The sequence below is a fragment of the Diadema antillarum genome, unplaced genomic scaffold (genome assembly GCF_040938485.1).
Source record: "Diadema antillarum isolate AM-2024a unplaced genomic scaffold, OU_Dant_1.0 scf00000120, whole genome shotgun sequence".
In the NCBI taxonomy this organism is placed as follows: Eukaryota; Metazoa; Echinodermata; class Echinoidea; order Diadematoida; family Diadematidae; genus Diadema; species Diadema antillarum.
Window position 1 is genome coordinate 764,603 of NW_027271009.1, and position 144,179 is coordinate 908,781.

General features: G+C 40.7%; 4 protein-coding genes across 4 annotated transcripts; 2 read left to right on the top strand and 2 right to left on the bottom strand.

Moving 5' to 3' along the window:
- Positions 1 to 13,273: 13,273 nt before the first annotated feature.
- Positions 13,274 to 37,661, bottom strand: LOC139720068 (uncharacterized). The gene is made up of 15 exons (XM_071631439.1): positions 37,551 to 37,661; positions 26,956 to 28,383; positions 26,033 to 26,177; positions 25,385 to 25,500; positions 24,669 to 24,758; positions 23,663 to 23,808; positions 22,032 to 22,161; positions 20,795 to 21,222; positions 20,053 to 20,295; positions 19,037 to 19,346; positions 17,846 to 18,215; positions 17,114 to 17,441; positions 16,516 to 16,615; positions 15,360 to 15,435; positions 13,274 to 14,687 (listed from the first exon to the last, which is right to left on the bottom strand). The coding sequence occupies exons 2-15, from the start codon at positions 28,375 to 28,377 to the stop codon at positions 14,407 to 14,409; spliced, it is 4,185 nt and encodes a 1,394-aa protein (XP_071487540.1). The 5' UTR covers positions 28,378 to 28,383; positions 37,551 to 37,661; the 3' UTR covers positions 13,274 to 14,406.
- A 4,298-nt stretch (positions 37,662 to 41,959) lies between these two features.
- LOC139720035 (cytochrome b-c1 complex subunit Rieske, mitochondrial-like) lies at positions 41,960 to 47,294 on the top strand. The gene is made up of 3 exons (XM_071631409.1): positions 41,960 to 42,252; positions 45,274 to 45,542; positions 46,158 to 47,294. Exons 1-3 carry the CDS (start codon positions 42,036 to 42,038, stop codon positions 46,497 to 46,499), a joined length of 828 nt encoding a protein of 275 aa, XP_071487510.1. The 5' UTR covers positions 41,960 to 42,035; the 3' UTR covers positions 46,500 to 47,294.
- A 4,443-nt stretch (positions 47,295 to 51,737) lies between these two features.
- LOC139720036 (NEDD8-activating enzyme E1 regulatory subunit-like) lies at positions 51,738 to 73,352 on the bottom strand. The gene is made up of 14 exons (XM_071631410.1): positions 73,226 to 73,352; positions 71,715 to 71,879; positions 70,518 to 70,620; positions 65,730 to 65,809; positions 64,047 to 64,156; positions 63,478 to 63,587; positions 62,309 to 62,371; positions 61,039 to 61,254; positions 60,119 to 60,252; positions 59,042 to 59,117; positions 58,085 to 58,211; positions 55,238 to 55,374; positions 53,434 to 53,504; positions 51,738 to 52,094 (listed from the first exon to the last, which is right to left on the bottom strand). The coding sequence occupies exons 1-14, from the start codon at positions 73,285 to 73,287 to the stop codon at positions 51,935 to 51,937; spliced, it is 1,614 nt and encodes a 537-aa protein (XP_071487511.1). The 5' UTR covers positions 73,288 to 73,352; the 3' UTR covers positions 51,738 to 51,934.
- A 605-nt stretch (positions 73,353 to 73,957) lies between these two features.
- On the top strand, positions 73,958 to 95,020 carry LOC139720069 (eukaryotic translation initiation factor 2-alpha kinase 1-like). Its single transcript, XM_071631440.1, has 14 exons — positions 73,958 to 74,071; positions 75,276 to 75,400; positions 76,793 to 76,971; positions 83,286 to 83,387; positions 83,990 to 84,154; positions 85,668 to 85,742; positions 87,088 to 87,236; positions 88,041 to 88,912; positions 89,959 to 90,065; positions 90,724 to 90,865; positions 91,153 to 91,256; positions 91,768 to 91,905; positions 92,346 to 92,438; positions 94,251 to 95,020. Exons 2-14 carry the CDS (start codon positions 75,313 to 75,315, stop codon positions 94,368 to 94,370), a joined length of 2,334 nt encoding a protein of 777 aa, XP_071487541.1. The 5' UTR covers positions 73,958 to 74,071; positions 75,276 to 75,312; the 3' UTR covers positions 94,371 to 95,020.
- Positions 95,021 to 144,179: the final 49,159 nt, after the last annotated feature.

Consider the following 144,179-nt stretch of genomic DNA (forward strand, 5'->3'; position numbering starts at 1 on the left):
ATTTTCACGTTGCTCAACTGATTCCAAGTATCATTCAGCGTTAGTGACAAGGAAGTTTGAGATGTATGATAATCTTTTTTTCAAAACCATCCTGGCATATTCATTTAGGAGTTTTTGTACATCTTATCCTTATGGATTTTTACACAGCTTCCCGAAGATGTGTTACAATTATTTAAAGGCTTACAAAAGGCGTACTCTACCCGGAAAGGTGTGACACGGCCTTAAATTATTTAAAGGACAAGTTCACCTTCATAAACATAAGGATTGAGAAAATGCAACAATATTAGTAGAACACATCAGTGAAAGTTTGAGGAAAATTGGACAATCGATGCAAAAGTTATGAATTTTTTAAATTTTTTGTGTTGGAACCGCTGGATGAGGAGACTACTACAGCTTGTAAGTCATATGCGTACAACAGTATAAAGAAAATATAAAAGAAAATTCAACATATTTTCACTTTTTTCGCATAATAAAAGAGCAATTGACTTGCCTCTTTCTAAAGGCAGGGGGAATAATATTACCCATAACATTTATCGGTAACGAGTCAGGGGAATGTGTACTTTTTTCAAAAGATGGAATTTTGTGAAATTCTCTTTATATTTTCCTTATATTGTTGTACGCATGTGACATCTAAGTTATTCATACACTGCAGTAGTCTTCTCATCCAGCGGGTACTGCACAAAAACTTCAAAAATTCATAACTTTTGAACGGATTGTCTGATTTTCCTCAAACTTTCAATGATGTGTTCTACTAATATTGCTACATTCTCTCAATCCTTATGTTTATGAAGGTGAACTTGTCCTTTAAGGCCGTGTCACACCTTTCCGGGCAAGCCCTATCAAATGTTATACGTGAGACTTGCGAAGAACAATGTACATTTTACTATACCCGGAGGTCCCCGCAGATGGCCCACACATGACAGTACCTAGCACTTATCTCACCCGTAGTCGCCCGGATCTGGAGGTGTGCACGCAACCCGCAACCATGTTTAGGCCCTGTCACACCTTTCCAGGCAAGCTAGGCGGGCTTGTTGCGTGTGGGGATTTTCCAGCATACCGTACAATTTCTAAGGGCGGACAAGGAATAATATTGGTCGAGTTTTGTGTGTGTCTTACTTGCTGGACGCGTTCTACTTAAGTTCTGCTTGCGGGTATTATGTGTGACCTGCGTGCCAGGCGCGTGGGGGTTGACAACTCAGTGAAGAAATTCCTCTGAAGGAATGGCAGAAGTCCCACAGAATGTCATATCTTGGCCGCATACGGGGACTGCGAAGTACCTGCGAGGGGGTTGCCGACGAGGTGTTGCCGCTAAAGGCCGTGTCACACCATTCTGGGCAAGCTACGCGAGCTTGTGGCGAGGAGGTAGTTTCCTGCACGTAGAAGATTTTTAGCGGGCGAACAAGAATGTTTGCAATTTTCATTCATGCCTTGTCATACCGTACCAGAGGGGGGGGGGGGGGGTGGTGGGGGGGGGGGGGGGGGTTGCGGTTTGACTTGCGGGGAAACAAATTTACTCCCAGGAGCTCTCGGCAGTTGGTCCGCACCTGACAGTATCTAGCGCGTAGTTGCCCGGAGGTGCTCACGCACGTCCGATTTAACCGCAGCAAAGTTTTGAGCATGACCAAAACTTTTTCCGGGTGAGTCGCGGGAATGCCCGAAGAGGTCCACGCAGAACGCCAGTAGGAGGCCCTTAGCGGCAGCACTTCCCAGGCAAATCCCACGCAGGTATTTCGCAGTCCCGTATGCGGCCAAGATAATGAAATTCTGTGGGATTTCAGCCATTCCATCAGAGGTAAAAAGATCACACAGTATACTCGCAAGTATAATTTAACTACATTGTATATAGAACGCGTCCAGCAAGCAAGACACATGCGCTGACTCGCTCAAATCCTTTTCCGCCCTCAGGAATGTCCGGTATGCTGGAAAATCCTTACACGTAACAAGCCCGAGTAGCTTGCCGGAAAGGTGTGACAGGGCCTAAACACGGTTGCGGGTAAAGAAATATGCGTGCGCACCTCCGGGCGACTACGGTTGAGATACATGCTAGGTACTGTCATGTGCGGATCATCTACGTGTACCTCCGGGTAGTCAAAATTGTTCTTTGCAAGTCGCACGCAAGGCTTGCCCGGAAAGGTGTGACACGGCCTTTAAGGCCGTGTCACACCATTCCGGGCAACCTACGCGAGCTTGTGGCGAGGAGGTAGTTTCCAGCACGTAGAAGAATTCCGCGGGCGAACAAGAATGTTTGCAATTTTCGCACTTGTTTCTTAATTACTAGACGCGTGCTACTTAGCTTCTACTTGCGTGCATTCCGTGTGACCTGCATGAGAGCTTTGAAACCGATCCGTTTTCTGTTACGAGCGACTTATGGGTACTAAGAAGTACCTGCGTTGGAGTTGCCTGCGAGGTGCTGCCGGTAAGGGTCTCCTTCTGGTGTTATGCGTGTACCTCTGCGAGCGAACCCCCGCGACTCACTCGGAACAAGTTTTGAGCATGCTCAAGGCCTTGTCATACCGTATCTGGGGAAGTTTTGCGGCTTGACTTGCGGGGAAACAAATTTGCTACCCGGAGCTTTCCGCAGTTGGTCCGCACCTGACAGTACCTAGCGCGTATCTCGCCTGTAGTTGCCCGGAGGTGCTCACGCACGTCCGATTTAACCGCAGCCAAGTTTTGAGCATGACCAAAACTTTTTGCGGGTGAGTCGCGGGGATGCCCGGAGAGGTCCACGCAGAACACCAGTAGGAGGCCCTTAGCGGCAGCACTTCGCAGGCAACTCCCACGCAGGTACTTCGCAGTCCCCGTATGCAGCCAAGATAATGACATTCCGTGGGACTTCCGCCATTCCTTCAGAGGAATTCCTTCACTGAGTTGTCAGCCCCCACGCGACTGGTACAAAGGTCACACAGTATACCCGCAAGCAGAATTTAAGTAGAACGCGCCCAGCAAGTAAGACACATGCACTGACTCGCCCAAATCCTTGTTCGCCCTCAGAAATTTCCGGTATGCTGGAAAATCCCTACACGCAACAAGCCTGCATAGCTTGCCCGGAAAGTTGTGACAGGGTCTAAACATGGTTGCGGGTAAAAAGATTTGCGTGCACACCTCCGGGTGACTACGGGTGAGAAACGTGCTAGGTACTGTCATATGCGACTCATTCCGGGGAGCGTTTTTTTTTTTTTTTTTTAGACGTCACAGATTGGGGCATGGCACGTGTTGAACCTATGGGAAACACGTTGGGTTAGGGTTAGGGTTTAGGGTTAGGGTTAGGGTTAGGGTTACGTTTGGGGTTGGGGTTAGGGTTAGGGTTAGAGTTAGGGTTTGATGGCTAGGGTTAGTGTTAGGGTTAGGATCCCCAATCTGTGCCGTCTAAAAAAACACGCTTCCGGGGACCTCCGGGTAGTAAAAATTGTTCTTCGTAAGTCTCACGCAAGGCTTGCCCGGAAAGGTGTGACACGGCCTTAAGGGCCTCCTCTTGGCGTTCTCCGTAGACCTCTGCACGCAGTCCCCGCGACTCACCCTGAAAAAGTTTTGGTCATGCTCAAAAATTGGTTGCGGGTAAATCGGACTTACGTGCGCACCTCGATCCGGGCAATTATTACTGGCGAGATAGAAAATTAATTTTGTTTCCCCCGCGCAAGTCAAGCCGCAAAATTTCCCCAGATACGGTATGACAAGGCCTTGCATGAGCATGCTCAAAACTTGTTCCGAGTTAGTCGCGGGGGTTTGCCCGCAGAGGTACAAGCAGAATACCAGTAGAAGACTCTTACCGGCAGCACCTCGCAGGCAACTCCAACGCAGGTGCTTCGCAGTACCCGTAAGTCGCTCGTGACAGAAAACGGGTCGGCTTCAAAGCCCTCACGCAGGTCATACGGAATACACGCAAGTAGAAGGTAAGTTGCACGCGTCTAGAAGGTAAGACACAAGTGCGAAACTCGCAAACATTCTTGTCCGCCCGCAGAAAATTCTCCTGCGTGCTGGAAAATCCCTACTCGCAACAAGCCCGGAAAGGTGTGACGCGGCCTTTACGTATGGTAAAATCATTGCAAAATACAGATTCTTCATTAATGACAGCAAATCCTCCATATGCTACCTATTGCCTGAGAGATTTTACAAACAATATAGTGGAAACATGTTCACACGATGTCAAACCGGAGTCGCGCGTAACACCCAAAATATACAACATCAACATACAGAAACATACGAACATACATACATACATATATACATATTATGTATGCATGCATACACACATAATTGTCAGCATTCATATGAAATGTATACTATATGGGTGATGCTCGTTTTATCCGAAAATAAAAAAGTCCATTATTTTGAAACACGCAAAGTCCATATACATGATGTTTGCTATATAAAGTACCAAAACATAGAAATCATTATTCCGAGCATTTTGTGGCATTATTCTCATATCATGGTTCATTGTTCCGGAAATTAAATAAGGTTCGTTTTTTTCCGAAGGTTCTTTAATCCGAAAATGAAAAAAAAAAAAAAAGATTCGTTACTCAAACAATTTCTAAAAGGTTCGTTTAAATCTCAAAAGGGAAAAAAAATAACAACAAAAACAAAGATGCGTGTACGGGGAACGACCCTTCAAAATTGCATCGTTTCAGATAAACGAACCTTCGGGATAAAGAATATTCGGAATAACAAATTGTAACCATTAATTGTATAGTATATACCAGCGGCGGATCCAGGAATTCCATAAAGGGGGGGGGGGGGTGGATGCACCCCAAAAAAAAAACATATATGTATATATATATGTATATATATATATATATATATATATATATATATATTTATATATATAATATATATATATTATATATATATTATGTATATATATATGCATATATATATAGATATATATATTATATATATATATATATATATATTATATATATATATATGTATATATATATATATGTATATATTATATATATATATATATATATATATATATATATATATAATATATATATATATATATATATATATATATATATATAAACATTGTAGTTGTTCCGCGTATTGGCAGTACTATAGAAATAGCGATAATAAAGTCACAACAGAGGAATGCAGGGAATGCATTTATAGCCAATCTTGATTTAATGAATAATCCGAATTTTCGAGGATCCTTCCTCTTCTTCAGGGATGACTGTCAGGGATGACAGGGATGACTGTCATCCCTGAAGAAGAGGAAGGATCCTCTAAAATTCGGATTATTCATTAAATCAAGATTGGCTATTAATGCATTCCCTGCATTCCTCTGTTATGTATATATATATATATATATATATATATATATATATATATTTCTGGTGCCACTTCCTTGTTTAGTCATGTTAATCAGCTGACAAGCGCCCCCCCCCCCCCCCCCCAAAAAAAAAAAAAAAAAAAAAGAGGCTCCCGTGCAATTTCTCGTGTGACACTTCCGGGTTTCATCGGCTGACGAGAAAAAAAAAAGGAAGAATAAGTGTAGTATATGTCTCATAAAATGACAGAGGCGCATCAAGACACTGAACAGACGATCAGACAACTGAAATATGCAGACACTAATAACTGGTAGATGTACATGGCAAATTATAGATAGGCAGGTATATGAATAGCTATTATATGCTTGGCAGGATTGAAAGGATAGGAAAAGAGAGACGGTAGGCAGATACATTTCATTTCATTTCATTTCATTTCGTTTATTTCCATCATTCCACAAGGATAAAAAAAAAAAAACACATGACATATAAAAAAACAAAACAACGTTAACACAAAGTATTGTTACATTCATATGCTATACAAATCAGCACAAAGTACACAACTGTAATGATGTCAAATGGAATGCACATAAGAAAGCCTTTAAATGGCTTGTAAGACTGTGCATACCTAATAATGTATAGAAACAGATTTGAATTGAGAAAACAAACAAGCAAAAACATACAGAAACAAACAAACAAACAAATTAACATGGTCAAAATACATAAGGATATCACCCAAAATCTAAAACCGATACTTTCACATAGAACTTCAGTATAAACTCAGAAGAATCTTTTTATACTGTTTTTTAAAAATATTATTAAATTGTACATTAAAAACATGGTTCACGTTCAAATCATTCCACAATACAGGTCCAGTATACCGTAATGAATATTTGGACCTATCATTTGAGAAAGACCATCGGTGAATCTGGTAACATGATCTAGTATAATGAGTGTGAACATCAGCATTAATCATGAACATATTCATAAAATACGGAGGGAGAGATTGTGAATGATAACGTTGCATCAACGAGGCAATTTGCATCTTATTTATATCTATTAACTTCAGAGTTTTCACTGATTTTAATAATTCAGACGTAGGCGCTTGATATGTAGAGCCAGTGCAGATACGTATAGCCTTCTTTTGTAAAACTATCAACTTTTGCAAGTGGGAAGAATATGTATTCCCCCAGATAGAATTACAATATGTCAAATGTGATAAAACATGAGAATTATATAAGATGAATAATATAGACTTTGGCAATTCATATTTCAACCGGTTTAAAATTCCAACAAAACGAGACACATCAATTAACAATCAATCAAACAATATCCATTAACTACCGTAACAGTATATCTATTCCTCACTCACTGCATCTCCCCGTCTTTATAGTATATAATAGGGAGCTTTAGATTTTAGACGCGCGGACGTTCAAAGGGAAAAAAACATGTTCTGAGCGTGCGCAGTAGCGCGGGTCAAGTTGACGCACGCTTCTGCGCACGCTCAGATCATGTTTTTTCCCCTCTGAACGCCCGCGCGTCTAAAATCTAAAGCTCACTAATATACTAGTATATTGTAATTTGTTATCTTAGAATCAAATCACCTGACAAAGGGCAGGATGCCCGAAAATTTGTGCGTTTTTTAAACAAACAGTACTGCCGGTATTGACAGCGTGATACATGCCTATTTCTGGAGTTCTATTCCATTATTGATAATTATCTTGACCAACACGTGGATCACGAATTACTTAACATTAACTAGGCCTATATATACTATATATATATATATATATATATATATATATATATATACACACACACATATATATATATATATATATATATATCATATATATCATATATTATCTATATCATATAATATATATGCGTGCGTGTGTGTGTGTGTGTGTGTGGTCTTTCTATGATAAAAAGTTGCTATTTTGTGGAGTGTTTCTGAAATACATTTACATACATTATTTTGCTCGTAAACAAATTGAGCATAGTCTAGAAAAACTTTCAACGACAAAAGATTGCTCAAAAAAGAAAAAGAAAAAGATGGTTGCACCGAAATAGGGATGACTGAATGATTCAGCAAGGTACTTGGTGACGAGCAACAGTCGTGGAGGAAATCCAATATGAAATGGGCCTCATCTCACATCCCTGGTCATATGCTGTAATGTCATGATTGACTAATAAAGTATTCATTAACATAATTAGTGAAATGCAAACATTATCTTCTTTAGAGGGCTAAATGGAAATTGTGCGAGTTAGGATGCGAGTATCATAACTCGGATGAGTGTAAAGAAGTTCATTGTTTTAATCATATCTTATTTTCATACATTAAACATGCACAGCTGAAACATCAAACTTGTAAATGAAAAAGAACAACCAACCAAAGAATGAACAAACAACATCAACATCAATGACAGCAACAACAACAGCAGCAACAACAGCAACAACTCCGTACCCGCCAATGTAATAGCAAGCCCTTGAACATGACCTGCTGAATACACAGGCATTTAGGGTTGTTCATCTAATCGTCCTTTAGAAGTTTCCTACATGAACTACTTAGTAGAGAAACATGGTCAGTATTGTTACGTGTGTATGTCATTCATCCAGTTTTCACATTCACACGCTCGAGTAACAGTCACAAAATTGATGCTAGCACTTGCCTTTCAGCACAATTTCACGTAAGATTCTAATGAAGTCTTCGATCTTCGCAAGTATGGAGGACCCTAGGAAGAATATGCCCAAAGAATCGAATAACTTGCACTGAAATATGTTCATTTATTCAGATCAATTATTCTTGCATCTATAGTTGTTTATATTGCAACTGATATATTTTACGTCATTGAAGGCAATTTGTCAATCACTCAAAATATGACCCTACAGTTTGAAATAGCAATGGAACACAGCTTAGGTACCATTCTCCCCGATTGCATTTTGTTCTCAATTTCTTTATTCTTTATCAAAAAACACTCAGACCATCCCAATGGATAGGCTGATATGAATGCAGATTTCTACTCCTTACATGTACAGAAATAATGATAAAATGATATGAAGTTTTATTACTCAGAAGTGTCAACACTCAATGTGTTGGGGCGCCCTCTGTAGGGCAACCTGCATTTGCTGGGCCAAGAACACAAACTCCATGCTCTTTTGAAAAGTCACTTTTTTCATGACCCATCTATTAACCATCCGTCTGCACAACAGCTGCTTTTGTGTCATCACGTTATCTTCAGCGAGACAAAATGAGCAAATGTGACATCATTATTTGACACGAAGGCAGCTACAGCAGATGGCATACCATTTGAAACAAAAACCCAGCTTTAGTCCTTAATAAACTAGTTCTGAAATGTGAGTTAGGGATAGAAACAACCAATGTAAAAATGTTAATCAGTATAACTAAATAAATGTTAAATATGCAAAATGCAAAAAATAGTTATGATAAAGTTGTTTCTAGAATAAACCGTCTATACTACATGAATGTTTTTAAAATCACTGCTCCCAATGGTAAACGATACCTTTAACCTTTTATGGACAATAGGCCATTTCTGTAGTGTATTACAATTTATGAATTTTCCTTTCCTACCGCCTAGAAATGAAGCTTTTCATTCACCTGCTTCCTCTCATTAACCCATTAGTAACTCAACCACTCAAAACCGCCCATCAGATTACTCCCTGCTTGAAACTGCCCATCCGCTGTTTTTATAGTTTTATGCTTTACTATCTATTGTTTTCATATAGAATATATAATTACGTAATTTGGAAGAGGTCAAAAGTCAACAAAGGTATGTCAGAATTATTTCTGTGACACACAAGTTTCTTGGAAAAGTCTTAATAGAGTAGACTTTAAGGTAGACACAAGGGCCCGAATTCACGAAGGTGGTAAAAATGAAACCATGGTTTAAACCATGGACAAAAACTATGGATCGCCAAGTGTTGCACGGAATATTTTGTTACGTAATTGGTAATTTTGTCGACAAAATGACCGTTTCATTAACAAAATTATTTCGTGGACGAAATGTCCATTTTACAACATTTTGTTACAAAATAATCATTTCATCGACGAAATGAATGATTTCGTAACAAAATATTCCATGCAACACTCGGCGCTCCGTGGTTTTTGTTCATGGTTTAAACCATGGTTTCATTTTGTACCACCTTCGTGAATTCGGGCCAAGGTGATCTATTTTGCAGACTTTAGAAAGTTGTACAAATGAGAGCAATATTGCCGTACCTTCCAGGGAACAATAGGCCATTACGTACAGAATCTTCAGTTGCTAGAGGGTTAAGTTCCGCATGCTAGAATTCACTTAGTTGCTGCTAGGTAGGACTAGCCTCGAGCAAGCTGTATGAACAAACCATCCATAAAATCTGAATATCTGAAAATCTGAATATATTACAGAACCATTCTATTGGCTCCTAATCAAGTACATAGTAGACTGTTCATAGATCGGGTCCATTTTCCATTTTATCTGATTCCTCAATGTACATAAAGCAGAGCATCACTATGGGTAGGCAAGGTAATTTTGAATAATGTGAGAAGCTTTAAATTCAATCGGTCCACCTTCAGATGGCAAGCTTCTTGCACTTTCTTTGGCAAGCAAGTGATGGTGAATTACTCTATAAGCTGTTATTTTCATGTACAGATATTTTCGCAAATGAGCAGATCATGGACATTTTTGCAAGATGTTGTTTTCGCAAACTGACACTGATGCTGTCGTATTGACATTACATGAGAGTGTCTCTTCCTGCTGTGCACTCCTTTGCTATTCGTGGTAGTGGAAGCTATACACATACGACACCACTGGAGTAACAGTTTTGCATCACAACCACACTCATACACACACCGATAGTCTTCTTTTCTCTCAAGCACAAGAAGAGTCGCTGACAAGTATACCGGTACTCAAAGTGCGTTTGTTTAGCACAGGTATTAAGTAGCTAGCAATGGAGACAAAACAAAGCAAGATTCAAGAATCTTTCTAGAATCCAATTATGATGTCACTGATGCATCAACATCATTTTTAATGTTATCTTTAGCCGAATCATGTTTCTTTAAAAAAAAAGGGGGCGGGGACATACAGCATACTGGACAAAGGGAACTGGCTATTATGCAGTAATTTGACACATACATGTACATACATGTGAGGTAAAAATCAAATGAACAAAAAAAATGAAGCAAATCGTATCCGCATGTTTCTTTCCTTCTTTTATTTTTTAATCACACAAGAGAGTGGCTATGTTTCCGTCCCTGCTGATCACTCGGGACAACATAGGTTCATTTTGGCTACCATATCATTTCTATACCTAACATCAAAAGTTTTGCGATGGACATGATATTTACAAAACTGTATCCTTTCATTTACTTGATGTGACGTGATACTGAAAATGACACAACACTGTTCATCGCACCTACTACTGTTATCTCAGTCATTTGTGATTACAATGTTTATTGAAAAGCCTGTTGTGGTCAACAAGATACAATGATACAGCCATGAACTTACTGTGTAGTGAATGCAGAATTCATAATTCAATATCAACTGTGCAAAGCCATTACAGAGGATGCATATGCTGGAAAAAACATCAATATCAAATTTTGATTCAACAATCATATGGTGAATCACATCAGTCACCTTTCTTTTCACCATACTTGATACCAAGCATGTTCTGTAAAATTCATACACACGCAACATATCCATTTTTGTCAAATACAGAAAACGCAAATACCATCTGGGTACCCACTCAATATCAAATCATGAATGATCAAAAATTGTACTGCCTTGGAATTCACATTCTTCAAATTGGCAGAAAATTGACACAAATATGTAACAAATTCTACCTTCAATGTTTTGTTCTGGATTAAAAAAAAAAAAAAAAAAAATCACCATCAATTCTACCACTTAACCTTAACCATTCTGCTGCATCTCAACACTTAAGCGACGGGAAAAAAAAAATGTCCATATCCATCTTCTCAGTAACAAACAGTCATGTACCCTTTCAGGCTCAACACTTCCAAACACCACTGACGTAGCATGCAAAGGGTTTGTCAGCGACCCTGACAGAGTTAATGGGGAACAATCAACAAGACACAAATACAATTTGACCCTGCATTCGTAGTGGCCGGCTTTCGCAGAAATCTTGCCCACTGCGAGTGTGGCGTAATTTTGGTTTGAACACTGCTGAGGAGGTGAAATCATCAAGTTCAATGTCTGTCTGAAAAGAAGATTTCAACATTTATATCATACAAGTAAATGTCCATACATGAACAAATACAGAGTTTAATTGCAAAACGAGGTAACTCCACTCTTGTCAATATGAGGTATTTGTGATTAAAGCTGCTAGAAAAAAAAAAAAATTAGAACATTTTTTATTATAATTTCACGAACATTCCTTGTTGTGCAACAAGTGAGATATCATTTGAAAAGTTTTATTTTGCTCTGTCTGATGATGGACTTACTTTGAAATGTTTAAAAATAGTGCTTAACCAATTTTGCAATCAAACTCTTCAAATATTCTACACAATGCAGCAAGGATTTACATCCACCTATCCTTTGCTGGTGCATTATGGACATTTTAAGGAAGGGAATACAATCTATGTAACTTCAGGTATCCCCCTTAAAAAAAACCACCCAAACCCCAAAAAACAAACAAGCAAAAACAAAATAAAACAAAGCAAATTAATAACTATAGCAGTCACATCATAACTGTCATCAACATTTGAAAACACTTTAAACATTAGAGCATGATGGAAATGTGAAACACTTGCTTCTCATGGAATACCCACTGCAAAACATAAATGTACAAGATAAATGTTGTTTAAGGATTGAATCTTCTTAACGGTCACGTATCGACATGACAAGATATTGTAAAAACTAGAGATTTTCCAGTGCGTGAAATTTTGCAAATTTTGCAAGGAGTCAAGATTCGCGAGGTAAAGTGCATGCACAAGTTTATGTCTGCAGAAGTTTATGTCTACACAATGCATTAAATGCCAGGACAATGCGGTACACCATACAAGTACTCATACTAGTGCACATACTATTAAGTGTGTATTGTTGTTGTTGCTTTTTAATTACGCATGTTTATAAGTATGCATTTAGTGGGTTTTTTTTGTGTGTGTCTGTGTGTGTCTGTGTGTGTTTTACATCAACCAGAAGTGTGTGTTCAATAAATCTCTGTATTACTGGTACAAGTAGTAAACTCAAAATTTTTTCATGGTAGGCAATTTGTGAAAGTTTCAAGCAGAAAAAAAAAACCATTAGCAATAGCTCCTAATTGCTAAAGTTTCATGCTGCCAATGTGAATTTCTGGTTTTTCAGTGTCTCAGTTTTCTGAAGAGCCTCCTACAGACACAGGGAGACTTGGCTGCCCTGCAATATACAGTAGGCAAACTCTTAAAGTGTACCAATACCCTGAGTATTAAGTTTGCTATATTTGTAGAATATACTTGAGACATGCCCTCTGCAAACTATTAGAATTTTTCGTCACTCAAATTTTTATTCATTGGGGTTTAAATGTAAATTTTCAAGAGTAAACAAAAAGAAAAAAAAAAAAGACTTGAAAGGGACTACTTGATCACCTAATTCTTTCCAGCGAACGATCGCACCGCTCATTTTTTTTTCCAAATACGTCTTGAACTATAGTACTATATACGTGCGCAAGTACTTCGATCAATACCTCACTAACCAATCAACATGGAATCTGATTTATTGAATTATGTATACTTTCAAGAGCTATCACAGGTGAAAATTTATGGTTTTTTTTGTGTGTATTCTAGCTGTAAACAAATTTGATTTCCAGGGTATTAAGTATCATGGCACATCATGCAATAGTGTCTCCCAGTTAAAGAATCTCAGCTACATGGCCCTGTAAAACAAGACTGGTGTGTCTTTGGTATTGTGCAATAATGAAGCGCTGGCAACAAAAGATGATCACCGAACACTTTTTTTTTTTAATGAAAAAAAAAAGTGAATGAATGAATGAGTTTACCAAACTCACCTTTTTTTTTTCTTCTTGACTGAGCGCTTTAAGACTAGACCACTGCAGAAAGCTTGTTTGTATGGTGATGTTGTTTGTAGATACTTTCATAGTGGCAGCATAACTTACAAAACTTCTGTATGATTGAGCTTTATTTTTTTGCTTTGTTTTGTTTCGTTTTTTGTATCCATTTGAACAACAGTAACACACTGTCAATTAAGTTCTTCATTTTTCTCACCCAAGCTACAACATTAAACAGTGCTGTTTTCATTTTTTATTTTTTTATTTTTATTTTTTATTGTGTGTATATCTCATTGCCATGAGTCAACCTAATTGTGAGAGGAGACATGTCTATGTATGCACAATACCAGTATCAAGCCATAAATGTTGAAATATTCATCTGGCAGTGGCCTGTACACAAGACAAATTTGTTCAGAAAGCCCCCTCTGTCAAGAAAAAAAAAAAAATAACAAGATGAATGAGCAAATTAATAAATAAAACAATTCAAACGGTACTTGAATGCAATACACCCCTACATTCGTCATGTGCGTTTAGATCTTGATAACCTTTTTCATCCTGTCATTTGTACAATGATTGCTCTCTACACATTTTCACATACGCAACAGTCACTCAAATGCTAAGTCAGTGGAATTGACCCTACCAGACTATCTACATTTTCCAGATACAAGGTCATTTACACTTGTCCCACAAATTCATAAAATACTGTGCAGTGCAGCGGTGTTCAGCATACAGAACACTAAGCCAACCAGTTATAGGGAACTGTAAGTTTGGCTTGCTATTGCCAATCAAAGCAAACAAAGTATTTTCTCATATCCCAGTATGGTGTTCATCGAGTAAGTGAGAGATTCAGCAATGTCGTGAAGAGAGAGAAAGCATATTCATACGATCCAGTATTGTCAAACATAAAGTCATTTTGGCTGCAACGGAGCAGTGGTAGCCAGCATTTCTAAACAAAGACCTCAATTCATCCAAAACAAATCTTGTTAACCTTTTCCTTTGTGCAATGCATTTCCCTGACTCCTTCCATCATGCTCTCAGGAATCTATTCCCCTATTTTCCTGTCAAGTTCCTGCCAGCCCAGTACTTTTGAATGTTCTGTAACGCCACGACTCACTAGCAAACAGACACCACCACGAGCAGCTTATTTCATCTTGGCCTTCTTCTTCCTGATAAGATCCTCCACTGCTTGCAGCTGCTTCAATATCTCTTCCCTGCGAGACAGCGACTCCTTCTTTGGTGGCGCCACCTTGGACCCTGCCGGCGGCCCCGCGGACTTGGCCACCTTCGACGACGGCTGGCTCTTGCTCTGGGTCGGGGAGGCTGGTCGCTTGCGGTCACTACTGCTGACCTTTGATGACCCATACTTGATGTCTGAAGAGGAAGTGGCTTGCTGCTTGATGGTTGACGACCCAACCTTGTGATCTGTTTGCAGTAAAAGGCATTTGTGGATTTCTTAGTACTGCTAGTAGTAAATACATTCAAGGGCACCTAAGCATTGATGACATTTACATTTTCTCCCGTCTTTGTAGAATTTGCATGTACTTGCACACAAAACGATATCGAAATATATTGTCATATTCATAGCCGTGTAATTACGGAGCTTCTATTAGAAGACATTCCTGCCTGTTGTATGGCAGCCTGCTACGCTGATGGCTCATTTCATAGCCTACAGCCGTACTGACAGCATTTCGTTATCAGGATGTAATGTTGGCCTAATTAACAACCTGAAGATCTTAAGAAGAAGAGACAAACACTCCCCTGGACTGGAGTGCAATGTGTTCACTTCATTCTTTCAAAATATAACTCTCTTAAAGAGATTGACTTCTCTTTTGTACTCACCTACCAACCCTAAAATTCAGCAAATAGGAACAAGTGGGAGAAAATAATGCATAAAATAGGTATCTTCCCCCCTTCTCCTAGACATCACTGTTAGCAGGTGTTGAGAAAAGAAAGGATACGAGGTTGAACAAAGCTTCTGCCTCCCTAAGAAATGGAAATTAATGTTCTTATTACATGGTTACAATTGGCAGGTATGCATCACATCACCATTATTGTCATCATCATCATCATGCTGGTCATCACTCTTATCCTCACCTCTCACTGGGGCCACTCGAGATTTCTTTTCCTGTCTTGGAGGCTCAGTTGATCGCTTTTTGCTTTCGTCAGAGGGCTGAGTATTCAAAAAAATAACAACAAAATGTAAAGGCTCTTAATATAGTATTTTCTTTGACACTACAGACATGTTCATTTGTTGTGAAACAACACAAACAGATTTGCTAAGTTTTCAGAAAAAAACCCCAGATAAATACAAGGGAAAGATTGAATCATTTCAAGTTGAAGTTGTCATGGTTGCACAATTTTTTGTCATGCATGCTTTCATTGTGACTCTGTTCCACACATTTGCTGATATGTTCATTTGATTTCAGTCTTCAATCTTCTCTCACTGGGACATTCTCCATTAGATACAATTTTGAGAAGCTCACAATGATGACACTTCACACGGCCTCACATGGGTGTGTCCCTGCAGAAACTGTGTTATTTTCACTCCACAAAGATGTACTCTATTTTCTAGGAATGTCACATGGTCACACACAGCTCCTTCCTCAAATGACATACAACCATCCATTTCACTGGAGTTGTGTGCACCCCGAGTAACACGGTGACATAACATTTGCTCCTGAGACAATTGCTCCGGTGTTACTTTCTCCAAGGACCTAGGGTTAGGGTTAGGGTTGTGATTGAGTTTTACATTTAATTAGATGTGAGGATTAGGATTAGGGTTATGTTTGTGGGTAGAATTTACATTTGGCTAAGCGTGCAGATATTTCATGGGAGCAATTGTCGCAGAAGCAAATGTCATGGAACTGTGTAATTCATCACTTCAAGATCCCTATATGTTCAACTTAGATTTCCTTTACTACAAGGACTATCTCTACTAAGTTTTGGTTAAATCATATTGGTGTATTTCTTACGCAAAGAGGACTACATAGTAAAGCACAAAGATGGATTGGTGAGCAATTAACATAGCTCACTCGAAGCTCACTTGAGCCCTAGCCTTTTTTTTTTTTTGGGGGGGGGGGGGTGGGAGGTTGTAGAGTGACGTAGCCTTTCATCTGCCGATACGTCACAGCTTGGAGTGGTTCTGAATGTTACAAATTTGAGAGCGATGCAAACAAAACAATGGTAACAAGCATAAAGTGGGAAACGATGATGCCTTGCAAACGAATCCCAGCAGTGGTGGGAACGTTACCTTGCTGATGAGATTGAGCTTGATGTCCTTGCGTGCCGGGTGACTGGTGCTGTGCCTTGCTACATTACTGCTTGGCATGGGACCCAAACGCTCCTTCATCCTGCACATACGTAAGACAACATTGTTAGACCAGTAACTGGTATGGAAAGATCTGACTACTTGTATGTAGACACCCAAAATACATGCTTCAGTAAATGCACCATAAAAGAGTTGAAATATAAGTGGAGGAAGAAAAAGGAAAACAGTTTCAGGAAGCCAATCCAAAAGCTAACTACACAATAGAATTTATCACACAGGATTATGTGGATGGCACAAAATCAGTAGAATGATTCCAACAAGATAAGGATACAAGTTAAAATATGAGAATGTAACTTTGAGGTGGAACATTGAAGTCATTGAAAATAACATATGGATTATACATCTTACACGTTCATAGTATACAAAATGAAAATGATGACAAAGGGTTACATCACTATGTAAGGAGTGAGATATGGCTTGAAAAATATGTCTACATAATCTATAGTTATTACTAATATCCATAAGCTTGATTTGAAACACCAACAATAAGACAGAGATCATAAGGCCTATGGTTTCTTACTTTGGGTCTGTTGGTCTTGGACCTGGTTTGGCCTCGGAGCCTCTGGATGGCTTGGCCTTGGGCTGAGGAGCAGTGGTGCTGCTGGGCCGGTGCTGTGGCTGCACTTTGGCGCCACTGCTGCTGGTGGGGCGGTCGCCCGAAGGCACTTTGGGTGGTCCGCGCACGGGTCCCTTTTCTGGTGGCACTCGGGCCGTGGGAGATCTGGGGGGAGGCTTGCCCATCTTCTTGGAGGAGGAATGGACGACATGAGAAGATGGTCTGTGGCCAGCTTTGCTTGGACCTCCAGGTCTGCTGGATGATGACACGGTATTTGAAGATCTTCCAGGACCTAAGAAGAACACAAGGCATTATTCGAGAACATTTTACTTTACTTCAGTGGTAATGATTTCTTCAGTCCTGCCATGTGAGAGGGCAAGGACACAGCACTTGGTGTTCTGCTGTAGATTAGGGAGATCTGGAGCACTGTAACAGATTTGACATCCTGCATTTTATCTCACGTTTGCTGACATGCACTAGACACTGATAAGAATAAGATTGAGAAAGAAACAGAGAGGAGCTGCATAGCTGTTCCATGGCTACTCAACAACTGGGAAGATTACCATAAATGACAACAAGATCTAGAGTGAAATACTTCATCCACCTGTGACCCACCAAGGCATCTACAATAACATATTTCAACTTTGGTCTAATGAATTTAAAGTCGTGAGACACTGCAACCTCAGTTAAACTGACCTTTCAATCCTTTTCTTGATGTTGGGGCGAGATCAGTGGAGCTTGCTGATGAAACTGGACTGGCCAGGTTAGCGTACATATTCTCTGAGTCGGCACTGGACACCGATGACCGACTGCTCGCAGAGCTGCTGCGTGACCTCGACCTTGACCGCGAGAATGACCGGTGAATCGAGCGCGACCTGGAACGGGAGCGTGAGTAGGAGGAGGAGCGCGACCGGGAGCGGGAGTGGGACCGGGATCTGGAACGGCTGTAGCTGCTGTAGCTGGAGCGGCTGCTGATGCTGCTCAAGCTCTCGGAGCGAGTGCGGGACCTGGTCCTGCGCTTTCCAGGTGGCACCTTGGGAAAGCCTGGCTTGGCCTTTGCTGGTGGCTGCTGAAGAAGAAAAAGAAATTCCATCTAAAAAATCACTCGGGGGGGGGGGGGGCACTGTGAACAACTGAACAAATTTATATCCTATCACCCAAGAGATGCTTACCTGCCAAGTTGGTGGAAGTCTGTCATGGGGTTTTTAAGAAGAAGCTGAACATGCACAAAAGCTTTGGCTCAGTGAGTTGAAAATCCGCAGATTACAAAATAAAACTATCATTTCCAGGATACATGTGTGTCTAATGTTGGTTGGGTTAGTTAAGTCTGAATATTCTGGTTGCGTCCCAAATCATTTCGATGTGAGTAGTACCCCATTCCACAGAGGTTTCTTCTCATTGGTCACTCTTTGGAAGCAAAGTTTGTTGCTTCGGGCCAACCATCAAAGTGTATCGGATCTCAGTCTGATGAATCCGACTTGTGATGGTCGACTATCAGATCAGTGTCAGACATGTTGCGCGTAATCCTCATCGGATGATCTTGCCTCATCTATCATGCCCGGCATGTCTGACACTGATCCGATTGTCAAGTGACACAAGTCGCATTCATCAGATTGCCATCTGATACACTCTGGTGGGTAGTCAGAAGCAACAAAGTTTACTTCTGATTAGTGCCCTATGAGAGAAAATCTCTGTGGAATGTGGGTATTACACTACACATTGTATGCATGTTGCACTGCACAAAAAGACAGGATCTTAGTGATCAAATCCTTTGTCCTATTTTTTTTTTCCAAAATAAAAATATCACAGAGATTAATTCTACAAGAACAAATATATATCTAAGGTTCATCTTTGCTCTGGATAAGACAGTCCCACCAGAGCACATACCTGTTTGTCTACTGGCTTGGGCAGGCCAGACTTTGCTGGCCCGACAGCCATGGGTCCTTGTTTCCGGACCGGAGGTCGGGCCTGCGGGTGAGGCTCCTGCCGGGCTTGGCCCCTTGGTGGTGGGGACCGTTCTGAGGGACGATGCTGCTGTGGTCGTTGGTGAGGGTGCTGCTGAGGGCGGGGCTGAGGGCGGGGCTGTGGGCGGGGCTGTGGGCGGGGCTGGGGACGGGGTGGACCTCGCACCTGTGCACGGGCCTGGGGTGGAGGCTGCCCCTTTGGAGGTTGTGTAGGCCCCTGCTTGAATGAGCCCCTGCTATAACAGAGAATAGAACAGGATGAGAGTGAAGGGATTTTTTTTTGTCTTAGCACAGGATGAGTAGTATGTTCATATTGCTTCTCACAGGACCTTTCATCAGCTGACAGAGAAAACTTCATTTGATATCTATGCATAATCATCATGCAAAAAATACACAGATAGATTAATAAATCAATGTGTTGTAGCAGCACAGTCATCATATTCATGCACTAGAAACTTTGTGCAGATATGTAGAGAGTCGCATGTAGCAGAAAATAGCAAAGTTTTGCTTACAGCTGTTGACAAAGTGCCCTCACCACCACCCCACCCGAAAAAAAAATTAAGAAATTAGAATAATGAAGATATGAAATTTGGGCATGATACATGCACGTTTACTGGCAGTATTCAATGCTGCACACTGGCACTGGTCTGACGGTACCCGCCCAGTAAAAAATCACTCTCGGACCAGTAACTTTCTCAGGAATGGATGAGTAAAAGATGGAAAAAACTGGGCACCTATTGGTCTGATAGACAGGTTGGACCAGTAGAAAAAATGGGTTAGTGTGCAGCCCTGCAGTATTAGGAGGAGATGGGGCAAGATTCCTTGCCATTTCCACTCCCTTCCCTTCTCTCCATCCAACCACCCCTACCCCCCCCCCCCCCCTTCCCAACCCTTGGTTATGTATTGCTTCAAGGTAACAAAACTAAAATCTGAACATACGGGATGGGTTTGGGCGCAGGTTTGGTTCCAGGTCTCGCGGGGCCAACCTTGGGTCTGGTGGCCGGGGGCGATCGACTCCTGCTCTGGGACGAGGAGCTGGAGTAGGAGCGGGAGCCAGCCGACTTCGATCGCGAACGTGACCTGGAAGAGTGGGAGTAGGAACTCCTTGAAGAGCTCCTGCTGCGGGAGGAGTAGGACCGGGACCGCGAGCGGGATCTAGATCCAGACCTGGATCGAGATGAGCTGGAAGACGGGAGAGAATCAAATAGTTTTTTAGTTCGCTGTGTGAGTATTTAATACTGTCACATTTTCCTCTCTTTTCCTCAAAAGTACATGCATTTTCACTCTGGTAAATCGGAAGAGTCAAAAGGCTCTTTGTTCTACCCTCACCTTGTCCCACCCCTGTGAATACTACACATGTACCTTCCACCTACATCAATCTGAATTTATTATGACAAGTTTACAGAGCTCTTGTAACAGCAGATGCCAATAATTCTTGCTAAATATGCAATCTCCCCAACATTAAGACCAATAAGCTACTACAGTTCAGAAAAAAATCCTTCAGTCATATTAGAAATGTGTACACGCGCGAGCCCAGAACATGCATATATCTGTTGCAAATTTCACTCATTTACTTCATTGTGATAGCATCATGGATTCTTCCTTAAAAAAAAAAACATAATGCACGACTGAATGAACGAATGAATTATGAGTGAATGAATGAATATAAGAATTGACTCACTATGATCTGTCACTGTACGAGGCTGACGAATTTGATCTTGACCGTGGTCGTCGACCAGCTCCGGCGCCCGCCTTGCCCTTCCTGGCAGGCGACTTGGTCCTGGCCCATGGGTCCTGCCAGGAATCTGCCGGCTTGTTCTTGGAGGACTTCACAGCTGCCTGCTGAGGTGGCCCACTGTCCGCCATCGTAGGCTTTTCCCGCCGCGGCTGGTTCCTCACTGGCTCACGGCCGCGGCGCTTCTCAGGGAAGCCTCCCGGGCTGCGGCCCCTACGGAAGGGTTGCTGCTGAGGGGGCTGGCGCTGGCGGCTAAACTGCTGCTGCTGTTGTAGCTGCTGGTGCTGCTGTTGCCTGGTGCGGCTGAAGTCGTTTGGTCTGCGGTCACCGCCCCGCGGTCTCTGGTCCATCATTCGTCTTCTTGGGTCATTGAACTAGTGGGAGCACAATTTGCAGGTGTTAAATTACCAGTTTTCATGAGCACATCAGGATACTTTTCCATCTTTCATGGAATTAAGAAAGTTGCCACACACATAAAATACATGAATCTGACTTCAGAACTACGAAATGCCATGACAAGAACTTAGTCAATTTGACCCTATCAGTGAAGCAAATGAAGAACACAAACACAATGTCACAATGTCAGTGCCACACTGTTGCACTCTTGCATGCCACAATGTTCATGATTAGCGTCATTCCCTGGCCAGAACTAGTCAACCTATGGCAACCCACAGGGGTTCATTATTATCTTTATACATTCAAGTACACATACAGTTCACTACACTGGATTTTCATAAGCTGCTGTGTACATGATCTTGTGAGCACATTCACTTGCAAGTGTTTTTGATTCCCACGCACTAGAATCATCATTTCACTACCAGTCTCAGAGGCAGTGTATGTTGCGTTTTAACACGGGGGACAGCAATAACACAATCAAATGATTACACTGGTCTCAACTGAGCTAAACCAGGGAGATTCTATGTCCAATGTAGGCATGGGACTAAATGAACCATTCTGACCCTACTGTCATGTTAACCTGATAATTCAAAGAGGATTTTCTATGTAGTAGTGGACAGAAAAAGCAAGAAAATGTCCTATCCATAATCCATCCATAATAAATCAATACATAGAGACTGGGGTAAATCCTCTCCTTACAGCTTCTTCAGGGTGGCAAGGGACAATGAACAGAACACAGGAAGTGGGGGGGGGGGGGGGGGGGGGGGGGGGGTCACTCAGCACTTACGTCTTGTCGAACCCTGTACACCTGTCGTGGAGGGGAGGGCTGCGGCTCCCTGAACCCATAATGCCTGTCATAAGGGTCTGGCATTGGATAGGGGTACATCATAGGCTCCGGTGGGTACATGTCATCTTGCCTGTATAAAGATGGCATGGGAAGGAATACACAATATGAGCTAATATATGAAAGATTTCCTTTTGACATGGAATATTATACCATTTCCAGGACTACAATGCATATCACTGCATGGACAGATTTTTCTTGCTTCGAAAAAAATATCATCATTTGAAATCTGTTTTATACCCCTCAGATATAAATGAAGCATGATAAAAACAAAAGTAGGCAATATCCAGAGAAAATAAGTGATGACATATGTGGAATATTGCATTCAAGGCTGCCACTATGTACTAGCAATTCCCTGAATGCCTCAAAACAAAAGTAACCACATTCACCCTAGTATTCGGGAAAGCAAAGGACTCAAAGTGTGCATGTGGAAATATAACTCAAACTAGAAATGTCGCTACGGCGACTGGTGTATGCCTCCGCCATAATGCATGGTTCTCCTAATAGGTCTATAGTACAATGTCTTGACAATGTGTGATGACAGTTTCACACAACTGGCAAAATATTAAAATGACAGGTTTGCCACAAATGTGCTGAATGTTCACTTTCCTAGAACTAGGTTCAATTGGATGAATGATTAAAACGTCAGAGTGCAGGTATTTGGGGGAACTGATGATTTTTACTTGACTTTTGACCCTTTTATAAGTTTATGCATTGAGTAATTTTCAAGGTATTGAGAAAAAGTATAATTTCAGTATCAAATGGTAAAATAGTATTATCTAAACCTGGCCTTTGACCTTTGACCTCACAGTTCCAAAGAGAATCACTGTTAGGTAGAACATGCATAAATATGTAAGTTTCATGATAATACCTTGAGTTACTTTTGAGATGTGGAGGAAGAAGTGCAATTTAGCATTTTCACTTGACCTTTCACCTTTTGACCTTTGACCTTTTGGCAAGAAACTTCCAACAGAATATATATTGGGGTATACATGCATACATCAAGTAAAAAAAAAATCCTTCAGGCATTGCATAAATATAAGGAAAGTAGTGATATTTTGAGGAGTTGACCTTGACCTTTGACCCATGACCTTTGACCCATGACCCCCAACTTCCCTAGATAATCACTGCCCATCGGTATATGCATATATACTAAGTTCCATGAAGATACCTTGAACCATTTGCGAGATATGGAGAAAAACATGAAATTTCAACCTTTTTTTCACAAAATAATGTGTGACCTTTGACCCTGTGACCCTAAGATCCACACAAAGTATCATCCCCCCAGGATATACCCTCATACCAAGTTTGATGCAAAACCACCGCACGGTTCTTGAGATATTGACAAAAACAAAACGGGACGGACGTACGGACGGACGGACGGACAACCCGAAAACATAATGCCTCGGCCACTTCGTTGGCGGAGGCATAACAAAAAAAGCCATAACATACACACACAAAATTTATGCTTACTGGATATTAACAAAATTGGCCTCAATTAAGGGGTATGCTTCAAGTTTTCTATAAAGTGCTGTTATATGTGGAGTGTTACAGTGTACATGCTTGAAACTTACAAATAAATATCATCCGGTTCGCCTTTGCGTGGAAAAAATTCATTCTCCTTGTCAAAGTCGTTCTCCTCATCAATCATGTCTCCAATCGTCTTCTGCTCTTCAGGAAGAACTCCTTTCTCCTTTAGCTGCATGGCTTTCTTCCTCAGCTGGGGGCAAGAAATGTTTCACGACATAAATAATCAACATCACTCAAATGGCATAACTGCGAATCCAGCCATCTTGACCGCCGGTTCCATCAACAACCAAATAGACAGTTTTCACAGAATCAAAATCATGGATATTTCTGATCCTTACGTGTTTAAATGAGCATACACTGTATCAGTGCACTTGCTATCTCCACTTCCCCTGACAGGGAGTTTGCTTAATCAAGAATCACCATTAACATGGTCATGTCTTGGACAAATTCCAACGAGTACCCTTCATGAACTGTGTAGCGAGAGAATGCTTGAAATTTGAATTCACATGTGATATGTGTGGTCTACTATGACGAAATGAATCCACATGTACTCCCTCATAGCTCTTTCAAAATGTTAATCACATTTTGAAACTTTTATGTGATGCATGATCAAACAATGTTTTTATCGCAATACTTCAGGTTTGTGGAAATGACTTCTTCTTTTTTTTTAATGTATAACATAAGGTGAAGATTTCTCCTTTACAATAACACCATGCTGACCTGTGAATCCATCCACTGAATGTTAAAGGCATTATTTACCATTTGCAGATGAAAAAAATGCAGCTTTAGTGCTTCAAAATAGTTATAAAATTTGAATTAGGGATAGAATGCCCAAAATGTCAACAACAGTTATAATTGTTCTTGAATAAACTGTGTACAGAAAAATAGTGATATCTCCGTATATTTTAGGCTTTATTGCACAATTTTTAGATGTTAGGATGTTTGTGATATAACTGACCTACACATATGCATCAAATGTGATAACTCAAACATTTTTAAATCACTGCTCCCAATGGTAAACAATACTTTTAACCATTGATTATTCCTCACCTCCCGTGCATGGCGCAGACCTCTCTCCCAAGCACTTTCTGCTCTTGGGGCTTCCTCAGGAGGCGGGGGTAGAAACTCCAACTCTTCTTCCTGTATGGATTTTGCAATAGCACAGAGCATTAATACCATCTTAACAGAAAATCTTGTGAATATGCCACATTTCTTTTTCCATGGTGGGAAGTACTCAAAACAAAGTAGGATCACCACTTGTCCTTGATCAACCAGGATGCAAGCTACATGTAGGGACAGATTCAAAAGTTACAAGCAGCCAAACACAGGCAGCATAAAATGCTAAGAACATTGGCACCTCTGATACAGTTAAATCTGATAAATGTCATACACTTTGTATTATTTTTCCACTTAAAAAAAAAAAGAGGTCGTCAAGACGGTTCTCATCAAAATACAAGTAAGAGTACTTAAAGAATACATAAAAACTACTTAAAAGAAATTGGATTATGTATCCATACACAAACATACATTTTGTTGTATCTTAAGGTATGGGGGTGGGGGGTGAGAGAAAGGATGAAGGGAACAGAAAGAGATAGCTTGGAAAAAAAAAGAAAATCAGTTTTAAAGATGAACTTATGGGGGGGGGGGGGGTTGTGGGGTGTAGTTACAGGAAAATGGGTCTTTGTTTATGTTTAAAGAAAAAGTTGGAAACATGGCACCCTATAAGCAAAGTGAGGAACCATCGATTGATGTTGTCACCAGCTTACCTCCGGAAGAGGGAGCTGCCTCTCTTGGGGTGGTGGTGAGGGGGGTTCAAGAGGCTGTCCAAGGAGCTTGGCCTGGGCATTGTGCAGCTCTCTCCTGTCAATCAGAGAGTAGTTCCCTGTGGGAGGACCACATAAGCACAAAATAACTCAATACGGAAGAGGGCAAGAAACAGCCATTTTAGCACAGTGACAATATTCATTCTTTTTACTATCAAAGGGAATGTATCATGGGGAGACTATATAAAGGTTGGACACTGACTGTATATTTAGCAATGCCAGTAATGAGCACTTTAAAAAACACTCACACTACAGGCTCCCCTAGGCGGCCCAATTTGGAGCAGATTATTGAGTGGTTACAGACTTCTTTTGCCTAACCTCTTTGTTCACATATTGGATTTTTACCCTAGTGTGCTTCAGTGTACATATTTATGCACTGAATTCTATTCCAGCAGGACTTAACTAGTCATGGTTTTTGCATGTAGCGCAGTGGGCAGCAAATGAAGCTCAGTTCAATCCAAGAACAATGATATCTGCCTATAGGTTCCCCTTCATCTTAAATTTGTATGGGAGAGAGGTAGGAACCAGGAACAGTACTCAGAAAATTTCTCACTGGGATGTGCATTCACAGTAGCACCGTACAGACACTACCTTTGTCGTTGACACCAGGATGGATGAAGCGGCAGGACCCTCCCCAGGTGCAGTGGCCTCTGGTGTAGAAGCGGCAGATTGGTCTCGTTTCTGGCCTCTTCTTCTCATTGGGGTCCTTGACTTCCCCTTCCTCCATGTCATCATCCTGAGTGAGGAGACATTAGGGTCCAAAGTAAGACTGAGATCACATTCACATCAGCAGCAATGTCTGAAAATCACTTTAAACAAACTAAGTCAATCGATGAAAGTGATGCACTCATTGCCAGAACTGTGACTGTTTGGATGGTTGTCCAGCATTAGAAGATTTACCACAACCAATTCAATGTATAACTTCAACAGTACGTAAACAAGATTTTGCAGTTTTGTCAAGGTACAATGTAGGGGAAGTATACATTCAGACACAGAGTGCACATGAAGTAAGCTGTATTACAGAGAGAGCTCACAACTGCCTTAGTTTAAAAACACACAAGAAAATACTACACAACACTCTATACTGAGTAACATTTGGTGGTATTTTTTTTTTTATATTAGTGACTGCATTTCATGAAAATGTTGACTTTCCTTTATAAATTTCAGCCTCAGGTCGGCGTACTGCACATACACATACAGTGACAACATTATGATTTTTTTAAAATCATTAACACAATGTCTCCAATACCCTTTGGGGCTGAGGCATAATAAATGATCAAATTATTCCTAAAACAATAGTGAAGGTGCACTGTGTCCAAAGCTTGTAATTTATCAAATGCATCTTTTCAAAAACTGAGAGCGATGCCAATTCCCAATTTTGCTACCACTGAAATACATTCAAATCAGTGGATATTCCATTAAATGCTCCATTTTGAAGATGAGCACTTGGTAAGTTTTTGAAGCAAAGTGCATGCAACTATGCAAAAAAAAAAGAGCTGAGAATGGCAACTTACATCAAGTTCTCCATCTTCCCCTTCTTCATCATCTTCATCATCCTTGACCTCCCCATCTCCATCTCCTTCCTCATCGGCTTCATCGGCTTCCTCCTTCACCACATCTTCCTTCTCCTTCTCCTCGGTCTCCAATGCCTTCCGCGCTTCCTCCGAATGCCTCTCTGCAGCCTCCTGCTCTGCGTGGCCATGGTCCTCGACGTCCTCCTCAAAGTCGAGCTCGTCGCCGTGATCCTCTATGTGGTGCACTTCCACAACAGCTGCCTCCGCACGATCGCGCCCCGCCACGGGTTTCTTATCGGAAAGATGCTTGGCTGGAGGCACACTCAAATCTAAGAAGTCTTCATCCTCATTGTCTTTATTGAGGCCGCTCTGCACTACTACTGCCTCTGTGCCATCATTTTTATCTTGCCTACCAATAGTCCTGTCAGCATCAGTACAAACAACAGGGGCATCAGTACTTCCAGCATCTTCATTGTCTTCACTTATTGTCCCAACATTTTCGGCAGAGTCTCTAGACAGTCTGTCCTCGTTTTCCTGCTCTGCGAGGTAAGCACCTTGGTCTGTGTCATCAACCTCCTCACTGGCAGGGTCATGACCTAAATTTGTTGGCTGGTCTGTCCTGATTTCTCCTACTAAGGAGTCATCCTGCCTGTAGTCAGGCACATGTAAATTCGAAAGGTTTTCGCCATCATCAGCGAGTTCTGATGCGGCTCCGACAAATAGTGACTCCCTTTGGTCTGTCTGCTCAGCGTAACTCGGCGATTCTCTGGTTGTACTCTCAGGGAGGCTGCTGGCACCTTTTTCCTCTGTGTCACCTGTTTCCTCATCGTACTCGCTAGACTCTGGACTAACGGGCGTTGCAAGATGCTCATCAGCATCCTCCTCTCCTTCCTCCTCCACCATCTTGCTTGCTAACCTCTGCACCACTTCTTCTTCTGTCTGCGACTCGAAATCAAACTCGGCAGTCTCGCTAGTACTATCAGCTGTTCCTGGACTCTCCGGAGGAGGACCCTCTGGACTGCGAGGCCCCGCTCTCCTCGACGTGTCACTTTCCATGAGTCCACTCTCTCCATTAAACTCCTCGTGACAGGAGTAGTACAAACTCTCTTCTGCAGCAACAGATGCGTTTGCAACATACTCCGAGTCATCATTCCCTGACATGTATTCCATCTCTTCTTCCTCATTCATCCCGGATGCACTTACCCTGGACGGTCCCTCCATCGCTTCATCCTCCATGTCTTCCACACTCCTACCATCCTCACTCCCCTCTGAATCTATTCTCTCATCCATCTCCTGGAGGGTCACCCTGGATGTGTCTGCTTCATCTTGGGACTGAGAGTCTTGGGAGTCCACCAAGCTGGACTGGAACTCTTCCCTATCACTGTCAGAGTCCAAATCCCTGGTGAACCCACCATCATCCATGATCCCCTGGTAAATTCCAAACAGAGAGAGAGAAATGGTAAAAGGAATTAAAATCTGGAATTCATATATTCTGAGATTTTGGACTTGCATCACAGTAACAACTGTAATGAATACACAATGTTCTTGAAAGCAGTGACACATTCACATCAAGCCAGTCCATCAGGTAATACAATTAAACGCTGTCTATAATTGAGTAAAAAGGTGTGCAATGTACATGTAGCACATGTAAAAAAATGCACTTCAATCTCTTGAACCACCAGACAGATGACAGAGAAAAATATTCTCTCCTGCCAAACCTGGCATTCGCTCTGGAGACGGAGCTTACACTTGTACTGTAGGTCACATATCATGAAGGTCAAGTAGTGAAAAGAGAATTCAGCATAAAGCTCTTTATTTCTGCTGAAAAGTAGTGCTCAGGGCTGGACAGATCATGCCCTCATTGCCAGTAAAAAATACAATTTACAAAACTGTCTTGGTCTTTGTCTGAATTTACATCCAATCTACGCGGCAGACAGATTAGCTGAGAATTACATTTGCATTACTTAGATGTAAAGTGCAACATCTTAACCTATTGAGGATGAGTCCCAAGTATACCCTGACAGGTGTCTATGGGAAATGCATGTTATTACAGCAAAATCAAACCATCCTCAATGGGTTAATTACAATTTCTATCAGGTACAGGTCAAATCCACAATTCTGCATGTTCCTCTAATTTCAAACTGTACTACAGAAGTTTAGGTTATTTCAGTCAGAGGCATTATCATCAGTTCTTGACATGGATTATTTCTGCCAACTGTGGTTACAAAAGTTTGGCAACATTGCAGCAGTCTTTTTGCAGAGAGCTAGTAAGGGGATATGGTACATGTACATTGCACATCAATTATTATTTGATGAGATCAATCAACAATGAGGACCGAAAGTTTGAGAAGGGAGCTAAGACAACGTTTACAGTGCGGGGCCGGGCTCGGCCGCGGCCGAGCCCGGCCTCAATTGCGCAGCCAAGCTTCGCAATTTTGTCCGTTTACACTGCTGGGCTCGGCCGCGCTTTTGATTCAAACCTTTCAATATTTTGTCGTAGTGGCGGTCTGCTTGTAAACAAATGCAATTTGGTATTGTCTGGTTTTCAGACCCTTTGCCAACTGAATTCCATGGCGACGAAGTCGCCGTTCTGGCAAAGGCCTTTGCCGAAGGAAAAAATCCTTTGCAGCCAGGACAAAGCCACCTTAAACTATTCTAGTTTTCGACGTTGAGGGGGTTAATATCCTTAATGGCGAAATAGTACAGGCAGAGGGTTTGGAAGCCAGACTAAAATTGGCCACGCATTTGGCCCAGTTTACATTTACACTGAGAAAAGGCCGGGCTCGGCCGCGGCCGAGACCACCTCCAGAGCATGGCCAAATGCAAGGCCAATTTTGGCCTCGCATTTGGCCTTTTGCGCGTCTACACTGAAGCGGGACTGGGCCGAGCTGCGGCCGAGCCACGGCCGAGCCTCGCACTGTAAACGGGATCTCAGTTGAAACTGAAATGTCACGACAGAGTTGAGTGCTGGGTTGGCCAAAGTAAAGTAAGACCAACGGACTCATTATCCCTGGCACACTAGCCATCCCTCCTGTCTCATCCTACTTGCCCTAAGCTGTACGCCAACATACATGTACAATTGTAGGGCACTGCCAGCAGGGTCACATGTTACATTGACTTAGGGTACATTGTAGGATGAAAGACAGGAAGAATTGCTATCAACATCAGGGATATATGCAATGAGTTCTTAAGTCTTACTTCATTTTGGCTCAACTTTGTCGTTGTTACAATGTACATGTGTACATTACTTGCAGCAGGCCTACACTCTTACATTAGTTTAGTTAAAGAATCTTCAGCTTCAACTCCCATTCTCTTTTCGAACCTTCACCCCTGTATACAATGTATATCAATTGATCTCATCCAATCATATTAAATGATGATCCACTATACAACTGTATCTTCTTACAATATCATGTGAAGTACAATTGGCACTATAACGATACAAAAATATGCAATGCTGCATATGATGCACCCAAAACAAGGTTGCGCAAGCCGCCACTGATTTGACCACAAAGGTGTCAAAAATTTGTCCGCCTGCTACACTTTTACATAAACTAGAAACCTCCACGTATGTATTTTTGTGCACGGTCGGTCACCCTTGGGGTGTGTGCCGATACTTGTAACGTTTAACAAGTCTGACTGACAGTTTCCTGCCTTCATAACCGAGTAAAAAAAAAGAAAGAAAAAGAAAATAGGTTCTGATATTAATGGTTTATCGCACATGACATGCTAACAAAATAACGTTACACCATACAAAAAAAAATAAATAAATCAGAAAGGGCAGGGTTTAATATGGTGTCTCCATTATTTACTGAACATATTAGGTTGTCTACTACTGTAAAACATGATATATTCGCGGCACGAAATTTTCGCGAATTGGAGCCAACGGCCTTTTTCGTGGCACGAAATTTTCGTGAATTGCCACTGGTGTTCAATGCATATAGTGTAGACAAGAAATTTCACATGCATTTTAATTTCGCAAATCTTGGCGCTCGCGAAATTCGTGAAATTAAAATGCATGCGAACATTCCTCATTTTACAGTATATGGTAAGGGTACCATGTGTCGGCAGGGTACTTTGACATTGTCACCCTGTGTATCATTCATGGCTGTTTGCGTTTTGAACGAAAATGTATGCATGGGATTAAGCGCCATACTTGTAAGCAACTGATAAGCTATGAAAATAAGTAATAAAGTCAAGAGACGAAAAACAAACTAGTAAACAGACTAACCAACTTAACTAAACATGGTTCAATAACACAGCCTACACGTAGTAAATTGCAAACACAAGACTGTGAAATTCACATGGAGCATTGTATTACCTACAAATGTACTTGTATAGTATAGAGGGAAGGAGTGCCGATCTTGAAGAACCATTTCACGCCGCGCACAGAAAATGCATCGCACACATTAAAATTGCATTATTTCACTAGTTCAGACTACAGAGATTCAGAATCAGCAAGATGGTCACAAGACTTGAAACTGCAGTGTTTATACATATAGCATACTTGAGGCAAATTTTAGGCAAATTTGTTTTATTCTTTTGGAATAAACTAGCTACAGTATAGATCATTTTAGGGTGGCGATAGGTGGTATAGCAAGTCTACTACTCATCGAACCACCTATTTTTAGATCGACCACCATCTCGCAATGGCTCTCTTGCATATAAAATAAAAAATACGCGAGGGACAGGGCGCAACATGTGGAACATTTGAGCGTGAATGCAAATCAAGAAAAATTAGAGGGATAAAGGTAAATAACCCGAGGAAACAGGAGGAAAAAGAATTGAAGAAAATCCTCATTAGTAATACGCGTAATTATTGTTAACACATATTTGCCCATTCACTGGATTTATGAGCTTTCAATGGGAAAACAGGCGATCGATTAAAATGATGAGCTTGCGCCGGTGTATGGTTGGTCCTACTACTCATCAGCCGCCTAATTTTCATCAGCCTGATAAGAAAAGACTGAAAGCCACGTAAAAACTTGACCTACGAGATTGAGAAAATCCAGCACTATCAAATGCTGTTGTGCCCTTTACAATTCGAAGTTTCAGTGCAAAAATATCGCCGTCGAACTCGAGTGCCCTCTTTTCGGCTCCCCGCAGTGCCGCTCCTTTTTTAGATCGGCTGTTCTTTTTTTTGTATTGACAAAGCCACAAAACGAGTTGTATTGAACATCGTGTTGTACAAAGCTTTTTCGAAAATGTAATGACATTACATTGCGATTCGGTTAAAATGTGACCCGCTACATCAAAAGGATCCGAAAGTCGGGGAGGACAATTTTCTGAAAATGGCATGACATTATTTCCTTACTCTTCTACTTTAATTTCATATTGATAGCACAACTCATGAAAGTACTTGGTGGCGGAGGTATCGATGACTTTTTTAGCGCATGTCAAGTGGTCGAGGAAATCAGAGGTTCAAGAAAAACGCCTTCAAAGTTATCCTTCCGCTATCATGATCAAAGGGAGGCTAGAGGTTTTCACCGCTCGACAATGGACGTATGCTCCTAGCGACCTCCGCGATGTTCATTCAAGCTTAGCGCCAACGGTCTACACACGACCAATCAGCAATCAGGATGCCACGCACTGACCAATAAGATCATTCCCTCGTTGCTAGGGGCGGAGTCTAGCTACGGCACTAAATCCAAATCTTTGGATACGTTTCTGTTAAAATGTTGAAAGTTGGAAAATCATAGCCAAGGAAAAACGCTGATTTCTTGCCTTTCCTTTGACCATTTAGCTTCGAAATTTCGGCAGATGATAGACAAAATATCAGACTACAAAATTATGCCAAAAACAGAAATCTGATCGTTTTGAAGAATTTTTATGATGCGACTTCAAACTCGGTTTTCTTGGCTCAGCCGTCAGCGACTTGAGGATCCTTTTGTTGTAGCGGGTCACAAATATGCATTCGAAATTTTGTCCTCGATTTAAACCGTTATGGCGTTAATGAACAGTGAATTTTCGTTTTCCCACACATCCTCATTGACAGTCAAAGCCAATGCATTTTTATGTGCTCCGCGCCCAGTGTAGTGCATACTTAGTGTTCTGTGCGACAAAAAAATAGGTCACTTAGGTGGTCAGTTTCAAATATAGGGCAGTCAATGTGTAGTAGAGTTAAATTTACCATACAGTGAAAAATGTCACTTGTGCTTATTGGCGAGAACTCCGCACGTGTGGTACGAGTCAACAATCTGAGCCCAGGATATGAATCTGCGGTATTTTCTGCCTCGAGTGGAATTGAATCAAGGTGAAAATGCAGGGATGCCAAGTTCAAAAAAATTTTATGAGTGAGATTTTCATGACTCGGCATCTCGGCGCGCAAATGTGCCAGCGAGCGAGGGTGTGGGAGGAGTTTTTCCCCCCTGTGGCCTCCCACGGTAGGGAGCTTTTTCAATTTTTAGCTCTTAATGGTGCGATCAGGTGCATACTTAAGTGACCATTTTTTACTTACATGTATTTTGAAAGACAAAAGGGAAATGTACCTTCAATTCAGTTCGGGAAACCCACTCACAAGGGGGGCCCCTCCTTATAAGTAACCCCGTCCCCCTTATAAGTAACCCCCGGGGCACCCCTTATAAGGAGTCTCCACGCTTTTTTGCAATGCAACGCGAAAATGAAAGGACTGCGGCAATTCGCTAGATTATGTCCATAAAGCTTCACAAGTTTCCTAGTTACTCACGAAATTTGAGCAAAATCGGTTCGAGGCATCATATCTAAAATCATGGATTTAAATGCGATGTCAAACGACCCATGCGAATGCTGAAATGCGAGCGATTACTGGCGTGAGTGTCGCCAGGCGCGGCGGCGCGGCAATGCTTGAGTGCAGACGTGGCGACTGAGTACATCGGCAATGCTTGAGTGCAGACGTGGCGACTGAGTACATGTACTCAGTCGCCACGTCTGCACTCAAGCATTGCCGCGCTGCCGCGCCTGGCGACACTCACGCCAGTAATCGCTCGCATTTCAGCATTGTCAAACGACTCATGCGAATGCTGAAATGCGAGCGATTACTGGCGTGAGTGTCGCCAGGCGCGGCGGCGCGGCAATGCTTGAGTGCAGACGTGGCGTCTACTCAGTCGCCACGTCTGCACTCAAGCATTGCCGCGCCGCCGCGCCTGGCGACACTCACGCCAGTAATCGCTCGCATTTCAGCATTCGCATGGGTCGTTTGACATCGCATTTAAATCCATGATTTTAGATATGATGCCTCGAACCGATTTTGCTCAAATTTCGTGAGTAACTAGGAAACTTGTGAAGCTTTATGGACATAATCAAGCGAATTGCCGCAGTCCTTTCATTTTCGCGTTGCATTGCAAAAAAGCGTGGAGACTCCTTATAAGGGGTGCCCCGGGGGTTACTTAAAGGGGGACGGGGTTACTTATAAGGGGGACGGGTTACTTATAAGGAGGGGCCCCCCTTGTGAGTGGGTTTCCCGAACTGAATTGCAACTATCACTTTAATCTTTTGAGCTATGCTCATTATTATGGGCCAAAGTTGCAGACTTCGCCCGATGCGTGAGAAAAATGGGTGCCATGCGTGAGATCGTGAGACGGCCCCTAAATGCTTGAGTGTCACGCAGAATGTGTGAGACTTGGTAGCTCTGAAAATGAGGGATATTTCTGAAGATACGAGGTATTCATTCAAAAAATGGTGGATGAGTGGTAGGTCCAACTAGCTAGGGCCTACGTGCAACTTATCCTCAATCATTCTGTTAAAGTGCTATCAGTAATAACTGTCAGTATCAGTCACACAATGCACAATCCCACAATGCACAAAAAGATACCACTCACCATTGCTCACCAGTGCAGAAGGATAGGATTTATTAGGACCTTTCTTTTCTAGTTCTCTACACAAAAGTAAGGCTTCGGTCAGTTTTAAAGCTGGAATTCATTTTGCAACGCTTCTACTAACGTTAGCTGTGCTATCTTATCTTTCTAATACTGTGTACGGCCGGTGCCAGTGGTGCCTTTAGGACGAAATCAAAGCCTAACTAGAGATTGTAATTTGTCATCACTGACAAATTAAGGTGATCCGATCTTTTTTTTAATCAATGATTCAAGTCCTGATCGCAATAGGCATGACCATGCAGGTTTCATCTGTGGTCAGAGACATTGGCCGTGTGATGTTTGGATTCTCATTTAGAAAAGGGAGTCATATCTGCTATCTTTGGTACCAAATCTGTATACACTATAACGAAGATACAACAACAAGTACATATGACCTTTGACCCCACTTTGCACAACCTAGATGGCATCTGAGCAAAAAGTGGTTATTTTGTGAAATGATTCTTGTAACATGATCTTTGCGTGTGCAAAATATGGGAAAGATAAGACATGTATTCACCAAGATACAGGATGAAACATTTGTGACCTTTGACCCTAATTTACATACCCAAGATGTTGTCCGATCAAGTAGTTGTTATTTTATGAAATAATGTACGTGACATGAACTAAACATGTGCAAAATATGGGAGTGATAGGGGCTGTTTTTCTTGAGTTATATCAAAGAAAGTTGCAGAAACATAGAAATATCTCAATACATCGAAGATAAGCTTTAATTTCAACCAAGTTTTTTAACATGATTCCGACATTGTATGAAGAAAGGAAGGCACACATTCGATAGCGCACAGTCTCAGCTACAACATATTAAAATCGAGGAGAAATTCACCGAAGGGTAAGTGAGCTAGTGCTCGATAAAGACAATCATGTCAATTTTCACATTTAAAAAAATTCCCTCCCATAGAGATACCACGTCATAACGAAGATAAAGAAAGAAGTACATATGACCTTTGACACAACTTTGCATAGACAAGATGACATCTGAGCAAGAAGTAGTTAATTTGTGAAATGATCCTTGTAACATGGTCTTTACGTGTGCAAAATATGGGAAAGATAGGATATGTATTCACCAAGATACAGGATGAAACATTTATGACCTTTGACCCTAATTTACATACCCAAGATGGCGTCTGATCAAGTAGTTGTTATTTTATGAAATAATGTTCGTGACATGAACTAAACATGTGCAAAATATGGTGGTGATAGGGAATGTTTTTCTTGAGTTATTGCATATAAAGTTGCAAAAAGAAAGAAATATTTCAATACATCGAAGATAAATTTTAATTTCAACCAAGTTTTTTGACGTGATTCCGACATCGTATGAAAAAACGAAGGGCACACCTACGATAGCGCAAAGTCTCCGCTACAACATATCAAAATCTTGTAGAAATTCACCGAAGCATAAGTGAGCTAGTGCTCGATAAAGATAGTAATGTCAATTTTCATTTCCAGAAAAACTGCACTGCCATAGAGATTACACGTAAACTGGTCAAATTTGACAAGGTTACTTTCAATCCATTTTTACGAGGTGATGCCGTCATTAAATCAAAATTGTGTTTTTACATTTATGAAAGAACATTTCATAAGCTTCAACATATTGAAATTTGGGTGAAAAATGGCAAAGGATAAGTGAGATACGCTCGAGTAAACTTGGAATTTGATGACGTCATTTTGAAAATTTACTTTTTTGACTTTATCAAGAAATTTGATATCTTTTAATCATTTTGTCAGCATAGCCAGCCCATGAAATAACATGTACAACTCATCAGCTTTCAGAATATGTCAAGAAAATGGGGGGTCACCGTCCATCCTGACGAGTAAAATCCGATTTAAAATTGGCGGTTGTTTGGCATAGTTGCACCGTGTATCCCCATTGACGCACGCGCGGAATTTTGAGTTTGACGGGCCCGTATGACGTCATATTGAGTCGGATTGACTTGAAACTTGGTAGAAATATTCCTTGACATTTTGGACATCCCATCCGTGTAAAAAAACTGAAAATTTCTATTGCATACTAGCTGTGCGTGCGAATATGTGCGCGCGCGTACGCGTCCGTCCAATTTTTTCAATTTTTCAAAAAATGCTCCAAATGATCTGAAACGTGTGCAAAAAAATTTTGAGCTCGATTTGAGCATACAAATATTTCAACGCGCGCGTACGCGCGCGTTTTAAGATAAATATGAATTTTTGAGAAAATGAGTAGAACCCGCTTGACTTGAAATATATGTGACGTAATTTACATTAAAAAATTCCATTCCATTTATGAGATATGCATGAAAATGTGTTTTCATATAATGACGTCATAGTGACGTCACGGTCGACTGATCACTATGATTTTACTTGAGCCGTCGTCTTTGCGACATGATACATATATGGTATAAGTTTGACATTGATAGGCAATGCACTTTCTGAGCTAACTCTTGCACAACTTTTGCGGAGAAATAAAGAAATAAAGAAAGAAGAATAAAGAATCAGTACAGATACAGAAGGTGATCCGAGAGGATACTCGGATCACCTAACTAAAGGAATGAACACAGTATAGTATAGTGTCTACGTATAATCAGCACAGTAGTGATTTACAGTACACTTGCCTTACTATAAAGGCCCAGGCCTAATACAACTTCGTACCCGTCAAGACATGTTGTTTGGACTGTTGGTGGTCGTGCTACTCAAAGAAATGTAGTTGACTTAACATGTTCATTGAAGTTTCACGATTGAACATATCCTAAAGCTATCAAAAAATAAACTCACACTTCACAGGATGAGATGTAGCCGAGGAAAATTGTTGGAAATTATCTATTGTCGAAGAATCACGCGTCACACTTCAAGTAATCATGAACGAAGCGCAGATCTTACAGCCATGACACACACAGTACGGTACGGGATAAGAGCTATAGCGCCATCTATCGGTAATCGCTGGTCAGGCGCTAGGCGAAGTGTGAGCACAGGAGTGTGAGTGGTATCGAGGAAAAAAGAACGTAGATGCGCTAGCTATGCATTGACATCACCGCACCATCGGATACTAGTCGTGATACTAGTACGAACGGTAGCACATCCACGCGGAGCACTCATTCTCTGATCAGAGCATAGGTTATTCAATTCCGATGCTATGATTTCAGTGCCCCAAATCATGTAAATCAAAGTTTTGAGAAGACGGGTCCTTCAAAATGGTATGAAATATAATAAGCTAATTTTGATGAAAAGTTTATAAACTAATCATGGTAAAAATTTGTGCCGTGATTTATTGCATGGCATGTACGTGTAAAACGGCAATGCCTGAGCTTAGATTCTAAATTAGAAGAGGCAGAGGTCATTACGCCGCTTGCCAATTTACAAATTTGCACACTTTAGCGTCTTAATGTACAGCCTACTGTCGTATACTAGTAGTTGCCCATTTTCTAAGAATGATTTTGTAACAGTGGCTGATTGGGGGGACGCATTGGGCCCATGACTCTTTATTTTTATTTTTTGAGAAAAGAAATAAAAGAAAGAGTGTGCTCATACTAGGTGCAAGCCTCCTTTATTTGATTTTTTTAATTTAAAAAAAAATAAAAGTATGCATGAAATCCCACGATGACCATTATAGTGGCGCCAAAATATTTGTAAATTTGCATTTAATTCTTATTTCTATTGTTATTATTATCATCTTCTTCTTTTTTTGTCAGCTTATTAAACCAGGAAGTGGCACCAAAAAGCGACTATTTTTTACTTATTTTGAAAGACAAAAGGAAAATATACCGTCAATTGCAATTAACTATCACTTTAATCTTTTGAGCTTTGCTCATTATTATAGGCCCAAGTTATAGACTTTGCCCGATGCGTGAGAAAAATGTGTGCCATGCGTGAGATCGTGAGACGACCCCTAAATGCTTGAGTCTCACGCAGAATGCGTGAGACTTGGTAGCTCTGATAATGTAAGCATTGTGCACCCCCAACCCCCCCCCCCCTTTACGGAATTCCAGCTGGACCCGCCCCTGTGTGACATCCTTTTACAAACACCGACACAGATTAAACTTCAAAATCCAATACTTCGGGTCCAATTTCGATAGAATGTTAATTCAAGCAGTCCTGTTTATTTGACTCATAAACGTGGTCTTCAAAATTGAATGAAATGAACCTGACCGATATGGACGTAGATGAGTGTATTCACAAGCTGGACAGACTAACTTTATTTAGATAATGAATGTTGTCATTGTAAGTTATGCCAGTTTGACAATCACGTTCAAACAGAATCTACACTGATAGTTTCCTTTTTATAGAGAAGACTATGTACACGATGTATATCGTTATCAGGTTATAGGTTCCGGTAGGCCTTCTTTTTGCATATGTTTCTTGAACATTTTGGTCAGTGTAACTTCTCAAAGGGATTGCGAATGTTTAAAAGGGAAGGCCATACAAATTGAAGGCCGGTTGCTAATGCCTTCCCAAATCTCACCATTTTACGGTTTCATTAAGGGGATATTTATTTTAAATAACGACCCATATAGACATGTGAATTCAGTAAACGCTGTACTATTTGATATGATTTCATTTATTTTGAATTTCAACAAAGAGTGTCCGTGTACAAAACCTAGCAAGAAAAAAAAATCAATATACATATTTTACATACATCGAAATTACATAGTAGTAAGTATAAATAGGTATACAACATATCTGAAGTTTGCGAAAATTGGACAATAAATTCAAACTTTCTAAATTTTTAATGTTTTGCTTAAAGGTCCTGTTTACCTTTGGAAGTATAGTGATTAAAAAAAATAAAGATTCACATTTTATGCATATGTACACGTATATGGGTATGTTGTATATCACAAAACATCCTACCATATACATTTTTCGCAATAAAGCCTAAAATATAAGGAGATACCGGTATTTTTCTCATTAACCCGTAACTGTAGACGGTTTAGTCTGGAAACATTTTTTATTGTTCACATGTTGTGTATTTAACAATACTTAACATCTACAGATTCATTTTTACATTGGTTGTTTCTTTCCCTATTTCATATCTTAGAACTATAGAGTTTCAAAGCACTATATAATGCTGGGTTTTTGTTTCATCTGCAAATGGTAAATTATGCCTTTAACCCACCCATAAGTGCCGTCTTCGCTGGATTAAAGACTACACTACTGTATTCGGAATGTCTATATGATAATGGCAACAATTAAAAAAAAAATGAAAGAGAATTCCAGAAAATGTCATTTTTGTATCGAAAAATAGAAATTCCTTTGACTTGTAACTGGCATGTTGTGCTTAAGGGATGATCCCCCTATATACCTTCTGCTTTGAAAGAGGCATTATAACATGATGCCAAATGAAATATACAAAAATGAAGGAGAATTCCAAAATGTCATTTTTGTATTGAAAACCATACCTTGATTTGTAACTGACATGATGTCTTAATGATAATATTCAATAATCCCCTTTAGGCCTATACCTTCTGCTATAAAAAGAGGTGATAGTGCTGCTCAACTATTAATGATCTGTGTATGCTTACTGAAATGAAACACTTTTCGCCCACTGTGGCATAAGCGATGATGATATAGACAATGATTTAGCCAAGTAAAACTTTAACAATTCTTATCTTTTGAATTGATTGTCTGATTTCCTCCTACATCATTGATGTGTTGATAACACTGATATTCCTGCATTCAATAAATATGCATTAATGATGTAATATTTCCCTTTACTGAGAGGGTTGTTTGTGTTCAGTTTTGACATTAGTCTTTTCGAAGGTGAATATACAATGGAGTTGAATTTTCTTTGTTGTAATACAGACTTCCAAGAGGGTAATAATCATCTGCTCCATCCGACATATACAGTATGCCCCCCAAAAAATACATCGCGATCGGATTTTTGCATTGATAACTTCCAATTATTATGATTAAACTGTCTGAATGCTATCTTAGGGTCTAAAAATATAACATCTTACCTATATTTTTCAGAAATTTGCTTAAGTAGCCACAGAGATTGTGAATCGTCGTAAAGCATGTGGTGGATGTGATTCTTCCAAGTTCAGCATTTGGATGCTTTGACATGCTCTATATAGAAAAACCCTCATTTCTCTTAATTTGACCACTGAATCAAATCGGATGAGGTTTTCTGCAAGACGTGGGTAATAAGTTATAGTTTCATAAATTGTATTTGGATTGAATCACTATTTTTAAAGTAATCATTGCGGAGGGTCCCATTACATTCTTTTTTTCTTTTTTTTTTGTGGAGATGTAACGGTATAATGGAATATCAAACTCAGTGTCATCATGAATGTTGCGTTTGAGTTTGAGTTTATTATAAACAGCAATACCAAGAACAAAATATGAACCTTATCAAGTTTGCATATAGACAAAAATGAAAGTAGATGAAATTGGGAAATTAAAATGCACTGGAAAAGGACAAATAAATGGTTAGAGAATGGTATGATTTGAGAGTCGCTGCATTGATAACTGACGAGATGAAAAGGAACCAGCATAAATGTCTTACAGCATTATACATGTATTACCCGGTAACTATACACAGCCCAGTCGCTGTACATGGTACGTCGATGTACAGCGACTGGGCTGTGTATAGTTAATTACCCGGTAGTGTTATTTACAAGTCCATCCCTGCAGACCCTTATATCATTCTTTATCTTTGGTAAGATTCACCCTCCTGACGGGCCTCCCCCAGCCCCCACCCCCCCCCCCCCCCCGGAAAAAGAAGAAGAAATGATGAAGACAATAATAATAATAATAATAATAATAATAATAATAATAATAATAATAATAATAATAATAATAATAATAATAATAATAATGATTATAATAAAATAATACTGAAGTACATTATTTTGAACTAGATCTATAGCTATTACATACAAAAGGTATGAATGCTGAACAAAAACAAAAATAGAATGAATGTACGTTGCAACAATGGTCGAGTGATTATCGTTAGCTTCAGGTACAGTCTTTGTGAACTCTGTAAAAGAAACATTTAACGTTAAATTGGCAACGCAAATCATGATTGGTTTCTTCAGTCGATCCCAAGCTTTCTGCGTAATAATAATGTACAAAACGCCGGTTACGTATCGCAGCCTCCCATGGTCATACACAGACAGGCATGCAATTACTGATCGTACACTTCACACACGTTACGTGACTACGTAATACCGTACGTGTACCATACATTGAATAGCTTCACATCACTCGATACTCTGAGTGTTAGAGGGACCGGCAGTCGTCTTAAAATCAATCCACTTCGAGAAAATGTACTCGGCGGTCAGTAAACTTGGAGTTGTTGCTCCTTTTGTTAACGCAACAGCACACAATGTGGCGTGTCAAATTAGACCAGCTGTTGTTACATCAACTGTGATCCATAAAATTGCTATGCCACTTCCAGAAAAGGAAGATAGGCTCTCAAACTACAAGCTTACTGCCCTCCTTCCCACATCACACACTACGCGATCAACGTCCGGTGTGCAAGGTATGTATAGACTAGACTACTAAGTATAGTGACTTATTCTATTACTAAGTATTAGTGAATAGTGTACTAAAGAACCTACACTCAGCCGATGAGGGGAATATAACTTTATTTGTCCCAAATTGTGTATTCCACTAGCACTACTTTACCACTAACAAGTTAGTACAGTAAATTTAAATTTTACTGTACTAAATGTACTTTACCTTGAGGCCTGGTCCTAAGATTCAAGCGTTTGCAATTGAACAGGATATTTACAACACTTCACTGGGTCACTGTCAAGTGTCACTGCACATATCACATTCTGAAAAGTAAGCTGTGTAAAGTGTAACCTATAGTCTATAGAGTAAAATATCCCGTTTGCGGCAGTTTAAGCATTGTTAAGGGTTTTTCCAACTTGTAAACAAATCAGGCAAATTATTTTCAACCATTTCATATATCAGTATTCATAGACAAGATTATTCATTAACGCAATTGTTTTCATAAAAGAAATTTACAATTGACCAACGCAGTTTTCATGATTTACCAGGGCAAAACCCGGCACAATTTTCACCGATAAGGGCGATATGCGCGTAGTATTTCTGCTTGCGGCACGATGTACAATCCCTATGCAATACGCGCGTGCTCCGCGATCTTTAGCTGAACGCCTTCACATATCTCGCGAACATTGCGTAAGCGCCAATTCCCATTGCGAAAGCACGTGAAAATAGCGGGCGCACATGCATTGGCCGCAAACAAGATCGCAATTCTGGCGGTGTTGTTGATGTCTTTCTCGTGTTTTTCTGAATTTTTTCGATGGTAATAACATCCACTTTCCGAACAAAAGTGGCGGCCCACATCGGCTCGCGAAAGTTCTATTTTATGTGAGGATATGTTTTCAAAATCCATGAGCATCGGGAAAACGACAAAAAATCAAGTTTCTTGGACCATTATTTCTTAATTGTTATGTTAAGAAGTACCGAAAATTTTGTTTTGGATGCGATATGTTGTCATTTAGGTGAGAAAATTTCACTTTTGTCAGAGATTGTGCCCTTTTTATCGGTTGGTTTTTGTCGATTGCTAGTGTGTTAGTATATGTGTAGTGTGCATGTAACAGTGCAATGCTGTGTTTAGCGGTATATTACCACGTATGTTGTACCTGCCGCGAACGGCTGCACGGCCGCTTACTGACGCAGTTACTCTAGACTCAATGTCCTGGTACGGGGTCATGGCATGGGGATGGGTGCACCACGTCCACAGTCGACCGGCTTGTTGCTTGTAGAGAAAGTGCCCCCCCCCCCCCCCCCCCCCCCCCCCCAGCCCAGGGCCCCTCAGCCCTGCATGCTGGATGCCTCCTCTCGGAGCAAACTGCCCCCCCTTCAGAATACAGAAAGTAGAAACAACGATCAACTGTTTGTGTTACTGTTAGATCTAGACCTATTTGAATGTTGGCGCTAACTTGTGCACTTTTAATCTTTTGAGGTTCTGTGCCTTTTAGTTTTTATCAAAAAAGGATTATGGGTTTGTTCATGTTGTGTGTGTATGTCTGTGTGTAGTGAATGAAACAAGATTGTGACAAATGTGGATATTCAATATAAGACAATGCAATGGTGAAAGAATATACACATAAAGTCTTTTAAAAAAGGCTGGGAAAAGGGGGAAAAGGAAATGAAAGAAAAGAACCTAAAGAAAATGAAACAAAAGGTTTACAAAATAGAGAGTTCGCTGAAAGAAAATGGAAGGAAAGAAACGAGAGAAACTTGCATTTTAAAAAAAACACTAGGGAGAGATTGATATGTTTGAAAAGAAAAGAGGAAGGCAAAGAGAAAAATATAGATTGAAAATGTCAGAAAAGCACTACATAGAATACTGAGAGATGAATCAACTTGATGAAAGCCAAGATGATTAGGAAGGAAAGAAAGAATTTAATACAGGTTTAAAAATGAATGAAGAAAAGGATTCGTTGGAACGACACAAAGAGATTCTCTCGAGGATAAAAAGGAAAGACCCTTGTAGTTAGAGGGAAAAACAACCCAGGAAGGAAACAACAATTAGGCAGAAAGTTCAGTTAAATAGGAAATTTAGAAAGCTAGACAAGGGGAAACTCACAAAGAAGTAATTGATTAAAAGGAAAGGAACATTTAGGCATAGATACTACCTGAAAATGAAAGAAGAAGATAAAGATAAAAGTGGCAGCACACACTTGCGCACGCACTCAAATGCTTTGAAGCTACAACTGCTCACTCAAGACTTGGCTGAGGAAAAGAGAAAAACAAATTTTAGCTTTTCAACGACACCATAGAAAAAGCCACTGTGTTGTTACATTCAGACCAAATTGACCCAATACATAGTGCATGCGCTGAACGTATTTGTACTGTGCTTGTGTACAGGGAATCATTTCAGGTTACAGTAAACAACGTATGCATGTTATTATATTTGCACATGCTTTTAGAAAAAAAAAAATTGAACTATCGCATTTTATACAATCTGATTTTGTTCATTATCATTCTATGCTTTTTTTACAAACGAAAAAATGTAATTATTTCAGAATGATTCAATACACGAGGAAGAGATAGGTGTAGAAAGCATCACGAATATCACCTTGATGAGTACTCATCAAGAACGCATGTACGACATACATGCGAAGAGATGTTCAGACAAAAAATAAAGAACACATTTCAACCCTACTTCTTTTTCATTTTCCTTTTTTTTTGCATTGATTCACAAGTAATTCCTTTGTATTTTCTCTCAATAATAATGATCCATACTTGTGTGATTTAACAAGGCAAAGACTTTTCAGTTAGATTGATTGGATGACTTTGTGCTTGTGTTTTTCTTTATGGTTACAGTATAACAAGGTACTGGTTATAACAGGGTAATATTGGTGGTCCCACAGACCTCGTTATAACAGGGTTTCACTGTACCAGCTACTTCCAGCACAGAGGAGGCAACCCAGTACACTGTCTTGCAGTAGAATTGTTCACATACATACACTGAAATGTATTTGTTAATCTGCTGTAAATACACTTTTGTACCTTTGTTGTGCAGGTCCTGGCCATGTCAGGTTTGCGCACACAGATGTCCGGGTTCCAGATTTCTCAGAGTACAGGCGGGACACATCTCAGGACCCTAACAAGCCGGCTGGAACATCATCCATCGACCGGCAGATGTTCACCTACCTCTTGGTTGGCGGCGGCAGTATCGCCGCGGCCTACAGTGCCAAGAACATCGTGACAGACTTCATCCAGACCATGAATGCGTCTGCTGACGTTCTGGCCATGGCCAAGATTGAGATTAAGCTGGATGAGATTCCAGAGGTTAGTGCTATCAATTATGTATGCCCTGTTTCACACCTTTCTTGAACAGCATGCCTATGCTCAGATTCATTTGCAAATGCAAATTTTTAGTTTTCTTCTGTGGTTGGAGTCCATATTTCATATAATTTCAGAAACAGGCTCAGCAGCTTTGTCTCATATAAGCAGCTCATAAGCCTAGTCAAAGCGTGAAAGTATTTGACTGAATTTAGGATTACGTAAAGCATGGCTACTGTCTCCCCAGTCAAATTATTTACTTGTTTAAAAGCAACTTTCCTGTGATTTTTGTTGTCAAAATGGTAATACATGTATCTGTTTTAATCTGTGTTACTGACTTGGTGATTTTTCTTTCTTTTTTTTTTCTTTTTTTTATTTACCAGTCGTATCATGACTCTTAATGAATGGGGATAAACAGAATTAGTCACGTGTTGTCGTACAATGCATTCATGACTGATGTCATATAGTGTCAGGAATATAAATTTGATAGCCTTGTTGGCAGAAGTCAGTGTGTTGGCGATCAAGGAAATGAGAGAAATTTGACAATTCATGCACCTAATGAGTTGAATGTGTTGAGAGAGAACGTCGGGCTAATATTTCCTTTCCTTTCTTTTGCAACAGGGCAAGAACATGACCTTCAAGTGGAGAGGCAAGCCTCTCTTTGTCAGGCACAGGACACAGGAGGAGATCGACGACGTCAACAGCGTTGACGTGGCATCCCTGCGCGACCCCCAGGCCGACAAGGAGCGCGTGCAGAATGACAAGTGGCTGGTACTCATCGGCGTCTGCACCCACCTGGGATGCGTGCCCATTGCCAACGCCGGTGAGTTCGGCGGCTACTACTGCCCCTGTCACGGCTCCCACTACGACGCCTCTGGCCGCATCAGGAAGGGCCCCGCCCCCCTCAATCTCGAGATCCCAGAGTATGTCTTCCCATCCGATGATCTTCTCGTTGTTGGTTAACAGCCATCAAACCTTTCCCCCCGCACAACCATCACATTGCTTTGTGATCGTCAAGACACAAGCCTACATTTCGACAAACTGTACACTTTGAAGAAGCGATCTTGATACAGAATGAGTCCTAGTCTTTTTTTTCAAACTCTCACACAAATTCGCTTTTATCATTCAGTAACAAAGACCACATCTAATGAATTTATGAAATATAGGTTATGCAATATAAAAAAAAATCTAATAAAGATGTCTTTACTATTGGATAACTATGTACCACCTTCAGTGATATGCATGTTTTCTTGGAAGTAGTGTATCCAGTAGTGAGCTCAATATCACACTGATATAGAATGGAAATGTTTTAGATATTGGTGAGAAAATTGACATGCTTTATTTATTACCATTTGTGAATAAAGAAAAAAGAGGAACATTAGGATCTTATGCATTGACTGCTTTACAAACTGTATGTATCATCATTGGTCGAGTAAGAAAGTCCTCAGTGTCCACTTTGTGTAGGCTTTGAACAATGTTTTACGTGTAGTCCTGGCGCTCTGTCATAGACAATACCTTACCTCATCATGGCAGTGGACTGGTTTATAAGCACCATATGTAGAGCAGTATGTGAATACTTGCCTAGAATATATTTGTAGGCGATTATTGTGAGGTACGTGCAAGAGAGGAGAGGAGTACTGCAATTTGGCATGGTGAAGAATTTGCTGTCCCATCATGACTAGTAGGTATTTTACGACACCCACTGTGTGTTTTATCTATGTACAAGAGTTGAATTAAAGATTGAGAGTTATTGTATTAAAAGAGATGTTGTAAAAGAACCAGTGGATCTCCCATTTCTCTCCCTTTTGTGTGTGTGTGTGTGTGTGTGTGTGTGTGCGTGTGTGTATTTTAGTGTCCCTCCTGTGATACGGTATATTATATTGATACATCTGGCATGAATGATGAAACGAATTCTCTCTTTATTTGGAAAAAAAAAATGGGGCCCTGTTGAAAATTATTAGTCCCAGCTGGTTCTGATATCAAATAAAAAAATGTTGGAAAAAAAAAATCAAAAAATGCTATGATTTATACGTAGCATACTGATAGGATGTCTCCATGAGGGAGCTCATATTCATATATTGCTCATGATGAGAGGTCTCCATATGGAATCTCGTATTATAATCCGAAATGGCATTATGGTCTTCATTCAGGAACTCATGAAATTATTATCCACATTGCAGCGTACTGTATTCATCGCTGAAATACGCTCTATCTGTCTATCTTATCTATGTGTGTGTGTGCATGTGAGTGTATATATACACAGTATATGTATATATATATATATATATATATATATATATATATATATATATATATATATACACACAATAGGTTTACTTTTAAAAAGCACATTACATGAACTTTGTTTTTAAGTTGCCAAATATACTAAATTCTGCCCCAATTTAAATTGCTCTGTGTTGTATAAACATTCATCTAAACATTAAATTGATGTGCATATGTCCCACTATTGTAAAAGACCTTATAATGAATGTTTTTGAAGCATGCAAGGTCCATCTAAGATAGGCTTTGTATATATAGTATATATTGTATATATATATATATATATATATATATATATATATATATACATATATATATATATTTTTTTTTTTGCAAATGCAAACAAACTACACTTGACCACAAAAACACAACTCATTACTGCATGTACACGTACCACACCTGTGGACCGAAGGGGGCATTGCAAGAGTTGCAATCAGAGCTGTTTATAGCTCAAATTGGGATCAATTGCAAATCCCTAAATCAAATTCCAAGTCTTGAAATTGCAAATGTAATGCAACTTGACTCTCTTGCAACACCATATAAGTCAGATACAGCAGCCACAATACAAACTCACCAGTACTTACTTATAGGTCATAAAATGGGATATTGATACAAAACATACGAAAAAGCACTACCTTCTCATTCACATTTCTCATTCATGTCTAATCCCAGCAAAATACAGACAAGCATACATGTACAAATAAACATTTCACCAGTGATATAGCTGACACATGTACCAACATATGAGACAAAGCAGTCCAATGTACTTGCATTTACTAAACATTGTATTTTTCATCTACATTATGGCAATCTTTTCTGCCAGTCTGTTTGCATATGATTACATCATGCTTACAATCAGGTATTACCTTGCATTGTCGTTTTCTTCGTATTACAAACAAAACATGTAGCTAAATTCATAGTCCTGACATAGTTTATACACGGCGGTGCGTGTGTGAATATTAGAACCCCGACTGGTTAAGCGTGCACCCTACACCGTCAATCAGCACTTGCGTGGGCAATGTGACTTTGTAATAAGCATATAAATCTATGCTCCTTGATGTTGTTTTTGACTTTGATGATTGACCATTAATCCTTTTGCAGACAAGAAACAGATAATTCATCAGTTATTACTATCCCTTGGATTGTAACTGGACTGTATTATAGGATGAACACTACTGGCCTATGCTCCTTTATCTCGACATCATTGTATACAGTATACACACTACTCAGTAAATGTTCCTCCCTTCTATGAAATCGTACAATCAAACTGAAATCATCTCCAGTGATCTTTGACCTCGATGTTTGATGCAATCACTTTACTGTATATTAACAATGTTTGCTATTTATGTACTTCCTTCTCACAAACTTGAACCACAGGAGATTCAAAACTGTCAATGATGTTATTAGCCAAAGGTCTTTGACCTTTGTTTTCAGAGATTTTGCCAACATTCTAATCAGCACAAATTGCACCTCATATGACAACACACATGCTGAGCATGAACAAAATCCATCACAGAGTTTTGTTTTTGTTTTTGTTTTTGTTTTTCTGAAATCACAGTAACCAGATGGACGGACGGACAACTCAACTACACAATACCTACGTCGCCATGAGGAGTTGGAGGCAAAGTAGTGATATGTTTCAAATCATTTCATGCATACACATTACATCACACCCTTACAAGTAACAACAAAATAAATACAATCACAGTGCATGCACTGATTTTGTACAAAACAAACAAATCTACAAACAGTTCAGTCTTTTCCTTTGAGTTCCCTCTCTCTGCACCAAGCCAGAGATGACCATATATGTAGTGGGTTGACTTGATCTGTTGTATGGAACTGCTGTCAACTCCGCATAAGTCGACAATGCATAGGCCCTATGTGAAAAAAAAATCTACCAAGTCAATGGAAGTACAAAGTTCCAATTTACATTCAAAGCCTTACACGGTGTGTACATGTGTTATTCCTCTGAAGACGTAAAGTCGGGGCCTTTTCCACAGTCGTATCAAGACGGACTTATGCAGAGTTGACTGTATAGGCTACAAGGAACCTGTCCTTTCAAAAGTGCCTTTGGACAGAGGGTTTCTGTGGAGTGCTGTGCATCAAAAATAAAAGGTTTGAGTGTACTGATGAAGACTGTGTTAGCACAGACACCTGGAGATACTTTTGAGAAGTTTCCCAATATGATGCCACAAAATAATATCAGGACACTGAAAAAAAAAAACCTGAATATAAAACACGAACTGGCGGGTCTGTATACTTAACATAACAGGCTACAAACAGGGTGGAATCAACCACTGGCCACAAATACTCATGAAATGACTCGCTCATTCAACCAATATTTTGGCAAAATTATTTGACATGTTGTTTCAATAGACAATATAACCAAGACATAGATGTAAAACCTTCGACTCCCGTAACCCTAATTATGACGACTGCTACATATTTCCTCACTGCAAGTTTTGGAGAGTTTATTCACCTGTTGCTGTTTTCTATATGGGTATTTGTCAGCACTTCAGTCAACTTTATGTACAGTTGGGACTGGTATTAAAAATAACTACAGTATTTGACCACCATGATGTAATTGACACACATCTGTCGTATCTTAGGCTCATGAAATTTCTTTGACTATGGCATAAATTTGACTCAAATGACTGACATCAGTAGAGTCAACTGTATCAGAGCTATAACTGCAGTAAGTTGTACCCTGTCAGTGAAGACTTCTACATGATCATCTTCTTCCTATGGCACAAAGTGTCTGGTTGTCTGGTTTGCCAACTACTGCTAGCCACCTAGGGCAAATCATGAGGGGTTGCCATCATTCATCAAACTTCAGTTTTGTCATGTATGCTCAACAATAAAGCTAAGACAGCACCAGAGAGCTTCTACTGTATAACAAAAGGGCTGGGCCAGGGCCACAAGTGATGTCACACTTCGCATTTGTGATAGCACGTAAGATATTGTGCACATGTTTGTACCATCAGAGTCTCCAGTTTGCTAGAGGGTCAAAGCAGGAAATTCTCCATTTGAAGAGGTGTTTGGGGATGCAGTTTCTAAATTCGATGATAGCCAATTTTGTATGTGCCGTACAGTCTTGTTTGGTAAAATTTCCCACAAATTTCAGCAGCATAGATACACTTGTGCATCTTATCCTAAGCATGTAATATCCATCGAAATACTTTCGGATACAGTGTATGTACTTGAAATGACATAAATTAGGTCACGAGACATATATTTTCTTTTTATGACATAGGTACTGTAAAACCACATACGTGAAACTTTTGTGAATTTTGCAAGGAGCCAAGATTCATAAAAGTTATCGTCTACATAATGCACTGAATGCCAGTGGCAATTCGTGAAAGTTTCATGCCGCCAAAAAGGTCGTTGAATCCAATTTACAAAAGTTTCAGGCTGCAAATGTTTCTGGTTTTACAGTATAGATCAGCAGCATTTGCCATGGTCTTTGTAACATGTCACCACACTGTTGCTTCACATGGCTCGCATCTGTACCATTGGTCAACATAAAAATTTGCATTTTGCGGTGGGTGAATTTTTCTCCAGTCAGTAACAAAATTTTCACAGGGTTTGGACACCCACGTATGGTGGTAACCCGATAAGACTTGAAGAAAAATCACTCTCAATGGACTGACGTTTGCAATTAAGGCAGTGTGCTCTCAGTTTATAATCGCACATACCTATACTTTGAATAATTTGAGTTCAGCGGACATCGGCGGTAGCATTTTCACAAACACATGATACATGTATATGTAATTAATCTATCAGTGTTTTGTTTCACCGTAGCTGTAGTCACTTCATATCACACAACTGAGGCATCCTCTGCAACTAATTTCCAAATCATTTCAACTCCATGTGGACAGGCTGCTGCTTTTGTGACTGCGCGGTTACCATATTAATCCTGTATCTGCGACGAGATCATCCTCCTTCGAAAAATTCAGTGCGAATGAGGTCAGAACTCTGCACGGTAGCACAAATGTTTGTGATTAATGCGTCTGTGTTCTTGTGACAAACATGCATGCTGTCACCGTGACAACAGTAAACACATCTTCCCTAAATCCTTGCTCTCACCGAGCAGCATAACAGAGTTCTCATCGGCTAGATTAGAGTTGGTAAGTGGCTGAGCTGCCGTTGATGCCATTGTATATGAAAGTGTTGCAAAACGGCACAAACTGGTGTGTAACAAGTTTGATGACCTCCTGAGCAGCCACGCCTCCAATAAACGCCGCCACTGAGTGGAGCTCTGCAGCTCCATAGCGACATCTACACAGTAACAGAGAGAAAGAAAGAAAGAAAGAAAAGTCAAATTTAATTACTCACAAGTCAAATCACACACAGCGTCAGATTAATTATCAAAAATTGAAAAGGAGTAGGAGACTTGACATGATTTGAGGGAGGAAAGCCTAACCTAGCAAGTACAAGACATCACATTTCTGTGATTTGGTGCTGTATCTCCTTGTTACATCCGCCAAAGGAGGAGGTTATGTTTTCGTTACCGTTGGTTTGTTTGTTAGTTAGTTAGTTTGTTAGTTTGTCCGTGTGCAAAATAACTCTAAAAATAGTTAACGGATTGGGATAAAACTTGCAGGAAAGGTTGAGAATGACGCAAGTAACAAATGATTGAGTTTTGGTAGTGATCCGAGGATTTTGGGGGAATTCATGAAGGATTTTTTATATTTTGGCAGGTAGGGTTAATGAACTTGGGAGTTCAGGCTGCGCGTATTTAAGGTTTGCATGCGTGCTCTAGTTCCTGCCAGGGCGAGGCGCGCGGTGCAGCTGAGGGTTTATGACGTAACAAAGGCTTCTATATTGGGAAATTGGGCGACTTTCAGCACACAATGCTATACTGTAAGTACTACTATGCGTGGAAATCACTGATATCTCTATGGAAGAACACAATCAGTGGTGGAAATGAGCTGCATGCTTGGCAGAGGTCTGCGCTCTCAGAGTGCTTCTCTAGTTATGATTTTGACAATTCATTCATCATAGGCTATACATATACTTCTTTCTCATTTGAGCCCTATTTTGAAAACTTTTCTGAAAATGCTCATGTAAATCACCAATTTTCTAACTGATCCTTACATTTCTAACACACATCTTAGAAGACCACAGCTAATACTTCTCTCTAAAATTGGTAATGTTTGGATTTTTCAAATTTTTAGAAGATTAAAAAAAGTTAATCAATTCTATCTAGTCTTTCTTCAGTATAGGATGCACAGTAACGTTCAGAGTTTAATGAGGACACGATGATAATTTCTACAAAGAAATTAGTACAAGACTTGAGGAGTTATCATGTCTGTCATTATGACAACTTGCTCCTTCACCTTTTATCAAAACACAACCATGCCTCCGACCAGGCAACTTCATTTCAGCTAAATAATGGGCATGTAGAGATATATGAGCTCTTGAATCTAAAACACCTTGCATGTTTTCCCACATGGCCCACAGATATCATATAAAATGATGATAGTGTGAAATTGACTGCAGTACTTTCTCTAGTGAACAGAGGTTATAGTATTTACTAGAAACATCAGGGTAGTTAAAGGGTTGATTTCATCATGTCCCACAGATGTCTCTGCTGCAGTGATAAGGAATTACTTACATTTCTCTGAAGTAATCTTCCTTGATGCTTGCAGTGACATTCCACTCATGTTGGAGACTGTTTGCACATGCCTGGATCAAAAATTAAAACAGGTAACATGTGATCATACACAAACAAATGGGCTCCAAACGACAATGATGAAGATGGACAATCCTATAGAATATCTAACATTAAAATATCAGTAATTACATTGATTTCACTCCATTTTATCCACATTTTTGCAGTCAGATCAAAGAGCTAAGCACTATGTCTTTATGGACACAACATTTGCTCCTACGACAGTTGTTCCGGTCTTATTTTCTCCAAGGACTTAATAGGTTTAGGGGTAGGGTTGTGATATGGTTATAGATTTAGTATGAAGTGAGGATTAGGAAGAGGCTAAGGGTTCTGTTCGTGGGTAGAATGTACGTTTGGGTTTCAATAGTTTATGGATATTCTATGGGAGCAATTCTCGCAGGAGCAAATGTCATGGAACCCTAATCATTACTGTTATCAGGACTATCATACTTTTACTCTTGCATCATCCTTTCTCTTTCTGCCCCCTCGACAATCAAACTTTAAAGCCCGGTCACACATCGCTTTGCGGCTTAATCACGGCCAAAACACGTCAAAAAGTGGTCTCTCATGAAGCAGACGATGTTGTTCGCGTTGATGTCGAGTATAAGACGAGCTAAGGTCGATTTATAGACATGGCAGGATGCGGGGAAAAATCGGAACGGCATCGGACGCGGTAACAAGTTTTGAACTGCTCAAAATTTTATTCCGCGGACAACCACGGGCGGCACACATGGTTAAAGACCAGCAACACACGTGAAACACACATGATAATCCGTGTTCCGGCAGTGATTAAAACTTCGGGAGCCCGGAGACGCGGTAAGACGTGGGTAAGACGTGAAAGTTTAGCGGTCTGTCACGGGCAGAGCACGGTCATCTGACGCGTGTTACGCGTTGGTATCACGGGAAATAGCGTGTGTTTAGCGGCTTATCACTGACAAATGGATTTTTCCGCGTACATACACGTGGCTGGACGTGGTTAGCTGTGCTTAGGCAGTGCTTCAGCAGTGGAACAGCTGCCAACGGCCATACCCTGTACAAAGCACGGCCAAACCAAAATTGACCAAAAAATTACCATTTACGACTGCGCCCACCAGATTTCATAACTTTTTGTACGTGATTTAGAGATGGAGTGCTGCGTGACCAGGGCTTTACTTCCACTAATCCTTCTCGCTTTTAAACTTAGTTATATTATTCATATCACTATCACATCACTTTAAGACAAGAAGGTCATAACAGTCACAGGACTCATCTAGTAATTATAACTATTCAGGACCGGCGGAGCATTTTCAAAAGTCACTTCCAGGTCCTCAGCTCATCTCTCCCCTTCCATTTCCAGGTTTCTTCAGATGACAAGCAAGCAAAAAAAAAAAAAAGGTCTTCAGTGCAAAAACATAACCTTAGCAGAGATCTCTATTTATTTCTATTTAGTGCCACTCATGTACTTCCGGGTGTTCTATTTCTGCAAATGTATTCCTTTGTATGGGGCACAAAAGGTGTGGGGGTCCGAGCCCCCATGGCCCCCACGGTTCCATCAGCCATGCTATTGCATATCAAACAGAGAAGGGAAAGCCTACTGCTCTTTAGACTAAATACTTAATTTGAACCAATACTTTAAACTCGCTGATATTTTCATTTTAACACAACTGCATAAGAAACTAGTTAGTTTTACATTACAGGTGACAGGAAGACAATTTCAAACGGAATGGAAATGAAGATATATCGGCTTTAGCCCGCACGATGTACTGACCTTTAACCTTCCAAAATCGTCCTCAGTCTGATCATCATACCAGCCGGGATAGCGGTTGTACTGCCTGAAGAACCTGTCTACCGCCCTCAACGCCACATACAGGCACATCTCACTGTCAGGATTTTCTAGATTCATAGCTATGGAGGAGAGAGACACACACACATAGATAGAGATATACATACAAACACAAGGTGACACTTTCATTTCATTATCTTTGAAAATGAAGTCAATATCAATAAACATATTGCATTGTGAAGTCTATGTCATTAGTTTAATACAGTTAAAGTCCTGCTGACATGTTTTTATGTACCCATGTACTATATTAGGATGGAGACCATTACTCTAGAGAGAAGGAGACTCGACACGTCTGGCTTTGTGCTGCTCTCAGAGGCAATCTGTTTATTATAGCCAGTATGGCTGATTATATAACATTGGGATACAGTGCTCATGGGATGAAGAGGGTGGGTGGCAGAGGAAGTGAGATGAACAGGTGGTGATGTTTATATGCGAGGTAATGAGGCATGGGAGTGGCTGGAGAAAGGAGTGTCAGGTTGACCGTGAGAAAGACAGGATAGAGTGACCAAAGCAGTGATGGTGGAATGATAACATGAGATGGTACAATTGTTTCACACACATTCTACGTACAGACATAATATCCCCCCCCCCATTGTTGAAAGAAAAAGAAAAGTCAAGAAGTCCCATCCTCGTCGCCATTTTTGTGTATACAAAAATGGCGACGAGGATGTAGAACCGCTGTGTGCTCAACAGCTACTCCCTCCATTATGGAGGAAAGGGAGGAGATCGACATGGAGATCGACTAGGACATTGAGCTGCAGAGACATTGACCATGGCCCATGCATCACAAACGGAAACCGACTATGAGCACGACTGCACATGATCAGCATGGCGAGCCTTCAAACGTACTGAGAATGGAGAAAGTGACCACGATAAATCTGAGCCGGACCCTAGCTCCAGAGGACAACGGTAACCGAACGTCAACGAAATAGAACGATCACGACATGTTAGACTAGAGACTTTGTGAACAGAGCGACTGAGCCTCGCCGGGTGGACATGTCGTCCACGGCCCGAGCATCAGCAGCATGCAGCATGGCCAGACCAGACAGAAACCGCGATTGAGCATCGCCGAGTGGACCAGCCGTCCACGGCCCGAGCATCTTAAAAACATGCAGCATGGCTAGATCATCGACCAGGACAAAAAGCCGACACAGGGCGATTGAACATCGCTGAGTGGACCAGCCATCCACGGCCCGAGCACGGATCAGAGAAAATGTGCAGCATGGCCAGATACCAGATCGACCGTAATGAGACTGAAGTGAGAAAAGCGAGTGGATTACGATTTTCATCCACGGCCTGAGCATCTTAAAAACATGCAGCATGGCCAGACTGCAAGGGAAAATCACGACATCGGACTGACGACAACGAGAAACGTACACCGTACATAGAATGATGACCGCATCGGAGTGTAGACGACCCACGAGAAACAGCGTACACCATACATCGATCGGACGATCAATGACGAACACATCGCAGAGTGACGACCACGGAAAATCAGGAAAACCGCGACAGACTATATTCCAAGGAGAGGAATATAATTTGACATGTGTGGACCCTGAGCACGATTTCGAAAGCTGACTGACTACAAAGAAACATCAGTAACACACAGCTAGGAAATTTGAGTAAATGAAATTTGAGTAAATGAACATGGACTGTCCCCGACTACAATTGTAATTAAATGCTGAAAACTGCAGGTTAGCTGTGTATATAACTTTGAGAACATAGGAGAAAACAAAGGACTGACCAAGATGGACTTGAACTTTGGAAAAAAAAAAGTAGTTAGACATCGTCAAGTGAATAGTGAACATTGAACTCTGTTATCTGCTTATTGTCTTTACTATGTTCTGCCTTTGTTGTATAAAGAGCCTCCCCGAATTCACGTCTTGATCTTTTGACTTTCCTGCTAGTCCATCTCGCCATTTCTATATACACAAAACATGTAATTCAGGTTTTCAGACGTGATATGTTCCTATAGAAAGAAAATGACAGCCAAAATAACACAAAGATCAGGCCTCTCACTTCACAGAGGATCTTATCCATTTTCCAAGCCACATGTATATATCACAAAATTACAAATCAATACAGTGGACATATCTGACCCTTTCAACATGGACCAATCCCAAAGAATTCTACGATTCACGGTCCACTGCATATTATCAGAAACTTTGAATGGTCCCAGTTGGCACTTACAAATCTGCAGTGCAATACACAGGTGCAAAGACACAAATATGCATGTAAACCCACATAACCAAGCACAAAGACATGCATACACATAAATAGACAAACATATTAAGAGAAAACCTGCAAATATATATCATTTTGTGTGAAATACTGTACATTATAATTGCTTTATTCACTTCAACCTTCATAACATGTATTAGAGAAAGTACAAACGATGATGCTGAACTACTTGTAGGCCCACAAGGTAACATGTGTTCAAAGTGAACATCCACGTTTGGACAAATTCAATATTATTATCAGTAATCAGTAATTATCAGAAATTGTATGTATGTATGTATGTATTATTATTATTATTATTATTATTATTATTATTATTATTATTATTATTATTATTATTATTATTATTATTATTATTATTATTATTATTATTATTATTATTATTATTATTATTATTATTATTATTATTATTATTATTATTATTATTATACATTGTGTCTCCACAATGCTCATCTGCCTCAATGAAATGCCAAGGTCAGCTCAGGGAGCTTACAGTGCATCCCTCACACCCACTGTCGAGGGGAGGACTCTTACCTATGTCCCCTACATTTGCCTTCTGGGCCATGTGCTCCTCTTCCAGTGGGCGGCATCGCACCAGGCGGAGAAACGACGCGTTCTTGCAGAACATGCGTACTTCCGAGTCGGGCACACAGTCGGGGGACTTTGTGTGTATTGAGAGAAATATTAATGGGAAAAATGATTCAAGTTTTCTAAATTTGAGATTTGTTTTGTTTATTGGTGTACTTTGTTTTTGTACTTGCAATAATGAATGGATATGTTAGCCAAAGTTACAGTGAAGCTTTAAAGTACATGAAATATGGAGTATCGTAAACAATGACATAGATGATGCCAAAGACATGGAAAACTCATAACTATTGTATATGTTGCTACACATCAAAATACACTTATAACCATTTTACTATTCAGAAAGTGACCAAGCAAATAAATGCCATGCCTTTTGCAATTCTCATACATATCTGACAGCTTTATGTCATTTGTTAGGTATGAACGACAGCATTAATAGCAGCAAATACAGACGTTTCTGCATAATCGTGTACCACTCAATCAGGTACTCCACTTAATTGACATACAAAGCGAAGAAAAAGTTCCAATTCGTGTTATCTTCAATGGATAATCAGGCAAGCAGTTGGTTAAACATGTAGAAATTTTCCAAACAAGCCTTATCATCTATTGTTGCAATACAGTGGACTCCCATTATAACGAAAATGGTTATAACGAAATTCCGGTTATATCAAAATAAAAATTCAGGCCGCAAGATTATCGCTTCTATGTAATTTTGTGGTTTATTTGGTCACTTATAACGAAATTTCAATATGACGAAAGAAAACTGCCCGTCCTGAGGACTACGTCATAACGGGAGTCCACTGTATCTGACTGTTTTTCTGGTAACTTGTTGAGTCCATGCAGATGAGATACCACACAAGGCTTTGCATGCACAAGCAGAAGTTTGCTTCTGTCGGGAAGACTGACCTTTCCAAGGGAGGTTAGAATCTGTTGCACCCTTGTGGACACGGCTGACACATCTTGCCTTGCTTGTTCCAAATATCTGTCAAAGAAACACATCATGATGCTCACTATATAGAATCAATATTATGCAGGGGCGGATCCAGGAATTCTGTAAAGAGGGGGCGTGACTAATATTTCTGGTGCCACTTCCGGATTTAATTTCTTTTTTTTCATTTCATTTTTTGTTTTGTTTTTTGAACGAAAAATAAAGGGGGGGTGCGCCGTTTGCGCCCCCCTCTGGATCCGCCACTGCTATGTCTGCAAACAATATCAGTCATATTTGCACAAAATGGTTTAGAAGCAGAATCATATCAGTAATGGAAACCAACAAACACTGTCATTTCAATGTGATTGTCTCATCAACAGGCAACCAATGTAGCTGTCTGAGCAGTGGATATGCACACTCGCTTGCTTTACCCTTGGCACAACATGGGCCGCTCAGGTTTGAACACACTGAAGTCTAGCTATATGGCCCCCATCCACATTCATCACAGCAGCACTTCAGTAGTCCAGCATACTAAAAACTTGAAAACATCTAATAAGCATGTAGCCATGTTTTATATGTCCTATATATTCTTGATTCTACAGGCTGGCAGATGTAAAAGAAAAATGTTCAAACTCGTTGAAGATACCAAAATACTGCTGACAAAGCAGAGCAATTGTTTGTCATAAATTAGATTCACATTTTTTTCATGTATGATATCAAAGCAATACATTTTAAAGTTATAGCAGAGCTTTAAAATCACACAGACGCATGTATGGATTTTATTTTCATCTGTCATTTCATATGTGATAACAGCAAAGTCTTGCCATTTCACTATAGTAAATGGCATAAAAAATAATTCTCGCATACATGGGCTAACATGAGCACATAACAATAAAAACGAATCACTGTACCTCACAATACTAGATTTACATAGGCAATCACTATTTCATTTCCCTCTTTTTTTGTTATTTGTCTAAACTCTGTTACACGAAATCACTTACAATTCAATACATATGATGTTGATAATTTGAAGTGGCAACCAAAATATTACATACACATTTTGCAGCTGAATGTATCTCTTTGAGTCAGCCGTCATGTCAGGGATAGATCCACGGAGTGGTAGGGCTCCACTGCCCTCGTTCTCCACAAACTGCTTCACTGCCTGCGCCAGGATCCAGAAGTTGGAACTCTTTTCGTGGCAGGGAAGGAAGCAGGGGATAATATTTGGATATTGATGTAAATATCAAGCTCACGTTACAAACTCAGACATAAAATTACTTAAACCCCACTTTAAAAACACTCACACTCACACGATTGCAGTGATGCTGATTACCTTTCAATGTTACCCTTGACCAAGTTGACAAAACGTGAAGTATATACCAGGCAGTAAAAATGTCACAGAAAGTTAAAATCTCTTGGAAATCTGAGAGAGAATATCATCATGCAATTACAGGTGCATGATATATCGCACTCCATATAATGATCTGTAAATTGTTTGATAGCAATAGCAACTGGTCATACTCTAGAATTTCACTATTCGATCATTCCATCACACAGCCGTATCTACTTCATCTGTGCATTTCTGCAGAACATTTTATAACCAATTACCTCTTGTCATTGCTTGTTTAATCAAACAGTTTCATCCAATTTGGATGATTTCCCTTTCACCATGAGATCGAGCATACAAGCACACCTTAACATTCAACTTGCTGCAGAAAAACCTAGCACAAAATAACAATTACTATCACTTTTTTCCTGGGGGAAAAAAACAAAACATCAAACAAATCTATACAGCTACTAGTATAGTTTCATCTGATATCTTGGGCATAGATTAATGCCCCAAATAACAGATGAAACTACATATGCAGCCATAGGTTGATAATTTTCCAATCTTTTCTAACCTTTTCATACATATTACTAGACATACACTGCAGCTGTGAAGCAAAGCAAGAGATGGCAAATTCTCTAAACCCACCTCAGCATTGAGATTGGAACAGGACGAATCGTTGAAAATATCCCGAACTTGACTTGGGACCCGGGTAGCCACCAGAGTTGCGTTCACGGCTTTGATGGCCTCGTCAAAGTTCTCCTCCGCCTCGGGGATGCCATCTTTATTCTTGCGGATTCCGTCCCTGAGGAGTTCCTTGAATGCCGTCTTCTCCCTGTAATTCTTTGGCATCTCTCCACCGTGCTGAGGTAGGGACAGAAAGGAGGTGTTGCGTCAGAGCGGGTACATCATTCACTGATTTTGTTTTCCACACTTTTGGCCTAATGGAATCCAAGTGAAAGTTCATTCCAGGCTCAATATGCAGTTAACTCTAACAATTAAGAATCCACGTGTAACTAAACTATGAACAAATGAAAATCCACTCAATGTTCATGTTAAGCCTAAAAAGCAAGAATCAAACAATCAGAATAGCAACAACAAAAAAATTCATGAAATTTCAACAAAGAGTACAAAAGTGTTGGATCTTCAAAGTTTTTCTAGAAGTGTGATATTGACCACAGTCATCTTGTTTAGAGCTTTACTGTTGCTGCTGCTGCTCATCAACAGCTTGCCAGTGTGGTGCACCAGAACAGACTGCTCAACACATCTTGAGTGAGTGCCCTGATCTCCGCCCTCCCGACAACATGGACCTAACGCATCCTACTCCAGAGACTGTAACTTGGCTACAACAATTGATGGACATTATTTAGCTGCTGCTGCCTCATAAGCAAGAAGAAGAAGACCACAGTCACAGTCACAAGAGTGCAATATATGTCCATTTCTATTATTCTAAGCGCTCTCTCTCTCTCTCTCTCTTTCTCACAGACATATACAGACAGACACAAACACACACACACACACACAAACACATAACACAATTTTAACTAGAAAATTCTTTTATTCTGACAAAAGAGAAAGTAAATCAGTTGCAATCTGCTTTAATATAAAACAATCATTGAATATCAACAAAAACATAACAACTCCCTGGCAAAACTCATGGTTGAGGTATCCACAGGTTGATTTTATCAAACATTTATATAAATTCTCTTGGCACTTCTTCTTTCCCACATAGCACACATAGATCAACTGTCCTGTCCTTCATAAACTACGTCAAAAGTCAATATGTATCAAATCTTAGGCATTTCTCTATGAGGTCTTTTACCTCCCCAGTTTAATGTCTTAAAATTGTATAGGAACATGTTAACGGGCAGGCAAAAGGATCAAGTGAGTTGTGTTGCCTGACAAAGATGGAACTTACCTCTTCTTTCCACTTTGATAAGAATTTATATAGCAGAATCAGGTAGGGTGTATGCATGTGGTCCTACAAAAACAAACAAACAATGAAATACGATCGTTTTGAATCATTGACAGCAAATTTAGACTTTACTGTGAAGTCATGATAAAATACAGCTTTCATGCAATACATTTTGTAAATTGATTACTGTTCACACCAATGCATAGCAATCTTTGATTATTGTTACATTTCAAGACTTTTTAAAGATTCATATTTTGCCACAATAAATACAAATTTCTATCTGTGATGCTCTCCAGATATAAGTTGTTGTGACTATTTCTATGTAAAGTGTGAATGCAAAATGATTCATAACTTGGGAGAGAACTTCTAATCTAGTGATTATATAACAGCAACATTTAAAGGACAATATTCATAAATGCTTCAAATTAAACAACAGCAAGCACTCTATGACTAAATTTTTCATCCACAGATAACATCAATTTTACAACCCTTTAAAGTTTTTGTTAGAACTGTCCCCTAATTTGGTGACTGAAAATGGAAAGGCCGCTAAGATCTCCTTCAATTAAATTCAGTTATAGTAATATATCTGTTTTTGTGGACACAAAGTGGAAATGAATTTAAATCAACCATTCAAATCAAAATCATCTCAAAGATTATGCAGTCCACAGTCAAACCAACAATCTTGGAACGGATGGTACAATACTATAGTATCACATTTTGAATTGATGTGACATGTCTTCCAGTATAATGATGCTATAAACATTATTTCCTGTTTAAAAAATAATGTTAATAATGAGCAATTCTAGTGCTTTGCACATGGGCATGAATCCTCTATGAATCGATCAATTTGAATGGAATAGGGTGGGCAAGATCCTGGACCTGTTAATCAAAAAAGGAATATGTGGTGTGGTGGAGTGACAATTTGGAAATAACTGCAACTCTGTGGGAGAATATCATTCACTTGAAGGGGATTTTACATCTGCCTGGATATACTGCATATTCAATTTTTAAGGTGATATTTCATCCAACTGCATGATGATTGTCTCAGTTTGGATTCAAATTGAACTGTCCTCATTTGAGGGAAAAGTAAATGTAATGGGGAAGTTGCCCTGCGCAGGTGGAAATTTTAACTGTTTGGGTGGCAAGTGTACCTGGTTGTGTAGCAGTCTTACCTGCTTTGACATTGCACTGAGATCAAAGGTGTCGGCAAACTCCACTAGGCTTGGGAATGGACGGTCGAGCCTTAGGTCATCGTGGGCGCTGTCTGGGTGGGATTCCACAACTGGATGTTTGAATGGCAATATGACGAACAGTAGGAGAAGAAGAGAAGGTACCAAATATCAGCAATGCAAATGTATTTCTCTCTAAGTTTTCTAAATGGTAGATTAGATGAAAAATTTTGTCATACTTCCATCACCAATAGAACATGAGACACTGCCCACTGATTCCATGTGATAATGTTCTTAAGAGTTGAACTTACCAGCTTATTATCAAAATGCATTGGTGAGGCCTTTTTTTTCACTCATTTAACACAAAATAAAAGTGAGGCTTTACAAATTATGGGCATGGTACTTCCTGTTTTCTGTGCATAGCTTTGCTTGAACTATCCTACAAATCTTTAGACAATGGCTGATATACAAAAACATTGTCATGAATGCATGCTGCTTCATGTTCTGTTGATTTGTCAAACCATCGACAACACATATCATACACAACCACATATGCATAATGTATTATTTACCAGTATGTTCTTTGACAGCCAGACGCATGTAGCCGATGAAACCATAGCAACGGCAAACCAATAGAGGGATACCCTCATTCCATAGCACGCCAGCCAAGTCCAACAAGGTCCTTTGGATTAAAATGCATGCCACAGTATGTGAAATTACCCTCTCTTGAAGCGTTCTTCCGGAACTTTAAGGATCAACCATGTTAGATATAACCTTGCCCCCCTCCACCATTTCATTTAGAATTGTCAAACATACTTGCAATGTGTAGTAGCTGTTGTGACTGTGGACAAAGAGATCCCTTAGTAAGGAACCAGAGCATGGCAAATTAGCTCTGACTGGACTAGCATGCTTAAATGATGTCAGTTCCTTGCATAAAGACCATACAAATTTTGCACTTTATGGATTATCTTTATCCACTCTTCTCAACTGGTGGGACATGAAGCTCTCTCAGGTGGGCCACGATGTTGGCCAAAAAACGAATAAAAAAGATTTGTATCCCAATCTAAAGCCGCGTTCACACGTACAAAATAGCGGGATGACGATCGCGATGCACATCCCGAGTTTTTTTGCGAGCGTCCACACGTATCAAATTAGCGGGATAGCGATCGCGATCGGTATCCCGCTAATTTGGCGAGCGTCCACACGTACCGAATTATCCCGCTAATTGCCGATAGAGATAACAGCAAAGCCTGCAAATTGGGTCACACAGTATGCACACAGCGCCCTTCTCTGTCACAGCCTGCGCGCACTTCCCTTTGTCCATTGTCTTGTACGCGTCAGTGGTGTGGTTCGAGCGCTGTTGTTGTTGTGCTCCAAAGAGGTGGAGGACCTCTTCGCAGAGGCCTCGCTGTTGTGATGTGCGCATTGCATGATGGGATATAAAAACTCGAGATTCTAATCCCGACCGTTCACACGTACCAGCGCGGGGCCAATTATCCCGCTAATTGACGAACCAGCGCAAGATTTCTTGGGATTAGCATCGCGATGCTTATCCTGCTAATTTTCGGGTTTTTTCTGTCCACACGTGCAAAAAACTCGGAATGACGATCGCGATGCAAATCTCGAGATTTGTATCCCGCTAATTGGTGTACGTGTGAACCCCCCTTATCTGAGCCTTGAAAAAACTTAAAGGAGCCAACATCGGCCTCCAGTTGAAAAAAGGTTGAGAAGCATGGATCTATATGATTCACAGAGTAATCATTGAGGTAACAAAATTCATCAAAGAAATGTAAAGAACATAACATTAAGAAATTGATCACACATTGCAAATGGGATAAATGGCACAAATTTTTCTTCATTAATACATGTCAGTTTATTTTCATAGAGTAAAAATTTTACGCATGAGCATCTCAATACTACGAAATTACTACAGTACAGCAAAAACTTCTTCAAAGAGTACTAAAGAGCTCCTAACTTATTGCTTTTTCTATAGAAATAAATGAATAAATAAATGAATAAAATATGGAAAAATTTGAATTTGCATAAAGTGTCAGACACACAAATATGCATTCATAAGTAAATATATCCCTTGAAATCACATGGCAAGTTAAGAAATAGTGCATAGTGCATTTTACACAGAACTAGACATCCTATAACTTTCACAAGAACTATCTATAAGTCCTATATGATATACTGGTGATCACATTAGAATCTGCATTGCTTAGTCCTATGCACAGGTCATTTATTCACAGTACCTTTCTGGGAGATCAGTAGCAATAACCACACTGAAAGTCTGAAAGAAACGAGGATTGTTCTCCAGCAGCTGCTCAACAGACTGAAAAATGAATGCAACACAGATATACTCACAATTAGAATGTAATCTGAGTATTCTGGTCACAGTTGTGTTACAAATTTAAAGCCACATGGAGCATTACGAAGTAAAAGTATACACACATGCACGCCACTCTCATGATCTACATATATTTCTCATGGGCTTTGAGAGACATTCATCTCAAAATTGATGTAGCCCAATACAGCTGGCTGCTGCATCTAGCCAGCCCTACCTCAAAGTAACCAGGAATGTTGCAGATGTTATCTCTACATCATAAGATATAGGTACATACGCTAAATTCATAGCAAGCCACTGCGATCTCTTCTGTGATAGCTTCACAGCAAAATGTTCAGTGACATAATTCAGGAGTCTCCCTTTGAAATACTCTCAAATTATACAGAGAAACAAGGAAAAGGACAAGAGGCATCATAGGCTTTAGCTGGTGTGTGGTTCTTTCCATTCCATATTCTTTCATCAGTCATTGTCATAAGTAATAAATTTCTGGCTCAGTAGCAGACCCACATCACATTAAAAGCACAACATTTAAATAACAAACAATAACAAAAGAAATAATAGCCATGCAGGGTTCTCGCCAGGAATTTCTTCACACTTGTCGGCATTTATGCGCGCTAATGCTCAATACAACACAGATGAATCGCCGCTAAAATGCCACTAAATGCGACATTTTCACGGAGATGTAATGAACGTTGTGAGGGGCATATTCTCACAGACACAATGCAGAAACTCCATACATTTTGTTAGCGGCAGTTCCTAAATAATAAATGAAAGAGAAGTAGGTGCCAATGGTGGAGGTTCCGATTTCTTTTAGGCCTTTCCTGTTTCACTGTTGCAATAATTAGCCGTCTCTGCATCGCAACTACACGCGCCGTGTTGCTTTCTCGCCGTCTGCTCGACCACGTGGTAGGCCTATTGCATGCAGATGCGCGAGAAGCGATCGAGAACTTTCGGGACATGGTTGCACTTTCCTTTCTGGGTATACTGCGGTAGTTTGGCCGTGACATCAAAGAGATATCATACAAAAATGTAATGATGGTCATTATTCCGAAGGTTTGTTTAATCATAAAATGAAACGATTCATGAGTACTTCAAAGGTTTGTAATCGAAAACAACAACAACACCAAAGGTCGGTACTACAGATGAATGTTCAAAATAAAACTGATTTCGTTCGAAGATTAACAAACATTTTTTATTTTTTATTTTCCGATCAACGAACCTTCAGAAAGGAATCTATCATCTATCATCGTGATTGCTTCAGAATAAGAAAACACCCTTTTGGGGCCGTTGTTGTATTCCGAAATTATACTGGCAGAACATTCGAAATAACAAAACTGATTTCGTTTGGATATAAACGAATATTTTCTCCTTTATAATTTTTCTATTAACGGTCATTCAGAATTAAGAATGTAGAGTATTATTTTGCCATTATTCTTTCGGAGTAACGAACCCTGAGGGTAAGAAAACTGTAACCGTTTTCATTTCTTCTTTATTGTTTTCCGATTAACGATCGTTCAGAATTAAGAATCTAAAGTATTATATCGTTATTCTTTCGCAGTAACGAACCTTCAGAGTAAAAGAAAACTGTAACCGTTTTGGGGCCGTCGTTTTATTCTGAAATTTCACTGACGGAAACGTTCGAAATAACAAAACTGATTTCGTTGTGAAATGAACGGACATTTTTTAAAATCATTTTTGGATTAACGAACCTTCAGAATAAGGAATATAGCATTATTTTTTCATTTATCTGTCGGAGTAACGAACCCTAAGAGTAAGAAAAGTGCAACTGTTTTTTGGGCAGTTTTATTCCAAATTTCACTGGCAAAACGTTTGAAATGACGTACTGATTTCGTTTTGAAATTTACGGACATTTTTCTTTATTCAATTTTCGGTTAACGAACCTTCAGAATAAAGAATCTATTATTATTTCATCATTACTACTTCTGTCGGAATAACAGACCCTTATAGAGTACGAAAACACGCTGTTTTGTGCCGTCGTTTTATTCCGAAATTTCACTGACAGAAACGTTCGAAATAACAAAACTGATTTCGTTGTGAAATGAACGGACATTTTTTCTTAATCATTTTTTGGATTAACGAACCTTCAGAATAGGGAATCTAGCATTATTTTATCATTAATCTGTCGGAGTAACGAACCCTCAGAGTAAGAAAACTGCAACTGAGTGTTTTGGGGCAGTCGTTTTATTCCCAAATTTCACTGGCAAAACGTTTGAAATGACGTACTGATTTCGTTTTGAAATTTACGGACATTTTTCTTTATTCAATTTTCGGTTAACGAACCTTCAGAATAAAGAATCTACAATTTATTATTTCATCATTACTACTTCTGTCGGAATAACAGACCCTTAGAGTACGAAAACACGCTGTTTTGTGCCGTCGTTTTATTCCGAAATTTCACTGGCAGAACGTTCGAAATAACAAAACTGATTTCATCGTGAAATGAACGGACATTTTTTCTTAATCATTTTTGGATTAACGAACCTTCAGAATAAAGAATCTAGCATCATTTTATCATTAATCTGTCGGAGTAACGAAAAAAAAAAATGAATCTTGGTGGCAATAACTGATGCTGGTGTAGAGAAAAACAAAGACAGCTCGCTCAAAAGATGCTTCCTTCTTTCAGTTTATTTTCTCCCCAGTCATTCCTATCGTTCTCCTCCCATGAACCCCTGCCATGCAGGGACGATGAACAAAACAAAATGTTACCGATGCTGCAATGAAAAAAAAAAAAGAAGAAGAAAGAAACACGTCCTCAAAGCAAATTATCTACACTTTTCAAGTTGAACAAATTGATGTTCGTAATGAAGAATAAAAAAAAGCACGACCTCAAGCAGTGGGGAAACTTGATATCATGGCTTGTGGAAATTTCCATGAAATTTCCACGAAAGCCAGGTGTCAGATAAAGAATGTCGCGCGTACTGCCACCTTGCTTCAGTGGTCGTAAACAGCGTGTACATAGCATGTAAACCAACTGGGAACATTGATGAATGATCATCATTTATTTTCTGCCCGTGAAGGCCCCCTAACCCACCTTTTAACAAACCCAAGCCAGAAGCACGTGGAGCATTACGTATACGTTGAACTTGAAAGACCATCATGACAGAATTACTATAAATTTCGGCCCGGAGAAGGAAAATGGAATATTCACGAATGACGTTTACAAATCCATAGAAATTGAAAAGGCTAAAATGGAACGCATGGCTTTTTAGATTAAAAAAAGAAATAACCCACTGAAACTACCAAAACCTAAATAACAATTTGCATTTGCTTACTCCATCGCAAGTTCTTTTTTCTTTTCTTTTTTTAACGAAAAATGGAGTTAATTTTCTCTCTGCGGCAATACTTTGAACGCATCTAATTTTGCGTCATTGCCGATGGCCAGCTTCCTAAAGAATTGATACGAATCCTTTCAAATATACGAAACAAAGTCTAAAGATCCTGGATCCTGGCGGTGAATTTCGGTGGTATTATAAATCCTGCTCACTATCAAAATTTAATCATCTGTTCATTGCGCCATTTTACCAACCAACTGTTCCTGAAAATTTCATCCTAATCTGTTCCCAAATTTTGACTTATTTTGCGAAAAAAGAGACAGACAGGCAGACAAACCAACAAACAAACCAAAGCAGCCAAAAAAAAAAAAAATACAACCTTTGGCGGAGGGGGGCATGCATTTCATATCGTTTGTTTTTGCGTAACCCGACAACAAGCGTGACAACAAGCGAGCACGTGTCAGCCTTCCTCAGCCTCCTTCGGCCTCCAACCACAGAACGCGAGTTCTGTGCCTCCAACCCTCTCTTTCCGTCCTCTCTCTCCCTCTCACAATACACTGTACCGTTGTACACGCACAGGCGGCTGTAAGTGGCCGGCTGGGTGCTTGTGCATGTGTGTGTGGATCCCAAATCAGAGCGCATGTGAGTGAGCAAGTGTGTGATGTGGTGTGTATCAGCAGGGAGGTGAGACCTCCCTGGTATCAGCTAGTACGTCGCTCTGTTGAGCCGCGTTGTTGTGATAGGTGCGATGACTGCGTGGGTAAATTTTTGCACTTGTATAAGTATGTAAACTGCTGCTGCTTTCAACATCTAGCTTCTTTTCTAGCCAGATAATAAAGACTGAAAAAGGCGAGAAATTGGTCCGAACTTAGCTTGTCAAGCAAGTTACCCTTGTCGGCAAGTTCACGCGTGGTGTTACCCTTGTCGGCAAGTTTTACCCTTGTCGGCAATTGCTTCTTCAAACCGCACGCTTGTCGGGGCCGACAAGGGTGATATACGCTGGCGAGATCCCTGCCATGGGGTCCGTTTCATGAAGTTATCACATTATAGTCTTTACATAAATCTCAGAATGGCCAAAGTTGCTCATATGTAGCTATATGAGACTTTCAAATCCATTTCATGAAGTCTCTCATAAGTGTGTCTTATGAGCAAGAAGTCTCTCATAACACTTTCATGAAAGAATCCCAGTGGTTTGTATTAGAATCTAATGAGTTTTGAATTGTATACTTTCAAAACTTTCAAAGAATTATCAGAAAAATCTAAGTTCTTATAACCAATAGCAAAGATAACTTTTACAATGTGAAAAAGTCACAATAGTGAGACAAAAGAGAGTATGGTACATTATCCATATAATACCAATATGGAAGAAGTAGAACATAAGACAATAAGACAAATAACTGTACCTCTTCAACAAAGTCTCCCCTGACATCACTGTTTAGCTCCTGAAGAAGTTCTGCTGCTACTTGGGCCCTGGCTTGTCCAATGCTGTCCTTCATGAGGAAGAAGCTAGACAGGACCAAATTAAATAAGAACTTTGTGAATGATTCTCAGGTACAACCAGAATACATACTGTAATATATCTCCTTGTTATAGTTCATGAATACCCTACAAGAGACATCAAACTAGTACTGCACATCACCCAAAGCTAATGGTCTTGAAGAAATCTGTTTAGGATGAAATCTTTGGTAACAGAAGAGCTGGCATGATATCTACTGTAAACAAAGAGTAATCTAACTCATTACATGGTGTCCCATACAGTGATGTCTGTGTACTTGATTAAAGAAATGAGTCAAGACTTCTGGCTCTGTATTTATCAGACAGTCACTGCAATCACTTCTGCAAGAGGGAGAACTTCAACTACACAAGGCAGAAAAGGTCAGGACCTGCAAAAGTGTATCACCGTACGTGATAATTAATGATGACATAACTGATGATGTCCTTATCGACAGTTCGGTCACATTTGATACGATCATAACCATTCCAGTAATTGACCTGAAAAGCTTGCAGAGTTTAATATACTACAAACCCTTTCTCAAAACACACACACACACACACACACACACACACACACACACACAAACAAATCTGCTTTCCGTGCTTTAATTTCCCACTTGACTGGCATTGTTCATCTCTTTTTAAATGAAAAATCAGATCTGTTGCAAAGTCCACTTCAATTTTTCCATTTCGCACATTAGAACAGGAGTACAATGCAGGGAGAATTTGACTCGGCAAGCCTTATCCCGGGGTACCGTCATAACCCGGGAATGGCGTCATGTAGTGCCATCTCGTGTCCATTATCATACAGTTGTGCAATGTTGTCATGGCGACTATTTTCTCGTCATCAGCGCTGGCATAAATCGGCACAGCGATAATGATCCCAATGCCAATTATGTTGCATAATCATCAACAAGAAAACATTTTGGTGCATAATGATAATAAAAATTATTTTTACACATTTTTTGGTAGCCCAGGGAACAGCGCTGAAAAAAAAAAATTCAGCAAAATGGCGAATTATCAGTTAGCACCCCAGGGTACCAAATATTGTATCATCTAAATAAAAGGAAAATCATAGCTGCAGTTCATCTGATAAGTACACTCACTTGTTGCCGACATCTTCGCCTCTGACCTTGCTACCATCCACTATGGTGAAAGAGCCCACACCTGGCAGGATCAAATTCTTCAAGGTCTCGGTCCCAGTGGCGGTGGCGTTGATCAGGCAGACATGGGCAGACTCCAGGGCTGCCTGTCCATGGTCTCCCCACAGCCTGCAGCAGGTGAGCAAAGATGAATGATGGAGAAGAAAACATGAACACAACAGCCATGTCTAAAAGTGTAGGGTCCTAAATATCCACATTAATTTTTTGCCTGGAAAAGGCATTGCACTGTACATGCACACTATACATATAGTCTTGCACACTACCAATCAACAAAAATCAACCGATAAAATGGGCACAATCTCCGACAAAAGTGACATTTTTTGACACTTCGATGGTCGAAGACTCCTTCACTGTTCTACTGCGCTAGAAAGTGCCATTTTTTTGTTCATTGGACTTATCGTGAGGGCTCTCTATGGACTTATGAACCTTCTGTAATACAAGCATGCACTTAACGCGAGTAACATATACATTTTTTATAGGAAACGTATAAATTTTAATAAGTTTTGTAGTTGTGTTGTGGTTCCCCACTTTGAAGGTGCATGCCTCGTTGGTCAGACGCTGTATTCGCACAGTGTACTAACAGCGTCTGGTCGGGCTAATTTTCACATGCTTTTGCAATGGGAATTGGCGCTTACGCAATGTTTGCGAGACATGTGAAGGCGTTCAGCTGAAGATCGCGGAGCACGCGCGTATTGCATAGGGATTGTACATCGTGCCGCAAGCAGAGCTACTACGGCGCATATCGTCGATAATTGTGCCGGGATTTGCCCTGGTAAATCATGAAAACAATACTAGCGTTTATAAATAATCTTGTCTAGATATGAAGTGGTTGAAAATAATTTGCTTGATTTGTCTATGATATATGAAGTGGTTGAAAATAATTTGCTTGATTTGTTTACAGTGTGGAAAAACCCTTAAACTGCCGCAAACGGGTATTTTAATCTAACGTTAAACTTTAAACAGTTACACTTTTTATTTTTTGAAAATTTATTCATCATTTTGATTCTGTTATTTACTTTTTACCTATACATTGTCATTATAGACCTAGATAAAAATACTTAAGTGGCCGAAAACTCCCTCCCTTTCTCTAGACTAGAGACCTATTAAAGTTACATGTAAATTATGTGATTGTTTTTACCTTTTACCAGTCATGTAATTTACTAGCACTAGCCCGACCAGATCCCAGACGCTGTAATACGCTGTGCTGTGCGAATACAGCGACTGGCTGGGCTGGGCTGGGGCTGTGTATAGTTACTTATATACATGCAGGACATCGAAATGCATACATGGGACTAAGATAATCTTACCTTCATAAAGTTAGGACTCTCTAATAAAAGAAAAAAAAACCCTTTAATATAATATAGGCACTAACAACGTTACAAATTTTAATGCCGGCATTGGTTTGCACGGCGGCATGGCAATGGACACTCAAGTTAACGGTAAATTCTACTTACCGAAGTTGCCGGTCGTATTTTTTAGCTTTGTCTATCACTGGACTTCCCCTAAGCGCTGCCATCGCGATATCGTGAAGCGGTCCGTCGGACGTCCGTGTTCGCGGTGTTCGCCCTCTATGCGCACTGACCGATCGCGCTTCTGGAATCCAGGCTACGCTAGCGCATGTAGATTACACCAACAGGCCGGGATTCCCGTGAGATTCTTCGCACACCGTGCACCGAGCGAGCGGAGCTGATAGCTGATAGAGGTGACGTGAGTTGCGCAACATGATGATGGCATACAACAGCGCGCGCGAAGCATGCATGAAAGGGTAAGCACTATTTGGGCACCCGTCCCGCTTCATCATGAATATTCATCAGGCAGTAAGATACTGTACTAGTAAATGGCAGAACGCTGGATACGTGCAAAACGTATGGCCGGGAAATGTAAAAATCTCGAAAAATTGCATCAACGGGGAATGTTAAAACGTCTCGCCAGGAGATGGAAAAATGTCCAGTTTTGCCGAGAAATGTAAAAACGCTGCCGGGAAATGAAAAAAATATGTATTTCAACGGTATTACGGATACATGTAGATGATGAATATTCATGATGAAGCGGGACGGGTGCCCAGATAGTGCTTACCGCATGAAAGCCGAGCCGAGCCGGTGATACGACGGACTTTCAGACCGTCATCTTAGATTCGTAGTAGGCCCAAACAGGATAAAGTGAGTTCGTGCTGAGCCGCGAAATCTGGATACTTGTAACGTTCAGGAGCTCCTTTTACTCGATCAGCGCATTTTTACTGCTTAAACATTCTTGTTATCAAGACTTGGGCACTGAGCTCCCAGTCACTCCAGAGTTTCTAGGTAAGTGATCACAAACAATAAACATTCATAAATTTTAAACGCAAACTCTGAAAATTTGCTAGTAGTATTCCTCTTGGCCTTAGCACTTAGTTGGGTTTGTTTTTGTTTAATGTTTATTTGTTTGTTTGGCCAATTTGGGTTGGGTTTTTTTCACCCTCCTCGGTCCGCCACCATAGGCTGCGTTCACATAGAACTTTAGAAGTATAGGGCCTACAGGGTTATCATCCTGATAATTATTCTACTTCACACGGTTCTTCAACTGCTCTCGCCAACTCCTTTTTCCATAATTCTGCCGAGTAATATAAAGCAGATTCATAAATTTGACACATAAAAGAAGCGCTCCAGCGTCACCTCCGTTGTGATTAGCTGCACATCACACCACAGTGCTGAGTGATACTCTATCCAGAGTTTTTCAGCGTATTTATCCAGATCCAGATCCAGGTATTCGGTATACGGTATTCGCTATTCGCTATTCGCTATGGCATGCGCCGTCAAGTCGACCCAGTACACCATGGCATCACCCGCACCATCAACTCCCTATCCCATGCAGTGAGGATTTCTTCCTCCTGCTCCTACACAATCATCCCAGCAATCTTAAATAAACAATTTCTAAACTGCATCAGAATGTCAGTCTACTCGCTTATTTTTGCTAAAGGGCAAATCCAGACCAAAATTTTCATCATTTCATAAACGAAAGATGGTTTAGGCTGCTTGAAAATTGAACAAGCGCGATTCCCACTAAGCACTATGCTAAGCCTATACTATTCTTTGCTATCCGGCATTTTCGAATAGTGCCCTCTTATATGACCCAGTGTTAGGAAATCCTATCGTTCGATTCAAGCTATTCGCGTGCCCTCAAAAACGCGCACCGTATGCCCGAATTGTATACATATATGTACTTCTATGTGAACGCAGCCTAACACACTCAACACAACACATAACTTGCCAGCCGCCAGTCCAGACTCGGGGTACTCGGCCTTTAATAGCCTAGACAGGTGTAACATTAGTTAGCTACTTGTTCAGCTTGTTAGAGACGAGTATCTAACTACGTTACAGCCCATGCGCCCAGTCGCTGTATAAATTGCGACAGGCAACGGGCTTAACGTGAACAGAAAAATGAAAAAATGTGTAGGCACTTGTTTTCAGGGAGTTTGATTAGTCTAGTATATTTATCTCTGTCCACTGTCATGACTGTCGTTTGCAGAGCGAGCAACTGCCACTGGTGTCCATCCTGCTGAGATATGGGGGGCCAAAGAGAAATGCAGCAAGAGATGAAGGAGAGACTTGGTGGACGTCGTCCTCCTCCTCCGCCTCTTCAGAGTCCAGATGGTATGTAGCTGAATCCAAGAACACCTACTCTCCCTTCTTTTTTCTTTTTTTCTTTGTTTCTTTAATTCTGGAATGTAAAACATGGTCCTTATCTGTCTATGGGTGCATTCGAGCGCTCTAAAGCGAACCAAAGCGAACTGAACTAAAGCGTACCGTACCGTACCATGCCAATTTTGGTGCGTTCGAGCGCTCTGTGGAGGAAGCGTACCTCACGAGTTATTTTTAGAAAAGGTCACGCTTGTTTACAGCAGGAATGTCATTCACCTCTCGCTTGAACTACTTACAGCTGTCCCGAACAAAGAGAATGATTTTTTGCATTGTGACGTATGTGCTTGATACGCGCATGCTTTACAACGAACTTTTAGTACGCTTTGGTACGCTTTTGGAGCACATCGGGAAGTGGTCCACTTTTGGCTCGGTACAGTACGGTACGGTACACTTTAGGAGCGTTCAAACGCTCCTCTGGCGCGGGTACGGTACGGTACAGTTCGCTTTAGGAGAGCGCTCGAACGCACCCTTTGAGTGAATCTATGACTTTTCTTCTCTAAACTACAGTTACTGTGACAACGTCTGGGTAGCGTGCGGGTAATTAATATTCTTTTACCCTCATTTTTTTTTTAAGGTGTGCATGTAATTTCCTGGTGCTTTATTGTCTGAGGTTAGGAATTTGTTCTCTGAATGTTGTCTCAACGTTGCCAAGGTAAGGTTAGTGAAATGATTTCAGCCACATGTTTCTGCATGTTGCCCTCATTTATTAAGGTGGAAAAAATTTCAGTTACAACTTTGTATAATTTTGTTTCTCATATTATAATCACAACAGCTGACCCAGTAGTTGGGAATTTGCATAAATTGTATACATATTTATTATTATTTGTGTGAAGCTTGTTTATTAAACATGTTATGGTTGATGGTAGTGATGGTATGAGTCAAAGATCAAGGTCAGTGATCACTGTAGATTGATATAGCCAGGAATGTCCCATAGTGTTTTGATTTGATCGGACAGGTAAAAATGGACTATAATGAGATGAAATGAGAGGTGTCAATAGTCAGGGCACAAAGTTAATATGCACTTTAGCATGGGGATCAGGGAGGTCCAATGATAATTTATAAGAGCGTGTAAGTGGAAAATATCCCCTTTATTCAAAGGGCTTATGGGTCAATCTGTGGGGTCAAAGTTCATGATTATCCCTGCTTACATGAGCCTAACTGATGGGCCATACTTGTGGAATGTACATTTTGGTGACTGTGTAAGAAGGCAAAAACACAGTTCAGTCAGCACAGTGGAAATGCTCTAGTTGATATTTTACTTTGGTGGATAACCTAGTCTCATCAGCTCTACATTGATCATTCAAGAAAAAGAGGAAGCAATAATCTCTTTCAATCATTTTGTAGTTTCAGATGCAGTGTCAGCTGACACTGGGAAAGCCCTCATGCTGCTCCAGCCTGCCAATCTGCACAAGGATGTTATCCTCATCACCCTCCTCAAGGGCTGGTGTCAAGCTCAGATCAAGAGCGGCAGCAAGCGGCAGAGGATCTTTAAGAGGATGTTCAAGAAACTCAGAGAGCTGCAGGTTGGGTCAATCTAGAGAACTTTGCTCTTGTCAAAAAAATAAAAATAAAAAATAGCCCACTTTAATATACTCTGGGTGCCAAAGCCACTTTTTGGGCCTAACCTTGTTTTACCGTCCACCCAATGTTTTTTGATGGTTCTACCCTATTTCGGGGGTGCTGAATCCGAATGTGGATGATGCAACTCTTGCATCCTTGAGGGTTTTAAGATATTCAAGATGGCCGCCAAAATGGCCGCCCAAACCGGAAATTCCCATGTATTTCCTTCTAGATGGTGAGAAATTGAAAACAATTGATGGTTTGACCCTATTTCGAGGGTGCCGAATCCAAATCTGGATGATGCAACTATTGCATCCTTGAAGATGTTGAGATATTCAAGATGGCCGCCAAAATGGCTGCCAAAACCGGAAATTCCTATATATTTCCTTCTAAATGGTGAGAAATTGAAAACAATTAATGGCTTTACCCTAGCTCGGTGGTGCTGAATCCGAATCAGGATGATGTAACTCCTGCATCCTTGAGGGATGTGAGATATTCAAGATGGCCGCCAAAATGGCCGTCAAAACCGGAAATTCCCATGTATTTCCTTCTAAATGGTGAGAAATTGAAAACAATTGATGGTTCTACCCTATTTCAAGGGTGCTGAATCCGAATCTGGATGATGCAACCCTTGCATCCTTGAGAGTATTGAGATATTTAAGATGGCCGCCAAAATGGCAGCCAAAATGGCCTCCAATTAAAACCGGAAATTCCTATGAATTAGCTTTTAAATGATGAGAAATAGAAAGCAATTGATGGTTTTACCCTATTTCGAGGATGCTGAATCCGAATCTGGATGATTCACCTTGAGATATTCAAGATGGCTGCCAAAATGGCCGCCAAAACGGAAATTCTTATGTATTTCCTTCTTATAAATGGTGAGAAATTGATAAAAATTGATGGTTTTACCCTATCTTAGTTTTGACTGAAAGATTTCAGGTTTTCGTCAATGGAACAGTTTGAAATTGCTGTATAATACAGTGAAACCAGCTCTACCGGATATCTTTGAGTTGGTACGATACAAGTGTGCAAGCGGTTCATCTAATTTTGTATTGTGATAGTGATGTAGAGAAGTTTACTGAAATTTCCCAACATTACCTGTCTTAATTCTTAAGCAATTCAAATCTCTTCATCCATGAACACTTAAATTGGTTAACTGGTTTATATTGGTGGTCTTGATGACATTATTGGAGACACTAGTTGGACATTTTTATAGTTATGCTTCATTTATTTTTTTCGGCAATATGATGTAACATTATATATATATATATTCATATATTACAAACACACAAGAGGGGATGGACAAATCACAGGTAACGCATTGTTTAAAAAAAACTGAATAAAAAACCAAACAACAACATGTAAGGTAATAGTTGATAATCCAGGTTATACTTACGAATATCATAATCGCGCAGAGTGCTTTTGAAATTACCCTTATTGATATCTACTATGGTATAGTGGTCATGGATGCAACAATTTCCAATGACGTAATCAAAATATGAGACAAGTTTCATACAAATACGAGGCGAGACTCATCAGAATACAAGACAAGTTTCAACAACAAATACCAGCATGCTATAATTCAATTTCACTCTATTGATAGCCGAAAAGGATTAACTTCACATCTGTTAAGCCATATTTGCGACCACAAGCATTATTTTATCACAATTATGCATAAAGGAATTTTCAGTCGTATCTTTGTGTTTGTACGTTTCAGTATGATGTCAATATCACTTTTTTTTTTCCAGTACGTGTTAAAGTTCCGTTTGAGACATATCGGAATATCTCAGTTTATCACAATATCATTGTGACCGTCATTTTGGATGCCAAAAACTTTTGGCTGATTTGACAAATCTGCTCAACTGAGTTGAATGTAAGAATACGAATTATTGCTTTTCACCCTGGGTTTAATCCCCCGCTTCGCTTTAGAGCACAAGACTTCACCATTTAAGTATAAGAAAATGTTGAGGAGTTTCCACTTATACAGGGCATTTATAGATGTCTCAAAACCTTCAAAGACCTTCAGCACCCTCGAAATAGGGTAAAACAATCAATTTATTTTAAAATTTTCACCACTGAGAAAAAATATATCAACAATGGAATTTCTGCCACTTATTTTGGCTGTCATCTTGGACATCTAAAAACCGTAAAGAATGGACAAATTTAAACAACCAAGTTTCGAGGGTCACGGTGCTGAATAGGGTCTAAAATTTTCCAATTTTTGACAGTTATTTTGGTGGTCATCTTGGACATCTCAAAACCCTAAAAAAGAACACGAAAGTTGCATCAACCAGGTTCGGATTCAGCACCCTCAAAATAGAGTAAAACCGCCAATCGTTTTCATTTTTACACCATTTAGAAGGTAATATAGGGCTTACACGGAAAATTTCGTTTTTGACGGCCATTTGGGGGCCATTCTGGCGGCCACCTTTATTATCTCGAAACCCTCAAGGAAGCAAGAGCTGTATCCTGGAGCTTCAAATTCAGCAAACTCAAAATAGGGTAAAACCACCAACTGTTTTATATTTTACACCATTTAGAAGGACATAGGGGGTCTACCTATGAATTTCCCTTTTTGGCGGTCATTTTTGGCGACCATCTTTACCATCTCTAAACCGTTAAGGATGCAAAAGTTGTATCCTGCAGCTTCGGATTCAGCACACTCAAAATAAGATAAAAACCACCAATTGCTTTCAAATTGTCATCATTTAGAAGGAAATACATGGGAACTTCCGTTTTGGGCGACCATTTTAACGGCCATCTTGAATATCTCAAAATCTTCAACAATGCAGGAGTTGCATCATCCAGATTCGGATTCAGCACCCTCGAATTAGGGTTGAACCATCAATTGTTTTCAATTTCTCACCATTTAGAAGGAAATACATGGGAATTTCCAGTTTTAATTGGCGGCCATTTTGGTGGCCATCTTGAATATCTCAAAAAACTTCACGGATGCAAGAGTTGCATCATCCAGATTCGGATTCAGCACCCTCGAAATAGGGTTGAACCATCAATTGTTTCCAATTTCTCACCATTTAGAAGGAAATAAGTGGGAATTTCCGGTTTTAATTGGCGGCCATATTTGCGGCCATCTTGAATATCTCAAAACCCTCAAGGATGCAAGAGTTGCACCATCCAGATTCGGATTCAGCACCCTCGAATTAGGGTTGAACCATCAATTGTTTTCAATTTCTCACCATTTAGAAGGAAATACATGGGAATTTCTGGTTTTAATTGGCGGCCATTTTGGCGGCCATCTTTAATATCTCAAAAACTTCATGGATGCAAGAGTTGCATCATCCAGATTCGGATTCAGCACCCTTGAAATAGGGTAAAACCATCAATTGTTTTCAATTTCTCACCATTTAGAAGGAAATACATGGGAATTTCCGGTTTGGGCGGCCATTTTGGCGGCCATCTTGACTATCTCAAAAACTTCATGGATGCAAGAGTTGCATCATCCTGATTCGGATTCAGCACCCTCGAAATAGGGTAGAACCATCAATTGTTTTCAATTTCTCACCATTTAGAAGGAAATACATGGGAATTTCTGGTTTTAATTGGCGGCCATTTTGGCGGCCATCTTTAATATCTCAAAAACTTCATGGATGCAAGAGTTGCATCATCCAGATTCGGATTCAGCACCCTTGAAATAGGGTAAAACCATCAATTGTTTTCAATTTCTCACCATTTAGAAGGAAATACATGGGAATTTCCGGTTTGGGCGGCCATTTTGGCGGCCATCTTGACTATCTCAAAAACTTCATGGATGCAAGAGTTGCATCATCCTGATTCGGATTCAGCACCCTCGAAATAGGGTAGAACCATCAATTGTTTCCAATTTCTCACCATTGGGAAGGAAATACATGGGAATTTCCGGTTCTAATTGGCGGCCATTTTGGCGGCCATCTTGAATATCTCAAGAACTTCATGGATGCAGGAGTTGCATCATCCAGATTCGGATTCAGCACCCTTGAAATAGGGTAAAACCATCAATTGTTTTCAATTTCTCACCATTTAGAAGGAAATACATGGGAATTTCCGGTTTGGGCGGCCATATTGGCGGCCATCTTGAATATCTCAAAACCCTCAGGGATGCAAGAGTTGCATCATCCAGATTCGGATTCAGCACCCCCAAAATAGGTTAAAACCATCAAAAAACATTGGGTGGACGGTAAAACAAGGTTCAGCCTCTGGCACCCAGACTAATATACATGTGGCAATGTGTGATTTGTTATGCCGTTGCCCCTGAAGGGTTACTAGTCTTTCTGACTGTTGGTAAGTCATAGATCTCATTTACATTAAGTTAAGAAGAATGCGTAACTCATTCAATAATCTTTTGTTCTTTTTATGTAGTCCCACCCCCAGTTATGGGTGATTAATAAGTTAAAGGGACGCAGTCCTCACGAAATTAAAAAAACTATGTTGTTGTTTGTACCTCCAATGAACTACTTTCATCAAAAACAAACTTTCAAATCACCAAATAAGCTCGTACATTTCGGTTTAAAAAGTGTGACTCTGCAAATGAGCAAGTCTTGGAGGAGAGTCATACGTCATCGATGCACAACTCTTTCCAGCGGTGTTCTGCTCGTCATCCCTAGTTATTTATAAATACATGTTTACTATTTATTCTTATATTAATTGTATATATAAATAAGCTTGAAATATTTTGTTTGAAATAATAAAACCACATATTGTCACATTTTATGAAAAAATCAGATATGATCATTTTGAACACCTAAATTGGTTTTCTGAGGCACGGCTGTCAACTTGAGAGTAGGGCATCAATGACGTTGCACCTTTTGGCAGGCTCTTACACGATCGCTTGCAGGAATTATTTTTTAAAAATCGCGTACGGAGACAATTTTTGATGTCCACGCGTATAAATTGGTGAAAGGTTATACTCTTTACTCTTCTTAATTATCAGTACAGTGAAAATCTCAGGACTGCTTCCCTTTAAAGTAATTTAAAACCAAATTTGTTTATTAGTCTAAAGGTTTTGTTGTCCCCGCCGAACGAGTTCGAGCAGGGGACTATGAAACGGGCTCCTAAGTGTGTGTGTCCGTGTGTCCGTCCGTCCGTCCGTCCGTCTGTGTGTGCGTCCGTGTGTGATCAAAATGTTCAATTTGCTACTTCTCTGTCATTTATGAGCCAATTTTGATTCTGTTTGCTTTATATGATAGCACTACATGGGAGCTTCAAAACCTCTACACAGAATTTTGACCTTTGACTTCTTTGACCTTTGACCTTGATTTTTGACGTATATTGTACATTGGCTACAAAATGCTTCTCCTTCGCCATTTCTAACCCGGTTTCGATTCTGTTTGCTTTATGTGATGGCACTAGGTGAGGGCTTCAAAACTTCTACACAGAATTTTGACCTTTGACATCTTTGACCTTTGACCTTGAGTTTTTACCTATAGATATTGTACGTTTTGCTACTAAATGCTACTTCCGGCGGGGACATGTATTACGCACCGCGTAATTTCTACTTTTCCTTGTCTTTTGTTTTTTAATGCTTTCCCCAGTTATGCAACATGAGGTTTAGATATGTTGATTAGATTCTTTTTTGCAAAATTGCCTCTAGTTCAAAGATCAATGACCGCTCACTCTTGGTTACACTAATTTTCTTGCCAAAATTTCAGCTTTCAGGGATATAAGCAATGGTACCTAAAATAATCTGGTAATGTGGCATGTGTCATATAACGTGGTAAGGGTGAGATGTCAGGGTCAAAGATTAAATTTCATTGAAATCACCTCCAGTCATAACTTAGGCTTGGATAGTCAAGGGTAATGTAATTTGTTTAGGATTGAAATGTATTTAGAAATATTTTGGTCGTGCAAAGAGGTTATTAAGATCAAAGGTCAACTGTAAAGTGCAGGGCAATTCATCTGTAAGTGAATGAAGGGTCATATTTATGACATAGTGAACTTTTGAGAAGTTGGAAGTATGCCAGTCTACTGCATACTGCAGTTGAATTGTGCTAGTTTCAGAACCAACCAAGGAACTGTATGTGGTGATGTTATGTGAAGTGAAATTTGTTGAAGTGTGTGAATTCACATTCTTTGTGATGATGATACGCACTTTGTTCACTGAAGCCTGTACCACAAGAACAGTAGTTACAGGAAAAAACCAGCAACAAACAAACAAACAGACAAACTTTAACAAAAGACAGTCAGTTTTTGCCAAAGCCAAGTCCATATCTGTGTGTCTACCCTTTTTATTTCCTTTTCAACTCAATGAGGTTTTATCTCTTGCTCCTTCTATGCGTATCAGGTCATAGACCCGGCCTCAGCTGAGGCCATCAAGAGTTGCGGAGTACCCTTTGGTCTGCTCTTGAAGGAGCTTGTATCCCTTTCACTCTCAAGTGACAGTGAGGTAGGTGGAAGCCAAAACACACACACACACGAACAAAAACAAAACAAAACAAAGATTTAATTCTGACATGTATTTACACTGTATAATTGTAGCTTCTTGTAACAACTTTCCCATACTCCTTAGAGTCGGAATAGTCTGGGTGCCAGAGCCTGAACCTTGTTTTACCATCCACCCTTTATTTAATAATTATCAGGATGCATTTTACAACATGTTGTGGCCTTATCGCTGCTCTGCTTACAACGCCATGAATCAGAAGAACAGATAAATTTGGAGGGGAATTCCCCGTGCTGTGCAACCACAGAATTGAAAGCAAGAGATTATTAAGCAGAGGGGTGAAGAAAACTCATACTGTATACGCTATATTTTCGCGTACAGATATTTTTGCGAATAATGAGGTCATAGACATTTTTGCGAGATGTTTTTGCAAATCAACGCCAACCTTTACGTTAATGCTCTATTAACACAGCGCATGGAGGCATTTTCGTGTGTTGTTAAATCGGCAATCCAACTGTGATTCATAAAATTCGCGAAAATAGCAGCGTACAGTACCATGGAATTGTTTGCATTTCTGCCGTTCCTCTCTCTGCGTCGACAATGTTCAGGATGTCGTGGATGGGTCAGGACGTGGAGCACTCCTACCAATCACCTACAGCCAGTGGATGCCAAGACCGGCAGCAGACCAGTCTCAGTTCTTTCCCCAGCGCTACCAGGCAGACTTCATTGAACAGAAGAAAATTGGTGAAGGAGGATATGGAAGAGTGTATGAGGTGAAGTTAACATCACTAGGAGGGCATAAGCATTTGAGATTCTTTTGTGTGTGTCTGTGTGTGTATGTTATTTTAGTGACTGCTTATTTTTGTTCATAATACTGTATACGGCATATATTTCGCGATTCTAAATTTTGGCAAATCAGGAATTCCCAACAATTTCCCGAGTGGTTAAATTCGCAATCATGGAGTCCCGTATTGAACGGAGAAATTTACGCACTTACGTCACATCCACATCGGGATCAGAGTCAATGTCTTCGCGTGTCTTATTTTGCGAATAGCACCTGACTCGTGATATTCATGAAAATAAAAACCTCACGAAATATTCGGCGTATACATTAATTATTGTGAAAATGAGCCTGATATTGAATGGAATTCAAATAAAGAATATCATTCTTAAAAAGTATGTGCATGGGGGGGGGGGGGGGGGGGGACGCGAGGAGGGGTGAGGGCTTTTTTTTTTTCTTTAAGAAATCAGATGAAAAACCAAAATACCAAAGTGAGGAATTTTGTAACACTTACACTAAACTTTGCTGAAAAATTAATGCATTGCATGATATTCTGCATGTGTGCATGTTTCATCTATTCATGCAATTTACACAGTTACTTGATATTACCTTATATATACAGAAGATGATCTTTTGTACAGGAGAGAACATACTGTACAAAATGATCCATTCCAAGAGGTTTGTACTGTTATTGAGGGAGATAACAAATCTCTCACCTTGTCTCAGGACACACCCCCCCCCCCCCCCCCGCAAAAAAAAAAGGTTTGCAAACCCATGGATTTGAATACTCTGTATATTCTAACGTAATTTATTTTATTGCTTAAAGGGACAGTACAGTACTGGTTGAGGTGAGGATTCAGGTTTATAACATTTTTGGGTGAGATAATGAGAAACCTCTTATGAAATATAAAGAGCATGTAATTTTAGGAAGGATTCAAGGTTTATTTGATGAAAATTGGTTTTCAAATGGCTGAGATATTCAAAAAAGTGATGATAATAAAAGGCGACAGGCCACGCCTTTTATTAAGATCTCTTTGTTTCCCCTTGTTTTTGGATATCTCAGCCATTTCAAAACCGATTTTCATCAAATAAACTTTTGATTCCCCCTAGAATTGCATGTTCGTTGATATCTAATAGAGTGGTTTCTGCATATCTTGCAAAATGTTAAAAGCTAAATCCTCACCTCAACCAGAACTGTGCAGTCCCTTTAAACTTCTATTCCAAGTGCTTTGAGAATAACACATATTTTCAACATGAGTTTTTTATTGTATCCTTATTCACAGCATCAAGCCCACTGCTAGCTAGCTGAACTTATTGTTTGCGACATACGACTTTATGCAGCTCATCTCAACAGCAAGAAAATTACAACCAACTTCAATAATATTTCACACACTTCCCGATGATACATTACGTGTATTTCCTCACCCACCAGTTTTCATTGATGTAATGTGTCGGCCCAACGTATAAATTTCATGTTTGTTGATAAAATCTTGTTGTATCTGCAGGTCAAACACAAGCTTGACGGGAAATGCTATGCCATCAAAAAGATAAAGATTACTTGCAAGGAGTCGAATCTACAGGTGAATATGCTCATTTCTGCTTACCTATATAAATGATGGAATACACGTGTATGTGTAGAGTAATAAGATGCATCATTGGTGTTGATGTGTTGGACTTATGTTATGGTTTGTTTTTTGTTTTACTTTGGCCTGAGGGGTGGAGGTTGGGATTGGTGTTTGGGTTTTCAGTTCTTCCATCTGTCCCAATCAGATCTACTTGCCATGATTAAGAAAAAAATATATATATTAGTAGTGATAGTGGTAATAGGGCTGCTTGGTTTCCCTAATTCCAAAGGAGGCTCCCTGAAAAGCTGGATATTTCCTCAAGTCCAGACGAGAGAATGAAAATGCCTCACTGATTTTAGATTGACATTTGCCCATTGAGGATGCATGTAACACACAGATTGCTCTTTGGAATCCCCCTCATATTGATGTGGAAATGTTTGCAGCCCTGTAGTTATGGTAGAAGTTACAGCAGTAAGAGAAGTAGTGATAATGATAGTAGTAGCAAAAGTAGAAGTAGTAGTACTCGTAGTAGTAGTAGTAGCAGCACTGTAGCAGCAGTAGTAGTAGTAGTAGTACTAGTAGTCGTAGTCATTGGCTTCAGTGATAGCAGCGTCATCATAGTAATAGAAATAGTAGTACAAAATAGTAATAGTGATAGTAAAAATAGTAATAGTAAGCAAGTAATCCATGTTGGTGAAGGTGATAGGACAAACTATCACTTTCGAGGCAATCTGGATGTAGCTATCTTTCTGAAGTGCAGCTGAGGAAAGATAAAGCACACATTCAGATCGCCGAGGAAGTGATGCTAGTAGTTTGTCTCACTGCCTGAAACTTAAAGTTGATTATTTGCTTTATATTCCATATCTAGGGTCCTGGATATTCCCATTTTATTCCACATCTGAAACCGTTTTAGCTGTCTTAGGGTATCCTCAGGGCTTAGGCTACGTAGTTCACTGTATGATGTATGCACGTAGATGACAAAACAACAAATTTGCTTCGCGCCCCGCGCGCGGCACCGAAATAAAAGTGCATTGCACTGTGGTCTATCACTTGACCCAGGTCAAATGTTAGACCAAAGTGTAACGCACTTTCATTTCGCGCGTACTTAAAATTGTAAGTTGTATCACACGTTAGGACTGTGTGGACTAAGAGATAAGCGAAACAAAGTGACTTTCATCATAGAGTGTAACGAACTTTTCTTCTCAGGTGATGTGATGGGCAAAACTACGCTTTATCATGTGACTCTTGACCAATCCTATAGTAAGATTCTAAGTATTTGAAATATGATAGTAGCTATAGTAATAGTGGCATCATCTCATAATTATCATCATCTTTGTTATTATTGTTATCATTATTGTAGCGAGAGATTCAGACCCTGGCCTGTCTTAACCACCCCAACGTGGTCCGCTACCATCAGTCGTGGGTCGGCGAAGAGGTGCACCGCCGGTCAAGAAGGCAGCACAAAAAAGTACTCTTGATGCCTAACCACCTTGATGATAATGACTTAGAGTAAGTGGGCTATTTCACTTCTTTTTTCCGTCTTTATATAAAGAAAATTATCTGGCTTAGCTGCCATATGCAAAAATACTCTTGAGGGCAGCGAGGGGTTCAGTTGGTAGCGTATCTACTTTCAATAGTGTGACTGAGGTTTGGGCATGGGTTCGAATCCAGTGAGTCTAAACAAGCAGTGTTTTGTCAGAAGGTCTTTACTTTCAAAAAGGTCATACATGTGAGAGTGGATCTTTCGATATCTCTACTCGGGTGTTTCCAGATGAACTTTTAAAGTGTGTATAGTTCTGGTTGAGGTGAGGATTTAGCTTTTAATGTTTTGCGAGATATTCAGAAATCACTCAACTACGAGATGTCAAAGAGCATGCAATTCTAAGGGGTATCAAAAGTTTATTTGAAGAAAATCTGTTTTGAAATGGCTGAGATATCCAAACACACGGTGAAACAAAGAGATCCTATTAAAAGGCGTGGCCTGTCGCCTTTTACTATTATCACTTTTTTGGATATCTCAGCCATTTAAAGAACCAATTTTCATCAAATGAACGTTGAATCCTTCTTAAAATTACATGCTCTTTCATATTTCATGAGGTTTCTCATTATCTCACTTAGAAATGTTATAAACCTGAATCCCCACCTCAACCAGTACTGTACATTTGTGTGTCTATGAGATATAAATGCCAGTCAGTAGTTTATGGTTATCCAGCAGTCATTTCACATACACACATTCAAGACAAGAGTATGCAAAGCTCTTCAATATGATAATTGCATATGATTGTTTCTTTTTTGTTTTTCATTGAACTCAAGGTCGAGTGAAGACGATGACTCAGAAGAGGATGAAAATGGCGAGGAAATGAAGTGGAGTTTGAGAAACAATGTAAAGCGTGTTGCACGGGTGTCATCCCCAGTGATCAGAGAAATTGAATCCCCACCAATGTCTTTCACAAAAGAGACCAAGTTTAATCATGCAGCAGAGGTGGAAGAGATTGTGTTTGATCCAGACTTTGTGGTCCCTTTTGAGGAGGAGAGATTCAACAGTGATGAAACCGTGGAACAATTTCTTTCGGACACAAGTGAGCGTGCTGCCCAAATAAGAGAAAGGATAGCAAAACAGGAGTCATCCAGGAGTTCTGTGGGCTTACGGAAACCAGACACTGAAGAGGAGAGTGGAATGGATCAGCTGGTGATATCATCACTTAGCAGTGAGAGTTCAGGCATACAAGTGAAGAAAAGTACAAGCACCTTTAAAGAGAAACATGTATTCCGTGGTCAATCTTCAAGCATGCGAGAAGGCCAAGATGAACCAGACGTCAGCTATTTTGAGGAGAGTTTTGAAAAAATTGATTCTACCGAGATCAACCATGTCATCACCAAAGGTTCCAGTCTTGGCTACGACGAGGCTGTCAAAGTGCTGTTCACTTCCAGCTCGACCAGCCACACAATGACCAGTGTCCGTAGCACCTCCTGTGCCATCGGCGTCCCTAACCAGCCTACGACCGCCAGAAGTAGCTATTACAGGTCGGTTAGCTGGGACGGCCAGGAGTCCAGTCCCGACCTCAGTTCTCGTGCGGAATCCCTGATGTTTAAGATGACGCCTGTCTTGTACATCCAGATGGAGCTATGCTGCGGCACCCTAAGGCAGTGGTTGGACAATCGCAATGAGTGCATCTCGGGTGCAAGTATGTATCTACTCAGATATTATAGTGACTTTAGTGAGCTTTTAATTTCAGGATGGAAGGCAAAAAGGATTCGAAACAGAGCCTAAGATAGATCTGCACATGCACAAAACTAAATATCTGGATTCTTTATGTTATTGATCAGCTACCCACTGTATGTTTAGGTCCAGCAAGCACATATGTGACAACTAAACACTGGACAGGGAACACAGGCATCCCCTTCCACAAAACTCAAACAACTAACAAATTAGAATGGAGAAAGATCACCACATTTAGCATTAACTCTCCATCCTGTATGCCCTACCGTACTGAGCTCTCTATTGACGAAGTGTCTGCATGCATACAGCTGCAGTCACAGTCACGGTGCTTGTACTACTGCCTCACTGAATACCATAGTTAAGCAAAGAAGACTCTTTATTCATGCATATGAAATGCCATCTTGCTGAAGAAATAATATTTTGTGGATCAATTTCTTTCCGGCATGTCTGTTTGTGCACCCTTATTTACTTTGTAACCATGTTAGTAAACTCTACTGTGACTTTAGGTGTGACAATGAAACTTAGTACATATATGGTCAACAGTACGAAAACAATCTGTTGAATTTTTATTCTTAAACCAAAGGGTCCAGAATTATTATCAAAGGCCAGTATATGTATGCCTCAGACCTAAAGGGTGCCAGAGGCTTTGTGTTTTCAGGTTGTCTGTCAGTCCGTCTGTTCCACATGTCTTACCACGGTTAGGTGAAAACATTCAGTGGATTTCCTTGCTATCTAGCCCAGGTATGCTACAGGAGGTGTAGATGCACTGATTAAGTTTGGTCTAAATCCTTCAAGGTCATAGGTCAAAGGTCACTGAACATGGGGTAGCATTTATTTTTCAGCTGTATCTTCATCTAGGAATTTCCATTGACAAATGTAGTGTGTTTCATGAGAAGTGGAGGCATTTTAATTCCAAGTATGCATACCAGTCATATCGCTCTTCATATTTTGTTTTGATATCAGTTATGATTAGTTAATAAATGAATATCTGTCTGATACACGATCTTCCAGATAATTTTGATGCCGTGAAAGAAAGCGACAATCAGTGCATTAACAAGCAGATTCTGGAGGGGATGAAGTATATCCACAGTCAGGGCATTCTGCATCGAGATGTCACGGTAGGTCACCTTTTTTCCCCGCAATCTTAAGTTGAAGTGTGTTACAGTGACATGAGATTCATCCTTACTGTATGTCTTTGTTTTCCATTTGCTTTCTTAAAGAAGCAGGTTTAACTGATATAGGTGATAGACACGTTGTTTTAACCAACCGGTGACAGATACAACATCCAACATTATGTTATATTCATGATGACTGGGATTTATTTGCAGTAATCTTATCTGTGGACAGTGCAACTTTGAAAGCCATGATTTCGATCAGACCTCTCTCTAGAATACTTGCCTGCTTGGCAATTCAAAGAGCTATAAAAACTTAGAAAATAGAAAGGGAAAAAAAAATAGACATGGACTTTAGCTGAAATCAGACCAATATTCAGGCGGCAATACACCCATGAAATGAGAGTTTAGATGATGGGAATATTTAAGCAAATAGTATTTTGGGGCACTGTTGCTTATTCCAGCTTAATAAACAATCTGTGTAAGGAATAAGCAGAAAATTACTAACAGAATGACTAAGAACACTGAAGAAGGAATTCCACAGCTCCTTGCCAATATAATGATATATATATACATACATATATATATATATATATATATATATATATATATATATATATAGTTTTGTGGCCTTTTTTAAAACTGTCTATTGTCTTTGATTTAGCCCAAGAATGTGTTCCTAGGCACCGACAGTGGGTCCAAACTTCAGGTGAAGATCGGTGACTTCGGGCTTGCACGGGAGGATGCTGTCAATGAACCCAAGACGCCTCTGATGAGGAGACATCCACAGGAGAGGAACAGTAAAGGTTAGTTCCATGCATGATTGTACCCTCAGGGTTTGTCCACCTAACATGACTGCCATTCCTTTTGCTTGGCACATGTTCAAAGAGAAGGTCAAGTGTAACTCTTGTAAGACATTTGTCGATTTCTAAGCATTGCTGAACAACTATAACCATTTTTCACACACAGTGTATGTAGACATGTGTGTGTTTGTGTGTGTTTGTAGTAACTCTGCAATGACTGTTCAAAAAGATCATCAACTGCACATGTACATGTCTTCATCAAGTAATGCTGTTCTGTATTGTGTTCACAGATTGGTCTTGTGGGTCATGCGAGCCGGACTGCTACACCACAGGCGTTGGGACCGCAACTTATGCAGCACCAGAGCAGTTGGAAGGTAGTACCTATGACAACAAGGTACGACCACATGATTAATTTGATACAAGTGTGTCTTATGTCAAGGAATTCCCATCCAAGATGGATGAATTATGTCATACTATCCAAGTGTACAGCATAGTGGATGTCATATAGTTTCTTTATTGTGCTAGAATTTGATATATTGAGCTTGAATAAGCAGCTTCCTAGAATCGTTAACTGTATACACCATATATTTCCATATTCATTTTCGTAAATTTTGCAAGTCAGGTGCTATTCGCATATCAAACATCATACAAGAATATCAGCTGTGATCTGGACATAAATGCAATGATGATGTGCACTTGTACATATCTCCCTTTAGTACTGTACTCCACAATTGCGAATTTAACCACTCACAAAATTGTTGGGAAGTCCCAATACTCAAAAAATTAAACTCACTAATGACATGGCATAAGATATAAGTGCTACACATCTTGTAGTTCTGACTTAAACAGGTAATTAGCTGTCATCTTTCATGCTTGTGACCCTTTCCTCTTTGTTCTCATCATAGTCCGACATGTACAGCGTTGGGTTCATCTTGTTTGAGCTCTACCATCCCTTCAGTACGACGATGGAAAGGGACATTTGTCTGAGGGAGCTTAGAAAAGGCAACATTCCTTCTGAAATCAACAAGAGATGGCCTAGTGAGGTAATGGCTTCACTCAAATTGCAAAGATGTTCATTAACAGGTAGCACATACCCAGAGAACAGGTGCTTCCTGGATGTGTTTGAAACTTCAAAAAGAAATTTCTTTCCCCCTTCCCCCCCCCCCCAAAAAAAAAAAAAAATACACTGTTGGTGAATACAAACATTTAAACAACAAGAACATGTGGTCAAAAAGTACCCAAAAATGAACAATAGCATATCCCACTGTCATTCTCTTTTCTTCCTCCCCCAGCTAATCATATGTCTCTCCAACTGAACATCAGCAGTCTACCTCTAATAATCTGTCCATTGATTTAGTTTTCTTGAGCGATAGTCCTTTTTATTGTGCTGTCCATTATATCTACTGATCTATCTATCCATCTGTATTGTTTCTCCATGCACCATTCCCTCTTCCACCTTTCACACTGTCTTCTCCATCCACAGCACACTGCCATACAGCAGCTAACGAGGCCTGATAGCAGCGAGAGGCCCAGTGCTGAAGACCTCCTCCAGAATCTCTTCTTGACGAAAGACAAGGTTAGTTGCTACTTTGATATACAAATATTCTTCAAATTATGAGGTGGAATGGCTTGGGACACTGTGGTTCAGGGTTTAAAGGCATTGAACTATTGAATCAGAAGCCCTGAGTTCCATTCCAGGCTGGTGCCTGCGCCCCTCGACAAAGTGTCTTAGTCGTGATGTTCCCCTTCAGCCATGTGTATCATTGGGTACCTGGCAACGCCAGCGTGGTAATAATGGCAGGCCCCTTCTTAAAGAGCAGTGCTGCTACGATGCTCCAGTGGAAGAACATGACCATAATTCCTTAATCAGTCATGCTTCACTGAAAACAGTAAAGCCTAAGAGTACTTTTTTCCCTCCAGACACAAAATAGGAAAAATGGTGAAACCTAGAACCGATGATTTCTTGTGTGTGTTTTTAGATGTATGTATATATCTTTGCAGTCTTCAGACAACCAGCATTTTAATTCTGTACACAGTGCACTCCCGTTAACACGAACGTGGTTATAACAAAATTCTGGTTACAATGAAATAAAAGTTTAGGCCGCAACATTATCCGCTCTATGCTTTTCATTGTTTATTTGTTCACTTATAATGAAATTTCAATATGACCACAAAAAAAAAATGCTGGTCCCAAGGACTTCGTTATAATGGGATTCCACTCTAGTAGGTAATGGTGAGGGACTATGCTGGGGGCTGCACATGCTTATGAAAGAGTACCATCACAGATCTGGATATATGGAACTAAAGTGATTATTCTTGTTCATGAAGAATATTGCTTCATCGGGGTTGATTGTTAACTTCCACTTCTGCAGGAGTTTTCTTGTTACAATGTTCAGTGTCAAAAGATGCCTTAGTCAAAAAACAAATAAACAAACAAACAAAGCAACTATGCAATTCACTTATCTGTTTGGTTTCCTAAAACAGTATACAAGCTACAGTAGCTTTAGATCAAAATTATTGGAATGAATATGTAGAGCTAGTTTACTTTTTTAGTCGCACATGAGCGTCATGGGTCAGAAAGTATGACTGAGTACTAGCTTGATCAAAACATGAAGGAAAGGACTTTGTTCAGCAGAGGTGTATTGAACCCTTCAGGCTGTTATTGTACATTACAAAAACTTCCAAAACTCATTTCAATTCTTATGAATTTTATTGTTTTCAGAATTTCTTATGTATTTCTTTGTTTTTCAACTTTTGTTTTTTCTTTGTTTTTTTATTGGAAATTGTCACTGACCACTTTTCTACCATAATTAGCTTAAAAGTAATCAATGAAAGTGATTAATTGTAAAAATAATCAGGTTTTTATGACTTTCATGACAGAGCACTGTTTTCCAAAGGAAATGTACAAAAAATTGTGCCCGTTTTGGGGCGACATTCCGTTACAAAAATGGGCGTGGCTTCGCAAAAGTATGCGCGGATGTTGCAAATTTGGTCTCAAAAGTTGCGCGAGACTTGAACAAACAAAGTCAAGAAGCCTGGCGATGAGGCCTTCTCGCGTTGCAGAATTATAGCGCGAAACATCGAGGGGGACGGAATCCGCCACCCCCACCCCCCAGCCCTTTTAGGGTTAAATGCTGTATAGATTCTGAAATTTGCAACACATTTTAGAAGATCAGAGTCCCTGGTTTTCTTTCAGATTTGAATGCTTTTTAAACATCTTTCAGATTTTTGTGCAAATAATGTGAATTTGAACAGTTCCTTCTGATCCTTCTTCAAAATAAGATGTGCAGTCAACTTCAGAGATGTAGGCAAGTTAGACTGTAATAATTTCTGCTGCAAAATTCCCAATCATCTTTTTGTACATGTGCCTTTGTCTTGCCTGTCACAGGAGATAGCTGACCTGAAATCACTGGTTGCACAACTCCAGATGCAAGTGTCGCAGAAAGATGCTGAAAATGATCGTCTGAGGACATTATTGAACAAGCAAGGAAATAATGGAACCAACTGATGCCTTGTCACAGATGTAAACATTGTGCAATACCTTTTATGTGAGCATTTATTCCAGCACCGGTATTCTGAACCATGTTATTATTTGAACAGCCATGTGTGACAGTAGTTGCATTGTTGTTGTGTTTTTAAGTTGTGCAAATCTTAATAAGAGGACAAACTGCAATTTGTCTTCTCATCTGCTACCAGGTGTGTATTAATCATGGTATCAGGTTAAACTCATGTCAGCTAAATCATTGCATTGATGATTTTTGTTTCTCTTTATTTCGCACTATAATTCATTGGATGAGAATGATAAGGGTGTTGATGTGCCTCGAACACCATGGCTTTAGTAGCAACTTAACGCCCTTATTATTCCGAACCGATGAATTCTATACTGAAACTTTACCATTGTACGGTGATGCAGAGTTTGAATTAATGTATATGAAAATTAACCAGGCTGTGTGAATGAATGACGTCAACTGAAGTACCAACAAAATGCCAACACAGAGCCAGATGATAAGAACTTCATGTGATATAGAGTTTGGAGACTGAGAAAGGACCACCAGAGTTTTTGGTCTTGAGGCATGGGGCACAGTGAACATGGGATGACCATTGAGTTGTATATGTTGCAGGGATGTCTAAGCTGAGCCCTAATAATCAGAAATAATGGAAGAGGAACATGGGGAGAGTGCTGGCTTCATGAGCATGGGGGGGGGGGGGGGGGCGCAATGTGATCCTGCCACTGCCATAATGAATACCTTTCCCTGACTTTCAGGCAGAAACAACTGTCAGTTGTTTCAGGTCCAGATAGAACTGCGCTCTAGAAGTTTCATCCTTTAAAAAAAAAAAAAAATTAGGTTGGTGGCAAATTTCATCAGCTTACCACCTTCTGCTGCTTGAAAATGTCTTCCTAACATTTGCACGCATGCATTTTGACTAGTCCGATGTCAACTGCTATATTGAAGCTCAGCAGGGAGGTTGTATAGGAGCTACCAGCCACTTCGTAGAATTGCGCTTCAATGAGTCGAGAGTCGTCGTCGACGACGCTTATGAATGAGCGAAATTTTCCCAGCATGGGCAGGGAGTCCGTCGATCCATAGGCAAAGAGTTTGATGTCGGTCCAATGGAGCTTACCAAGGCCAGTGAGTTTTTTGTAGTCGCATTCTCGGAGAACGTTGATACTTGAGCCTGTATCAACCGTCATCGTCAGAGGTTGGTTGTCGAGAAAAACTTCAGCTCGAGGAAGGCGATGGGTGAGGTGTAGCGCCTGAATATGGAAGCTCTCCTCAGGGCCATCGCTTTCGGTAGAGGATGAACGCGAGTCAGGACTAGTTGACCTGAGGGTACGGCCTCGGGAGATGAGATGAGCACGATCACGGTTAGGAGAGGGGGACTGCAAGTGAGTTGAGCTTCGATCTCTCCTTGATCGGGACTCATGTCGAGATTGTGTTGTGTTGCGGCTACGGTGGTCGCTTCGTGAGGCCCGGGAGGAGCGATGATCCCTTCGAGAAGACTGGGAAGACCGTCCGTAATGGGGCTTGTCACCATCGCGATCATGACGGTTGCGAGATCCATCTCGATGACGGCTACGATGGCTATGACGGCTACTCGCGCCATTCTCGCGAGTTGTTACCGGTGGTTTGCCTGCGAGGCGTGAGTGGCACACGATTGCAAAATGATTAAGTTCTTGGCAATGCTTGCAGTGGTAGCCACAGGCCGGGCACGAGTCCCTCGATGAGTGCTGCATGCCACAGTTGTTGCACGATGACGAATTGTTCCTCCTAGGTTCGACGGCATTTGCCTGATTTTCACCCTGGGGAGTGTCAGGTCCTTTAGGCCACTTTCGATTTCCCTTGCCTGTTGCTCGGTAGCGTCGTAAGTCCGGGCCAGAGTAAGCAATTTTTGAAGATCTAGGTCTGAGTCGCGAAGTGCCCGACGTCGAAGACCAGGATCAACGCAACTGGAAATTATGTGCGACTTTATTTCTACGTCAACGTTCGAGAATGAACACCGAGCCGCCAATGATCTTAGTCTGGCCGCGTAATTGTCCATCGACTCGTCGACGCGCTGCCTGGCCTGTCGAAAGCAAAAATCCTTGAAGTCGAGGTTGACCGCATGGTCGAAATGGGCCTTGAGTGCGCCTGTGATGTTGGCGTACGTTTCACACTGTTCTTTTAGTGCAAGCTGTGGTCGAATGGACTTGACGAAAATTTCTTGGGTGGCTGGGCCGATGTGGTGTAGGAGGAGGGCTGTTTTCTTTGTTTCGGCTGTGATCTCAGCCGCGGCGAAGGAGAACTCGAGGCTCTGCTGCCAGATCGCCCACCGGGACGAGCATTCGACTGGGTCGGGGTCTGGGGAGAAAGGCGGGATCGAAGCAGATAGTGCCATGCTGGAGTTGATCCTCGTCACCAGTGTAATATAGCTGTATGTGTATAGCTACATAAAAATGCTTACTGGAATAAATGAGTCTTCACTCGACCATAGTTGGGAGGATAACTGGTATGTTTATTGCAAGTCTTGGTGGTCGGTACAAATCTGATGTACATGGAAAATACATTATCGTAATAAAATGTTGTTATGTATGAGTGATGAATGTGTGAGGCTGGGTGTTTGACAGATGATAGGTTTGGGGTATGAGTTGGGCCATTAATGGTCAGACGGTTGAAGGTTGGTCTGGACATTACAATGTTTACTGTCATCTCTTTGTTGCAATACGCAAGTTGTCTGGTTTTACTTCTAGTTTCTGCTTTTCTGTCCAGCATTTTTCACTTTTTGCCTGTTTTTGTGTGAAGAGCATAGTCATCCGCAAATCTTGCTGCTTCATAAAGCGTTTCTACCTGGTTCTCTTCAAGATGTAACCGAAGCTTGCTGCAAACTGCACTTGAATTCCTTGAGTGAAATCATTTCATTCAAACTGAGTGCAATTCCCTGCCTGAACCGATGAACACCATATATCAAATGACTGCTCTCATTATTTTGTGAATTCTGAATGAGCCTGGGTGTCTTCTTTAAGTGTATCATGAAATGGTTGATGATTATATGCTTCAGGCACAAGCTCATATGCCTTTAGCACAGCTTTCTTTGCCTTGTCGTAGTCACTGACGTCAGCTATAGACAAAGCAAAGAATGCATCTCTGTGATATCCACTGACCACGGAATGCTATGATTCTATCATTATCACCTCTCCCATGTCGAGTCTTCCCGCTCACTCTTCATCATTGACCACTTTCCAAGTAGACTAACCACAACACCTTGGCCCCCTCATCCTAACATTAACGCAAACCTCTATGCAATTGCTTGTAAAGTGAGATATGTTTCTTTCAATGGCACGTCCATTGATATGCTCTGCCATTACTCTATCTCCTTCAACTTTTCTTACTATCAGCGGACAAAGTTCATACTGCGAGCTCGGTTTTTTTTTTTTTGTGTGTGTGTGGTCGATTGCTTTACCAGGATGCTGTCACGGTTGGTGGCATGATCTGCAATGTTTCTTTTTGCCTCAGGGTAGTATTTCATACGCTGTTTCATATGTGTGTCATGACAGTAACTTGGTCCCAGGGACGATTCGGAAGCGTGGTCATTTTGAGCGGTGCTCGTACTTTGTTGTCGGTGTTAGCCTGGCATGCTAGGCAGTCCTTCACTGCTGGGGTTACACGCTTGTCAATGTCTGGGAACCAGACTTTTGTCTGTTGTGTTCTCCAATGTTATATTGGTGGTTGGAGAGAGAGAGAGTGAGAACAAACACGACTGCATTTGAAAGAGTGTTGGGAGGATAAGTGATATTTATTAGCTGGCACATGCCAGACTCTGGGTACATCAATGGCAGTACTTCAAATAGTGTATATTACTACTCAGTGGTCCCAAGAGGCACATAGCTATTAGGAAGAGCGAGAGAGGTAGTAGACCAAACGGCGAGGAGTTAATCCTAGCGTTAAACTGCCAGATGGTACCGCTGATGGACACTGGACAATGAGACGGAGAGTGATACCTGAGATGGTTAGTAGACATGTTTATGAGGCATGGTGGTAGACATAACATTCTCTCCCTTGTTTTGTTTTTGGTTTTTTTTAAAGATGGTTACAATGATGATGAAAAACGGTTTCATGTAGTCGTACACGGTGGTCATGAAGTTTGCCAATGCCTTCAAATAAGGCTGGATATCATGTGGCGATGTCGATATCCGATGCCGTGGCTGCCATGTTATGTACTGTGTAGTGTAACGACATGAGTCCGATGTCTGTTGTTGTGCCATGGCTCAGAAAAGATGTTGAATACGAATATCCAGGCATGACATAGAACTGAGCTTCCACGAGGTGCTTGTCGACGGCAATGACAAGTGCTCGAAATTTCCTGCTGACTGGGAGAGGGCGCGTAGAGCCGTAGGCGAATAGCTGAATGTTTGTTTGATGGCAAAGTCTTGCTCACATAGAAAATTAATGCTCGATCCCGTGTCAACTACGAGATCGATTGGTTGACCACTGATTCTTACTGTGGCTTTCGGCAGGTTGTTTCTCTCGCGTACTGAGTGAACAAAAAAATGCCATGTCATCACTGTACTGTGATGGTTGCATTGATGATGATGAGTCGCGGGAGAAGTGAGGGGCATGTTCCTTTTCGCGATGACGATATCAACCATTCGAAGATGAGGATCGCAAACCTTTACGGCGATGCCGTGCCGAATCTTGAGAGCGAGAGCGAGATGATCATGAGTCGTCGTCGGATTTGTCGGGCTGCTGACTCCATGGACGATGTGGCAATTTCCAGGCAATCCAAGAGCGGCATACCTTTGCGAAATGATATCGCTTCGCACAATGATTGCACGTCTTTCTACGAACTGGACAGGTGTCTCGGGCAGTATGTTTCCGACCACAGTTGGAGCACAGTGACAACACTTGCTGATTCGGTGTCAAGCGTCGTCATCATGCTCCAAGCTTCAAGCGTTATCGGCCAATGTGGTGAGCTGCTGCTGGGTTGTTGACTTTGAGATTACATCAGGTCCCAGGTGGTGAAGAAGAAGAGCCTTCTTCTTAGGAGCTGGCATTCCTGCTGCCTCAAAATAGAATTCTAACGCCATGATCCCCCTTATCCATCGTTTGGCCATGACAGACGGGTCGGGATCGACGACCAGGGGTTTGAAGGCTGGCGTTGTCATACTCGTCAGGATATACTTTGTCAGTGACTGAGATAAACGCACTAAGTAGGTATGTGAAATAAAAAATTTAATTTCATTAATTCTAAACAAATTTGGTATCATAGGAAAGAGCTTGAAAAGACAAATGCAATGGTTTTTGAATCATTCAAAAAGGATAAATATTATAAAAAGTTATAGCATTTTTAAAATCGTAAAACACCCTTTTTTTGGTTGCGGACACTGTACAGTATTTCAATGGGGGAGGGAAAAAATATTGTGACCGAAATATCTCCCGGCCGACCTTAAAAATGATGTAACTTTCTTAATATTCATCCAAATCTAATAAATTTGGTACCAGAAGAAAGCTTATGAAATTTGGAGTATGAGTGTGTCATTGAATACCTGTCACCAATTCTATAACACATTTAATTTTCTAATAATTTACTTAATTGGCATATCACCTGACCAGATCGAATTACTACAACCAGAAACATATTGTCGTAAAACTTCGTACACTTTCCTCAAAATTGAAAATATGCCAATATAAGTTACTTTTTTAAAACATTGTCTGAAACTAAGGAATAATGTGCCCTACAAATCAATTTAAAAACATATTGTAATAGGGCATGCACTATTGAAAAAAGTTTTTCAGACCTGATAACTTTGATTCATGAGTAACACTTTTACTGATACCAGCGTTTTATTGGTCATGCATATAAATCATCTTCCTTGTTTCATTGTTTACAGGTTAACCAAGAAGTTCTTCTGTTCAATTGCAGAGGATATCCTGTTCCAACAAAGCGAGCTCCAATTCACCTGTTCCAGTCATGTGTTCTATGATACCACCAGGTCTTCCATTATGAAATCTGCTGCCAAAGCAACTTTCGAAATATCGTAATCGATGGCATCCTCATACGTTTCACTGTTGCTTTTGTTCCAGTAGGATACAACATAATAAGTTCCTCCACTCTTCTTTTTGAGTTTTTCAACCTTTCCACTGTAGACGACCTTCACAGCATCTTCATGCCAGATATGGCAGATCCGACGTCCGACGATTCTACCTTCCAAAATGTTTTTCAGGATCTCCTGAAAATCTGCATTCCGGTCTTTGAACTCCACGGAAATGTCCAAATCATCGCATTTCAGTTTTCTTTCCAATTTATGTCGCTGATACGTTTCACGCTTGTGAGCCTTGGCAGCGATGCGGCATTGGATTTCTCCCTTGATCTCATGGTTCTTCTTTATTTTTGATCTGCGCTGCTCTCTGCCACGTGGGATAGAAAAGCCAACAAGTTGCTCCCTCTTCTCCTGACTTAGACCATCAAGGTATTCGCTCGCCCTGTTCTTCTGGGCGCGGATTTTAGACGAGAGGAAGCACAGAGTCGCGTTGGGGGCATGCTCTTTTGCAGCCGAGAACATCCCCATCACCTCCTCTGCATCGATGTTGTGGCATCTCGTTGACTCAGTTTCTTCCCGCAGCTTGTCCGTTATGTCCAAGTCGAAATACCTTTGATATTGTCGTTCTAGCACCTCGACAATCTTCGACAGACATGCCACCATCATCTTGGCAAACATTCCTTCATCTGCAGGTTCACTCTGGAGTCTCTGCAGAACTCTGTCTTGATCAGCATTCAATTCCTGTTCGAGAAGATCCTTCCTCATGGTCAGGGTGTTCATGGGCATTGTAATAGTGGTCTTGATTCTCCTGATGATCTTTCTGACGACATCGATTCCATCGATGTGGCTTACGGATTGGGCCCCACCAGCTGTATAGAATGCCCTCATCCATGGTCCAGTTAAGAGCTTCCCAAGCAAACCCAGCACCTGTAGTTCAACTTGTGCAGCTGTTGAAGTGAAGTCACACAGGATAAGACCAAGCAAACCGCCACAGCTGACTGTTGTAGAGGAAAAAAACTTCACAAAACTGTCGTAGTAGCAGATGAGCTTGCCAGAGATATGGAAGAGCACGTGAAGTCTATTTCCTCTATACCTTGGCATTAATCCCTTGGGAAGACCTTCCTGGCCCAAGAACGCCACAAAACCTTTCGGGTCGCCTTTTCCATCTTTGAACCTGACCTTGTTTATTGCCAACACAAGGTTTGCAGCAATACAATCTGCTCCGTACAACTTCCCTTTGGTATCCTCTACATTCTTAAATGCTGCTCTGCATGTGCTAGCGATGGTGTCGAGGGGATGCAGATGACAATTAAGCTCGTTAAGTGCCACCCCCCACGTCTCCTCCAGACGTGAAATCGTAGAATGGTTCACAGCCACGCGATCGGTCATGGTATTCTTTAGATTGGAGATTATTTTTTGCCGTATGTCTTCATAGTTCTTGCTCTCAAACGCAGCATACACCTCTGCTACTCTGTTGAATGAGTCAACAATGTGGATCTCATAATCTTCTGTGGTGCCCCCAGGAAGCTGGTCTATGTCGACAACGAGACATTTATTAACACTGGTTATATGAATTTCATTGATGTGAACGCCCTCCTGGGTCGTGGCATCAAATCCCAAGGTCAGGTTCTCATGACCCAGAATATAATCTGCCACCATATAGTCCGACACAATGCCTAATTCACGGACCATGAATTCCACTGCTGACCTTCCTGGTGCTTTCATGTTGAAACCAAACCGCTCTCCAGCTTTCCTCACAATAGCAGTCACATTTGTTGTTGGAAGTTGATTAATGATGCAGTCATAGACGAATCTTCGAACCTCGAGGGGGAATTTCCTTCCTTCTGGTTGAAATGTCTTGGAGTAAGACTCTTTTCTTGCATCTAACTCTTCTTCAAGTTTCACATTTTCATACTGCAACGCAGTTATGGTATCATTCTTCATTTTAATCTCATCTTTTAGCTTTACAGTTTCAATGAAACAGTCGCAACTTCTTAACTTCAATCTATCCTTTATTGTCTTGTTCTCTCTCTTTAAGCGCTTAACTTCCCGCTTACTTGTTCTCAATTCATCTGCAATATCAGGATTACTTTCTTCTTTGGAGGCACGCAATTCTTCCTTGAGCTGTTTTATTTGCAGATCTTTCTTCTTCAACAATTCTGATTTTCTCTTGATGTTTTGGTTCAAGTGTTTTACATCTTTGATCTTCTCTGTTTAATCTTTTAGATTTTCTCTTAAGGTTTTGATCTTCTCCTTGTGCGTTTTCCTCTCAGCCATTCTGGACACTGTACTAAACGCTAGCCTTCTTTTCAGTTTCGACTTCCTTGGGGTTTGTGGAGCTTTACGACGTGATTCACGGATTGACGATGATGGTGCCTGAGAAATGGGTACAGCTAAGCCAGGTGTTTCTATCTGGGCAGGCAATGGACTTGTCAGTGACTCTTCAGGGATACCAGCAGATACCATAAGACCAGTGTCAATCATCTGTGAGGATTTCCCTGCAAAATATAAAAAAGAGAAAACATCATAAATACATAATGATAAAAATCATCATCATTATCATCATCAGCGTTCATCATCACCCATCATCATCATTCATAATCATCATCCTCATCATTATCACCGTCATTATTCATCATCACCCATCATCATCATCACCCATCATCATCATTCATAATCATCATCCTCATCATTATCACCGTCATTATTCATCATCACCCATCATCATCATCACCCATCATCATCATCATCATCATCATCTTCTGCTGTAAATTATCCACTTACGCTTAGATGGTCCAGGCTCAGATAACAGGGCATACTGTTGAAGTTGCATTTCTTGTGGAGATGATGTCCCTATCTGGGCAGTCAATGGACTTGTCGTTGGCTCTTTAGGGATACCAGCAGATACGGTAGGACCAGTGTCAATCATCTGTGGGGAGGTCCCTGCAAAATATAAAAAAAGAGAAAACATCATAAGTATATGATGATGAAAAAAATCATCATCATCATCCACATCATCACCATTCATCATCAATCATCATCACCAACATCGCCTATCATCATCTTCTGTTGTAAAAGATTAAATCATCCACTTACACTTAGATGGTCCAGGCTCGGATAACAGGGCATACTGTTGAAGTTGCATTTCTTGTGGAGATGATGTCCCTATCTGGGCAGTCAATGGACTTGTCGTTGGCTCTTTAGGGATACCAGCAGATACGGTAGGACCAGTGTCAATCATCTGTGGGGAGGTCCCTGCAAAATATAAAAAAAGAGAAAACATCATAAGTATATGATGATGAAAAAAATCATCATCATCATCCACATCATCACCATTCATCATCAATCATCATCACCAACATCGCCTATCATCATCTTCTGTTGTAAAAGATTAAATCATCCACTTACACTTAGATGGTCCAGGCTCGGATAACAGGGCATACTGTTGAAGTTGCATTTCTTGTGGAGATGATGTCCCTATCTGGGCAGTCAATGGACTTGTCGTTGGCTCTTTAGGGATACCAGCAGATATGGTAGGACCAGTGTCAATCATCTGTGGGGAGGTCCCTGCAAAATATAAAAAAAGAGAAAACATCATAAGTATATGATGATGAAAAAAATCATCATCATCATCCACATCATCACCATTCATCATCAATCATCATCACCAACATCGCCTATCATCATCTTCTGTTGTAAAAGATTAAATCATCCACTTACACTTAGATGGTCCAGGCTCGGATAACAGGGCATACTGTTGAAGTTGCATTTCTTGTGGAGATGATGTCCCTATCTGGGCAGTCAATGGACTTGTCGTTGGCTCTTTAGGGATACCAGCAGATACGGTAGGACCAGTGTCAATCATCTGTGGGGAGGTCCCTGCAAAATATAAAAAAAGAGAAAACATCATAAGTATATGATGATGAAAAAAAATCATCATCATCATCCACATCATCAAAATTCATCATCAATCATCATCATCATCATCACCCATCATCATCTTACGCTGTTAATTATCTACTTACACTTAGATGATCCAGGCTCGGATAACAGGGCATGCTGTTGGACTTGCATTTCTTGTGGAGATGATGTCCCTATCTGGGCAGTCAATGGATCTGACCTTGGTGGTTGTTCTTGCATGGGTGTACCTGCAAAAAAAAAAAAAAAATACAAATAAATAAATAAAATAATCAATCAAGACAGTGTTCATAGTGAGAATAGCAATACTAAAAGTAATATTTCAACGAAGCAAATAATCTACTTACATGTAGATGTTCCAGAGTTAGGTGGCTCAGGAGACAGCTGAACTTGTAGCACTGGGGATGATATCGGATCAGCTCGAGACGAGTTGGACATGGATGGCACAGATGTATCCAACGGTTCAGGACACAAACTTCCAAGCTCACAAGTGAATGTTTCACTGCAAAAATGCATGAATGTTTCATTTTCATTCTCACGTTTTTGTTGCTTGAATGTTTCATACTTCTTCACAATTCTCCGAATATGGTGGATTTTAATCGTGCTCTGAGTGCAGGGTAAACATGAGAGGACTCATAATGTCTCTGGGGCTGATCTTTCATGCTCAAAGAAGAGTTGCAGGACATGTCCATTTTTCAAGTCTCCACAATCACTTGGGATATTGCTATATAGCGAAGCAAGGTGGTTACGTTTCACTCCCAGTGGCTTTCTTGGAAAAAGAAAACTCTTTTTCTTAGATTTTGGCATGGTGGAATTTTGAAGCGAGAACCAGATGAATCCTGAAGAGAAAATGGAAGAGAGATAGAAAAAAATAACATGAGTATAAATATAGGATAAAGTTAAAAGAAACTGAGCAGATGTTAAAATCTATCACAAAATTAAAAAAAAAATCAAGAGGCAGAATTATAATTGCAGAGCAAGTATAGAATTTAAAATATGAAAAATATTAGATTTCTAAACATAGATCCAGATTTTTACAATGCACTAATAAATAAGGGGTAGAGCAATATCAAAAGAAAATATTGAAAAAAGATTTCAAAATATTTGCCTGTTGAGTGGAGATATGTTTTTTGTATTCATTTTTTTTTGGGGGGGGGGGGGGGGGCGGGGGTTGTCTAGACCCCTGGATCTGCCATTATGAAATTATAGTCATGAAATAATATCATATCTACACACCAAAATAACATTGCAAATAATTAACCAAATTCTAAAATATTAGCACAATAGGAAGTAAATTTTTTTTTTTTTTTTTTTTTTTTTGAGGGGGGGGGGGGGGGGTCTGAACCCCTGGCCCTGGACCCACCAGTTGGAAATTGGCATTGAGATTTCATATCAAGGAGAAAGAATTTATTACCCCCCCCCCCCCAAAAAAAAAAAATGAAATAAAAATAAAAAAAAATAAATATATCGACCCTCTCTCTAGCTCCCACGAATGCTTAGCAACAACATGGCAATCGCTCATCGGGATTGCCGGGGAAGCTCCCCGGACTCCCCATGGCATTACGCTGTTGCTGGAGGAGCAGCAGGAATGCACTTCCGGGTATGACATTTTTTGAGTTTTTAAATCCACTTTTAATCTCTCATGCATCATTAAATATCAAAAAAATGACTCATTTCTTAGTATTTTCGAACCTTGAATTTTATATTAAAGACAATTTTATGACAGAAAAACAATCGGACAATACTGAAATTTAGCAACAAATTCGCCCCACTTTCGTATGACGATGGTCAAATTTCACATATACTGTGTGTACACTGTTTTGACATTGAAATTTGCGAAACGGATAAAACAAATAATCCATGATAACTTTTCATAATAATCTCAAAATGTACTCAATATTATACAAATGTACTCAATATACCACTGAAAAGACAGAATTTACTCACCTTCATGGAAAATAATGATGCTTTTTAGGACCAAAAAAGTCGGACTTGTTCAAGCTCCTGGTTGAGATGCTTCCAGTGATCATTCGGTGCAAATTTTTTTTCCTACAACAGCTTGTGGTCTCAGCTTTTCGCTGATACCATTTACAGTGTATGTCGATCTCAAATTTTCAGACAGCGAAAGCTTTTTCAAGATGCCCCCCTCACGATAAGAGGAACTATAGTACGGAAAGGAAACTCATTCTCCCAGCAGTTTCATGAGCGCTCGCGCACCAGGGATTTCACGTACCTACACTAAGTGCTAAATAAAGTGCTCAAGTCTCTCAGTATATTGGTCCCACCCCTCCTGGTCGGGACGAAATTCATCCACTTTCCCGATCAAAGCCAAAGTCACGCGTATGTCCGTATAATCCTTGTCGCCAGTGTAGAAAATACCGAAGTACTCAACAAAAACTACTATAATGTGGAGTGGAACCAACCTTCATGTTTATCCTATGGAGTACAGAAACAGAATGGATATTTTTCTACCAAAAACACATGGCTTTGACCTCATGAATGCCAGGTGTGGTCCCTGGTCAGAATGAAATATATGTGGACAGGTGCTGTCTGGCAGTGGTCAGCCCCATCCAGTATACCCAGGGTTTATGCCCCTATTCCATGTGCTTCCATATCTGCTATGTGGTCACAGGGCACATGGGCAAGACATTACACTTCACGCCAATTTCGACCCTCATTATGAGCGCAGCAAAGGGCTGTCATCACAGTAATGTTGGATTACTCAACGGTTCTCTACTGTGACTCTAATAACTCAAAGGAGACATGCTTTTCCGTTCAGAGCTGGACAGCAAGTGTCTTTATTCCAGCCAGCATGGCTGATTATATAACATGTTACATCATACACAAGCATACAATATCACAATGTTAACAAACATATCTTGACTTCAACCAGTGTAATGATGCAGATATTCTGTCTGCCTCTCCATTTGTTCGACCTGAACAATGAATGGAGCATCATTGTTGGACTCTTAAGGACAGGGGCAGAGGCCAATGCACTCTTGAGCTTTTGGAAAGTGTAGCGTTGAGTGGTTAGTGTTAGAGGCTAACAGATCTACTGACTACCAGCTGGGACGACCCAAATAAAGAGAATATCACGACGAATCTGGCGTTTCACTTGTAGCTGTTTAATCTGTCATTTCTGGTGTGTTCACAGTACATTCCAACAACAGGGGGCGCTAGACCACATTAGTGGTCTACAACACTACATCACCCTTTTCCTTTTGTTTTTGTTTTTGTTTTAGCTTCAAACATCCTATCATTTTTTTTTGTATTAAAACTTATACAAAACCATTCTTTCAGAAACGTATGAAATCTGTGCTGTGTCTGTACAATGCACATTATCAGAAATATGGTTTCTTGTTCATCATTTTTTTCAAAAGGTTTCTTTCGAAATAACTCCAGAATTCCAGAAGTTTTGGCTTGAAACACTTGAAACAATTAAAACACGATAACTCTTAAAACACCGAAGTGCTTAAAACACTTGACAGCATAAGGGTGAACTTCACGTTCCAAAAGCTTCACAGTCTAGTAATTGTCTAATATAAGCGCCATATCTTGAAAGTGTAAAAATATGTATAACAATCTGGTGAATAAAACAGATTGTTGGGTTCACAAAAAAAGAGTTCCGAGTTCAGAGTTCAATGTTCAATGTTCAGAGTTCAGAGTTCAATGTTCAATGTTCAGAGTTCAGAGTTCAATATTGTGGTGTACCGAGCAGGATACTTGCAACCGGATCAGCACAGCGTAAAATGACCGCGGATTGTGGAGTCCCAAGTTCATATCATGCAATCATAAGTCCAGCATGAACTTTCATGTAGTGTCCATTCAATCTTCCTGACTGTTCAAACTCTTTAGTTCACCAAATCTGTCCTTTTGTTTCTTTTCTTTTTCCTTTTTTTTTCTTTTTCTTTTTTTTTGTTGAAAAAACTAAACAAGTAAAACCAAAAGGTCTAAAATCTACAAAAATAATACAGCAACCGCTCAACGTTCATGGTCGTAGGATCGAACCGGCAGTCGACGTCATCTACCGGATCGTCGCGCTCACATCTCGTAGTCCTGGAATCGAACTGGCATTCGACGTCGCCTACCAGATCGTCGCACTGGGGTCCTCCGGAACGGTCGTTGGGGTTGGTTGACATCGCCTGCGTTGTCATCTGCAGGTAGAGCATCGATGTCGACGTCTCGTCGGTCTGCGATGTCGTCGACATCAGAGTCAGGAGGGTCGTCATCATGGCGTACCTCAGCATTCACCTTCTTGAAGAACGAAATGTTCCTCTTTGTGACGTAGTTACCTCTCCTGGCTACGACAGAGTTGCCTTTTCTGCTGACAACGATCAGTGGTCTGTGGTCAAATGGAGAGCTAGTCTTTGACGACTTTGGCTGCCTGACCAGTACAACATCACCTGCTTTCACCTCACTGTGTTTGCTGTTCATAGCTTTGTCAGCATACTGTTTCATCCTTTCCTTTTGGATGTTGTCTCTGTTTCTCATGTTGCTCTCTGCGTCCACTTCATGCAGGGGAAGCGTGATTTGTGGCAGCTCACACTTCATCTCTCGTCTGTTCAGGGCTTGGCACGGTGATGAATTCGTTGTCGAATGGGGTGTGGCTCGATAAGCTCTGAGAAACTTGAAGAGTTGCTGCTTCCAGCTTCGTCTCTCAGTATGAGCTGTTCTGATGACTTTCACAAGGGCTCTGTTAAACCGTTCAACAGCTCCATTAGCTCTAGGCCAGTATGGCGTCACCTTCCTATGGTTGAACCCGAGGTGATCGGCAAATGCACTGAACTCATGGCCACTGAATGGAGGTCCGTTGTCACTTTTGACGGTAACCGGCACACCTTGTCGAGCAAATATAGCGTCGAGGGCAGGAAGAGTTGCTTTGGCTGATGTCGAAGAAACTATTTCCACTTCCGGGTATCTGCTGTACTCGTCGATTACAACTAGCAGGTATTCACCTGATGGTAGTGGACCGAGAAAATCAGCCGAGACTTCTTGCCATGGTCCATCTGGGAGGTCCGTCATTCTGAGGGGTTCTGGTCTCTCAGCTCCATCTGATACGGCAGCTTGGCAAGGTATGCATGACCTCACCTTTTCTTCCACCATCTGATCCAGCCTTGGGAACCAAACCTTTTCTCTGAGGAGGCTCTTTGTTTTCACTATTCCTTGGTGTGAGGCATGGGCCAGGTCTACTGCCTTGTTGACCAATTTTGTTGGGAGTACTAGTCTGTTTCCCCTGAGGATCACACCTTCATGCACCGAAAATTGTTCTTTGCTTGACTGGTATGGCTTCAGTTCTGGCCTGTTCCAATGTTCATGTCTCTGTGTCTCGATGGCTGTCATCAGAAGTTGGAGATTCTCGTCTTCCAGTGTGGCTTGCGTCACTTCAGCCAATGTCATAGCTTTGGGTACTGCATGGCTGCAGACATAGTTCAGGTACTGGCTATCTCTGTCTGGTGAGCGTGCTTCTGCTTTGTCTGGATGTCTGCTCAAGTAGTCGACTGGGTTTTCCTCATCTCTGCCAGGTCTGTACACCAATTTGCAGTTATATGGCATCAGTCTCAGTCTCCACCGTTCGATTCTGGCAGACATCGGGGTTTGCTTCTCAAAGATCCTGAGCAGAGGTTTATGGTCTGTGATGACCTGGAATTGAGCACCGTACAAGTAGAGGTGGAATCGTTCCACTGCCCACACAACAGCAAGCATCTCTCTCTCCGTCTGGGAGTATCTGGTCTCTGTGTCTGTCAGAGATCTACTTGCATACGAAATTGGTTGGTTGTTTTGACAGAGCATCGCACCAAGGCCTTTGGGGCTCGCATCCACCAGCAGTACTGTGGGTTTGGTTGGATCAAAGTATGACATTGTTTGTGCGTTTGTCAGTACCTCTTTCAGTTTCTCAAATGCTCTGATTTCCGGCTCTCCCCAAGTCCACTGTACATCCTGATGAGTCAATGCTCGAAGGGGTGCTGTAAGTGCAGCATAGTCCGGGATGAATCTGGATATGTAGGATGCCAGGCCTAGTAGTGACTTCATCTCTTTGGCATTCTGAGGGGCGTCAGCATTGATTATGGCCTCGATTTTCCTTGGGTCTGGGCTCAATCCTTGCCTGCTGAAGACATGGCCATAAAATGTCACAGAGGGTTGTGAGAATTGACACTTTTCTCTCTTGAGTCTGACATTGTGAGAGTTGAGTCGATCTAGCACTGCTTTCAGTCGGGAATCATGTTCAGCCTGATTTTTCCCGTAGATGATTATGTCGTCTGACACATTTTTCACACCATCTAGTCCACTCAGGAGTTCAGCCACGGCAGCCTGGAAAATTTCACTAGCCGAATTGACCCCAAACAGCAATCTCTTGTATCTCCTGAGGCCAACATGAGTGCTGAATGTTGTGATGTATCTGCTGCTTTCATGTAACTCAAACTGGTGGTAACCTGCTGTGAGATCGAGAGTGCTGAAGACTGTTGCACCATTCATATCCTCTATGAGTTCATCCAGTGTCGGCATTGGGTGTCTCTCTCGTTCTATGGCACGATTGGCTTCTCTCATGTCAATACAAATGCGTACCTGACCATCAGATTTCGGTACTACAACAATGGGGCTGATCCAGGGTGTAGGTCCATCAATTTTCTCAATTATGTCCTCTTTCTCTAGTCTCTCCAGTTCCTTCTCCACGTCCTTTCTCGTGTGGAACGGGATACGACGATGCTTCTGTTGCTTTGGTCTCACCTCGTGATTGATGTGTAGCTTGATTTGCTTTCCCTTCACCTTTCCTGTGCCCTGGAAAAGAGTGGCATACTTCGTGAAAATTTCGTCAGTCAGAGTGGTACTTGTAGATACCTGGTTGATGGTGATCAATTTGAGCACGGATGCAGTCTCAAAGCTCAGCAAGTTGCCTGTGTTGGACTTCACGACAAAAAATTCTGCATCACAGCGTGTGTGTTGTTTTGTCTGGAGAGGCACATTTACAACACCAATGACTGGAATGGGCTCATCTGATCCATACGGAAAAATGTGCGAATGGGCCTTATGCAGTATGAACTTGTGCGTAGTTTTCAGGTCATGGAATGTAGGCGCGTCCATGATATTTACTGTTGCCCCAGAATCGATGATCACCTCCATTCCTTTGTGACCAACCATCAGCTGTGTAGTGGGTAAGTGCTTGTGTCCGTTCTGAGCACTGTAGATTTTGTCTCGAATGGTGAATGAATACTCATCGTCTGGTTGGGTGACACTGGTTCCAGTCACATCATCACCATCCTTTACATTGTTGATTTTCCCTCTCCGTGATGAGGAACGGCATACTTTGGCGAAATGACCCATCTTGTTGCACGCCTTGCACTGCTTTCCTGCTGCTGGGCAGGACGTTTGATGAGGGTATGGGCCTCCACAGTAATAACATGTCCCAGAAGGCTTTGGCGTCGTTTGAGGACGTGTGGCATTTTGGTTATGGACATGTTGCTTCTGGCCGTCCTGTTTGTAACTTCTGAATTGGGATGACTTATTCGCCCTTGGGGGTCTGCGGCCCCTATTCCGCTGAAGACTGCGACCTCTTGTAGCATTGACAGCGTTGTGAGTGGTGTCAGATGATTCAAAAGCTCTGGCCTGTGCCTCACTGGCTTCCAAAGCCCGCCCAATATCCAACAATTTAGTCAGTGTTAGGTCGTCCCCCTTACTGAGGGCTTGCCGACGGAGCTTAGGAGATTGACAGTGGGCGATGACTTGAGCCATTATCTCCCTATCAGTATCCGGAAACTTGCAGTTTTTCGCCAGCATGCGAAGGCGAGTGACATACTGATCAAGGGACTCGGTTTGTTCTTACTTTCCCTGCCTGAAGATGTACACTTCATACATCGAATTGGACTTCGGCTGAAAGTACTTGTTTAAGGCATCGACCGCTTTGTCATAGTCATCATCGTCACCAACGTTTTGGAGAGTATCAAAGATTTCGTCCACCTTCGGTCCAGCATAGTGGAGCAAAAGGGCTCGTTTTCGTTTGGCTGAAGAGATGTCTAGTGCCACCATTAAACGTTCAAAGCGACTAAGCCACTTGGTCCATTGAGGGCCAGGATTATTGTCAGTCTCAACAAATGGTGGAAAAGCTGGTAAGGCACTCATTTTACTTGTGTACTCGTATTCAAACAAACGAAGGCTAGGATTACTGGTACTCACTCAGCTCACTGTAATGTGACGACGTCATGCACACGTTGACACCATGGAAGACAATGCATGGGACTACAGGGATGAATTACTGCATCGCTATCACGTAGTGGAAGCATTCGTTGGGGCCCGCTGATCTACAGCAAACATGGGCTCGTAAGCACATTACAAACTTCTCGTCGCCATTGTAGAGTTGTGTGGTTAGTGTTAGAGGCTAACAGATCTACTGACTACCAGCTGGGACGACCCAAATAAAGAGAATATCACGACGAATCTGGCGTTTCACTTGTAGCTGTTTAATCTGTCATTTCTGGTGTGTTCACAGTACATTCCAACAACAGGGGGCGCTAGACCACATTAGTGGTCTACAACACTACAGAAAGCTACCTCGCAATTTGCATCCCATCTTGTGAGCTTTGCTTCAGATTTCCTGGTCAGATCCATGAGTGGGGCAGCAACGTCACTGTATTCAGGGATGAACTTTCTGTAGAAGCCGAGAAAGGCTCTAACATCTGTCTTGGTTACTGGCAAGGGTAGGACACCACAGCTTCAATTTGTCAGGTTCAGGGCTGACCTTTCCCCCTCCAAGCACAAACCCAATATGCCATGTATGGTTTCAACATCCCTTTTATTTAGCGTGGAGTTGAAACGCTCTACTAACCCATTGCTCTGGGTATTATGGGAACTTGTCCTGATCTTTTTGATACCCATACTCTGACACACTTGGGCCATTAATTTGGACATGAAATTAGTTCCCTGGTTTGTGAAAGTCTCTCATGGTACTCCAACCCAAGAAAAGAGTTTAATGAGCTCATCCGCTATCTTGTCTGCATTTGTTGAGTGTAGGGGGATTGCTTCTGGGTACCTAGTGGCATAGTCACAGATTACCAAAATGTACATGTTCCCCTTTATGGTTTTGGGATGGAGCTCGACAATGTCGATGGCAATGCGCTGCAAAGGCTCTCTAATGATGGGCACCCGTACCATCGGGACCTTGATACCTTTCCTCTTACTGCACTTCTGGCAGTGCTCGCATGTGCAAATATATTCAGACACATCTCTGAATAACCCTGGCCAGTAGTACTGTAGTTTTTGAGGAGTCTGTCCTTAGTCTTTTCTACTCCTAGGTGTCCTGCCATCAAATTGTCATGGGCCATCCCCAGTAATTGTCTCCTGAAATCTTTTGGCACTACTATTTGACACAGACCTTGTTTCATTGACATTGGTGGAAGCTGTTCATCTTGCAATGTCAAAGAGATGTCCAATGGTTCTGTATACACAATTTGTTGAGAGCCTCCACAAGGTTTCAGCAACCCTTTTCTCAACAGATATGCACATCCCCATTGTGCATTTCAAGGGTTGATTGTTGGGGTCAGCTCATCACATTAAAGAAATAAAATGTGGACCTGTTGACTCGAAAATTGTCACCAAAGTCTTGATTGGTGAATTCCTTGTTGACAATCTGCTGCCAAAAATGACCTGACCTTTGTTTCATCCATGCACCCCTGTCCGTGATACAGGCGAAGCCGAGGACAATGGTGAACGGGGCAGTCATGAGCTGCCTCAGCTGATGTCCATATTCCTGTAGATTTCTCCTCTCTCTCCTGTTGTGTTGATGTCCATTTCCACAGGACGTTTTGGCATGTCAGTTCATGTAGTGGTTCCAAAATGGTGGCAAGATCTAAACCTCCCAGGGTAGTTCACCAGGCTGAGAAATGATCAGGCCACCAAAACCGGTGTTAGAGTCAGGCATTGCGAATGGTGTCAATTTTGCTTTGGTCTGGTGCTACTGCTTCACCTGAGATCACAAAACCGAAAGACTTCAAGCTACAGGCTTTGAAGATGCACTTTTCTGGATTGAGAGTCAGTCTGCCTTTGCGCTGGTGTTGTAGCATGGCTTTTAGTCTGCCGTTGTCTTCCTCGTAGTCATCACTGAACACAATGTCATTGGAGATGTTTCTCACACCGTCCAGGCCGTGTAGAGCTTGTTGCATCACAAACTGATCAACGCTTTTAACTCATAAATTATTTACAGTTCACACACAATTTACAAAGGTTGACATGCTGCTGTACATAGCAGGTCCACCAAGATAGTATGTAAGGCACATGGGAGTTTGGCGGTCACGTGTCGATGTACATGGGAACTCGCAATGGCGTTCTTATCTCCCTGGTCATGATTGTGGTAGTGTCGTGAAGAGAATCTTCAATCTCGCCGTGAAGGTCTGTGCTGTTTCGTGAAGGTGTCTGTACCCTCTTTATGTGCGACAGATTATGAAAAGTCATGGATCCAACTCTCTCTAACACCACACCATTTTTTGTCGAGCCCACCGGAGGTGAGGGGAGACTAAGGGATCGCCTGCGGCGTCCGTCCGTCCGTCCGTCGTCTGTCCGTAACGCTACAAAAACTTCAATAACTCTTTACTCTGGGCTTCAATTGCAATCAAATTTCGAGGGAAGAGGGGTCATACAAAGTTTCACATTTTACCGTATATGAAGGTCACCTTAAAGGGGAAGGCTAGTAACTGATCAGTGGGAATCAGTGGAAATGCTGGGAGATGATTGTTCCAATCCTTATGGGATTCATTCAAGAGTTCATTGTATATCTATTGTTGTGTGAAAATGATTTGCTTCAGAACGGTCTCATATTCAAGTAATGTGCAGATTAATGCTCCGTCACTGACCAGGGACGCTAACCTGGAAGCATTAAAGTGAAAACTAAGTTTCGGTAAGTGCTTGAGAACCCGTCTAGCACCATTTCATTTTTGCTTGCAATATATCGAAAGAGTCCACTAAGAAACTTACCTGGCTGACGCGGTTTGCCGGAATGATGAGTCGGTTTGGAGTATTTTGAGAAAAATAATAATAGTAGGAAAACCGACTTTTATTCCAGAAGGCTCCAGACTAACTCGGTCTCGGGAAAAATTCAACCCTACTTCAGACAATTCACACGCAGTGAGTGATCGCCACATTCTAGTGGCCACTGCATAATACCAAATGAGGCCTAACTGAATGGACAGGAAAGTGCGTGCTAACGTAATCCTGTACAAAACAAAACAAAAATGACAGCGCGCGATCCTCAATTGCTGAGACGCGCGGTCTTTGGAGTTTTTGTTGTTGTTTATCAAGCGCCTTTGATTGTTTTAGAGGTGCTTGATAGGCGCACACTAATTTTGCATGCGCGCAAAAGAGGTTTTTGATGCGCGCATTGTAACAACTCGGACCATTACTGCGAGTAGCCAGAACACGAAGCGCTAGTTTATACAGGCCGCTCCCATAGGACAACATTGTACAATCAGAGGGACAACCATTACAACTCATCCCGCCGTCAAATCGAAGCTGAGTTACCCCCGAGTCCGAGTTTAGCCTGACCCCGTTCGGGTAAGTACTGAGACTGAACCTTTTTTGGTTAATATTTCGCATTTTCGTCGTTACCCATCGAATATCTTGTAATAACATCGCTATCCTGCACATTTCCTAAGCATACGTTCACATTTGGGAGCGAAATTTGACAACTTTTGCAGGCGTACCAGTGCTTCGTTTGGGCTTTAAACTGCACATTACTTGAATATGAGACCATTCTGAAGCAAATTATTTTCACACAACAATAGATATACAATGAACTCTTGAATGGATCCCATAAGGATTGGAACAATCATCTCCCAGCATTTCCACTGATTCCCACTGATCAGTTACTAGCCTTCCCCTTTAAGGTCAAAGCTCACAGGCAGGGGTCAATGAACTTTAGGGCCCAATGTTAAGTTTTTATGGCGCGTTTCTATTCTGGTTCATAACTTTTGATCCATAACTCCATTTGTGACCAAACTTGGATGGTAGATGTCCCTTGGGGAGTGGATGGTCACCACAAGGTCACTGGTCACAAGCATGGGTCAACGAACTTTTAGAGCCCAATGTTAAGTTTTTATGGCGCATTTCTATTATGGGTCATAACTTTTGATCCATAGGTCCGTTTGTGACTAAACTTGGATGGTAGATGTCCCTAGGGAGTGGATGATCACCACAAGGTCAAAGGTCACAAGCAGGGGTCAACGAACTTTTAGAGCCCAATGTTAAGTTTTTATGTCGTGTTTCTATTATGGGTCATAACTTTTGATGTATCTATTTGTTTATGACCAAACTTAGATGGTAGATGTCCCTTGGGAATTTGAAGGTTACCACAAGGTCAAAGGTCACAGACAGGGGTCAACAAACTTTTAGGGCCCAATGTTAAGTTTTTATGGCGCATTTCTATTATGGCTCATAACTTTTGATCCATTTGTCTTTTTGTGACCAAACTTGGATGGTAGATGTCCCTTGAGGAGGTGAAGGTCATCACAAGGTCAAAGGTCACAGACAGGGGTCAACAAACTTTTAGGGCCCAATGTTAAGTTTTTTACGGCGCATTTCGATTATGGCTCTTAACTTTTTATCCCTTTGTCCATTTGGGACCAAACTTTTTATACTTGCAGGCGAATCACCCATCTCTCGATCCGGGCCGGTGGCTACCCCGTAGGGGAGTATATTACCTGCAGCGGCTTGTGGTCCGTGTAGAGGTCAAACTCAATGCCGTACAGGTAGATGTGGAACCGTTCGCAGCCCCAGACCACAGCGAGCGCTTCTTTCTCCGTCTGGGAGTAGCGTCTCTCGACGTCAGTCAATGTACGGCTCGCGTATGCAACTGGGCGAGTGATACCTTCGATCGTTTGGGTCAAAATGGCTCCCAGGCCGATAGGGTGGCGTCGACCCACAGCTCGGTCTGGGCTCCGGTGATGAAGTGAGCCATCATGGTGTTACTGGTTAGCGCCTGTCTTAGCGTGTCAAAGGCCTTGTCGTGGCGTGGCGTCCATGACCATATCGTGCTGGATCTTGTGAGCTCCCTCAGTGGTTTGGCGATGGTAGCTAGATTTTTTATGAACCGAGCGCAGTAGTTTACGAGGCCTAGAAATTATCACACCTCGCTCACTGATGTCAGTTTAGGGGCATGTCGTATCGCGTCGATCTCTACTAGTCTGGCACGACTCCATCCTTTGATCTAGTGAATTCGAAGAAGGTCGTCTTGTCTGCGAAATACACACGTCTCGGTATTTTGTTTATACTACTGTCTGCTGCTGAAGTCGATAGCGGCTCCTTGTATCATCTCACATTCTCATTACATAATTACCCTTTCAGTCATCCTTTCTGCGGTCTCTTTGTTTCGGATATCCGACACTCCTCTCTCTCTATCCACACTCTGGAAAAGTCATTGCTGGTCATATGGTCATCTCATTTCCTCTACCACCTACCCTGCTCATCTCATACCGACTATGTATTGATTGTATATAAAGCATACCGAGACTTGGAAATAAACACTTGCATTTTGCACTGACTGTCCGTTCACAACACTTGTCTCCTCAAGTCATTTATCACCGGGTGTAGAACACAAAATTGGCGACGAGGATGGGATGCCTCTCTCTTACGACTGCCTCGTTAGCCCTTCGCATGTCGATGCACACTCTGATGTCACCGTTGGTTTTCGGAAGCGGGCTCGCCTACATCGTTGGGCCCGTCACTGGCTCGATTATGTCCTTGTCAAGCAGTTCGTGCAGCTTTGCGTCTACTTTTTTACACAGATCGAACGGAACATGCCTAGGAGGTTGGGCGATTGGCCTTACATCTGGGTCGACATGGACGTGGATGCTGTAATCCACCAATCTTCCAATGCCGTCAAAGACAGAGGGATATGTGTCAATTAACCCCTGCTTGTATCAGTTATCGGCATTGTTGGCGTCCGTATGAACTGTGTTTACGTTAGGATGCATCTGTAGGAGCAGGCACCTGCCGTCACCATCGACGATGACAACTCTAGCTTTGATAGACTTTCTGGTGTCGCGGGACTGGATTGTTCCTGCAAACTCCCCTCGAAGAGGCAGTGGCTGCTTTGCCCCGTAGCTGAAGAGTCTGACTTGGTTGGGGCTCAATCGAGGAGGTCGGCAATCATTCTCGCTCATCAAATGCCATGTCACGGCATCGATGATGTCGACTGATGCCCCGGAATCTATAACCATCAATATGTCACTGATGCTCGCGTTAGCACTGCATGCGCTGTTCCGATGCGAAAGTTGCACTCATCCCCCAAGGAACCCGAGCTGAACACAGGCTCGGCGTTGCGGTGGTCGTCTACGCGATTAACGGACGTCTTTTTCGGCCCTCCCTTCCTCGAGACATTTAATTTTTCCTGTCTCGAGCTGCGACATACCCGACCATAATGCCTGAGTTTTTCACACTTGTTGCAACTCTGTCCTTGTGCTGGACATGCCGGATCACTGGTACGATGTCCATCGTGGCCGCAATTACCACATTGATTTTCTCCCTGTAGATGGGCAGGACGATAACGCTTCTGATCACTCTGTGTCCTGATGTGGAGGGAAAACTCCACGCCCTTCTCCATCACTGCAGCCTGCTTCTCGGCCGCCTTGCTGGCGCGTGCGATGTCCAGAAGGGTGTGCAACTCTAGGTGTCGTTCACGAAGCAAAGACGACGGAGACCAGATGACTGACACTTATCTATGAATTGGTCTCGAATATGATCGTTGGCAGCTTCACCGAAGTCACACGATATGGAGAGTGACTTCAAGCGAGTGCAGAATTCATCTGCTGTCTCCTCCGGCAGTTGACTCGCTTGCCTAAACTGATGCCGTTCAAACGCAATATTTGTAGTCGGCTGGTAGTACTTGGTCAGGGCAGCAACTGTGATGTCGTACGCGGTCTGACTCTGCGTCGGCACTGCGACGTCGAGTGTTTCAAAAACATCTTGTACCCCCGGACCATCGAGACTGAGCAAAAGAGCCTTCTTTTGTTTGTCATCAGTCACAGTGGCGGCAGTCAAATAGTATTTGAACCGTTTGACCCATTTCTTCCACAAAAGGGACGATGACTCCGCCTCAAACGGGGCTGGGGCGGGCACGTGCAAACGCTCTGCCATTAAATTGAATTGCAGGGGTTAAATTTTTACAATGTATTACCTCTGCATTCTACTTCGCTTGTAAATACAGTTTTGTTTGGATTTTCCCTTTCATCCTTCTTGTTTCTCCACTCTCAATGCTTCCAGTTGCTTTACTCATGCTAACAGTGTTATAGTTTTCCTTTCCTCGTGATCTCTATCTATCGCCTCTGGCTATCTGTCTGGAAGGGGAGGGATATTGTGTTTATACTACTGTCTGCTACTGAAGTCGTTAGCAGCTCCTTGTATCTTCTCACATTCTCGTTACGTAATCGCCCTTTCGGTCATCCTTTCTGCGGTCTCTTTGTTTCCGATTTCCGACACTCCTCTCTCTCCATCCACACTCTGGAAAAGTCATCACTGGTCATAATTATGGTCATCTCATTTTCTCTGCCACCTACCCCGCTCATCTCATATGGACTAAGCGATGTCGAGTAACATTTATCAAGAAACCAGTCTTGTATATGATCGTCTGCGGCTGATCCGAAATCGCACGATTTAGCTAATGTGCGAAGACGAGTGCAAAAACTATTGACAGACTCACCCTCCTTCTGAATGGCCTGGCGAAAGTTGTGTCTCTCAAAGGCGACGTTCGATGCTGGACAGAAATGGGCGTCGAGTTTTTCGACGGCCTGGTCACGAGAGCCACTAAGTGTGGCTCTCATCAGCGGGGAGGACAGCGAGTGTGTGGAATAGGTCTTGGACGTCGGGTCCTGCGAGATGAAGGAGCAAGAATTTTTTCTGTTTGTCGTCCGTTACATCCGCGGCTCCAAGATAAATTTTGAAGCTTCTCAGCCACCTTTTCCATGTATTTGGTCCTGTGGTCGTATTGAAACAGGGCGGAGCGGGAACGTCTAAGCGGTGAGCCATGGTTCTTTAATCCTCATCGCCAGTTTTTGTGTGGAGAGACCGAGGGAAGACACTTGTGCACACTCAGTGACGTACTTACTTTTGGTAACTAACTTTATTCTCGGGTTATAATTTCAGGTCCCTCTTGACCACTGGATAATGAGCTTTACATTCATGGTTTGATGACATGAGGGGGAACATGAATGTGAATTATGATGGGGGTCTAATGGATGATGATGACATGTAAATGGGAGGTTGTATGAACATGTTTATATTATGGCCGGGCAATGTGGCCAGAGATGACCTAGAAGGAAGAAAGTAAATGACCTGGGAAGGACAGTACAGGGTGATCAAAGAATGATGGTGGAATGGAATGGTACAATTCTGGCGCACTAAATATATACAATATCTATAAACACAATAGCAGGATGAGTTGTTGAACGGTAGGCCAGTAGAATGCTGTGGACGGCATGTCGTCAATCTCGGTTGTCGGCGATGGTGGCGCGTATTCCCTTGAGCACAGTCTTTTGCTGGTACTGGTAGTATCTAGTCAGGGCAGCTACTGTGACGTAGTACACGGTCTGACTCTGTGTCGGCACTGGGACATCAAGTGTTTTGAACTCTGTGTCATCACTGAGACATCAAGTGTTTTGAAAACAACTTGTACTCTGGGACTGGCCAGATTAAGCAAAAGAGCCTTTGAACTGTTTGTCCCATTTTTTCCACGAAAGGGATGATGACTGCACCTGGAACAGGGCTAGGGTGGGCATGTGCAAGTACTCTGCCATTGTGTTTCCACTCGGAAATCCTCGTCACCAATTTTGTGTTCTGCAACCCGGTGATAAAATGACTCAAAGAGAGAAGTGTTGTGAATGGACAGTCAGTGCAGAATTAAAATGTTTATTTCAAAGTTGCGAAATACTTCAGATACAATCATACATCGTCAGTACAAGATGAGTGGGGTAGGTCGCAGAGGAAATGGACTGGCCGTATGACTGGCAATGACTTTTCTAGAGTACAAATGGAAAGAAAGAAATGCAAGAAATCAAAGCAAAGAGACCACAGAAAGGATGACCAAAAGGGTGATTATCTAATGGTAATATGAAATGATACAAGGGGCTTCCCGAACGACTTCAACAGCAGGCAGTCGTCATAAACACAGTCAGAATCCTATGCCATATTTCTAAAAATTTGACATGTACTCTGAAAGGTGACATTACATTAATGCTGCCAAATTCATTGTTACGGGGAATGATGTGTTCTTGTTGTAGTCTTCATCAAACCAGTCGCTGCTTAGCATTACCACAATGTGATTCAAAAAATGATTGCACCCGCATGTTCATAATTCACATTCATAATGGTTGAAACTAAATATTCACGTGGAGACGGATGACGATGGTGGTGTGAGTGATACTACAAAGATGGTGACCTGACATGACTTTGATGTATTTGCCCTGGGCTGGGTGATCGTTGTGGGCTAGGCAAGATGACCGAGCTGACTGGTGCCACTGGTCATCAAGATATCTGTGTCGTGGTCTGGAATACCGTTCAAAGTGTGTGGCATGTTTGGTAGTTGGTGAGGACTTCCGGAACAATGAAGGCTGGATTTCAGTTGAAGTGTTACAAGCTTAAGTTCGACTTCGTCCAAACGTTGCAAAATTCTCTCGAGCTTTAGTAACATGTAATCTTCTTTCTCGAATGTAGATGCAGCTACTTGGTCTCACTGCATTGCTGCCTTGCCTATGCTACTTCCTCTTTCCACCCATACAGTGATGTCAAGTGCATTTTCAAATGTTGTCGCTCCCATTGCATGGATTTTAATTTGAAGCGCCTTGTCAAATACCTGCCACAGATCTTCTGAACTTCTCGCCCTCCTTGCCTGCAGCATCATAATTTGGAAATGCTTCCAATGTTGTAATTGCAGCTACGAAAACTTCAAGGGATTCATTTCCCTATCTCTTGCATGCGTCAATGCATGATTTGAACATCATGAGGAAGTTGGTATTCCAAAAGACTACTGCCAATTTCTTCGTTCGTTGACATTGGCTGAGGGGATAGAAAAAAAAGATATGATTATTCCATACGAGTTTCCACTTTCAAGGTACCCTTTCTCCAGTGGTTAAACACACAGAACACAAGTGTCAAATTGTTATAGAGATATGGCCTGATTTATCAAAATACTTTCAGGGGCTATCACAGGTGAATTATAGCTGTTTTTAGTCTATTCTAGCTGTACACAAATTTTGATTTTCAGGGTATTGGTAGTTAGTACACTTTCATTTTCAAATATGGCTTGACTTCATGCTGGTGCCACTGCGTACGAACCATGATAGGATCTGTCTCCAACACACTTTCCCTCTTGGCCGCAATACCTGCTGCTCCGTTAATTGACAAACCTGACCAAAGCGGTATCCAACAATCTTCCATTCCATTCTACAGTGCATTGCATGCAGCTCATTGGAAAATATCCTTGGGCACGATTGATCATCATTTAACATTCTACCTAGAGACAGAGGAGTAGAGGACACAGATGGTCATCGTTGAAAAAGATCCCACCAGAAAAATCCCACTTGACAGTATCATAACGTGCTGCACTTCGTATCATGTACGCAGCGCATGATAACTGAATTTGATTAGAATTATAACATTTTCAGTGAATGCATACAATGTAATCTGCTGCCATATACTGTTGTTGTTGTTTTCAACAGTCAATTTTATTCAGCAAAAACTTACACCAGGTGCTCTTATACCATTTACCATGTTAAGGTTTATTTTGGCTGTGAACTTACAGGCTTGAAAGCTTAAAAACAATGTTGAAATCCATAAAAGTGAATTGAGGAAATTTGTGGAATCATATACATGTAAATTCAAATGTTGTACAGGCTGATTGAGGAGCAAAATTTCTGTCAATATTTTCCATCAATGTTGTTGTTTTTTTTTCATGCAAAACAGTGTCTTTTACATTTGATGATAAATACACATTAATGCATGAACTCTGTTTTCATGGTGTGATGACATCAATCTAGTGTTAACCCTTTGCAGGAGTGATGCATTTTGTGGTGATATTCCTTCTTTAATTTGTATGATACATTTTGTAATGTAGAACATATTATGGCATTATGGTAGAAGATTTCGAATTCCCATTCATTGGTGCGCTGAGCCTCAATTTACAAAGCATGTCAGTGCAACTTTCAGAACATGCCTTGAAAAGTTTGTTAACATCCAAAGCAAATCACGCCATCGCTGAACGGGCTGAGAATTATGATAGTACATGGCTCACCCTGCGAAGTCTTCTACGGGTTTGCCACCCTTTGTTGATATTTACTTCATTCGGATGATGCCAAACTTAAAAGGTTAGATATTTTGGCATATTGTGAACTCTGAAATGAGGTGTCATCTCAAATGAACAACCTAGCTAATAGTTTGCATATACATGTACATTGTAATATCATTCACCAAGCAATATTCATTGACAAGTGAAAGAGAACTGTACTCACATGATGGCTGTAAACGTTTCTTTTTGAGCCATTGTGTTTCTGTTCCTTGGCCTTGAAGATGCAGAAGGCTTATTTTTGTACAGTACTGCCAGGTTTACCTTGAAGTGTGCTCTGTGGATGATACATAGGTAGTACTTGCAAAAGTGTGTCATAATGTGAGTACTATTTTAACATTGTTCTCTGTGATATACGTACTGTGTAGTAGTGAGTGTGTGTGCATGTGTGCTTCTGGAGAGGTATGTGCATATTCATGTCTTGGTAGATATGACTGGTTGTAGACCTTGGACACAACACACAAAGTGTGCATTGTACATGGAATCTGTTTTGTATAGTACCAAGTATTAGCTAGCCTTCTGAGATGTTATTTAGATTTTATTTCAATGCATGAGCAAAGTGGACACTCTACTAGTCCAGGAAATGGCCCTTATGAGGACAATGTTATTGTCACTGCAGAAAACAGCAGGCCAGTCGTGATCATCATCATTCCCACCCTGTTTTCATCATTGTAGACTTTTGTATAAAGGAAGGGATGTGAAGTATCTCATGAGCGACATTATTCCACAGGCGAACAAAAAAAATAAAACACAAAAAGAGTGAAGAAGAAAATAAAAGAAAGGGGCAAGCAATATTGATACTGCCCTATTTTACAGTATATGGAGAGAATGTACAGTGTGTCTCTAAGAAAAGTAAACCCAACTTCAACGGCAAATTTTCAGAAAACTATAAAATATTTACACATTATTTTTTCATGGTTAGATAGTCCAATAAGTCCTCTGTCCAATGATACCACGTAGGTTATGTAACTCTCATGCATGACTGAGCATGAATCAACTTAGTGAATGGGTGTGAAATCATCACTGTGGCAAGTTCCGTGATCAGCATACTTTCTCACATTGTACCAGATGGCTCTGTTTGTTGGAGGCTGCCTGTCGCGGAAGTGCACCCGAAAAGCCTCTTGAACTTCCCCGAAACTTCTTGTTTCCTGGTATGGAGTTACCAGGAATACTCTCTGCTCAATTGTCAACTGTACCATGTTTGGAAAGCATCTGAAGTGTGCCTGTGTCAGGAACAACCTTTGCTGAAGTTGTTATGTAATCATAGGCCTAACATTGACAAAAATTAAACTTCAAATATGCCCTGAATGCATGACAATAGCAAGAAATAACTTGCCACAGTGATGATTTCACACCCATTCACTAAGTTGAATCATGCTCAGTCATGCATGAGAGTTACATAACCTGCATGGTATCATTGGATAGAGGACTTATTGGACTATCTAACCATGAAAAAATAATGTGCAAATATTTTATAGTTTTCTGAAAATTTGCTGTTGAAGTTGGGTTTACTTTTTTTAGAGACACACTGTATAGAGTAGCATTCATTACACTTGTCTCTGTAAAGTGCTGCCTTATGCAGCAGGACACACTGTATTTGATTTCTTCTCAGGAGGCCTTACCATGGACCATGATGCAGAAAAGGCCATTCCTGAAATCAATCAATCATAGCATTGATGCCAGAATTCACGAAGGTGGTACAAATGAAACCATGGAGTGCCAAGTGTCACACGGTATATTTCGTTACGAAATTGGTCATTTCATAGATGAAAATTTAATGATTATGTTGTAACGCAATGACAACATTTGTAACTAAATGAACATTTCGTCCACGAAATAATAATTTCGTTAACGAAACGGTCATTATGTCAACGAAATCACCTATTTCGTTAGGAAATATTCTGTGCGACACTTGGTGCTCCATGGTTTTTGTCCATGGTTTAAACCAAGGTTTCATTTGTACCGCCTTTGTGAATTCGGGCCTATGTCTTTCATACAGCACTCTTGTTGGTTGAAAGCCAAGTTCTGTTTGGATTTGTCATTTTAATGTCACACATTTGCTCTTGTGCTACAGTTTTGTGCTGCTGTTTTAAGATTTTGCTTTTAGGGTGCTCATGTAAAGTAATGCAATAGCATCCTAGTATTGTATTTCAGTAGTAGAAGTCATGAAAGATCCTGCTGTGCTGTTTTGTTGTTGTAGCTTGCTCTTTGCAGAAATTTAAAGAAAACCCTGCATCTATCTGTTACCTGAAATACAATGTGCTCTATTTTGCCAGCAATTAATCATGTATAATTCAAAGTGTATTATAACATGCAATGAATGTATACTCAATCATTCTTTACGGTTGTCCATCAAACATGTGCATTAAATTATTTTTGAATGAAGATGTGAACCATGACTAAATTGACCTTGAATTTTTGTTGTGTCCATGTGTGTCAACTAGTGAAAGGTATGTTATGGAAGACTGGTAGCAAGGTTAATGGTGAACTGAAAATAGGGGAAAAAAGAAGGAATGTGCATGGTACACAGTGACAGGTAATTAAAGTACATGTCGTAATTGCAATTAGCGGTATTCACTCTACTGTACAAATGATATCAAACTTTGTCTCAATGTATTTTTTCATGTTATTCGTTATTTGAATTTCATTCAATATCAGCATCATATTTACAGCAAATCAAAGATATAAAAAGGCAGCTAGTATTCCATTTACTACTATGGGATTAATGGCATAAATGTACAGATTTGTATACACTGAACATGCAAGCAAGTAGGCCTGCATAGTTATAAAAACCCAATTCACATTGGGGTATGCATTTTGTCAAGGCAAAAGGAGGAGAGTCATTACAACTAATGGTATGTGTATTGTACTCCTCCCTAATAGTACATGTACAAACTGAACTACATTTATGAAATCAAATCAGGCAACATTGGTAATGCATGTTTATTACCGTATGGATATCACTAAGGTGATGATGATTGTAATCGCTATTAATATGATGATGATGATGATAATGATAACTATAATAATAATACTATTGATGACCTTGTTATCACTATTAGCATTATTAGTATGAGCATTATTATTTCTTATCATCATCATCGCAGTAGTTGCAGAAGTAGTGTAGCAATTGGAATGATTAACGTTTCTCGATGTTTAAGCTCCATGATATCAGTCACATTTTAACAATTTTTTTTAATTTCACCGGGTTAGACACCCTGCTCTTTGCGATGAATGAATGAAGCGGGATATTTTACGTGCATGAGCTGTGACTCTCTCATACACGGGACCTCCATTTTTGTCCTATCCGAGGGACAGAGTGTTTTGCCTCTTGCACGGTATGTTTACACACAACATTGCTTCCAGACTCGGGTTCGAACCCGGGCCGCGTGATCGGGCTACCGACTGAGCCAACTCACCGCCCGTTGAATTGCTATTCAGTTGTACTTTCGTAGAGGGCGCTCATCAGTTGTGTTGTGACGGTCATGATAGACTTGTTTGTGCGTGGAAGGGAAAGGTTGGCTGCCTTGCACTGACTCCCTATCATTGTGTGTTGTATCAAAATATCTTGTGTCTGTAGTGTAGACTAAACGAATGCCCTTTGAAGTTGTGATATGCCTTTCTCCCCAGAGCAAATCCGTCATGGATCTCTTCTCAAACCTCACAACCTCTTCTCCGGCCTTTTGATAGATCTCAAGACATCACAACTCGACCCATAATGTATAATGCACGTACATTCGCTGCGTATACCTTGGCCAGTTGCATCGGCCATCACACGATTCAAGGAAAACATTGCCACACAAATTTAATGGGATGATGATAATACTTTTAGAATAGAGTCGTGAGTTACGAGATGTGTTACTAAGTATTTAAGAGTAGTAAGAGTAGTCGGAAAATGCTTATTGGCTGCATGTATCGCATACTAAACTACAGCCGCGGTCACACTGGCAAAAGAACGCGAAGTGTATGATCGCGATCTTTAACACCTCGATCTTTTACCAGTGTGACTGCGGCTGTTGATTCTCTTTCATTTCTCTGAGGTATTTGCAGCCATGAAGCTATCTACAAGCATAAATCAGAAGCATAGTTGTGAGAGATGAGTATTGATTTCCAGGAAAAACGACACCACCAAAAACACCAAACAAACCAGCAGTATCATGATCACCCATTCAATGCAGCAATAATGTCTGATTTCAAGACTGTTGAACCATCGTGTTATCAAACGATGTAAAGTAAAACTGATTATATAAATTTTGCCTCATCGTTATTAGTCATCTATTTCGAGGAAAAAAAAAACAAAAACAAACTTACGCAGTTTCACGGGCAACGATTGCGAAATCCGGATTCAGGTATCTTTGTTGACCTTTGGGAGAACATTGAAATGTTTTGTAAAGGTCCTGTTTACCTTTGGGAGCAGGGATCTAAAAAAAAACAGAAAATGTTCAAAATATTACTCTGATGCATATGTGTAGGTTAGTAACTTGTATCACAAAACATCCAACCATATAAAATGTTTTTCAATAAAGCCTAAAATATAAGGAGATATCACAATTTTTCTCAGTAAACCATAACTGTATAGACGGTTTAGTCAGGAAACATTTGTATTATAACTTTTATTCACATTTTGTATATCTAACAATACTTAACATCGATTATACTGGTTCAAATTTTCACATTAGTTGTTTCTATCCCTAACCCACATTTTAAAACTATTTTGAAGCACAAATGCTGGGTTTTTGTTTCATTTTTAAATGGTAAATTATGGCATTAAAATTTCTTTCATTGACATCTGTATACAATAATACAACAATCACAGTTACTTTTGTTTTTCCATGAGAGCTACAATGAACGTTATGATATACAAACAAATCAACTAGAAATATCCCTCTGACTGATATACATGTACCTCGGCTGTGTCGCCGAAAATTTAACACATACAACCTCGTTTTTCCCCCATTGAACCCAAACAATAGTGCAGTAAGAGAAACGCCACAAGTATAATAATTTGCCTTCGGACAAAATGGTAGAAAAGCATTTCTTTCTTCTTCTTCTTCTTCTTCTTTTTTTTTGGGGGGGGGGGGGGGGATGATTAGAAACCTGAATCGAATTATGTAATTTTGAATTTATTCGTATAGGAGTAGATTGTCGGATTTGAGATCGCGTTGATGAATATGGTGATGCATCTTGACATTTTATGTATTACTTAGAGAGAAAATGTTTTTGTTGATTAGTAGAAAATAGAAATAGTGAAATTGCATGAACAAGGTAAAAAGCGAGAGAAGTTAAATGTCGCTCTAGACTGATATCACCATTTGAATGTGCGTTTGCCCCAAGTTAGATGTATGGAGTCCGCTCCGTACTATACTACTACTACATGTACTACAACAATAGTACATTTTGTATTGTTTTGTTTTTTCTGCTGAAATAGCGTGATGAGCACTATATGTTCGTCACGCGTGTATGGCGCGATCCTGACACTATACCTGCTCGACACAACATAAAACTTCGCGGGGATCGCGCCTCTGCGTGATGCATGTTGCGCTAATATATCATAGGAACCAAGGGAAATATGAACACGGTCCAGAATCTAGACTACGTCTGACACTGACACTGACACTGACACTGACACTGACACTGACACTGACACTGACACTGACACTGACACTGACACTGTAGTAATTTTCATACAGGGTTCGACTCTGCCGGAGGCCCGGTAACCCGGGGGCCACTAATCACATGTCGGGCCTCCAAATTTCTGAAAAAGTATCGTTTGGTGGCTCGAACGGGCAACTATGATTTCAAATGGATGGTCATGTTTTATTTCATTTTGGGCGAATCATTTTCTTCTTTCGGGCTACCAAAATTTCAAATCTTAAATATCTTAGTGGCCCATTGGAGCCACGAGAGAAATGAAGTTAGTGTCGAGCCCTGAATTATTGTGTATATGTACACAGATTTATATGTATAATAATTATAAATATACACGCATATTGATGTAGATGTTGTATATGTTAATGGCAGCTGAAACTATTTTGAATTCGTTGCCTTTGTCAATGTTTGTTTAATTTTTCTCATCCGAACCAACCATGACTATCGCTAGAGTTTATTTCCGTTCAAAAATTTGACAACGCTATCGCATTGCATGTCTTTGTCCGAAGTGCAATTTCCCTCAAACGTTTCTGTCACTTTAGCTCCCATCAACTAAGGTGAAGTTTACTACAATGAAAACAATCGTCCGTACACGTTAGCATTTTTTCTTCCTATATAGAAGGTACGATTATGTCCTGTAATGAGATTAAAACGAGGAGACTTCATCCAATCGTGAACACAGGAGGTGGTTGGATAGTACACATGCTAAGCATGTATACAGCTAGCTTTATCCATCCACTGCACATCTAAAGACGCCGACCAAGCCGGGCAAATAACTTCGCGCGGGCCGTATATTTTGTCACCTGCGCGAGTGGTCTTTGTGAAACCTTCTGCCGATTTCGGCACACTGTGTGGTGTCCAGCGGATACCAGGGAGATACTATCGGCGGGGGATTGCCGATCTAGATACCACCAAGGGCGGTGCACACGCACAAGATGGTTACAAGATGAAGGGCAAGCATATTAGATCCATCGCCATTATCTTGGGTTTTACTTTCAGACACGCACGCGAGTCCAATTATGATAATGTGAACGGTGGATTCGTCGCACCTGTGTAAGCGAAAAGCTTCTCGAAAGTCAAGTTGAGATTTGTGGCCAGCTCAAACACATGTTGCCAGGCTTGTCTGAGGCAGGTTTGTGTTCAGTGTGAGGTCACCTTCGGAATCTGCACGAAGGCAATCATTTACGACAATCTGCAGGGAAGACAAAGAGAGTCGTCAACTATTAAACTCACTGACTTTGACAACACCTTATTTATTCAGGTGTGAGTTTCTTCAATTTGTGTCCCTTAACAAATGAAATTTGTTAAGATCGCAACTGCTGATCTATAAATTAAAGGCATAATTTACTATTTGCAGATACAGTTGTTTACAAAAATCCAGTTTTGATGCTCTAAAATAGTTCTAAAATGTGGGTTACCGATGGAAAAAACCAATGTAAAAGTTTGAATCGGTATAGTTAATGTTAAGTATTGTTGAATATACAAAATATGAACGATTAATACATTGTAGTTATAATAGACATGTTTCTACACTAAACTGTCTGCAGTTATGGTTTCATGAGAAAAATAGAGATTTCTCCTTATATTTAAGGCTTAATTGCTAATCTTTTACATGGTATAGGATGATCTGTGATACAACTGACTTACACGTATATGTGATATCTCGAACACTTTTTAAATCACTGCCCCCAATGGTAAATAGTACCTTTAACAAACATGTCGGGAAAAAAAAAGGAACCAGTGGGAATCGAACCTCATCTCCAGCTTACCGGGCAGCGACACTCAAACCTTCACCACGCCCCCCCCCCCCCAAATAATATCTTACTTTTACCTTATTTATCTGCCATTTATAAGACATCAGATATATCATCCCGCACTTCAGCATTTCCCAATACACTAATCATCGTTTGTGCATCTGTTTTTGTCTGGTATATCATTTCTTTCTTTTTGGGTGACCCTCTCCTTTCAACTCCATATTCTACATTTAGGATCTGTCATGTTTAGTATTCCTCCTCAATTAAGGTACTTCATTTATCATATTGTATGCACGCTCAACACCTCGTCTTCTTTCTTGTCCCCCTCCCCATCCCTCCGCTTTTGTCTATTATAATATCCCCTTTGCGTTATACTGCATAAATCCTGCTTTTTAATCCTTATCGAGATGGGTTATTGTTGGTAGCATATCAGCCGTGCAATCGAATGGCGAGGTTTCAGAAGAGGGTTCGAATCCCGGTGAGCCTTATTGAGTAGTCTTGTGTGTCATCCTGCCGTCCCCTCAAAGTCGAGGCAAACCACTCTGTCCCTCGCATAGGATGTAAAATAGAGGTCCAGCGTGTGAGAGAGTCGCAACTCATGCGCGACGCATGGAATAGGGTGCATACATAGCCGGTGAAGTGGTGTGCCCGGAGTATATCACTGGATTGTGGAAAACCAGCTATTTTCATAGTGCAGCTGAATACAGTATGGGCTATAAAGCCATCTTATTAAATTGAAAGTTAAAACAGACAAGGAACCCCCCCCCCCCAAACTGAAGAGAGAACGCCGCCTCATGTTCAAGTAGATTTTTTTTTTCTAAATAGAGATAAGTCAAACTCAGCACAAGGAGAATAAAACAAACAAACTCGGCAGATTCAGAGCTTTAGAAAGTTTCACATGAAACAGGAATAGTAGTCACATACACATAGCAATGACGCATCTTGATGAGGGAACGAAGTGATGTTTTCTTGACAACTTCCTCGTTAGTCTCCCCGATCTATTATTAGAATTTAAAAAGAATGATGTAACTTTATCAATTATTCATCAACTAGTTTATCAACTTACAGTTCACCTCAGCCATGTCAAATAGCCCTGAAAAAAAAAGACTAGTCACTGCTAAAACGTTGCAATCCTGTTACTCCTGTACAACGATTTGATGAAATGACTTTTGTTTTGTTTTCTTATGTTCGAAATACAAAAAAAAAAAAAAAATCTGTTTGCAGGGCGGTGGAAGACTCGTAAAGCCATGACATCAGAACGGTTTCCATTCTGTAATTTCGTATAGAACTCGGTATAGTTTTTTTCAGAGCCATAATAAGAGGCATGCCAATTCTTCGTTATTCATGGCAAACATTGTGTCGTCATACCATGTGATTTGTTAGAATGCCAAAGTTTTCTTCCTCCTTTTTTGTCTGATATTGATGATACTGTTACTGCTCTGTTCGTTTGATCAAAGACAGCTGGAGGATGAGAAGGGAGCTTTACCATGGGATGACGGGAAAAATTAGTTTTTGTGTCAAATTTTTAGGAAAACAGAAGAGGAAAACCGGTCAGTTTTTGAACAGCAAATATTTCGCTTCCACATCGAGTCTGCGTTGGGAGCCCATAAAATGCCACGCACCTCAAACACATTATTCCATTATACAACTATACTCACACTATTATTACGGCTTTAAGTTCCTTAGTTTTAGCATTGATAAGCCGTAATCACTGCGCAAGGTAGCATATTTAGGCATGGAATTACTTATAAAAATCACCCAGTTTTATTGTCTTGCGCATAACAAAACTAAACTGTGTCGGCGGGATCGAAATTCGACTGCTAAATGACGTCTAATTTGAAAAGGTCACGAAAGGCGGTTTACGACAGAAAAAAAAGAATCGTCTAAAAAGTGCTGCGTTGAGCTCCTGAGTAACTGTTTTCCTTCATTTATGGCACACTGTGAAAAGAATTACACTTCGTTTGGGACTTTCTTTTTTGTTATTAACAGTGCTTTGTCAGACCCGCGGGCAGGAGTTGAAATGGAGCACTCGTGAACCAACAAAGGTGGCCGTGAATTAGTCGGTAATTTGTTTGAATTGACTTCCATCAACACACAACCACCAACCGATCTCGAATTCAAACAAACTGTATCGCCTGACGATTTGAGCGCTAAATATAATTACCAGGCTTTACGAGCAATGGGAGATGGCATTAGGTTTTCTTGACAATGTACTTGGACAGGAAAGGTGTGTATAGGGGCCATGCAGGTTTCGCTTGTAACGTGGCGCATGAGAAGTGAAGGTTTTCAAACTACTGTTTGAGTCCGATTAACAATGTAGAGAGAAAAAAAAAATGCATCTGTTGTGTAAGTGATATTGAATGTATTTAGAGGGTTGATGTTTTCAACTGGTTTTTTTGGCGCATTCACCATGCTACTGAGAGACTGCTTCAGAAGGTTTCGGAGAAGGATATGAAATGAACTTTGATTTTCCGCCGTTTCATTTGTTGTGATACAGGATAATCAAGAACAATGGGCTGACATCGGATCATACAAAAAAGCATTCCATTATGAAAGTCGTTTTGCAAGTTGTCAATCGTTTCAATCGATAGACGTTTGTTTAACACAATGAAAGTTGACTGCCTAGTTGATCGTTGGCAAACAACAAGCATTATTTCTCATCTTCAAACTTCTCAACATCTTTTTTTAACAAAAAAAACTCAGCCTATGCCAATGTCTTGAGAAGAGAGTAATTCACTATGATTTATGTAAACATGAAAATATCCTTAATTTACCTGTAGGCCAAATTCCAATATTCTGAAAAAAGTACTTTATATTCAGCATCGACATTATTCAATACATTATCAAGAGAAACAATATCCGTAACTTTGATTAGCGCAATCTCAAAAGCATTTTTGCACCTTTCCTTTGTAAATCATTCGACACGATCATAATTATCCCATAATGGCCATAGTAACCGTCTCTCACTAGTCACTAGTGTTCTTTTACATATTCATTTACTTGCACTTGAACTTAATTTTGACCGTAATCCAAACTTTAACTCTAAACCTAACCCTAACCCTAATCTTAACTCTAACCCTGTATCGCTAACCGCAGTATTTAGCCGGGGGTAATTGTCCCCCCGGGTAGCTGTTCTGATACAACTTAACCAAGGAACTCTTTTTTTCTTTTATTGCGTTTTTGTTTTTGTTTGAACTAACTATTTTTATGCTTTAAGTTGTATTCTCTTTATATGATGATTTCTATTATAATTTTTTATTCTTTTGTAACTTTGTTATGATTTGATCATTTCAGGGTCCTGCTGAAACGAGCTGACGCAAGCTTTTTACCGTGGTCATGGTGGTTGGATAAAAAAACTCAAACTCAAGCTCAACTCAAGATTGAGCGTCAAATACCAATTAAAAACACCTGGGCCCTGTTTTATGAAGAATTATGATTGATTATATAATATAGTTATTTTCTATCATAAGTCTATGGCAGCCTGTGTGGTAAGGAAATTTATAATCGATTGTATCTTTTGATAAAACGGGGCCCAGATCACTACTAATTTGTAAGATTTATCAAACAGGACGGGCAAACATCTTCAAGAAAATGACCTTCCAACATAATCATGACACAACTGACCACATTATAAAAGACATCGAGGAAAATCTTGACTTTTGTAATAGAGTATATACACTGACAACTATGTCAACTTGATTGACAAGCAAGTCAATAGTTTTTCCCGCCTGACAGTGCCTTTATTAACATAGATTTGTTTATGTTTCTTGGCTCATGTTGACAACCTATGGTATATTTATCTTTCTTCATGTGGTCTTTTAATCGAATTCCATTTCGATACACTTAGAATTCCTGTCACAAGAATATGACAGTGGATCACCGCTTTAAAGGGATCGTATAGTTTTGGTTGAGACCAAACTTCAGGTTTCTAATATTTTTGGTGAGATAATGAGAAACCTTTTAAAATATGAAAGAGCATGAAATTCCAAGAGGAATTCAACGTTTATTTGGCGAAAATTGGTTTTGAAATGGCTGACATATAAAAAAAAGAGCAATCTTGATAAAAGGTGGGACCCACCTTTCATTACAATCGCTTTGTTTTACTTTGTTTTTGGATGTCTCAACCATTCCAAAACCGATTTTCATCAAATAAACTTTGATTGATTGATTGATTACTTTATTGTCCGCTCTGGAAATTCTTTGTACATTTCTAGAGTGGACGATAAAATAATCAATCAATCTTGAATTCCTCTTTAGAATGGTATGCTCTGTACTATTTCTTATAAGTGGTGTCTTGGTATCTCACAAAGAGTTAAAGGCCCACTCCTCATCTCTGCCAATACTATACCATCCCTTTAACTTAATGCCAACGAGTCCATTCATTCCCCCCTTCAAACTTGATGTCATGTCTTATACAATGTCAATTTGCCAGTTGCCTGTACAGATTAAGCCAAAGCACAAACTTTGACCCATAATCCAACCGTTATCCTTGACCCTAATCCTAAGCTCCCTGTAACTATACAGTCTTAAAACTATAATGTTTATTTCGAAAAAAAAAAATCAGGAAACAGACCAAAAATAGGACGTAGATCGCAAGTTACCTTCATGAAGAAGTTGTACCGACCGGGAAAGACTCAGACATGATTGTGACCTGTGTTTATGTTGCCATGGATGAGTTTTGTTTTTCAAAGAGAACATAATGATTCTGAGACTGATGTCTTTTGTTTAAGTGCGTGTACAATCAACATCATGAGGAATATCACGGAAACCAAAATGAAAGCTTAGGCTGTGAAACGTTTTCAATTCATAAATCACATTTTTACAAGACATGACTGCGTTATGAATGGAATAGCCCTGCCTTGAATATTGAGAGTAGATCTCGAAAAGTAATGAAGAGTTCCTCTTCGTTATGCGTTTCACAGTTTGGTACAATCCATGATAATTTTAGGTAAAGTGTCAGTAGCAAGATATGAACTATCAAATCAACTGCAAAGAGTAATACAGTCTCAATATCATGTCACCTGGCCTTTGTTGATCGCAATGATTTCAATATTCTTAATGAACTCGGGCCTAGATCTTGTGACAAACGAAAACTCGCGCCACCTCATTCTGAAATCCTGCATTACATACACGAACATTCTTATGGATTTTCGTGTGCAAGAAGCAAAGGTATAACACGATCTATGCTCCATGGTGCGAGTGACCGTCGAGTATACAGTCTCGGCGGAGCGGAGTGGTTGCTGCTGCTACCTGCGGGGCAATCAGGCGGAGGCCGGTCAGCCCGTCTGCGATGCCAGTTTCCCATATTCGGTAAGGAATGCCCTAGCAACAGGTTCGATCCCCCAGTAGGAGGACTAGCGGGGGCTCCTTCAGCCAGAGGTCCACTCGATAGCTACTTCTACTCGCAGCTTGCTATGATTAACGGAGATACATACCAAGTAAACGCCTTGGTCACCGAGCGTTGAAAATAAGTCGAGAAAATTATAATCACTCAATGAGCATGGCGAGTTAGTTACCCCCTTGTGGGTGTCATGCAGTTGACATCATGGAGGTCAACAAATCACTCTTGTGGAGGATAGTGGTCCAGATGATAAAAGTATTGTAGGCTAAAACAATATTGAAATTGATGACCATCAAACAGGCTCACTGTGAGGGAGGGAGAAAATGGTTAACATTCTTAAGGCATCTGCATTAAAGGTTAAAATATTCTGTTTTATTTCAGTCGAAAGTTACTTACTATGCAAATCGATTTGAGTGAATAGCAATGTCTATGGAATCGCCTAAAAATGTCGACCATCAAATTATTGAGTATAACCGATTGATTTTTTTTATTTGACCCATGAATGAATGAATGATAGAAACAAAAGTTTCATCCCAGAAGTACTGAAACTTTAAAAGGAAGTAAAAACTTGTTCCGCATGTAAGGTCTCCACAGGAAAGAAAAAAAATCTTCAGTTGGTGAATTAACGAATGAATAAGATTAAATATGAGTGAATGAATACTAACAGATACGAACAAATGAATAACAATCATGAAAATAATGATACTAGATAACATTAATGCGGCGCTTCATTCGGGCGTTTCTTAGCGCATTGATACAGAACAGAAAAGGTGAATTAAATACCGAATAGAATAAAAAAAAAACAAAGAGAAACAAACTATTGCAATGTTTCAATACACATAAATGTGGTGTATTGAATTAAATTATAATGAATACATTCACTCAAATGTGGGGAAAAAGCATGAGATGAGAAAGATGACAGCTTAATTATAGGATTTACTTTAAATCTGTTTAGGCCCACTCCAGATCTAGCTATCGTGAAGACTCTTTGGTGTGCGAGAGTCGTAGTCTCCAACAACAGCGCAATAATTACTTAAATGATTTCGGTAAGCGTTGCAAATACATCCACTCTAGCAATGAAAGAAAAAACAAATAGACGAAAAACAAACATAATAACTATCATCATCATCATCACCAATTTCAAATTCAAGGGGTTCATGTAATAATGATAATAATGACACTTATAACAACTGAAAAAAAAAAATCCCTAGACGTGGTGTAATAACTGTATGTTATCATTAAGCATTTCTGAGAAAGGACATGAACTCACCTGCACATACTAACAATATTTAAATACATGCTTTAAGAGGATGAACTCTGGAACATACTAGTAATACTTTCTACGGGTATTTTCTTTGTTCATTCGGACTTTCAGACCAAGACCCAAATGCTCAAACAAAAGCACGCACGCGCACACACACACACACACACACACACACACACACACACACACACACACACACTCGCAAGAATGATCGCGAAAATGAAGTAAGACGGCTTATATTTAGCCTTTAGCGGTCACCACTGATATTGTAAACTTTGCACCGAACTGATGGAATCCAAGCCTGAACCGATGTCTGATGGAGTCCCCCTGTTGGTTACGATGCCATATTTTGTCCCCAATCCCGGTGACTTTGGTTCGTTTCGACAGATCTCCCCTCCCCCGGCACTCGGCGGCGCGTGCTCTGGCCATTTTTGGGCATTGGGTTATATCTAGAGTGGATGGAGAAGAGCGGTAAAGTATATCATATCTCCACGGAATTGGGCATATATCTCCGGGGAAATCAACATTTTGTCTTTGCCCCATCAGCGTATGATATTTCAAGAGGGGAGTTGGGCAAATTAGACTCGATATAGTTTGTTGAGACGATCGAGCGCCTTCCTTATAATGGAAGGTGTAAAATAGACCAACTGGGTCATCGATTTGTTTTCAGTGAAATGTTGGGTCTCAGGCACACAAATTCAGCTGTAATGCTACAAGACATATTACTGAATTTGAGGTTACAGTCCGTTGTTGTGAAGGTTCGTTATACCGAAAGTTTGTTCTACTACCGAAGGTTCTTTAAATGAGTAAGGGTTCGTTATTCGTAAGCTTTGCAATTCCGAAAATGAGATAAAGTTCGTCAATCCAAAAATGGGGGGGGGGGGGAGGTTTGTAGTTTTGAAGGTTCTCTCACGTTCTTTTCATTTTCGGATTAACGAACCTTCGGAATAACGAACAGTACAAGAATTCGACCCTCAACCTACAAGCCACTGATATTTCACTCAAAATAACGCAGGATAGGTTTAATGTTATCATAATTTCAACAAGGCATCAAATACGGTAGTTAACTTTTTATGGGTATCTTGTCTGAAGGTATTCAGAGAGAAAAAGTTGATAATTCGTTTTAGAAATGCTTATCAAATTGTTTATATTGATCATCAACTTAAAGAAACCATCATGCTGCAATACATTGACTTTACGTGCTCTGTTATCACAGGACAAAGATTTTACGCTTATAATAGGAATTCAAATGCTCATGCTTGTCGAGTGTTTCCTACAAAAGAATATGCCCTGCCGCTTTTTTGTTTACACCGCGTGGAGCGTTGACGAGGAATACACTGCACTACCAGTTTCCAGAGTTATATTACTTTGATGGATTATCACCGATGTGATGTTTATGGCACTTGTAACCTTATCGACGGGAACTGATTCATTACTCGGACCGTTTCGCATGCATGTCAGATTGCTCGTGTGTCTGTGTACACTATGTGTGTGAGTTTGTATGTGTATGTTTGCGGGAATTCTGTATGTGTGTTTATGTTTATAATGTCTTCGTATGATGTAGGCCTACAGGATACAGCCGTGCGCAGGATTTGCATGTAATTATCCGTCCAGGAATAAGACTTTTAGAATAAGTACAAAGGTTCTCTTGTAAGCAGTTAAAGGTCCGTGAAAGGCTCAGCTATAATGGACAAATGGACAATTTTGTCTATTTGAATGTCGGAATGTTAATCCAAGTGACGTCACCTGGTCGTCAAAGTGCCATATCAACATGAAAAAAAAAATGCTTTGTTTAAAATATGCAATTAAAATAATGTCTACAAACAATCACAAGTTATGATACAGAACTTGGTCGTTTGATTAAGTCAGAGAGAGTATATATTCAGTGACATTCTACGGATTAAGCTCAGAGTTTCGTTTAGCAAGTACTTTGTTTCGGATTTATCAGTGACACAAGTAGGCCCTACGCCTACTTTGCTCCAATATACGGAGGATATTGTTTCCTTTCATACCTATAGTTTGCATTCTGCAGTCACTTAACTTGATACAGACATTGTGGACCATTTGCACAAACAATAACAGCATGTTGCGGTTATTAAATCTAGTGTTTTATGATATCGCAGAACAAATAGTGACAGGACTGAACACGAGTTGGGAAACAAACATGTAATAAAAAGAAAGTTGTATAATTTTGCTACCGATATAGGAAACAAACAAATTTCCTACGTCCGAACTCAACGTTTATGAATATGTCAAAGGTCATTAAGAGTGCGATTGATCCGTCTGTGAAATATACCGAAGGCCGCGTGGTGTGTCGGTCCCGCACCCGTCAAAGACGGCAATTTATTTACCAATAACGTAAACACTGCCATCACTGTACTGTCATTCCGGAAGCAATCTATTTCGAAGAGATCCAGGGGTGGGGATTCTGACCATTGTTGGGCAGGGGGGGGGGGGGGGGGGGGGGGAGGTTGTTGTGAGGTGATGCAGTTGGAGAGAAGAGGTGGGGAGGGGAGATGATGAATTGAGCGAGGGAGGGAGGGAAGGGAAGGCAGAAGGAGAGATAGGGTGAAGGAGAAAGTAGGTGGAGGGGGTAACAAACTGTGAAGGGACTGTCACTAGATGGTCATGGGTGACGTAGGGGGTAGCGTGGCACTGTCAACGGTCCGCTTGTGAGCTTTGGTTTGTTTGCAAACTGCGCCTCTGTGTACAATTACTTGTCTATCAACGTCTCCTGGATCCTACTAGTCATCCCCCTCTTCTTCGTTCTCTCCAACTTTCTTTCTCCCTGTCTCCCTCTCTTCCTCACCCCCTCTCCCTCTCTTTCTCTTCCTCCTTCTCTCACTCCCCTTTCCCGAAAATGGAGTGAAAGTCCAGATTTTCCAGTCATCACGAGCACCATTATACGACCGTCTACACCAGCATCGCCATCTGTGGAAATATGCGTAGAATCTGCGTTCCTGCTTTGAGGGGCGGAAATTTTTAATGGAATATTAGCGAGGGGGCATTGTTGTGGGGACGTTGGTTCATTTATTTTTTCTTCCTTTTTATGATTTTTTTTTTTCTTCCAGCGATGTCATCGGCATTCGCGTGTCGATTTTGGCCGGCACGTGCCATGAAGGAGGTCAGTGACCAAATATGGCTAGTTAGCAGGATGGACTGGGGACGAACCGCAGGGGTTGCGTGGTATATGCCTCGGGGAAAACGAAAAAAAAAAATCACAAAAGTAAAGGGATGCCACAAAACGTTGTTCTGATGGTATGCACTGATTTTCAACCGCAGGGTTTAATGAACACGCATAAGTTGATCTATCCAAAGATATATATGATGCGTGCACATGACGTGTAAGTGGCATTGACTATCAACCACAGCTGGTACTATGTTGTGCTTGTAAATTGATGTTGAGTATTTAATATGCTCCATACGGTGAGAACAAAATATCAAAAAAAAAAACAAAAACAATACGAAGCGCCAGTGTAGGACCTATACATTTTGCCAGCATACTGTTAATCCAGCTTACAGCTTGTGCATGGTTTAGATCAGGGATGTTTCCACCTCCTTGATTTCAAATATCTTTTCGCAATTAACTCTAACGTGAGAGTTGCAGAGTTTCTGAGATCATGAATATTCGCTCATGCATTATACCAAGCCTCCCACACAAAGTGTCTGTAAATAATACTTTCCTCAATTAAAGTCAAAACATAGTTCACAAAAGGGTTCAAAATTCATCTTCCACCATCTGGAACTTGCTTGCAATACATCGAAAGGGTCTACCAAGAAACTTGTCTGACTGACGGTTTTGCCATGATTATGTAATACGTTATTTTTAAATATTTTGAGGTCGAATGCGTAAAATAATTTCCGTATTGGAAGACTTTTATTCCCGATGTGCTCTCCCCATTCAGCAGTGGTGATATAGATAGGTTATACGTTATTAACGATCGTGCCCTGCTGAGCAATCGTGTTTTTCTCCCAACAAGCGGCATGTATTTTACTCTATCGCGGAACATCGGTGGATCGAACACAATCAATCACTATACGACCAGTATTGATGAAAACGTGAAAAGAACGTGTCGAATTTAAGTTTGCTTCTTACAGAAACTTTCGATGTATACTATGAACAAAAGAACGAAAGCCCGTGTTGACTTTTTGACTGGGTGGTGGTATGGACGTGTTGGGTGGTCCTATAGGGGCTAGCTAATCAATTAACGGTCCAGATAAGTGAAAAAGGTGTGCTCTCCTATCACTAAATCCAAACGAGAGGCGTGAGTAATTGACAGTCGTTTTACCCCCATCCTACCCCCCCCCCCCCCCCCCTCCACCCCTCGAGCCAGATACCAGTCAAACAAAGCTGGTCTACTCAGCTATAACCTCTCTGTGTTCGCTCTGCCTATATACGTGACATGACATGTGCAGGAATGCTTTTGGGTCATTCCCGTCTGGGTAAATGGGAAGAGTTGTGTGAATGTGTTTCTTAGCTCCCCCAATCAATCTTCTATCTATCCAGGGGATCCCACCTCCTTGATCTATATATATATATATATATATATATATATATATATATATATATATATATATATATATTGTAACGAAATTCGGTGGAACCGATTCGATTTAACCGTTTCGATTATAATTTGTTATGATCGATTGTGCCTATAGCATAGAAAGGGGGCACGATTGGAACGTTTGGCAAATGCTGTAATGTGGTAGTGCACTATTATGAGTTTTAATATTTATTATTAGATATGTGGTTGCTTGTTTGTCATGGGCAAGTTTGGATTATTTCAATACCAACTCCGGTTTAGACCGATGATACATGCCGAATTATAGTAACCATGTACAAGAGATACTGTTAAAACGTATAGTCATTGTACGAATTTTGTAACCACGCCAACATTGTAAATAATTTGAACGACTACTGCGGGTATTTTCCGCGTTGCTTACGGCCTTGCGGGATTGCCTCTTCACTCCGCGATAGGAGGAGAGGCATATAAAGTGGCCGTTGTGTGACATAGTCCGCAACAAGTAGCCCGTGTATGATACATTTCCAATGTGTTGTTATTGTTTGCTTCTATATGTAATAAACTGTACATGTGTTCCTGTAATGCTGACTTCACTGTGTCTTCTTGAGTGTTCTACCACGATACAACAGCCTGGAGAGTAGTGGTACATGTTCCTGAGAAGACCAACTAGTAAGCCGTTGGATTTCGGGCATATTGGTAATGTGACTTGTCGCATAGTCCGTGCCCAATCCAAGTTCCAGTCGTCGCCGTTGGATTTCGGGTGTAATGGTAATGTGACTTGTCGCATAGTCCGTGCCCAATCCAAGATCCAGTCGTCGCCTGAGGAAGTTAACGGTGCGATACAGCACTTTTACCCCGTGCCATCAACGATACCTGTGCCACCATATGGCTGTGAAAGGTGTTCCACGTTAGCGTGACTGAGTTGGTAGCAAAAGTTGGTAGCAGAGTTGGTAACAGGTGCTCCACGTTAGCGTGACTGAGTTGGTAGCAAAAGTTGGTAGCAGAGTTAGTAACAAAACTTGGTAGCAGAACTTGGTAGCAAGAGTTGGTAGTAAAAGTTGATAACAAATAAGTGTACCAACTTAACATCCTCTACAAGTGACGTTTGGGAGTGGCATACATAAGTGATGCTGAACTTGGTATGTGTGCCGCTTGTGTTGGTGAGCTGCTTCTGACGCAACATAATACATGGTAGCGTACAGACTAGTAGTTTTAATAATTTAGAGGGATCGTTGTAAACTGCAACAAAACGAACCCCGCCTACTCGGCCATCCTGACACGGCTCGCGGAGACATTTGTACAGACAGTCAAATACACTCTCTTAATTCACGACGAGAAGGCGAGTTCTCTCAATCTATCTCTCTCTCTCTCTCTCTCTCTCTCTATCTCTATCTCTCTCTATATCTATATATATATATATATATATATATATATATATATATATATATATATATATATATATATATATAGATGTATATCAAGATATATCTATTTGAGATATCTGTAGTAAAAGTGGATATTTTCGCGCGACTAATTTTTCGCACTCGGCCGGGTAAGAAGAGTTTCGCGGGTTTTTAATTCCGCGGAATCAAGACATTCACTACTGGAACATTATGGCAAGTAAAAATATTCGCGTGCTTTTATTTTCGAGCTAGTGTCTGGTTGCGTAAATTGCGCGAAAAATTCCACTTTTACAGCATCTCTATTTTGGGTTTCACTTTCGTTGCTCTGTCATTTTCCAAGCGTCTTTTCAGATGCCAATCTTAACTATAACTTTATTTTCACTCCCTATATCGTATAACTTACTCTTGTATAATAAGTATATGAAACGGCAACGGGAAGCCTTATTTTGTCTAGTGAAAGTAGATCAGCAATCCGTTTGACAACGCCATGGGATGGTGGCCATCCTTTGTTTCTATTTCTTTTCTTTTTTACCCTTTTGGCCATTTTTTTCCAACGTCCAAGTTCTCTACCTTTTCCTACCAAAAAGGACTATCACAACCAAACAAGCACATGATAGGCCTATAGAATGAAACGAA

Coding starts and splice junctions, on each gene's coding strand:
- LOC139720068 (XM_071631439.1), bottom strand. CDS start 28,377: ATGGATGATGGTGGGTTCACCAGGGATTTGGACTCTGACAGTGATAGG. Junction 22,162..23,662: donor GAACCGGATGATATTTATTT/GTAAGTTTCAAG, acceptor ATCTTTATACAG/GCAAGATGACATGTACCCAC. Junction 21,223..22,031: donor TGTACAGGGTTCGACAAGAC/GTAAGTGCTGAG, acceptor TGCTCCCACTAG/TTCAATGACCCAAGAAGACG.
- LOC139720035 (XM_071631409.1), top strand. CDS start 42,036: ATGTACTCGGCGGTCAGTAAACTTGGAGTTGTTGCTCCTTTTGTTAAC. Junction 42,253..45,273: donor ATCAACGTCCGGTGTGCAAG/GTATGTATAGAC, acceptor TTTGTTGTGCAG/GTCCTGGCCATGTCAGGTTT. Junction 45,543..46,157: donor AGCTGGATGAGATTCCAGAG/GTTAGTGCTATC, acceptor CTTTTGCAACAG/GGCAAGAACATGACCTTCAA.
- LOC139720036 (XM_071631410.1), bottom strand. CDS start 73,287: ATGGCAGCGCTTAGGGGAAGTCCAGTGATAGACAAAGCTAAAAAATAC. Junction 71,880..73,225: donor AAATACGACCGGCAACTTCG/GTAAGTAGAATT, acceptor CACCTGCTGCAG/GCTGTGGGGAGACCATGGAC. Junction 63,588..64,046: donor GGCTGTCAAAGAACATACTG/GTAAATAATACA, acceptor TCAAACATCCAG/TTGTGGAATCCCACCCAGAC.
- LOC139720069 (XM_071631440.1), top strand. CDS start 75,313: ATGGGGGGCCAAAGAGAAATGCAGCAAGAGATGAAGGAGAGACTTGGT. Junction 76,972..83,285: donor AGAAACTCAGAGAGCTGCAG/GTTGGGTCAATC, acceptor TATGCGTATCAG/GTCATAGACCCGGCCTCAGC. Junction 84,155..85,667: donor GATATGGAAGAGTGTATGAG/GTGAAGTTAACA, acceptor TTGTATCTGCAG/GTCAAACACAAGCTTGACGG.